General features: G+C 37.5%; 5 protein-coding genes and 1 long non-coding RNA gene across 6 annotated transcripts in view; 1 reads left to right on the plus strand and 5 right to left on the minus strand.

The window, feature by feature from the left end:
- Window positions 1-10,079: 10,079 nt before the first annotated feature.
- Window positions 10,080-118,820, minus strand: LOC135774920 (galactose-specific lectin nattectin-like). The gene is made up of 5 exons (XM_073814625.1): window positions 118,757-118,820; window positions 31,410-31,498; window positions 11,128-11,253; window positions 10,829-10,943; window positions 10,080-10,323 (listed from the first exon to the last, which is right to left on the minus strand). Exons 1-5 carry the CDS (start codon window positions 118,815-118,817, stop codon window positions 10,241-10,243), a joined length of 474 nt encoding a protein of 157 aa, XP_073670726.1. The 5' UTR covers window positions 118,818-118,820; the 3' UTR covers window positions 10,080-10,240.
- Window positions 52,976-54,369, minus strand: LOC135779069 (uncharacterized). Its single transcript, XR_010544682.2, has 4 exons — window positions 54,354-54,369; window positions 54,115-54,240; window positions 53,815-53,929; window positions 52,976-53,309 (listed from the first exon to the last, which is right to left on the minus strand). It is a non-coding gene; the product is annotated as an uncharacterized lncRNA (long non-coding RNA).
- Window positions 86,374-87,985, minus strand: LOC135779066 (galactose-specific lectin nattectin-like). The gene is made up of 5 exons (XM_065289713.2): window positions 87,922-87,985; window positions 87,635-87,723; window positions 87,399-87,518; window positions 87,150-87,261; window positions 86,374-86,551 (listed from the first exon to the last, which is right to left on the minus strand). The coding sequence occupies exons 1-5, from the start codon at window positions 87,980-87,982 to the stop codon at window positions 86,478-86,480; spliced, it is 456 nt and encodes a 151-aa protein (XP_065145785.1). The 5' UTR covers window positions 87,983-87,985; the 3' UTR covers window positions 86,374-86,477.
- LOC135779063 (ladderlectin-like) lies at window positions 95,194-96,629 on the minus strand. The gene is made up of 5 exons (XM_065289709.2): window positions 96,569-96,629; window positions 96,322-96,410; window positions 96,118-96,243; window positions 95,862-95,976; window positions 95,194-95,310 (listed from the first exon to the last, which is right to left on the minus strand). Exons 1-5 carry the CDS (start codon window positions 96,627-96,629, stop codon window positions 95,240-95,242), a joined length of 462 nt encoding a protein of 153 aa, XP_065145781.1. The 3' UTR covers window positions 95,194-95,239.
- Window positions 118,821-130,033: 11,213 nt separating the features above from the next.
- LOC135774919 (galactose-specific lectin nattectin-like) lies at window positions 130,034-132,072 on the minus strand. Its single transcript, XM_065284906.2, has 6 exons — window positions 131,961-132,072; window positions 131,651-131,718; window positions 131,379-131,467; window positions 131,135-131,257; window positions 130,838-130,949; window positions 130,034-130,267 (listed from the first exon to the last, which is right to left on the minus strand). The coding sequence occupies exons 2-6, from the start codon at window positions 131,709-131,711 to the stop codon at window positions 130,194-130,196; spliced, it is 459 nt and encodes a 152-aa protein (XP_065140978.2). The 5' UTR covers window positions 131,712-131,718; window positions 131,961-132,072; the 3' UTR covers window positions 130,034-130,193.
- Window positions 132,073-143,963: 11,891 nt separating this feature from the next.
- The window catches only part of LOC135758078 (sentrin-specific protease 2-like), a 1,483-nt gene continuing 1,267 nt past the window's right edge, over window positions 143,964-144,179 (plus strand). Inside the window, exons 1-2 of the mRNA XM_065272923.1 lie at window positions 143,964-144,053; window positions 144,175-144,179. The exon at window positions 144,175-144,179 is cut by the window's right edge and continues 109 nt beyond it. Of these exons, the coding sequence (XP_065128995.1) occupies window positions 144,039-144,053; window positions 144,175-144,179 (20 nt within the window). The 5' untranslated portion in view covers window positions 143,964-144,038. The remainder of the gene's footprint in view (window positions 144,054-144,174) is intronic.

Consider the following 144,179-nt stretch of genomic DNA (forward strand, 5'->3'; position numbering starts at 1 on the left):
CTTATACTCAGAGTCCGTTTCTAGAGTAACTGAACCTAACCTGGTCGGGAGCAGGTTTTACCCTGTAAACTCTGAGTTTATGGCAGTCTCCTCCCCATTTTTAAAGGAGTAGCAGTGTTTAATCTTGTTAGTTTTTTTAGTACATTTATTCATTGCGCACATTTTTATTACATACACTGTAAAATATTTTTTAGCTGTATTTAATTTAGAATCAAATTGCCAGTGCAAATCATTTTACCTTATTGCTTTATATATTTTATAAATTACACTTAAATAAAAAAAAAATGTAGACAGTATATTGAAATGACTAGTAAAGCCAATTTTGATATACTTAGGTGCAGAGACCGCCTAAGTGACAAAAAAATTTAAGTACTTTTATAGAGGATCCTGTAGATTTTGATGCTGCATTTATTTGTAGGAAGTTACATTTATGTTGGGAGAGGATTTTGAAACCCCAAGTGTTTTTTTTTTTGTAATATCCACTTGCATTTATGTGAGCTGAATTATTATTTTTCCTTGCAGTCATTTTAGATATATAAATATCTTTGCGTGACTAATATCAGTCTTTGTGGCCGTACTCTTACACCTGAACAGTTGCCTTTACATTTCAAATGAACGCACTCATCATTATTGCTGGTCTAGTGGTTAGTGCTGCCCTTACGAAAATTAACCATGGTTTTACTACAGTTAAACCCCCCCCCAAAAAAAACATGGTTACTGTAGTAAAACCATAACTACAAATAACCATGGTTTTGACGATCATGGTTTTCAAAAACCATAGTGAAACCAATGTGTAGTAAAACCATGGTTTTCCTGATAGTAATCAATACACCAAAATACCATGGTAACTACACTTTTACCACAATAAAACCATGGTTAATTTTTGTAAGGGTGTGCGCAGTGGTTTGGGCAGATACTGTCGGAGTTCGAAAACCGTCATATATATGTTTTATTTATGACAAACATTTGTAAAGTTCATAGCCTTTTATGCCCAAGTATTATGCCTAATTTCATTTTTAGCTGAGCTGCTGTCATCTTTTTGTCCATAGAATTGCATGCATAAAAAATGAATATAAAAAACGTACAGTCCTCCGTTTATTTACTTCTGATATTTTAACAGTGATGAAAAATTAAATGTACGCATTTACTAGAGTAGCAATTTCCATCAAATATTTTTTCTTTAAAATATATGTTCGTAGTTGTTGTACACTTGCAGCAACACTTTCAGTTTTAGTAGTAAAAACGATTAAGACCGCTTTGTCACGTGCTATTGCCATGGTAAATCGTAATATCTGAGCTCCATGGCTTTTCATAGTGGTTGTGCACACGCTTAACTCAGAGTTCCCTTTCGAGGAACTCGAGCTGCGTCGCCATAGCAACGCTTTGGGGAACGCCTCGGCGTGACTGATCTGAAGCACGTGTAACTAGTGATGGGAGAAACGAAGCTTTTCGAAGCTTCGAGTCAATTGAACCAATTGCTTCACAAATTGATTCAGTTTTTCGAAGCGTTCAAAACACCATACACGCTTGGCGACATCTGCTGGTCAAAATAGTGTAAAAGCAGCAAGATCTGTCCAAACATTACACTTTTTGCAAAATAATAGCAAGATTGTTCTAATAGCTATTAACTTAGCTAACTCTTAAGTTAACTCTTCGAGGCAGCACATTACATAAAAACTCGATAAAAACAGTATCTACAAGTGTGTTTACTAAATACATGTATTATTAATGTAATTTAATTCATAAAGATTTTTTTTATTGAAGAAAATCTGAGAATCACTCAAAATAACTGTCAACATGTTTGTCAACTAAACATGTTTTGTAAACGTTATACATTTTATATATTTTTTTTATTATTGATCAAGTATAAAGAACAAAGCAGTGTGAAAACGCAGATCATAAAGTGTCAGCAGAGGATCCAAAATGACATTTGAAACATCCAATGAATCTTGGAAATCGTAGTCAGTTTACATCTACAGCAGTAATAACGCCAGGGTAAAAGACTCCAATTCCCAGAATGCACCTGCACCTACCCATTAATTCCCACCAATCAGGATCAACAGCTTTATTTCAAACCGCTACTGACTCGGCCTTTGTTTTCATGTTAAACAGTAGGCTAAAGGTAAGTCTGATTTTCTTCTTTGGGTACCAGCTCACATTGGTGTTCAGGCGGATGAAATGGCAAGAAGTGCAGTAAATAGAAGTGAAGTAGAGTTGGAGGTTATGTTCGGTAGGGTGGAATGCAAAAGTGTTATCCAAGAAAGAACAATAAAACTATGGCAAAAGAATGGAATGAAGGAAATAAAGGCAGACATTATTTTTCTGTTCAGCCAACAGTAGGGCATAATATTTTTACAACATTAGAAAGAAAAGATAGTGTCATTCTATCTAGATTAAGGTTGGGTCATTGTGCATTAAACTTTGGGTTAGCAAGGGTTGGAAAACATCCAGATGGCAGCTGTAGATGTGGACAAGAAGAAACTGTGAATCATGAAATAATGGAGTGCTCCAACCATCATTTAGCAAGACGCCACATGATTTCAGAGTTATTAGAATGTGGAGTCCCTAATATATCTGTACAGTCTATTCTTAACCCATAGGATAATGAGTCTACAAAGATTTTTATAAAGTTTTTGCACAAGACTTGACTTTATGCAAAGATTTAAAGGATAAACCGAGTCCCAAAATGACATGAGGAGGGCAGTAATACGCCTGTTATGCGTATATGCTGCCGCAAATTTAAAAGAAGTCATCGTTTGATTTTCATACCTCTACATCACGCAGATATGTTCCATATTTGTTTCTATTTTGATCTGTGATTATTTTTTGTCTTTAGAAGTGTTTTAATTTAAAGCACACACAGGAAACATTAAGAGTATACACTGTACACAGTAACGTAACCCCATTCACACAGACCTTTGGTCCCAGAAAATTCCCATAAAATTGCCAGACAAGTTTCTGTGTGAACGCAAACACTTCCCATAAATCTTCTGTAAAATCATCCGTAAAGCCCTTTTCACACAGACATTCTGGACAATACACAGAAATGCATCCTGGATTTTTCCGGGATCATTAGATTTTTTGTTCATTCACACTGGCAATGATTTGCCGGCATCTGCAAGGTCCCAGAAAGACACGTGACCTGTAAAGTCCTTGTACACAGCATCTGAAGTTTGCATATTATTTATTATTTCTCTCTCCAGAAACCACTTGCATGCATTTTTGTTTATGATAAGACTATAAAGGAGCGCGTGAATGCACAGTTCTATGCTGGTGAATGATCTCAGCTTCTGAGTAGATATTTGACGAGCTCCCTGATCCAGTGTTAATTTTAGCAGCAAATTCTGATTTAGTCTTAGTCTTTTGAATAACACACCATTTAGTTTTAGTCTTATTTTAGTCATCTGAAATCTTTTAGTCTTAGTCTAGTTTTAGTCGACGAAATATCATAAGAGTTTTATTCTTAGTCTAGTCTTAAGTTTTTTAGTCTGTTATGGAATGGTATTAAGGTTTGAATATGCAATACAGAAACAGATTTAATGGTTGTTATAGAAAACATGTATTACCGGTATTATTTTATTCTTAATGCCAAAAAACTGACCGTGGCTTTTTCACAAAAGATAATATCACATAAAACAAGCATAAGGCCCGCTCTACCTAAAAAATATACATGGTCCCTGAAAAAGATATGCATTCTCCCTAAATGACATGCACACACAGACACACGCGCGCGCAGACACACAGACAGAGACACACACACGCACTTACGCACGCACTTTGTCCAGTCATGTAAAACCACAACATCTACTATAATAGTAACGTTACTGTAGTGTATCGGGTGGGAAACAATAAAAAGGCTGTGCAGAACGACTTAAACACGTCTTTACTTTCTTACTTAAAGGAATATTCAATTTTCTTAAAAGAAAAATCCAGATAATTTACTCACCACCATGTCATCCAAAATGTTGATGTCTTTCTTTGTTCAGTCGAGAACAAATTATGTTTTTTGAGGAAAACATTGCAGGATTTTTCTCATTTTAATGGACTTTAATAGACACCAACAATTAATAATTAACTCAACACTTAACAGTTTTTTTCAACGGAGTTTCAAAGGACTCTAAATGATCCCAAACGAGGCATAAGGGTCTTATCTAGCAAAACGATTGTCATGTTTGACAATAAAAATAACAAATATACACTTTTAAAGCACAACTTCTCGTTTAAATCCGGTCGTGATGCGCCAACGTGACCCCACGCAATACGTCATGACGTCAAGAGGTCACAGAGGACGAACGCGAAACTTCGCCCCAGTGTTTACGAGTGTTGAGAACAAGGACCGTTCCTACGTTGTTGTATGTCAACTGATACTAATTAATGTCTTTGTGTCAGTTTATTGTTTACAATGGTCCGTAAATGTGCATTTTATATATGTAACACGTGACCTCCCTACGTCACGCATTTATGTTAGGTCGCGCTGGACCGGATTTATATGAGAAGTTGTGGTTTAAAAGTGTATATTTTTTATTTTTATTGTCAAAAATGACAATCGTTTTGCTAGATAAGACCCTTATGCCTCGTTTGGGATCGTTTATAGTCTTTTGAAACTCCGTTGAAAAAAACCGTTAAGTGTTGAGTTAAGTATTAAATGTTGGGCTCTATTAAAGTCCATCAAAATGAGAAAAATCCTGCAATGTTTTCCTCAAAAAACATAATTTCTTCTCGACTGAACAAAGAAAGACATCAACATTTTGGATGACATTGTGGTGAGTAAATGATCTGGTTTTTTCTTTTAAGAAAATGGAATATTCCTTTAACAGACTCACACTACAGGTGCTGGAAAGGCTCAATAAGGTTTGCTCACAAACTTAACATAACAACGGCCTTTACAATAATGACCCACAAGGTGGCAGTCTCAACCTGTCAATACACAAATCTATTACATTCCTCCCCTTTTAGTTTTAAACAAGAACAATTTTTAGTTTAGAATAATTTGCAACAACAAACTTTGCATTTAAATCTCACAACCAAAATAAATCCACTGCCCTCATTAAATCTAAACTATAGCAAAATATTAACTTCTTTTTTTCAACAAAAGAAAATGTCTCTTGGCAGCTTACGCCCACTGCAGATTTACATTTACCTACAAAAATCCTGACGGTTATAGATTCAGTCTTTTAGGTGGTGCACGGCCCTTGTCTGGGTACCGCTGTTTCTCAGGTGAGCTTTTATTTACTGTGGGGGAGGACTCTTTGACAACCTGTTCAGTTGGTTTATTTAGAACAGTAGGTGTTTTTTGCGTCACAGGTGCACTGGGCAAAACAGTTGGACAAGGACACGGCCCTCGCCACGGCTACATGTGGTCAACATGCACTGTCCGCTGCCTCTGACCATCTTGTACCACATATGTGACAGCTCCCAGTCTTTTTACTTTTGCCTGATTCCATTTTTCCACTCCTCCCCTGAAATTTCGGACACGGACCGTTTCCCCTTCCTGAAAGAACCTAAGAGATGAGCCACCACAGTCATGATGTTTCTGAGTGGCTTGTTTCTCTTCAATCCGTCTGGCAAGCGTGGGCCTTAGCAAACTGAAACTGGTTCGTATTTGGCGTTTCAGAAATAACACTGTGTGGGGTGTACTATGGTACATGAGCAGGAAATTTGCAAGTCTATGACTGTGTGCGAAGGAACCCTTTTTCGTTGCATTCTTAATGCTGCTACTGTAAAGTTGGAACTGCTGATTTTGGTCCAAGGATAGTTAACAGCGGTTTGTGAGCTGTAATGAGTGTGAATTTCCTCCCATATAGGTATTTATGGAATTTCTTAACTCCAAAAATTATGGCAAGTGCCTCCTTTTCAATTTAGGCATATTTTCTTTCAGCCTCAGTTAATGTCCTTGATGCCAAAGACACAGGCCGTTCCTCTCCATTTTTCATGACATGAGAAATCACCGCCCCTACTCCATAGGGTGATGCATCACGTGCAATCCGGAGTGGCAAACGTGTGTCGTAATGCACCAACACCTTATTTTTCTGTAATAGCTGCTTTGCATCTTCAAATGCCTTAGCACACTCAGAAGTCCATACCCACTTTGCCTCTTTTCTCAGCAGGCTGTGTAGAGGGTGGAGAATGGTGGAGGAGTTTTGCAGGAAAGGCTGTAATAGTTAAGAAGACCTAAGAAAGACATTTTTTGGCTCCGGCGCTTTGTTTATGGCTGCTATCTTTTCATTTGTGGGGTGCAGACCATCCTGTTCGATGCGATGTCCCAGGTACTCCACACTGCTCTGAAAAACTGACATTTAGACAGTTTCACTCGGACACCATGTTTTTCCAAATGTGTAAGCAATTCATCCAGTCTTTTTAAATGCATCTCTTCAGATGAAGCAGTGATGAGAATATCATCCAAAAAACATGTCACATGATCCAGTCCTAGTAAAATCTGGTCCATAACAGACTGAAAAATTGCAGGTGCGCTGGAAACACCATAGCTGAGGCGATGAAAAGTGTACAGGCCCTTATGAGTGTTAACTGTCAGGAATTTCTCTGACTCTTCGTCTAACATCAGCTGCTGGTAGGCATGAGAGAGGTCAAGCTTGCTGAACCATGTTCCTCCTGCTAAAGTAGCAAACAAATCTTCGGTGTTAGGGAGTGGGTATGTCTGCTCTTCCATACACCGATTAATACTGACCTTGTAGTCGCCACAAACCCTAATTGTTTTATCTGCCTTTGGTACAGTGACAATCGGAGAGGCCCACTCACTTTTCTGTCTTTGAAATTACTTTCATTTTTTCCAACCTGTTCAGCTCCTTTTCTACTGCTTCCTTTAATGCGTAAGGAACTGGGCGAGCTTTGCAACAGATTGGTGTGGTGCCTGGTTTTATACGGATTTTGGCTTTAAAACCCTCTATGCAGCCCGGGTTCTCAGAGAACACTGCCTGGTGGCGCTGTAACACCTCGTTCACTCCTAGGGTCCCGTCTGCCTGTGTAAGCACCCTGTGTACAGTGAAAATCTGTTTCCAGTTCAGGTGTACATCCTTTAGCCAGTTTCTACCAATCAGAGCGGTCTACTTCCCTTTATAATGACCAGAAGAAGGGTGACTTGCTGTGTTTCATACTGCACTGGAATCATGACGTATCCTCGAACAGGGATACTTTGGCCTGAATAAGATTTTAGCTTTATCTTGGGGGCTGTTTTTAAACTGAAATGGTTCAGATTTGTCTGGTAGAAATCCTCGGACACACTTTTCAGACAGCAACCTGCGTTGCACGGTATCCGAGCGTAATCCACTCACAAAACGATCTCTCAGTGCATCATCCAGGTACTGTCCGAAAACACAGGAAGCTGCTTACTGCCTCAAAGCCACCACATAATCAGAGACAGTTTCACTTTCTTTCTGGTTACGCTTTTGAAATCGAAACCGTTCCGCGATCACAATCGGTGCTGGCTTGTAATGCGCGCTCAGCGCTCCCACCATATCAGCATACCCCATAGTACTCGGCACCGTTGGTGACACCAGATTTTTCAGCAGCTTATAAGCATCAGCCCCAATCACCGAGAGAAACACGCACACCTTCTTTTCATCTTTGATTTCATTTGCCAACATCCACTGTTCCAGACACTCCAGATATGACTCAAAATCCTCCTTCGCATCATTGTATTCATCCACACGACCGACTGGCAGATACATTCTGATTTCCAATGTTAACTCCTAAAACAACACGTGCCTGGTTCCTTCGGAAAAAAAAAACTTTTTATTCCTTAACTACGACCAGTGTACGTGACACTTTTTTTTGTTGTTAATGAGACATGTCTTCGGACCGGGTGCACCGCAAAACGTTAGCGTGTTGCTAACGAGCGAAGTCAACTAAAATCAGCCAAAGCTGGGTAACTAATACTGTACAACTAAATATAATGTAAACAACCTGTTGTGAAAACGAACTTTGCCCCAACTTTTTTAAATGGCTCTGCTGTCATTTTTCTTCCCAACTTGTCCCACAAAACGAGTAGCTCTGATTGGATCTCTTGTCCATTCGTCCCTCCTTAACATTTTCGTCTTATTTTTATTCGTTGACTAAAGTGTCAGTTATATTTCGTTACAGTCTTCGTCATCATATCTGACTTTTATTTAGTTTTTATTTAGTTTTCGTACGTGAAAAAAGTTTGTTGATGAATATTTTTCGTCATCGTCTTTGTCAACGAAATTAACACTGCCCTGATCTTTGCTTTAATCCAGTTTTAAGACATTTTTCATTGTGATTGTTTATATGCATTCAAAACCCCCGTTTTGAGGAACTGAACGAAATATCTTGTTGGGATGACGCGCGGGCATTTTTGTTTATTATAAGCTGAAATGAGCGCATGGCGCGATATTCTTTTATGCTGCTGAATGATCTCCGTTTAAACACAGTAAGTGACGAGCTAACTTACCTGTTATCTGCGTCAGTCCAGACTTTTTTTCATCGTGAATATTGTAAATCCCTCATTTTAAAGAGTTGAACCAACTGCATGTTGCCATGACACACGCTTCATTGTTTATGCATCTCATTATCATTTTGCTTCAATCTAGTTTGCAACATTTCTCGTCATGAATGTTGATCTGCATGTAAATCTCTCATGTTAAATAGCTGAACCATAACTTTTGTTGTGATGACGCGGCTTCTTGTTCACACAGAGGGTTTTCCGTGTATCTTACTAGGTCCTTTTTCCGGCAACGATCCCAGAAGATTAACGGTACATGTTTGCTTTCACACAGACGCTTTTCTGGAAATTTTGCGAGTATTTTCTGGGACCAAAGGTCTGTGTGAAGACCCAGTTTCTTCTGCCGTGGAGGTCAACACACCACTGATCTACTGGCCGCACTTCCATGTGATGCCCACCCGATGCCTGACCAAAGACCACCGACCGAACCCGTTAAAACTCCTAATCTGTTTACATACCATTTACATCCCATATAAATATTTATATCTCCCAAGGTTTTTTTTTTCCTCCTAGGACTTTTTGTTCCTCCCTGAGGTTTTTCTTCTAGGGGTTTTTTCAACCACAGGGAGTCAGCCAACATTGTTCTCTTCCCAGCATTTCAAAGAAAGTCGATTGTTTAAGGTTCCTCATTTTGCCAATATCTGTTTTTTGTGTGTTACTTTTGTGTCAATAAGAAAGATCATTTTTTGAAATGCAGTTTGTAATCTGTTTGTGTGCATTTGAACTGAATTGTAATATAATACACTTGTAGTGTAATAGCAACATTCATGCTTATGTATAACAAAATGGGGATAAAAGTACAGACGAAATATACTTAAAATATAAAAAATACACAATAATAATATTGCACTGAAAGTACGTGTCTATGATGTTTAGGTTGTAATTGTAACACAGTCTCACCCCATTTCGTCAATATTTGACGACACTTGACCATTCGTCAATATGTGACGCGGAGGGTATACCTTTCGCGTCATTTTTTGACGAACTGGGGACTTCAATACTATTACGTCCGTTGCATTCTCTTCTCCTATTTTCTTACCAATTTCGCGTCGGTTTAGGGTTAGATTACGCAAAATTAAACCGTGTACGCGAAATTAAACAGTGTACGCGAAATTAAACAGTTGTCACCTGGCGTTGGGGTTAGAAACAGTTGTCACCTGGCGTTGGGGTTAGAGTTAGGTTTGGGTAGGGATGTCATTATGTAAATCTAACCCTAAACCGACGCGAAATTGGTAAGAAAATAGGAGAAGAGAATGCAACGGACGTAATAGTATTGAAGTCCCCAGTTCGTCAAAAAATGACGCGAAAGGTATACCCTCCGCGTCACATATTGACGAATGGTCAAGTGTCGTCAAATATTGACGAAATGGGGTGAGACTAAAAATATTATTATTGTCATAGGGGGACACTGTGAAAAGGCACTAAAAATAGTTAAAAAGTGCAAGTTAACTGTAGGACTAACTAAGAATCAGATATTAGTGTGATACGGTAAATTTGTTTATACATTGTCCAGATATAGATATTGTTTTCTAGTTTTATTGTAAAAATAACCTTTACTTTTTACTTGACTTAAATTATGACTCCACAATGCACAAAATTTGCTTTATAAATGCTTTTAATGATTTGAGAAGTTTTCAGAAAGGTTCAGTAATTTTTTAAGATAATTTCAGAGATATTTGAAAGATTTTAAAGATAAGATCAGAAAAAATGTATATGCATGTAGTACAATCACAGTACTTTTGAAACAGATTGATTTTTTTATGATCACATGGGTTTGGCACAAATGTAACTCATTGTGCTTGAACAGGACTCATCATTCCAGCAACGGTTGAATGAGACCTCTGGAACTGTGGGATAAATGAAAATAAAATTAGTACTGATCATAACCGGTGTAGTTTACTCATTGGTGGTGGTTGAGAAGATTCCCGCAATCATATGTAAAGCGCTTTGAGTGCTGCAGAAAAGCGCTATATAAATGTAACTTAATATTACTATTATTATTTATTATTTTATAAGCTTTAAACAATAAAGAAATATATTTAGTGCATTCAGAAAGTATTCAGACCTCTTCCACTTGGTTTTTGCTCTGATATGCATTGTCAGGACTTTTATAAAGAGGTGTATGTGTTCACAAATCATGTTCAATCAATTTAATTTACCACAGGTGGATAAACGAGGTGTAGAAACATTTCAGCAAAAAATACATTTATAAAAAAATAAAATGAAAGAGATTTAAATGTAGTGAATGCACTGCACTTAACATTTTCTGACAACTTCACTAGCTTATGTCATACTAAATGCTATAAAATGTTAGGATTTTAATAAAAAAATTATGATAGAAGACATTCTTACTGCTTAAGTTTATCTCCAGGCAGTTCTCTGGTTTATTTTTATAATTGTCAGGTAGCCCAGGGCACCAGTTGTTAAAGTCAAATTGAGATCCATCAGCCCACAGCCATTGTCCATCCTAATAAGAGAGAAGAGTCAGTAGAAGTTTACTAATAATCTATTCACACTCATTAATGATATAATTCAGTCATTTACATTGAAACAATAAAACAGTATTGTATCTATAGAAACAAAAATCAGTTTTATATTACAACCATTAATTTCAGACTAGCAAGTATGCATTTCAGAGGAAAATTATTTACAATTTCGCCATCATGGCCACCAATCCAAGCACGTGTGGAATCAGGCACAATCAGACTCAGAAGAAAGTTGTTTTCCACTTTATTGCGCACAGATGCAAGATTTGCATCAATGGATTGACAGTTTTTCTAAAGAGAGAGAGATTATTTTATTGCAAATATAAAATCTAATTTGTTTAGTTTGGATCATGACAGGACATTGAGTATCATTGAACAATTACTGAATAACTGAATAACAGTACCTCAGCTGTGGACCAGTTTACTGACTCAGAGAAGAATTTGAAGCATTGCAGACCAAAAGGTGTCCATCCATAGGAGCATTTATCTTGAGCTATACAGTAAATAAAATATTAGTAATATAAAGTCACATTATCAGTTTTATGTTTCTGTGTAGAAGTGCTTTATATGTTGCTCATGTTATTCTATACACTCCTTTAAAGTTTTATGGGAATTTAATCTGTAATATTGGTTGTAGGGTTTGGTAAATCTTGTAAAGGTCTTGGTTACCTGGTGCACTCTCAACAGAAAAGACCAAGAAAAGAAGCACAAGAGCTCTCATGACTGCCATGATGAATCTGAAAATGAATTAACAGGAAAAGTGACACATCTGCACCCATATATACACTGCTGAAGTTAATGTTACAAAAACTCACCTTTTGTTAAATCTTCACTTCCAGAACTTCAGTGTAGATTGTGTGATGGTCAATGAGGAGTCCTATCTTTTATACTTTACTTCAGTGGGAGGGACTCCATAACATAGACAAGAAAGGAAAATCTGTATGTATATGATATATGTATGTATACGATATATGATGAAATGTGATGGCTATCAAAATAAACGTCCTGATCTGACACATGAACACTTTTCTGTGTTCACATTTATTTCAGTATATTTTACATGTATATGTTTTACATATTTTGATTGTATAACTCGGTCTTTACATTAGATTTTGTTATTTTGTTTATTTTATATAAATATATTGCATTTATTGATTTGTTTATTTTAATATTTTTAGTGTGTTTCTTATGTGTGTGATCAATCATGTGAAGAAGCACTTAAGTAAGAATTTTATTGCAGTCTGCTTGATATAAACGGTAAAAAAAAAATGTTATTTCAACTTAAAAAGCAAGTTAAAATTTTTAGTTTATTCAACTTAAAATTATTAGTTGATTCAAAAAGAAAAATTGTGTAAAACTGTTTGTGAAAACTAATATTTTAAAGTTGAAATTAAAATATAGACCTTTTGTCTAAGAAGTGTGTTTGTATGGCATTTTTTTCTAAATCAGTGCCACTTGGTTAGATATATTATGTTATGCAATGACATTTATTATTTCTTACTGTATGTTGATCCAACACATGTGGACTCACATTTTAAAGACAAACACTCAGCAAGTCAGTGTTTTTTTGTAAATTAAAGCAACTTGAATATGTTATGTAATGCAATGATTCCTAATTTATACTGTACAATGTAAAAAAAATTAAAAGTTGGATCAACTTAAAAAAATTACTTAAATTGGTAATCTTATTTTTTTCTAATAAATATTTTCACTCAAAGTATTTTTCACTTAAATACGGAGCCCCTAAAGGGAAACTTGGAGCAAAAATAAATAAAGTTTAGATTTGCGTGCGCACGGTAAACTAAACTTTAGATTTTTTACTCCAATGTCCCCTTAGGGCTCATTACTTAAATATATAACTTGAAAAAACATATTTTTAGTTGTTACCAGATGAAGTAATTTTTAAGTTGATCCAACTTTTTTGCTATTTACAGTGTATGGGCCCTATCATACAGCTGGCGCAATGTTTTTGCTAGTTTAAGCCCAGCGTATATTAAAGTTCAGCGCCACGTTGTTTAAATAGCAAATGCAATGTGTTTAAGAGGAGAAATCCAACTTAACTTGATCATATTGTTCAGACTTGATCATTAAAGTATTTTTTATCTAAGTGTTTGCAAAGTCTTTTCTTTATAAACAGCCTGTGAGAGAATTTAAAATGATGTGATTTATCATCTTAATTTTTTTTACATTTGTCTATTTCATTAACTTAAAAACTTAAAGGTATAGCGGAAGATTTTCACGCTTTTTTAAAAAAGAACCGCCCCTCCAGTTAAAAAAAGCAAAGGCGCAACACTATCTGCTCCAGAGAGGGAACGCCTGTTAAACACGTACACGAGAGAGCATGCACGAGCCTAGTTCTTCTTTTCGCTCTGTTTACAAGTTCTTAAGGACATTTCTGAGAAGTCATTCAGAAAGCATCTTAACACTTAAAAGAGTATTGACGAGGACTTTTACAGCAGGGAAAGTGGACAAAATGCGAAGAGGTAGAGAAAAGTGTTGCACACAACAGTAAGTTAATAGCACGCAACAATTGTGCAGGAATAATGTTTGTGAGTGATCTTATTAGAAACATGCTAACATCTCTGACACAATGCAGAAATGCCATAAATACGCATATATATACATTTGACAGATGGTTTTATCCAAAAGCAACTTACAGTTTATTACATTATATACATTATATCAGTATCTGTGTATACTGGGATTAAACCCACAACCTTGTGTGCTGCTAATGCAATGCTCTACCACTACGCTACAGTAACACAGCCACGGCTCAATACTTTCTTTCAAGCTTTGTTTTTGCATGCTGTGTTTTATTATTATAGTACAATGTATCGGTCAACCAGAGTGCTTTCTAAAACTGATTCATATTTGTTTTTACCTTGTCTGAAAAGACAAAACCCAGAACAGCTGCAGCAGAAAGAGTTTAGTCAAGCAGACGCAGAACTGCAGGAGAACAAACAAACAAAACAAATAAAACATCTATTAGAAATTTCCTTATTTGAAAAGTAATTAAATAACATTAAACAATTTTAATCAGTTGCAAATATATTAAAACAGCATCAGAGATTTTGCTGAAGTCTGTTAATTTTACACGTAAATGACATTTTGTAGGCTAAACAGTGTCAGCATGCAGTCAATTTTAATGTCAGCTATATTTCTAATTCTTTCTCTTTAGGGTTCAGCTTATAACAGCTTTTCTTTGTTTTTAAATGTGTAAAAACTACATTGTGCAAAGATTCAGAGAGGTCTTTTTATCAAGGGTGCATTTGCTGCATGCTTAACTTGTATCAATTTAAAAAATGACCAATTTCTTCTACATTTAAGTAAACAGAAATTATTTTTGATAGATTAGATCTTCTTAAAATAAATAAACCATTTTAATCAATGCAAATAAATATTCTACTGTAAATTCAGCATTATAAGCAATATCTGTTTCACTAACAATATTGTTAACCAGTAACTTGTTTTATTAGCAATGATGTGCTTACAGTAAAACACTTATATTGGAAAAACATTGAGTGGAAAGGGTAAAGAAGTTTTTTTCTTATTTATTTTCATAAAATAGATACAGGATTTGTATACTAACATGTTAAACTAATTTATCTAATTTATCTCTGTGTCAGAATGTAAAAGATGTTCCTTCACACCCCCATAGATGAACCTATTGTCAAACCCAATCCTTCCCACACATATTCTGTTTTTGCTTTACATTTATGCTTGCATTGTTATATTAATCCTCTTTTAATAGTAAATCCTGTTATAATATATATCTCATACATAGCTTATCCTGTTATTGATTGTTACAAATGTATACAATGCATACCATAAAATTCCATGTCTTGTGTGCATGCTTTGGTCCTATTCTTTTAACATTATATTGTTTACTTTTATGGTCTGTTAGGCAAGGTTCCCTTTTTTTTTGATTGATGATCTTGCATACTGTATGCCGGCATATGTTGGGAAGGCATTTCAAAATATCTTGTTTCTCTTAATGCAGGTTGACTGTGGTTGGGTAATAAAGGAAATATTAAGGATGTGTTAAAAATCCCTCTTCTCCGTTTTCAGCATCACTTCCCTAATGTCGGTTAAACATAAGACTGTCTAAGAATAAGTGCAGGCTTGCAGAGTTATTGATCACGCAATTGTTCTGTCTTGACAGATTTGCCCAATGTGTTGATCACGCGATTGTACCTGACATTACCCATCGTCTAACAGGTGACTTGCGTTTCCTTTCTGTATACCCTATATAATGTGAAGTCTGTCTAATAAACTTTTGTATATGAAGGTCAAAACAGACCGCATGATTCTAGTAATTTGATTCCTTTCTTCTTTTCACCCTACAGTCACAACATGTATGTAGCCCGTCATGTGTGTGGTTCCTTTTGTCAAAATATGTGTTCTACGCATCAAGAGATCCTATGTGGTCCGTGTACTTGGCGGCCAACGGATTTTCCTTTTGAAATTAGAACTACAAAATAGGTAACTGTTTTCCGACTATCATTTAGAAATAGGAAAACAAAAATCGGGAAATGACTTGTCATACTACATAAACAGTTGTAGCATCATGTTAATGTCCCGATGTTTTTTTTATTATTCCGGACAGGAATTAATAAAACTGTATATAGTATGACTCATATAAGGTACATTGTAAAAAATTACTCTGGAGCAGGGTTATTATAGTTTTCAAAAAAATATTAGTTTTTATTTTTATTTAGTTTTGTAACGTGTTATTTTATTTCAGTTTAGTTTTAGTTCTTTTAAGTGGTGCATAAATAGTTTTGATTTCGTTTCTATTTTTCAAAAATCATTACTTTCAGTTTTTATTTAGTTTTAGTATAGTTTTAGTCTTTAGCATAATATCATGGTTGTGTACATACGCCTTGCCAAATCAGGTAATGTTAAAAATAAGATAATACGATTTTTTTTTAAATAAGTTTTTTTTATTTAGTCCTGTCAATCAAAGGGCAGGACAGATACCACACCAACCAACACTCTAAATTCTGTTAGGTTATTTAAGCTGGGAATATATAATATAAATATATAAATATACATGTCTGGTTATAAATAATCATAGGGTTGTTGTTAACCCAAACATGAGTTAAAACAACCCAGCATTGCATTGAAACAACCCAGCATATGTTTATTTATAACCTAACATGTGTTTTGTCCAATATTTTTCCAGCATTGGGTTAAAAATAACCCAGATAATTTAGATTGAATCAGCACATCTTACTTGTACAAACGTATGTCTGTGCACAACAACTGAAAATCAATGCAAAGTTTAATTTTCTGTCTATGAGTGTCCTTTTCTGTACTAGAAGACATCGTTGTACTAACAATTATTTGTTGACTTATTATTAATATATAATATTATTTGTTGATTATCCGCAAAAGCATATACAATTTCAGATAAGTTCAGCGGACATTCTTTATCATAGCAACCAAAAAGCGTCAGCTAACACTGCCAAGGAAGCGGTCGCCGTCAGCGTTTTCAGCCATGTTTAACAAAAATGCTTCCGTGTACAGTATTGATATAATTAAACCTTCTTCAGTTATTGTAATGGTTTGCCAGCAGAAGACAGGTTGTCTTAATAAATAATAATAAAAATAATACACATCACGTGATGCTGCTGTGCAGGTCAGGAGTTCTAATAGACATCTGCCACCTATTGGTCATTAATGATTCAGCAACATCTGCTGAACATTTGCTTATGATCCGGTAATATGAGTGACTCCATGTTCAACTGCTGATCCAATAACATTTAAAAAACGAAAACGCAAGTTTTGTTTTCTAAAATTTTAGTTAGTTTTAGTTAGTTTTGCAGGTCCACATTTTAGTTATAGTTTAGTTTTAGTATTTTTTAGAAACCTTCGTTTTTATTTTATTTCAGTTAACTAAAATGTTTTTTCACTAATAGTTTCAGTTTTCGTGATAGTTTTCGTTTACTATAATAACCCTGCTCTGGAGGGTGTTAAATATAACCCATGAAAATAAGTCGTAGTTTACTTAAATATATGATCTAGCAAGTAAAATTAAAAATAATGTAGTGTACATTCTACCTTCACTATCTACTTTTTAAATGTAATAATTGCAACACTAAGAGTAATTACATATACCCCAAAATATTAGCTGGAGGGTGTTAAATACAACATATGAAATTAGTTATAGTTTACTTAAGTATATGAGCTAGCAAGCAATACAGAATAATGAGTAGATTCTACCTACACTATCTATTTTTTAACCGTAAAAAAAATTACATATACCTACCCCAAAATATTAGCTTTGGCACCGCAAAGTTCGTATGCATCAACATCCAGGCGGGACTCGGTGGGAGAACCGCGGTTTGTTAAGCTACAGGTAAGTTTTTATTTTGATATCATCATGAATGGAAATGTGAAGTTGTTTAATGGTAAAATCTACCAGAAGATTATTAATTTGCGCGCTTCTTCGTCTCTGTTGTCGGGTGACAGATTAGAATGTGCATAGCATTGAAAGTGGAATAACGTTGTCCAAATCTTGCACCTGCGAATACGAATAAAAATCTATATTTATGATTTAAATATATTAACCATTATTATCCATTTTTATTATTTACATGGCTGACACTCATGAATAGCAGAGCTGCTGAAGTGGTTGAACTTGAGCAAGCCACTTGATGAGAGAGCTGAGCAACAGACAGTTGATTTATCGACGGAAAAGGCGTCGAGCGAGCAAACAACAACGGCAACGCTGTCCGTGCTAGATATTTACTATTAATGTTTTCTTTCATTCATCTGTTTATATATTGAGTTTTGTGATAGAAGGAATCAATTTATGAAGCCATTTTATTATCACTATCATTTACGGATTTATAATTAACGTTTACTTTTCATGGGCGATTTTAATTTAATGTCTGTTTTAAAAGTATTTCGGGGTTATAATATGTTATTTGTGAAGTTGAATCACTTAAAATTGAATGTACGAAAGTACGTTCTGTTTAATGTTTTATGCACATGTACTATATATGAAGTTGTTTTTTACAACTTAATAAGTTTCAAACTAAGTTGAAATGTTTGTTTTTTATCGATATAGCATTCTAGTCTACTGAAATGTTATCACTTTCTCCTCTCATTTCATTTTGATAACTTGAAGAAACACTATTTAGGAATATTGCCTTTAATGTTTTTTGTTTTTTTTTTGACATCTCAAGAATTTTTGAATGAAGATTTTTGTATTTCTAATTAATGTACATTAATTAGTTTAAAATGTTTACAAAATGTTATTTTTAAATAAAGCAATTTATGCAATCCTGTGTCTGACTATTTTTTTATTCAACCCTCTCTGAATAAGTCATATGTATTTTTTCCTAATGGCTAATCATTATTAATAATAATTTAGTAGATCTGTTGCTTATTACCATAGTTAAAGTAATTAGTAATGAGAAATATTAGACCTTACCTATTTTTTTTTTTGTTAGTGAGTGCAAATTGTTACAACAATTTTATTGAGTAAATTCTATAGGTTGTTTTTTACAGTGTATACAGTAAACTTGATCTTTAAATAACTATTAATGTGTTATGCGCATAGACTGTAAAAAAAGATGGACGACGCGACGTCACCTCCCACCATTGTAATGAATTGAAGCCAAAAATGTCCGACCACGGTCGCCGCCATGTTACGTAAAAGCCAAGGCATGCGCAGAAGGAATCGTCTGTGGAGCCAGAGGCGGAGCCGCGGTATCAAACTTCCGCCCAAACCCAAACACTTATTTTGAATTATCACCCCTCGGATGAGTCACGAGCCGCCACTGCTTGACTTCAGTTGAACGTTTGTCTTTAATATGTCCTAATTCACTAGTTCACCTGCTCATTCAGTCTTAATGATTAATGGTAATCGAATTTGGCTTGCTGTCCTCAAAAGCAAACATTTTACACTTTATAATTTTTTTTTTACAAAAATATGTTAAGAAAAATTAATTATTTAGCTTAATCAAGCCATTAATCAAGCATGTGACTGTGTATACCAAAAATGATTATTTTAATATATTTGCAACCCAACAACCATCATATCAAGTATCTAGTCTAAATTTGATAAATGTCCTGGGGGTCCTTGCACCTCCGCTCTATCCATTAAGGGGTCCTCTGGCCTGAAAAAGGTTGAAAACTGTGTTATTTGCGATGTTATGTAAAACAGCACATGAGCTATTGTTAATAAAAGAGACCTTACATGTGCAATAATGCTCTGATGACACCTAAACATAAAACTCATCTCAAATTCTGTCTTTCAGTTTCAGTTACCATCAATTAATATTTTTCCATTCTCAGATATGAAGTCTCTGTGTGTTTGATATGAGTGCGTTCATGTTTCTCTGTAGAGACAGCATTTGCCTGTCTGACTGTTGATCCTGCTCTGATCAGTGCCGGCGCCAGCCGAGCGCTGATGAGGGGGCGTCTAAAATACCAGAGGGGGCGATCACATGAATGCATATAATTCCCCCAGCTAGAAAATACATAGGTTTGGTACATTAAGTTTTAAAGTGTTATAAACAAACATCTCTGTAATACAACCACAAAAACTACAGCTATAGTGAGCAACGTACAGAGCTCTGAACAATACAACAACAACAAAACGCATACCTAACGTTACATTTTAGCACAACACTACTCATTTGAAGTTCAAACCCAGAGGTAGAAATAAATTTTACGTAATGGTGGGGGGCAGTGTTGGCAAATAGAGTTGATGGTTTTCAGCCCATAAACGGTCCAAACGCAACATTTTATCAACATTTTGGTTCAATTTGATCATATAACGTAGTTATTTTAACTGCCACTAATGCACCATAAGCTAGCGATTAGCTAGAACCACAATACCAAAATGACAATAACTCGTTTACATATACAGCTATGCTGTAGGATAGGCTAATTCAAATTCGTTAATTATAAATTTAACAATGTCTGTTTTTTATCTATTTACTCCTGATAAACAGGTGTGTGAGAGAGAGAGATCGTACAGGCTTACCTTTAACGTTAAATGCAGAACAATAATAGGCTGTTGGTTGTACGTTGACTTGCAAGGATGCTGAAAAACATGAACATCTGAACTTTTCAAAACTATGTACAGTCAGGCTGAAGTTCATGGTGCCCGAATTGACTTAATGACAGCCGAACATTTGGATCTTTGCACCTGAAATGCTCCGATAATTCATCCACGCCACGGCATTAATTGATGTGTGACAATCCGGAGTCCGGTTTGTAGAACTTCCAATGCTATTTTCCATATATCCATTGCTACAGGGCAGGCCCAGGTCACTCTCACACTCCTGTCTGTACATTTTTATATAATTTCCCACTTCGACATCTTGATTTGATTTCCCTCTGAGGATCAGAACGCGGGCTCATTGTCGGCGTGCCTCAAGCCGTCAACACAAACTTGTTCAACTTCAGGCGCGGCTGCAGAACCAACAACCACATGACGTCAAAGTACCGCGAGAACGATTCGAGAAATCATACTAAGTGTCGTTTCGTCTCGCTCTCGCGGCATTTTGACGTCTTCGCCTGATGAATTCGAACAAGCCTATAGGCTACACATGAGTGGGCGTGTGTCACGGTAGAATACATGCACACTTGTTTTTTTTTTGTTTTGTTAAATAATTAGACTTTAAAATTCACTTTAGAAAGACAATACACAAGGCAAACGTGATTTTTAAATAGCGCATTTTATCATTAAAATTCCATTCAACATTAATGGTGATCTGAGGGGGCGGGATAGTCCCAGTGAGGGGGCGACGCCCCCTCACGCCCCCTCGTGGCGCCGGCCCTGGCTCTGATACTGATGATAGTGGGGGTCCTGATGTTCTTCATCACTTTCTGTGGCTGTGTGGGATCTCTGAGAGAAAACATTTGCTTACTGCAGTCAGTAGTTCAATAAACAGATTTCAGGAGAATCCCTAAGGCTGTTTTAATAAATTTGGAATTGATTACAGGAACTGTTTAATGTTATTAAATTAATAGATGTACTAATAGATGTTTTATGTGTTTGCTTGTTTTCCTGCAGTTCTGCGTCTGCTTGACTAAACTCTTTCAGTGGCTGCTGTTTTGGGTTTTGTCTTTTCAGACAAGGTAAAAAAAACAACATGATTCTGTTTGAACAGCACTCTGATTGACTGATACATGTAGTGTACTAATAATAAAACACAACAAGTCTCTGTATACCATTAGCCACATTAAAAACTTTTGAACAGCTCGAAACATAGTATTGGCTTGTGTTTCTGTAGATTGGTAGAGCATTGTGTTAGCAGCGCACAATGTCATGGATTTGATCCCAGGGAACACACATATTGATATAATTAAAATATTGTACTGCACTGTAAGTTCATTTTAAATAAAAGTGTTAAATGTATAAATAAATGTACTTGACAAACCTCAAATTTGTCATGGTAGTATAAAATTTTATTGTACTATTAAATGAATGTGTTTTTGTTAAAGGTTTGTAAAGACAGGCATAGTTTTATTATTTAATTTTAGTTTAATTGATTGCGCCCTCTACTGTCTGTTATTTGTTATTGTATTTCATAATGCACCAGACCTGACTCATGATAATTAGGTAAACATGTATTTTTCTCATCAAGCCACTTATATTCGTTATTAATAGATGAGACACAAAGAAATGTCAGAGTTTTTAGACATTTAGAAAAGATTCGTCCACTACAGGCACAAATTTTTGAACTCTTTTGAGGAGACTGAAGGGTTTCATTTCATTTAAAGTTTAAGAGAGCCTGCAGGTGTCTGTTGTTGCTCACACTAAATACTTGACACATTTGTGACCAGTCACGGAAAGTAGGGACACAAGTCGGATCTGGGGCATTTTGAGTTATTCACATATTCGGAAAGTGCAGTTCCTAGAAGTCACAGGGTGACTTCTATAGGGCGGAACCGAAAATGGCCAAACTTGGTTCCACAAATGTGGTCACGCTGTATGCTAACCCATTCTGGTATCGAACGACTCCAGGAAAGGGAGTACGGCCCTGCCACGGAGCAGTGTGGTGGGAGAGCCGGAGGAGGACGAGTTTGGGCTGCTACAGCGACGTGGACGTTGACTGGGCCGTGCTAACAACGCCTAACGGGCTCCGGTGAAGTGGAGGAAGACAGGGCGTCCTAAATTTTCACTTGAGTGTGGTGGGTGAGTCTGTGTTTGCTGTGGAAATACACTTTGAAGTGGTGCAGTGTGTTGCTGTGTGTATATTGTCGGAAAACCCCCGCTTCCACCAACCTCGTCGTGGGAGAACGAAAAGGCTGCGGGCACCAGTTATATTATTGCCTGGCATATGCTGTAGGCGAGTCCCTGGATGTGCATATTACCGTGGTGTTAGTCAGCAGCCTGTGGAGAGAGAAAGTGAATGAGGAAAACCTTACCTGTACCGTACTTACTGTACGCCGTCCCAAGCTGGAGAGGTGAGCGAGTCATCAGCAGTATAGATAACTGATCTTCTGTGTCCTAGCTGGCAGTCTGTAAAGAGAGAAGAAACACACACGTTATTGGAGGAACACTTACGAAGTCAGCCTCCAGCACCACGGGCCGGAGAGCCACCGTGCCATCCAGGCAAGGGTACGTTAACCAAAGAAGCCTATTAACCCAGCACTTATCTTTGTCATCTCATTCTGCCTCCAGGAGGAAAAGGAAGGCACCACGGGATCATAAAACAAGGCGGAGGAGCCTGAGCCGCACACTCCTCGCAGAGTACTGGACCCCGGACACTTGGCCCCGTCTTCTCCCCCCCTTCCTCTTCTGATCACGGCCCACCTGGAGGGCGGAACAACAGCCTTAGTTTTAAACCTTTCCCCCCCGGCCCATTTCCCCATCTCCATTTTAATTAAATTAAATTAAATTCTATTTTTATATTTACGTGCACTTGTGTTGTCTGGTCATTGGGTTGGTTTTGGGGACCTCCTCGAGGTGGAAGTTAAACAGGGGCGTGGCTTTTTTATATTAGTGGCCAGCCCCGACTTGTGACATAAGCTTTCCAATGATGTTAAGATTTGGAGAAGTTGTGGCCATTTGAATGTAACACATTCAAGAAAGAGAATGCCAAGAAAATTGAGAAAGAAGAGTTAGCACTTTTCCCTTTTCCCTGCCTGAAAGGACAATATGGCTCATTTACATCTCATTTATCTAAGCCATACCCCCTGTAAAGCCGTTCTGAGATACAGATGTTCTAGCATCATATGTAGTATTTTATGACAGGAGGCCGGATGACAACATGCAAAAATAAACAGAACTTTTTACCTTTGTGGGGATCACAAGTCCAATCCAGTCTGTTTCAGAAGTGTAAATCATCCAATGACCATTTGTCCACAAATGCGTATAATCCGTGAAATATAGATATATAGTCTATTGTTTACATCACATATCGCCATTTAAATGAGATTTAAAAACAGTAAGTGAAGGTGCCTGCCTAATTTACAAAGGTAAATTATTCCATAGTTTCGGGGCTGCTACTGCAAAGGCACGGTCACCTCTGCTCTTTAATCTTGCATTGGGGGAGACTAAAAGCAGTTGCCCTGCAGACCTAAGTGCTCTGGATGGAGCATATGGCTGTAATAGATCTGAGAGGTATTTAGGAGCAGTGTTGTTTAATGATTTAAAAACTAAAAGTAAAATCTTGAAATCAATTCTAAAAGGAATGGGCAACCAGTGAAGAGAAGCTAATATAGGTGTAATGTGGTCTCGTTTACGTGTCCCCATTAATAAACGTGCAGCTGCATTTTGTACCCTCTGCAAGCGTGTTAGAGATATCTTACCAATGCCAACATAGAGACTTTTACAATAGTCTAGGCGGGATGATATAAAAGTGTCACCAGGTGACGATTTGTGAGGGCGGAACCAAAAGTGTGGAAGACGGGTTCCGCCCGGACGACTAACTCCAAACACCGGAATTTCCAGGGTTTCCCCGAACACCAAATCAAGCCGAATTACGTACAGGTGAAGGCGATTAACACAGCAATTGCTGATAGGTCGATAAGGAGAGAAGGCAGAGTACAAAAAGACCTTTGAAGACATCAGACGGTGTGCTTGTTGGTGTACTTTGTGTGCGCTGTGTTGCTGCTGTGCAGACCCGCCGTATTGACCCACATCGATCCCTTGGGGAAGAAAGAGGCAGAAGGTGACAGGGCGAAGAGATTTGTAGGCGGATTTACTCGTGAGTGTGCTAAATACAGAGTCAACGAGTGCAGTTAATACAGGATTGTGTGGACAAACAACGAGTGAGTAACTGCTGTTGTATGTGGATGAAGTATTGGACAAAGGGCTGCTGTTGTGTATTCTGAGTGTGTTAAAGGTACCTGGCCCCACTGTATAGGGAAGCGTGGGTGAGCCGTGGAACAACCGGAAGCACAAACAGGAAAGCTCGTTTGGGGAGCCGTTTGCTGTATGTCGTCTGGCCCTGCGGATACAAGAAGCGTGGGTGAGCCAAACAGGTAGCCAAGAAACATACAGGGGTTGTGCTGATTGCAATCGTGTACTATACAGTCTCTCCTGAGGCGAGAACAACGCCCAACCAGCCTCACTGACCGGTCGAGGCCAGGCGGTCCAGTCTGTAAAAAAAATTAACGTAAGAGTGTGCCGAGTGCTGTGGGTGAGTTGCAATTATCATTTGGTGTTTACACAAAGCTTGCTGTGTATGCTGTGTTTGTAGTGACCAGAACTGCCCCAGCCTCGGACGGCTCGTGAGGGAATATCAACACGTTGTGGCCCGCGCCCCGTGAGAAGAGGCAACCCAGTCTCACCCCATGGTGTCAATATTTGACGACACTTGACCATGCGTCAATATGTTGACGCGGAGGGTATACCTTTCGCGTAATTTTTTGACGAATTGGGGAGTTCAATACTATTACGTCCGTTGCATTCTCTTTCCTATTTTCTTACCATTTTTGCGTCGGTTTAGGGTTAGATTTGCATAATGACATCCCTACCCAAACCTAACTCTAACCCCAACGCCAGGTGACAACTGTTTAATTTCGCGTACCTAACTCTAACCCCAATGCCAGGTGACAACTGTTTAATTTCGCGTACACTGTTTAATTTTGCGTAATCTAACCCTAAACCGACGCGAAAATGGTAAGAAAATAGGAAAGAGAATGCAACGGACGTAATAGTATTGAAGTCCCCAGTTCGTCAAAAAATGACGCGAAAGGTATACCCTCCGCGTCAACATATTGACGCATGGTCAAGTGTCGTCAAATATTGACGCCATGGGGTGAGACTGTGTTAGAAGAGGAGACAAAACCTTTCGGCCCCCTGTGTGTCAGTAATAACCGCATCACTTCCGAAAGCAGACAGTGGTGAAGCCCAGCGTTACGTCAAAGTGAATAGCAAACCAAGTGCACAGTACGGATTTTGGGTCGTGGCGGTGTTAAGATCCATTCAACAGAAGCCACTGGTGTGTGCGGAGCCTCATCGAGAGTTCCCCCCAGCTCGCGACCCCGGTCGTCAAAGCAAGGAGGGGGAGCTAGGGAAGCGTTCGGCTCCGTGGCACTCGACCCATCAGTCCCCACAACACCCCTGAGGCGTAAGCGGACGGGTGGAGGTATACTGTGTATGAACGTTGTTGCGAAAACCCACTGTCTGTAGTGAACGTCTCGAAGTAAACGAGAAGTCCAAGCCTCGTGAGTAACTTACCTGTGTGATGTGTTATCTATCTGTGCTTACAGCAACGCCCTGAGGAAGAATGAACTGTGGAGATAGTGTGAACTACTTACCTTTGCCCTAGTACGTCGTCTCGAAGTGAAGTAGAAGTCCAAGCCTCCTGAGTAACTTACCTTGGTGACGTGTAATCGCCCCGTGCCATCATGAGTGTCCTGGAGTGAAAAGATTGCAAGTCGTGTGAGTAACTTGCCCTCTTGGTATGTAAACTACCTTGGTCCATAGCAACGCCTAGAGGAAGGAAAGAAGAGAGTCTGTCCTTGCCCGTGCTCCAGTGAGAGCCCCAAAGACCAGGAAGTCCCAGCGGGGAAGACCTAAGGGTGCATGAGATATGGAGGGAAATTAGGCCAGTTGTAACCCCGTACAGAAAGTAAGCCACTAATTGTGTTTTACCTGTTTTGCCTCCGGGAGGGAGCGGAGGGCGCCACGGATTATAGGACCAAGTAGGAAAGGAGAAGAAGTTGTTTTAAAGTGCCCTTTCCCTTCCCCCCCTCCCCTTTCCTTACTTTTAATTATTTAAATAAAGTTATATTTTTAATCGTAGTATACTTGTCTGTCTGGTCATTGGAGTGGTCTTGGGAACCTCCTCGAGGTGGAAGTTAGAGAAGGGCGTGGCCTTTTAGTTATCTTGGGTCCGCCCCGGCCGTGACAAAGCATGAATGACCCTCTCAAAATCAGTGAAAGATACAAATGACTTGACTTTAGATAATTGCCTTAACTGATAAAAACACGATTTAACTACCAAATTAATCTGTTTATCTAGTATAAAGTCACCGTCCATTAAAACACCCAGGTTTTTTACAACGGGCTTCACATATGACTTTAAGTCACCCAGATCTACATTGGGGGTATTGATGGTACCACCAGGTTGAAACAAAATGATTTCAGTTTTATCTTTATTAAACTTTAAGAAAATGGAGGCCATCCAAGCCTTAACATTCTCAAGACATCTCAACAAAGGTGCTATAGAGTTTGCATTGTTTCATTTCAAAGGTAGATAAGAGTTCAGAGTCATCTGCATAACAGTGAAACGAGATGCCATGTTTCCTAAATATGGACCCTAAAGGTAATATATATAAAGAGAATAAAATGGGTCCAAGAATGGACCCCTGAGGGACTCCAGATACAAGAGATGCTGTAGAAGACACAAATTCCCCAAGACGTACCGAGAAAGTCCTTTCGCCCAGATAATATCTAAACCACTGTAACGCGGCACCCTTTATACCAACACAATGCTCAAGGCGAGAGATTAGAATATTGTGATCTATGGTGTCTAATGCAGCGGTAAGATCTAATAGCATAAGAGCACAGTTACCTGCATCAGTAGTCATTAATAAACCATTATAAACTTTTAAAAGGGCCGTTTCTGTGCTGTGAAGTGATTTAAAATCAGTCTGAAAAATGCTGAAAATAATGTTCCCCTTAAAGAGTAACTAAACCCTAAACCAACTTTTTTAGTTAATGATCTGTAAGAATGATGCTTTATTACTGCTGTTCATTGATTTTAGTAATTTTTTGACATTTGGATATAAAGTGTTTCAATACTACAATATATGGTGTAAAAATGTCTGATTGCTGCCCTCTTCAGATTGAACGGTGGCTACTGCAGTTGAATTTTCCCATTGGATGTTGGGTCCAAAAAATGACTCGTGACGTAAGCAGGTTCAATCTCACCACTCCCTTGTTACGATCTCACCACACACTTGATACGAGCTTAGTTCGTCCCCTCTATCTTCGTTGCGATCTGCTCACTTTTCTTGCATTTTCAAATATTGTCAGTGGGTGGAGTCAGGCTCTGACCAGGGGTTTAGTTACTCTTTAATGTCCAAAATCACTGAATTTACAGGGATTTTACACATGGAACAAAAACTAGTACATTACAAAACGAATAGATCTGTGGATTTTAGCTGTTATCAGTTGACGCTTGATCTTTTATTTTGACACTCTTTGGTTTAGCCAACCGATCCATTTTTATGTTATTTAAACAGAAAGGCAAGAACTGATATCACAGTTTCGCAAGTGCATTAAAAATCTACTTAAATAAGTGACGATTGTATAAACACTTGCCTAGTTTAGGTCATCTTTTGGCGGACCACTGGGGGGGTCCGCGGACCACACTTTGAGAATTACTGATTTAAAGGATAAATCGAGTCCCAAAATAACCTGAGGAAGGCAGTAATACGCCGGTGATGGGTCTATGCTGCCGCAAATTTAAAAGAAGTCGTCGTCGTCTGATTTTCATTCCTCTACATCACGCAGATATGTTCCAAATTTGTTCCTATTTTGTTCTGTGATACTTTTTTGTCTTTATGCGAGAAGTGTTTTAATTTAAAGCACACACAGGAAACATTAAGAGTATACACTGTACACAGTAACGTAACCCCATTCACACAGACCTTTCGTCCCAGAAAATATCGTTGCCGGAAAGAGGACCTAAAGCCCATTTCACACAGACATTCCGGAAAATAAAAGGAAAATGCATCCTGGATTTTTCCGGGATCATTAGATTTTTTGTTCATTCACGCTGGCAATATTTTGCCGGCATCTGCAAGGTCTCAGAAAGACACGTGACCTGTAAAGTCCTTATACACAGCGTCTAAAGTTTGCATATTATTTATTATTTCTCTCTCCAGAAACCACTCGCATGCATTTTTGTTTATGATAAGACTATAAAGGAGTGCGTGACGCACCGTTCTATGCTGGTGAATGATCTCAGCTTCTGAGCGGATATTTGACAAGCTCCCTGATCTCTGCTTTAATCCAGTTTTCAGACATTTCTCATGGTGATTGTTTATATGCATTTAAAGCCCCCATTTTGAGGAGCTGAACAATCTTGTTGGGATGACGTGCAGGCATTTTTGTTTATTATAGCTCAAATGAGCACGTGATGCGATATTCTTTTATGCTCCTGAATTATCTGTGCTTCAGCGTGGTAAGTGATGAGCTGACAGTTTGCTGACTTTTCTTGTCGTGAATATTGTTAATACCTAATTTTAAAGAGTTGAACCAACTTAATGTTGCTGCATGTCATTTTGCTTCAATCTAGTTTGCGACATTTCTCGTCGTGAATGTTGATCTGCATGTAAATCTCTCATTTTAAATAGCTGAACCATAACTTTTGTCGACACGCCCATTACAGCATTGTTTCGGCTTCTTGTTCACACAGAGGGTTTTCCGTGTATCTTGCTATGTCCCCTTTCTGGCAACGATCCCAGAAGATTTAAAGTAGCTTTTCTAGAAATGTTACAGGTATTTTCTGGGACCAAAGGTCTGTGTGAAGACCCAGTTTCTTCTGCCGTGGAGGTCAACACACCACTGATCTACTGGCCGCCCTTCAATGTGATGCCCAGCCGATGCCTGACCACCGACCGAACCCGTTAAATCTCCATATCAGTTTACATCCCATATAAATATATCTCCCAAGGTTTTTTTTCCTCATAGGACTTTTTGTTCCTCCGAGGTTTTTCTTCTAGGGGTTTTTTCAACCACAGGGAGTCAGCCAACATTGTTCTCTTCTCAGCATTTCAAAGAAAGTCGACTGTTTAAGGTTCCTCATTTTGCAAATATCTGTTTTTTGTGTGTTACTTTTGTGTCAATAATAAAGATCCTTTTTTGAAATGCAGTTTGTAATCTGTTTGTGTGCATTTGAACTGAATTGTAATATAATACACTTGTAGTGTAATAGCAACATTCATGCTTATGTATAACAAAATGGAGATAAAAGTACAGATGAAATATACTTAAAATTTTAAAAATACAAATATTGCACTGAAAGTATGTGTCTATGATGTTTAGGTTGTAATTAAACTTCACTTTAAAAACATTATTATTGTCATAGGGGGAGACTTTAAAAGCACAAAAAATAGTTAGGAAGTGCATTTGTAGATCACTTGAAATATTACAGAGGCATACTAAAATTAACAGAGTTTATAGTAGTTATAAGTATGATAGCAGTATGCACAAAATGTACTTAAACACAACTATTATTTGTGCTGCAACGGCTTTTTAAGTGTATTTCCATTAAAATGGCGATACAATGCAATTGTACTGTAAGTTTTGCTAAAGTACTCATTAATCTTGATTTTCAGTAGTGCACTTGAAAAAAATGTGTTCCTCTTTGGTATACTATACCAAATATATAGATGTTAAGTTGAAATTAAAACATAATTGAATACACTTAACTATACTTGGATTTGACGAAAATAGTACAAAATATAGAAAATATTCTTAGTACACTTTAAGTATATTTTTAATAGAAATTTTCACCTGGGTTTCATTTGATGATTAATTTTTCTCTTGAAATGATTATGTGGAAAAAAAAACAATGAAAACATGACAGCAAGTTAACTGTAGGACTAACTAACAATCAGATATTAGTGTCATATGGTAAATTTGTTTATACATTGTCCAGATATAGATATTGTTTTCTAGTTTTATAGTAAAAATAACCTTTACTTTTTACATGACTTAAATTCTGACTCCACAATGCACAAAATTTGCTTTATAAATGATTTTAATGATTTGAGAAGTTTTCAGAAAGGTTCAGTAATTTTTTAAGATCATTTCAGAGATATTTGAAAGATTTTAAAGATAAGATCAGAAAAAATGTATAGGCATGTAGTACAATCACAGTACTTTTGAAACAGATTGATTTTTATGATCACATGGGTTTGGCACAAATGTAACTCATTGTGGTTGAACAAGGCGCATCATTCCAGCAATTGCGTAATGAGTACTCTGGAACTGTGGGATAAATGAAAATAAAATTAGTACTGATCATAACCGGTGTAGTTTACTCATTGGTGGTGATTGAGAAGATTCCCCCAATCATATGTAAAGCGCTTTGAGTGCTGCAGAAAAGCGCTATATAAATGTAACTTAATACTAATACTAATACTATTTATTATTATATTTTTAAAAAGCATGAAACAATAAAGAAATATATTTAGTGCATTCAGAAAGTATTCAGACCTCTTCCACTTGGTTTTTGCTCTGATATGCATTGTCAGGACTTTTATAAAGAAGTGTATGTGTTCACAAATCATGTTCAATCAATTTAATTTACCACAGGTGGATAAACGAGGTGTAGATACATTTCAGCAAAAAATACATTTATAAAAAAATAAAATGAAAGAGATTTAAATGTACCGAATGCACTGCACTTAACATTTTCTGCCAACTTATCTAGCTTATGTCATACTACATTTTAATTTAAACAATAATGATAGGAGACATTCTTACGGTTTAAGTTTATCTCCAGGCAGTTCTCTGGTGTATTTTTATAATTGTCAGGTACCCCAGAGCACCAGCTGGTAAAGTCAAATTGAGATCCGTCAGCCCAGAGCCATTGTCCTTCCTAATGAGTGAGGAGAGTCAGTAGAAGTTTAATAATAATCTATTCACACTCATTATTTATATAATTCAGTCATTTACATTGAAACAATAAAACAGTATTGTATCTATAGAACCAAAAAATCAGTTTTATATTAAAGACTAGGAAGTATGCATTTCAGAGCAAAATGATTTACAATTTCGCCATCATGGCCACCAATCCAAGCACGTTTGTCAGCAGGCACAATCAGACTCAGAAGAAAGTCGTTTTCCACTTTACTGCGCACAGGTGCAAGGTTTGCATCAATGGATTGACAGTTTTTCTAAAGAGAGAGAGATTATTTTATTGCAAATATAAAATCTAATTTGTTTAGTTTGGATCATGACAGGACATTGAGTATCATTGAACAATTACTAAATAACTGAATAACAGTACCTCAGCTGTGGCCCAGTTTACTGACTCAGAGAAGAATTTGTAGCATTGCACACCAAAAGGTGTCAATCCATAGGAGCATTTCTCATGAGCTATACAGTAAATAAAATATTAGTAATATAAAGTCACATTATCAGTTTTATGTTTCTGTGTAGAAGTGCTTTATATGTTGATCATGTTATTCTGTTACAAATTACACTCCTTTTAAAGTTTTATGGGAATTTAATCTGTAATATTGGTTGTAGGGTTTGGTAAATCTTGTAAATGTCTTGGTTACCTGGTGCACTCTCAACAGAAAAGACCAAGAAAAGAAGCACAAGAGCTCTCATGACTGCCATGATGAATCTGAAAATGAATTAAGAGGAAAAGTGACTCATCTGCAGTCATATATACACTGCTGAAGTTAATGTTATAAAAACTCACCTTTATGTCAAATCTTCCCTTTCAGAACTTCAGTGTAGATTGTGTGATTGTCAATGAGGAGTCCTATCTTTTATACTTTACTTCAGTGGCAGGGACTCCATAACATAGACAAGAAAGGAAAATCTGTATGTATATGATATATGTATGTATACGATATATGAAGAAATGTGATGGCTATCAAAATAAACATCCTGATCTGACACATGAACACTTTTCTGTGTTCACATTTCTTTCAGTATATTTTACATGTATATATGTTTTACATATTTTGATTGTATAACTCCGTCTTTACATTAGATTTTGTTATTTTACTGTTTATTGCAAGTATTTTATATAAATATATTGCATATATAGATTTGTTTATTTTAATATTTTTAGTGTGTTTCTTATGTGTGTGATCAATCATGTAAAGAAGCACTTAAGTAAGAATTTTATTGCAGTCTGCTTGATATAAACGGTAAAAAAAAAGTTGTTTCAACTTAAAAAGCAAGTTAAAAATTTTTAAGTAAAATTATTAGTTGATTCAAAAAGAGAAATTGTGTAAAACTGTTTGTGAAAACTAATATATTAAAGTTGAATTTTAAGGCAACAAATGAACTTTTTTACAGTATACAGAGAGATAGACTTTTTGTCTAAGAATTGTGTTTGCATGGCATTTTTTTCTAAATCAGTGCCACTTGGTAAGATATATTATGTTATGCAATGACATTTATTATTTCTTACTGTATGTTGATACAGAGGCGTCATGCCCATTCAAACTGAGGGGGCACCTGCCCCCTTGGTTTTTTTGAGCCAATGGATTTTGAATCCAACCTCAAAATCAAATAAGCGTCCATTAATCTGTTATTTGACTTTTAATCTGTTTAATATGCACAATATTATACATTCTGTGCTGCATCCTTATCACTTTTCGGATATTTTCGCCGTTTTGATAGTTTTCTGATCATGTTACATTACTTTTATTCTGGCGGCAGCTGGCGCTGCAGTCAGAGCGCAGTCGCAGACGTCATCAGCGTCTGGCCGCGCTCACGAGCTCTCTGCTGTTGCTGGCTTGCTGCTGCATTTGGCTATCTGAGGAATTAAAACGTGCAAGAAACGCTCACAACATTTCCAAACCCCAGTACGGTAATGTGCAGTTAACCTTCTCTGTGTAGAACATGTCTGGTTTTAAATGTGACCGTCTCAACGTTAGGGCTGGGCCGGTTTGGATTTTTTTTTACCGCGGTCGGTAATCAACAAATTCCCGCGGTTTTGCGGTTTATTGGCAAGACAATGAGTTAAATAACATGCATGATTTATTTATCTTTAATACAAAACACGTGCAAATTACTTAAGGAACATGTAAAGTGAATATTATTTCCTTCCACATTTCTTCAATTTCAACATTCAACAACTTGAACAATTAGTATTATCAGTTAAAAAAAATGTTAACGCATTGTGCGTGTCCACACGTGCCTACAGACATTTCGCCACTTTTCTATCCTTAATTTGTGAATAGCCTGTAAGGACGCAAATTATTGCTGCCCTGATGGTCTGGTAAAATAAACATTTGTATGAGAAATCACTTGTACTGCATATGTGTCTGTGCTTGAGTATAGCTGGGAAGCTGCACGGAGACGCGTGTGTGTGTGTGCAAGATGACGCGGTCTGTCTGTCTCGCGCGCGCCCGGGCAGTCCGCGTCTGTCTCGCGCACGCTTGGGCAGTCCGCCTCTGTTGCGCGTGCTTGGACAGACAGCTTCTATCCCCGACCCTTACCATAAACATCTGTCTTTTTCCACAAACAGAGAAAGAAGACGCAAAAGCAAAACTTTTTGAAATGTGTCCTGCTTTAGAAATGGCCACTGTTGTAGGCTAGATCAGAGGTCCCCAACCACCGGGTCGCGACCCAGTACTGGGTCGTGGACAAGTTGCCACCGGGTCACAAGAACGTCCCGAAAAAATGTGTATAGTAGCCACGTAATAGCTTAATCGGGTATTTTGTACTGTAAGAGCCGACTTCAAATAACATCAATCATTTCCACTTTTGAACAGAGCCGCGCTCTCTCTCTTTTTCTCCGCCTCTCTCTCTCTACCAGCGCATCAGCGATCACATTGCTGTCATTAGAGTTTGAGCAGTACTTTTAAAACACAATTGATTAAAGAATTGCGGAGGTATGACTTTATGAATCATTTGCAAATGTACGTTGCAATGATGTACATATGCGGAGACGTTCAAATGTGTGACAGCGCAAATGACTGAGAAGTAAATTATTTTTCTTTAAAACAACTTCAGAATTATCCATCGATCGTAGCACCATGATCAAAATGAACTATTAGGCTAATAATATTTTAACGGCTACACTTTTAACGTAAATTTGAAAGGAACCTAAACTTGTCAATCATCATTAATCATGGTAAACGATCTGCGCCCAGCCGCAATTCTTCTGGCATCTCTCCTCCTTCACTGCATTTTTCTTCTGTTCTGTTACTTGGAATTGGGTCTCGAGCCCGACCAAGATTCGAGCTGCCTTCGAGAACAGCAAGCCAAGTTCGTTTAGGTTCCATTAATTATTAAGACTAAATGGGCAGGTAAACTAGCTAAAACAATGAAAGTAAAAAACAATCCGCCAAAATATGGTTTTACACGTCTATAGAAAATATACTATAGCCTAAATAAAGCAATTATTAATTTTCCTAATGCATGGTTGTTATCTTTACTTCCGTAAAAGGAGGATTCTCAGCACGTTTGAACAGCAACTCTACTTTAAACGAGTGACAGACAACGTCACCTGTATTTCTACTCAATGACAATTTAATATTAAAATCATATCAGTTAATGTTCAGTTAACAAGTTGCTGTTGTTAACAAGCTGCGTGTATAACATCCGCACATAACACACAGGTGCAAGCCAATGTTTCAAGTATTTTTTTTTTTTTTTTCGGTTATGACGGTGAGGAGCTCAGACCCGCGGCATGGGTCACGTGACCGCGGTATGGCGGTAATCCGGTTACCGCCCCAGGCCTACTCAACGTTATATTAGTAGAGATTCATCTTCTTGGCACAACGCCAAAGTTCGCCAGAGTTCACGCGGGCGCGGAATCTCACATGCTTACATGAGGTAAAATTTAATGCAAAAATTTAATCCGTTCCTCTAATAATTTTATCTAAACATATTTTTTTAAATCATTATTGAACATTAAACTCAATCACGTGGCTATAGCTTATGTCATTTTCGTTGTTTATATACTTTATGGATTTAAAATTACATTAATTTTATATGATAATGTAGTTGTTGTGCAAAATGCATTAATGACACAATTAAACAAGCCATTAAGACTTAAATAAATAAAACATGCCGTTTCAGATGTAAATATGATGCAAATGTGTCATTATTCCGATTGAATATTTGATATTAAAGTTAGTCATCAATCTTATTTTGGAGGTTTTTACATGAAAGCGGGGGTTTTCAGATTGTTAGAAATGTAAGTGCCATGGAAAAGACTGAAAGCTCTATAATATTTCGTTTGATGTCTGTGTATGCACAAATTTCTGTGAGCTGTTGACACTGTGCCCCCCTAAAAAAAATTGGTGCATGACGCCCCTGTGTTGATACAACACATGTGGACTCACATATAGCACATTTTAAAGACAAACACTCAGCAAGTCAGTGTTTTTTTTTCTAAATTAAAGCAAGTTGTATATGTTATGTAATGCAATGATTCATAATTTATACTGTACAATGTATAAAAATAAAAAAGTTGGATCAACTTAAAAAAAAAAAATTTAATTGGTAAACTTATTTTTTCAAATACATTTTATTACTCAAAGCATTAGGGGACATGGAGCAAAAATGTAATAAAGTTTAGTTTTGCGTGAGCAAATTTAGATTTTTTTTACTCCAATGTCCCCTTAGGGCTCGTTACTTAAATATATAACTTGAAAAAACATATTTTTAGTTGTTACCAGTTGAAGTAATTAAGACTTTGCAAACACTTAGATAAAAAACACTTTAATGATCAAGTCTGAACAAGATGATCAAGTTCAGTTGGATTTCTCCTCTTTAACACATTGCATTTGCCATTTAAACAACGTGGCGCTGAACGTTAAAATACGCTGGGCTTAAACTGTTGGATCACAGTAGTACAATTTTATTTTATAAACAGCCTGTGAGAGAATTTAAAAGGATGTGATTCATCATCTTAATTTTTTTACGTTTGTCTATTTCATTAACGTAAAAACTTAAAGGTAGAGCGGACGATTTTCCCGTTTTTTAAAAAAGAACCGCCCCTCCACTTAACAAAAAAGCACATGCGCAACACTATCTGCTCCAGAGAGGGAACGCCTGTTAAACACGTACACGACAGAGAGCATGCACGAGCCTAGTTCTTCTTTTCGCTCTGTTTACAAGTTCTTAGGGACATTTCTGAGAAGTCATTCAGAAAGCATCTTAACACTTAAAGGACAAGTTCGGTATTCTAGACTTAAAGCCCTGTTTTCAGATTGTTTATGGTGAAATAGAATGGTTTTGACTGAAATTTCGACATTTTCGGCTGCCCTGAGAATTTTCGCGTGTTTGTGTTTCAGCTCAGACCTCTGCAATGAGTTTAATGGTGCACTGGAACAATCCTTCCTAAAATGCATTAAACTTTCGTTTACAAAGACGTGAAACTCACCGAGTGGTCAGGGGTGTTCACTGATATGCTCACACAAAAATCGCTGCAAAAGATGCTTTCCAACAGCTGTTTTAGCATTCGTTGTTAACTTGTGGACCTATTTTTCCAAACGCCTCACACCCGTACATTCTTCCGCTTAGAGCTTGAATAATAAACACTCCAGCCCAGGTGGTGGCGCTAATCCGCCTTTGCCTATTGCAAGAATAGAAACAAAGTTCCCGGCACGGAGTAATACCGTACCTCACAGGACATCTAATACAAGTCCATGGGGCTGGTAAAAACTACGATAAAACCTGTTGGAATGCGTCTTGGAGCGATTTTTGTGTGAGCATACCAGTGAACACCCCTGACCACTCGGTGAGTTTCACGTCTTTGTAAACGAAAGTTTAATGCATTTTAGGAAGGATTGTTCCAGTGCACCATTAAATCCATTATAGAGGTCTGAGCTGAAACACAAACACGCGAAAATTCTCAGGGCAGCCGAAAATGTCGAAATTTCAGTCAAAACCATTCTATTTCACCATAAACAATCTGAAAACAGGGCTTTAAGTCTAAAATACCGAACTTGTCCTTTAAGAGTATTGACAAAGACTTTTACAGCAGGGAAAGTGGACAAAATGCGAAGAGGTAGAGAAAAAGTGTTGCACACAACAGTAAGTTAATAGCATGCAACAATCGTGCAGGAATAATGTTTGTGACTGATCTTATTAGAAACATGCTAACATCTGACACAATGCAGAAATGCCATACATACGCATATATACACACACACACACACACACACACACACACACACACACATTTGACAGATGGTTTTATCCAAAAGCAACTTACAGTGCATTACATTATTATATCAGTATCTGTGTTTACTGGGATTAAACCCACAACCAGGTGTGCTGCTAATGCAATGCTCTAACACTAAGCTACAGTACACTGAAAAAAAATGATTATGGCCCCAATTAAATGAAGCATAATTCAATTTAGCTAGTTTTAACTATTTTTAAGTTTTTGTTTTTTATTATTTTAATTATTTTTATTATTTTTATTATTTTTAATCATGTCAATTAATTAAATTCTGTTTTTTAAAAAATAGGTTGGATCTTTGCGCATGCGTGCAAATGCACATTTTCCCTGACGCTAAAAGCAGTTTCCAGTCAGGTTTACGGTGGGAACCAAAGTTGGGATATTTCAGCCCCTGAGTTTTGCTCAGTCGGTCTATTTGCACAGTAAGTAATATTTCATGTACAGTAATACAGCACCTTTTATTACATTGAATATTTTTATAAACTTAACACGCCGTTTATAAGTGAGCTCCTCCAGGCCGAGTGCCGGAGGCAATCACAGCCGTTACGATATAACTTTAAAAAAATACCAAAGAACTCTGAGAGCTATATTGCTTTTATACAACAGTTCGACGGCACACGTTTGAAAACCGAAAACTAGAAAACAACGGAGTAATTTTAAAACCCTCTTTGTTTGGGAACTACTTTCTTACACCACAGATTTGAAGGCCAGAATGACAGGTAAAACTCAGCTGTTTTGAATCTCATAATAACTCAATGGTATAGTTTAAGATTAGTTCAATCGGGAATATATTTGTATAATATTCAAATATGAAGTCGATTAGTAAAGATAGCGCCCGTTTAAACGTTTGCTTAGGAAGCTTCGGTACGTGAGAACCAGAGAGCGGGCATCAGTACTTCACTCGCCCCGCTGACCACCGCCCTCTCTGGGCTACATCTCTGACAGGAATTCCCTGGCTCTGATGTTGGCACTGTCTGTTTTTGATGGTCAAAAATGAGATCAAATCAGCAGTATTTGCGGTCAGGAAACTATTACTTGTTTTCTGATTTATATTTAGTGTGTTGTTTGGCGCGAGGTAAAAGTTAATATTTATATAATCTTAATGCGATACGAGCACTAGCTTATTATAAGACTTTGTTCTTGTCAGTAGCCTACTTTAAACGTTTTTTAGTGTCAGATGTTTTTTTGCATGCTGCTTATAAAAATATCAGTGGGGATATCTCATAACGCGTTTTAATATTCACGTCACGATAAAATTAATTATCAATTGTCCAAATTTAAAAGCTACAGTGCTTACCTGCAGTTTCACGGTGTATTCGCTTTCTCCGATATAGATACACACAGTGCCCTTTATAATTATTGGGATATGTTATTAATGTATTTCAGTGTATTTTAGGTCCAAATGTAATGGGACAGTTTGCTTAAAAGCCGTTTTACAGCCACAGCGTCCAAATGCCAAACTTCAACTTCAGACAGAACATGCTTCATTTATGAGGAGATTATTTAACAAAATACAAAATTCATGTGCATTAAACAGCTTTTAAGTCAACTGTTCCATTAAGTTTGGCCCATTTAAACAACTGTAAATTCCTAAATAACAGCTTATTTTTATTTAAATGTAGGACAGTCAACAAGATGACTTCTTAAAAAACCTGGAAAACATCACCATGGGCATATGTGTAATCAAAAAGAAAGGTGTTCTTGGCGACTATGACGATATTGGAATCGTTGTTGGAGTATTGATTCTTGAGCAGCTCAAATCTGTGGCACAATCCAGTGCATTGATGCTGGGTACAATTGATGTGCTTAATTTGGCGTACCCCAAAGAACTAAAATACTACAATGAATTTTTAGAAATTCATTATGCAGATGGATTCTAAAGCTCTCCCTAAAAATTCAAGGACTGAAAAAAGTTTTAATAGTGAAATGTATGTGCATGCTCAGCATGAAATGTTAGTCCAGATGTCACAGCCTGATCTGTTTTTCATTTAAGACTTGGGAATCAGTAGTTTTAAAAATGTTAATAATGCTTTCAATGATTCATAAACAAATGTACTGTTGTCTGTAACATCTAACACTTATTAATTATTGTGCAATGTGAAGTCAGCACTACTGTTTTTGACTTTTGAGCAGTTTTAACATTGTCGTTTTATTAATTCACAAACAATGTGGCCTCTTTCCCCCTGTGGTTTTGTTATTTTATATTTTGTGAATGTGCAGTGAGCACTTGTTTTAAACACTTGTACACACAAAGATATTGTTATTGAACATGCACTACATTTGCTGACATTAAAAAAATAACATTAAACGTAGTACTTTGTGTATCGCAAAAGCCATTTAAGGGTCATTTTTATATATTGGTTTTAAGGTTAGTGATTGCAAACAATTTCCTTAAAAATGTTGAAAGTTAGTCAATGAAATGTGTTTATTTAAATGTAGCTAAAATAAATTGATTGCAACCACTTACCTTAAAAAAAAAAAAAAAAAAAAAAAAAAATATTGTAAATTCAATTAATAATTTTTCATCAGTCCTAAATAAAAGGAATTAGCATAATTAAATAGGGCTGTAATTACTAAACGTTTTATACTAGCGTAACTAAATAAAATGTATTAAGTTCAACTTAATTTTTTTGTTTAAATGTAGCTTAAATAAATTGATTGCAACCGCTTAACTTAAAATGTAAATTGAATGAATCATTTTTATTCAGTGTATTTTGTTTCAAGCTTTGTTTTTGCATGCTGTGTTTTATTATTATAGTACAATGTATCAATCAACCAGAGTGCTTTCTAAAACTGATTCATATTGTTTTTACCTTGTCTGAAAAAGACAAAACCCAGAACAGCTGCAGCAGAAAGTGTTTAGTCAAGCAGACACAGAACTGCAGGAGAAAACACAAACAAATAAAACATCTATTAGAAATGTCCTTATTTGAAAAACAACATTAAACAATTAATCAATTGCAAATATATTAAAACAGCATCAGATATTTTGCTGAAGTCTGTTAATTTGTGTAAGGATTTAAACAATGAAATGAACCCAAATGCAGACCGACTACAAAATAATAATTTATTGCACAAAACAGGGGAAAAACAAAGACTCACGAGGGGATAAAACAGGACAGGATCACACTACACTTACATGAACTAAACCGAAACCAACATAAAACTACAGATAACAAACTAGACTAATACTCAATACTCACAAGGCAAGACTCAGGAACACGACAGGGGTGGTAACAAGACAAATGCGCACTGGACAACAAACACAAGGACTCTTAAATAGGGAGAAAGTAAATTACATACACCTGGAAATCATTCCAAGTAAGGGATCGGGGAAAAAGTGACGAGACCCGGGAAATGTGTGGTCAGAATAAACCAATACAAAAACCACACATTTCCCACATAAAACATGGTACTGCCAGGACCCCGAACACAAAGACTAGATGTAATAAAACACATGATTTAGACGGGTCCTGACAATTTGACATGTAAATGACATTTTGTAGGCTACACAGTGTCAGCAGTCAATTTTAATGTCAGCTATATTTCTAATTATTTCTCTTTAGGGTGCAGTTTATAACAGCTTTTCTTTGTTTTTAAATGTGTAAAAACTACATTGTGCAAAGAGAAGAGGTCTTTTTATCAAGGGTGCATTTGCTGCATGCTTAATTTGCATCAATTTAAAAAATTACCAATTTCTTTTACATTTAAGTAAACAGAAAGTATTTTTGATAGATTAGATCTTCTTAAAATAAGAAACCATTTTAATCAATGCAAAGAAATATTCTACTGTAAATTCAGCATTATAAGCAATATCTGTTTCACTAACAATATTGTTAAGCAGTAACTTGTTTTATTAGCAATGATGTGCTTACAGTAAAACACTTATATTGGAAAAACATTGAGTGGAAAGGGTGAAGAAGTTATAACATTATTTATTTTCATAAAATAGATACAGGATTTGTATACTAACATGTTAAACTAATTTATCTCTGTGGTAAATTATACACTTATTTTACTATGAAGCATGTAGATCACATGCTCAGATTATCATTTCCCAAGAAGTTTATAAATGTCCACAGGATTCAGGGACAATTTACTTTATATTAGTGTCAGAATGTAAAAGATGTTCCTTCACACCCCCATAGATGAACCTATTGTCAAACCCAATCCTTCTCACACATATTCTGTTTTTGCTTTACATTTATGCTTGCATTGTTATATTAATCCTCTTTTAATGGTAAATCCTGTTATAATATATATCTCATAGCTTATCCTGTTATTGATTGTTACAAATGTATACAATGCATACCATAAAATTCCATGTCTTGTGTGCATGCTTTGGTCATATTCTTTTAACATTATATTGTTTACTTTTATGGCCTGTTTGGCAAGGTTCCCTTTTTTGAAATGCCTTCCCAACATATGGCGGCATATGTTGGGAAGGCATTTCAAAATATCTTGTTTCTCTTAATGCAGGTTGACTGTGGTTGGGTAATAAAGGAAATATTAAGGATGTGTTAAAAATCCCTCTTCTCCGTTTTCAGCATCACTTCCCTAATGTCGGTTAAACATAAGTCTGTCTAAGAATAAGTGCAGGCTTGCAGAGTTATTGATCACGCAATTGTTCTGTCTTGACAGATTTGCCCAATGTGTTGATCACGCGATTGTACCTGATATTACCCATTGTCTAACAGGTGACTAGCATTTCCTTTCTGTACCCTATATAATGTGAAGTCTGTCTAATAAACGTTTGTATATGAAGGTCAAAACAGACCGCATGATTCTAGTAATTTGATTCATTTCTTCTTTTCACCCTACAGTCACAACATGTATGTAGCCCGTCATGTGTGTGGTTCCTTTTTTCAAAATATGTGTTCTGCGCATCAAGAGATCCTATGTGCATCACATGTCTTGTCAAAATACGTTTGCCAGATACTCGCATAATCTCATGAGTAATCAGAGTTTAGTGTTAAGTGAGTGCCTTGCGTGTATTTTGTGAACGTGAGCGTCTCTTTAATCATAAATGATTTTGACGTGTGTGCAACAGGCACTTATTTTGACAAAACACGTGATGCACATGGTTCACATGACGCTCCAAACACTTATTTTGAATTATCGCCCCTCGGATGAGCAGTCACGAGCCGCCACTGCTTGACTTCAGTTGAGCGTTTGTCTTTAATATGTCCTAATTCACTAGTTCACCTGCTCATTCAGTCTTAATGATTAATGGTAATCGGACTTGGCTTGCTGTCCTCAAAGCAAACATTTTACACTTTATAATTTTTTTTTTCAAAAATATGTTTTTAAGAAAAATAAATTATTTAGCTTAATCAAGACATTAATCAAGCATGTGACTGTGTATACCAAAAATGATTATTTTAATATATTTGCAACCCAACAACCATCATATCAAGTATCTAGTCTAAATTTGATACATGTCCTGGGGGTCCCTGCACCTCCGCTCTATCCATTAAGGGGTCCTCTGGCCTGAAAAAGGTTGAAAACTGTGTTATTTGCGATGTTATGTAAAACAGCACATGAGCTATTGTTAATAAAAGAGACCTTACATGTGCAATAATGCTCTGATGAGACCTAAATCTAAAACTCATCTCAAATTCTGTCTTTCAGTTTCAGTTGTTACCATCAATGAATATTTTTCCATTCTCAGATATGAAGTCTCTGTGTGTTTGATATGAGTGCGTTCATGTTTCTCTGTAGAGACAGCATTTGCCTGCCTGCCTGTGGATCCTGTTCTGATACTGATGATAGTGGGGGTCCTGATGATCTTCATCACTTTCTGTGGCTGTGTGGGATCTCTGAGAGAAAACATCTGCTTACTTCAGACAGTCAGGAGTTCAATAAACAGATTTCAGGAGAATCCCTAAGGCTGTTTTAATAAATTTGGAATTGATTACAGGAACTGTTTAATGTTATTAAATTAATAGATGTACTAATAGATGTTTTATTTGTTTGCTTGTTCTCCTGCAGTTCTGCGTCTGCTTGACTAAACTCATTCAGTGGCTGCTGTTTTGGGTTTTGTCTTTTCAGACAAGGAAAAAAAACAACATGATTCTGTTTTGAACAGCACTCTGATTGACTGATACATGTAATGTACTAATAATAAAACACAACAAGTCTCTGTATACCATTAGCCACATTAAAAACTTTTTAACAGCTCGAAACATAGTATTGGCTTGTGTTTCTGTAGATTGGTAGAGCATTGTGTTAGCAGCGCACAATGTCATGGATTTGATCCCAGGGAACACACAGACTGATATAATTGAAATCCCTTACGAAAAAGAAGTTTATTCAAGTGTGCTATAAGTATACTTCTTTTAAACTTAAAATAAAAAAGTATACTTTCAGTTTACTTTTTATGTACCTCTCTACAATGTACTTTAGGTACTTCTCAGAAATATACTTAAATTGTACTAAAGTATACTTGACCTATACTGACCGAAATGTCTAAGTATATTTGGCCTATACTTGTTTACTGACATGTACTTAAAAGTATTAAATGTAAATGGCTAAAAGTAAAAATGCAACAACGAAAGCTACATCAAGAAAGCTACAAAAAGCCATATGAATAGCCCTGGTGAAAAATAAATATACATTATTGTATTTCAAGTATATTTAACTTTACATGTACCAACTTTGAATATATTGAAAGTATGCTTACAACATATTTGCTTACAATTAAACTTTTAACATATTTCAAAATAATTATAATTTAATATATTTTTAAAAGTATACTTTAAAAAAATATACTTGGAGTTAAAGTTCTGTGCAATTTTTAAAGTATACTAATTTGAACTTATTTTAAAGTTTATTTTAGGTATACTTTATCTGTTAAAATTATCATTATAATAATGCACTGACAGCATATTTATAAAATACATTATTTAGCATCCTTTAGAAACAGTATATTTTAAGTACATTTTGAAAGTATTTTTAGTGTACAAATGTATATTATCTTCATGGAGAATCTTTAGTGTTAGTAAACTAGTAGGTTATTAATTTGGTGCTGCAGGTATACTTGCAAGTATTCTTTTACTATACTTTTAGTTAACTAGTGTACTCATACTGAAAGTGTACATGCAAGTGTTCTGTTAGTGTACTCTTAGTAAACTAGTAAGTTAATAATTGTGTGCTGCAGGTATACTTGCAAGTATTCTTTTACTACTTTTAGTAAACTAGTAGTTTACTACTCAACTTTACTTTAAGTGAACTTAACATCATACTATAAATATATATATTGCACAATATATATATAAGTACAATACATTGTTCATGTGTATAATTTTTTATACTTGACATATACCTTTTAATTGTACTTTCAATTTGAAGCTAAATCTTTCGTATGCTATCAGTGAGCTAATCAAACAAAAATAAAAAAATTATATATATATATATATATAATGGGACACTACAGTGGGACACTCTAGAAATTGTGAGTAAAAAAAGGAATGGAATAATTTGCAAATCTCATAAATTCATATTTTATTCACAATAGAATATATAATATCTCTGCCCATCTTGACTTCTGAGAGGCACTGCCACACTTTTTAAACCCAATCATGTTGCCAATTAAGTTGCAAATTGGTCCTTTAGTTGTTGCTTATGTTCATTTAACTTTTATACTCTTATTGCTACCTGTCCCAACTTTTTTGGAATGTGTAGCTCTCATAAAATCCAAATTGAGCCAATATTTGGCATGACATTTCAAAATGTCTCACTTTCAACATTTGATATGTTATCTATATTCTATTGTGAATAAAATATACGTTTATGAGATTTGTAAATTATTCCATTCCTTTTTTACTCACAATTTCTACAGTGTCCCAACTTTTTCTGATTTGAGGTTGTATATATATCTATATATATGGCTGAACCCCCTGAATATTAACTTTCGTTCTGGACTCCATTTCCCATAATCCCGCATGCCTGGACTGATTAGTCTGCCACCTGAAACTCATTGGACAGCCTATATAAACTCAGTCAGTGCAAAGTCTTGATTTGAACCAGTCATTGCTGAGTGGTTTGCCTGCCTGCATCTCTATCTGTATTTATTGATCTTTATCTGTTTTACCCGGTTTATGAGTATGTTGCCTGTCCTGACAATTTTGCCTGTTTCATGACTACGAGATTTGCCTGCCCTACATTGCTGTGTTTGCTGTTGTTTGACCTTGCCTGTTGGAATATGAGTGTGTTTAATAAAAACCTGCAGATGGATCCTCAGTGTCAAAGTGCTTTGTTACACAAGCAGTATACAATAAGTAACCTACTAGTTTACTAAGAGTACACTAACAGAACACTTGCATGTACACTTGAAGTATATGACTAATAAACTACTAGTTAACGAAAAGTATATTAAAAGAACACTTGGAAGTATACCTGCAGCACACAATAAGTAACCTACTAGTTAACTAAGAGTACACTAACAGAACACTTGTATGTACACTTTCAGTATATGACTAGTAAACTACTAGTTAACTAAAAGTATATTAAAAGAACACTTGGAAGTATACCTGCAGCACACAATAAGTAACCTACTAGTTAACTAAGAGTACACTAACAGAACACTGGTATGTACACTTTCAGTATATGACTAGTAAACTACTAGTTAACTAAAAGTATATTAAAAGAACACTTGGAAGTATACCTGCAGCACACAATAAGTAACTTCTAGTTTACTAAGAGTACACTAACAGAATATTTGCATGTACACTTGAAGTATAAGTCTAGAAAACTACTAGTATACTCATGAGTTCACTTGCATTACAAATGAAGAACTAATTGTGCACTAGTTGTACACTTAAAGTTGACTACTCTTACACTTATAGTACACTTAGAAGTATACTTTTATATACTAAAAGTGGGCCAATTTAGTCCCAAGCGGTATTCAAGCAGTACACTTACAAGTATACTACTAGAACATAAATGTTAGTACACTTACTACATAAAGTATACTTAAAACTATACTCCAACATTACTTAAGTATACTTAATAAAATTTACTTGAAGTGTACTTCTTTTTCGTAAGGGATATTGTACTGCACTGTAAGTTCATTTTAAATAAAAGTGTCAAATGTATAAATAAATGTAAATGTACTTGACAAACATCAATTTTGTCATGGTAGTATAACATTTTATTGTACTATTAAATGAATATGTTTTTGTTAAAGGTTTGTAAAGACAGGCATAGTTTTATTATTTAATTTTAGTTTAATTGCGCCCTCTACTGTCTGTTATTTGTTAGTGTATTTTATAATGCACCAGACCTGACTCATGATAATTAGGTAAACATGTATTTTTCTCATCAAGCAACTTATATTCGTTTTTAATAGATGACACAAAGAAATATCAGAGTTTTTAGACATTTAGAAAAGATTCGTCCACTACAGGCACACATTTTTTAACTCTTTTGAGGAGACTGAAGGGTTTCATTTCATTTAAAGTTTAAGAGAGCCTGCAGGTTCCTGTTGTTGCTCACACTAAATACTTGACACATTTCTGAATGTATACATATAATGTATACATTGTAATAAATCACTTTGGATAAAAGCATCTGTCAAATGTATAAATAAATGTAAATGTATTTCAAACTGTATCAATTTTGTCATTGTCATGGTCTTGCCAGACTTTTGTGCTAGATTCAGGTCTGAGTTCATAGGGCAAGATCATGGCAGCACTGTGTTTTGTGTGGGGACATGTGGAGTATCATTGTATGCTTTTGCCACATGTTCCCAGTGTTGTCACTTTTACCCCACTCCCTTATGTGCTCTCCTCCTTATTATGTAATGATCTGCACCTGTTCCCCATTTGAGTTGTTGTCTTTATAATGCCCTCTCGTCCTCTGTCTTGTGCTCGTTCGTTGGTCTAGATTCAGTGTACTTAGTTTATGTCATCCGTGTTGCCTGAATCTAATTCTCAGAGTCTTTTGTTATTCAGTATTTGGTGTTGTTTCTTTGTTTTGTTATCTTCATCGTTATTTATTACCTGTCTTACCTCCTCGTGGGTTTTTGTGTTGTGTTATTTAAATAAACCTTCAGTTTATTTTTACGTTTGTCTGCGTTTGGGTTCTCTCTGTCAAACCTACCGTGACAGTCATGGTTTAAAGTCTAAAGTATAACATTTTACTGTACTGTAAATGAATGTGTTTTTGTAAAGGGTTTATAGACACAAACATAATTAAATTATTTAAAGCTTCTGAACCTGACATTACATAACAAGAACGGAGTGGTTACTTGAGTGTAACCTTGTTCCCTGAAAAAGGGGAACGAGATGCTGCGCTGCTAAGCGACATGGGGAAACGTCTTTATTGTTGACCAGCTGAATATAGTGTGCAAACATGTCATTGGAATTGACCCGGAGGTATATAGCCTCGGTTGATGACGACATCACAGCGCACCCTATGCGAGGATATAAAATAGATGAGCACCAGCTGTGTCATCAGATCTTTTGTTTGAAGACCAGTCCTGGGACATCTACATCGTACGCAAGACAGTGCAGCATCTCGTTCCGCTTTTTCAGGGAACAAGGTTACACTCAAGTAACCCCTCCATTCCCTATCAAAAGCTATACTCGATGCTGCGCTGCTAAGCGCTATTGGGAATGACAATACCCACGCTGCCGTGCTTGGAGATGTCTGGACCCCTTACGGATGTGTAAGTGTGCGCACAAGGGCCGCAAGGAAATCTCAGACATAAACAACCAAGCTAAAAATACTGGATGTGTGCGGAAAGGATGCTCCTGCTGCATCACAAACACCTATAAGAAGACACCCCTTACTAATAGTAGCAGTTCCCCTCTTGGAACAAATGGTTTAGACAGCAGCTTGAGATGTTGACTCGAGGACATGAGATCCTGGAGTGACATGAGCATCCAAGCTATAAAATCTTATGAATGTATGCGGAGAGGACCAGCCCGCCGCATCACAAACGCTCTGAAAGGAGGCCCCTTTTACTAAAGCAGTAGAAGAGGCTACTCCCCCGGTGGAGTGATCTCTCAGACCTGCTGGCGAGACTTGACCGCGCGCCTCATAGGCAAGAGCAATGGCATCCCTAACCCAATGTGATATGGACTGCCTGGTGGCTGCAGCACCTCTGTTGCGGCCCCCAAAACAGACAAACAATTGCTCTGACTTACGCCACTGGCTAGTGCGGTGGACATAGGCCTGAAGAGCACGAACTGGACACAATCTGTGGTATAACTCCTGCTCCGGCGTGGTGAACGGGGGAGGGCAGAAAGTCTCAAGAATGACCGGATGTGTTGTGGAAAAGGGAACCTTAGGGAGGTAATCAGGTTAAGGATGCAAAATCACCTTCACCATTCCTGGGGCAAAATCTAGACCGTATGGCGAGACCACCAGAGCCTGCATATCCCAAATTCTTTTTAAAGAAGTTATTGCCATTAGAAAAACCATCTTTAGTGTCAGATAACACAGTCTCACCCCATTTCGTCAATATTTGACGACACTTGACCATTCGTCAATATGTGACGCGGAGGGTATACCTTTCGCGTCATTTTTTGACGAACTGGGGACTTCAATACTATTACGTCCGTTGCATTCTCTTCTCCTATTTTCTTACCAATTTCGCGTCGGTTTAGGGTTAGATTACGCAAAATTAAACCGTGTACGTGAAATTAAACAGTGTACGCGAAATTAAACAGTTGTCACCTGGCGTTGGGGTTAGAAACAGTTGTCACCTGGCGTTGGGGTTAGAGTTAGGTTTGGGTAGGGATGTCATTATGTAAATCTAACCCTAAACCGACGCGAACTTGGTAAGAAAATAGGAGAAGAGAATGCAACGGACGTAATAGTATTGAAGTCCCCAGTTCGTCAAAAAATGACGCGAAAGGTATACCCTCCGCGTCACATATTGACGAATGGTCAAGTGTCGTCAAATATTGACGAAATGGGGTGAGACTGGGTTGTGTCAGAAGTCTATCAGACGCTGACTCTAGAGGTTCAAAGGGGGTCTGAAGCAGACCCTCAAGGACTATAGCTAGGTCCCACGAAGGAATCTTAGTTCTTGCTGGAGGCCTCAATCATTTTGCCCCACAAATAAAGCGAGCGAGCGGAGGATGCCTCCCGATCGGCGCCCCGTCCACCAAAGCGTGGCAAGCCGAAAGAGCGGCCACATAAAGCCTGAGAGTGGATGGGCATAAGCCTGCTGACAGCTTTTCCTGCAAAAACTCAGAACTGTAGCAATCTGGCATTATGTGTGGTGCACCATGCTTCAAAGACACCCCATTTAAAGGCATAATTCGTTCTAGTTGAAGGAGCCCTAGCACTCAAAATAGTGTCAATATCATCAGGCGACAAACCACCTGTGTCCCTCAGTTGGTACCCTTCAGGAGCCAAACATTGAGATTCCACAGGTCGGGCCTGAGAGGCATTATCTATGCCTTTAACATAGAAGACAGGGGGCCTTTGAAATTACGCTGGAAACCGCCTCCCCCCGCAAGCCCAGAGGCGGCGGAGGTGGAGAGGCTTAGTAAAGGCAGCGGGACGGAGTGAACTGATATAATATGAAATGCTCCGCCCCGCCGGCGAGCCCTACTGTAAAGAGTGGAACCGTCAGGATTGTTTCTTTTTAATTTATAAATTAAAATGCTGAGGTCCGCCCTTGGGGCTGCTGAGTGTGACGAGTCGATCTCCAAGATCTTCGCGGGGAAACACGATTCGCTACGCTATCCTTTTTAATGTTCCTCGGCTTTGAAAGACCGGGAAGAGGTCGGGTGACTGTGAGTGACAGCCCCTCCCCTTGCGTGCGGCGAGGCAAAAACTGTGTGAATATTCCCTCATGCCTTTTAACTTCAGTGAATTTCGTAACAACGGAGTCAACCGCGTCACCAAATAAACCTAATGGGGAAACAGGGGCATCTAAAAGAAAAGTTTTATCCTTCTCATTTATGCCTCACAGATTTAGCCATAAATGCCTCTCTGTGCTTACTAGAGCAGACATAGAACAGCCGATAGCGCGAGCCGTTTGTTTAACGACATGGAAAGACAGATCTGTAGCCCTACGCAACTCGTCAAATGTCTCTTTGTCTATCGTCTCGCCTGCACTCAAATCCTTTTAACAGATCAGCCTGGTATGCCTGTAATATCGCCATAGTATGCAGCGCAGCACCAGCCTGACCTGCGGCTTGATAAGCTTTGCCCACGAGAGCTAAAGTTGTTTTACACGGCTTCGTGGGCAGGGTAGGCTTTAATGAGGATGCCGAGCCAGGCGAAAGATAACTCACAAGCGTCTCTTCCACCTGTGCATTTCGGTATATCCGCGCGTCTTCACACCCCCGATAGTCGAATAAATTGACGCTGTGGGCATAAAAAAAGGCGCGATGAGTATGGTCTCTCCCATGATTTATTTAATTCACCATGGAGATCCTCAAAGAAGGGGAGAGGCTCATGTTTCGTCATCTCCCTTTTGTCACTAGATAGAAACCTATCCGCTAGTTTGCTTTGTTTGGGGTTCTCTGGCTTGCGAGGCCAATCAATCTGCAACCTGGCCACCGCGCGTGTTACCACCTCGAGAAGCTCCTCGTCCGATTTTTATCATGCAAGGAATGCTCGGAGGCTGGTTTATCAAACTCCACAGAACCGTGAGAGATATCATCAACGTCATTATCATAATTATCCCCGACATGAACCGAAGAAACACCGGATTGCGCTTCAGAATCACGCGAAGAAATATATCTTACATTTGACAGTATGGTCAGAAAAATGCACGGCGAGCACGAAGCATTTTCATTGTGAATGATTCACAATGCTCGCACTCATCCAACTGTAAAGCCATGACTGCATGCTCCTCCCCCGAAAACACGAAACAGTAAGTGTGTGTGTCGTGCTTCGCCATAAAGCGAAAACAAACACAGGACTTAGACTGCTCATGACTCTTCTTACTCATATTTTCCTTTAACTTAAACTCTTTAAAAATCGGAAAGAGAGGAAATCTGCACTCTATCTTGTTGGAATCTAACTCCTAACAAAGATCACAAGTGAAGTTCAAAAGGTAAGAGAGAGATTTGCATTTCAGTGTAGCACACACACATTCAGTAGTTGGTCTGAAAAAAAGACCTGATGACACAGCTGGTGCTCATCTATTTTATAGCCTCGCATCGGGTGCGCTGTGATGTCGCCATCAACCGAGGCTATATACCTCCGGGTCAATTCCATTGACGTGTTTGCACACTATATTCAGCTGGTCAACAATACAGACGTTTGCGCTTAGCAGCGCAGCATTGAGTAAAGCTTTTGATAGGGACATTTTGCTTCAATCTAGTTTGTGACATTTCTCGTCGTGAATGTTGATCTGCATGTAAATCTCTCATTTTAAATAGCTGAACTTTTGTTGTCGACACGCCCATTACAGCATTGTTTCGGCTTCTTGTTCACACAGAGGGTTTTCCGTGTATCTTACTATGTCCCCTTTCTAGCAACGATCCCAGAAGATTTACAGTACATGTTTGCATTCACACAGAAGCTTTTCTAGAAATTTTATGGGTATTTTCTGGGACCAAAGGTCTGTGTGAAGACCCAGTTTCTTCTGCCGTGGAGGTCAACACACCACTGATCTACTGGGCCGCCCTTCAATGTGATGCCCAGCCGATGCCTGACCAACGGCCACCGACCGAACCCGTTAAATCTCCTTATCCGTTTACATCTCATATAAATATTTATATCTCCCAAGAGTTTTTTTCTTCCTAGGACTTTTTGTTCCTCCCTGAGGTTTTTCTTCTAGGGGATTTTTCAACCACAGGGAGTCAGCCAACATTGTTCTCTTCCCAGCATTTCAAAGAAAGATGACTGTTTAAGGTTCCTCATTTTGCCAATATCTGTTTTTTGTGTGTTACTTTTGTGTCAATAATAAAGATCCTTTTTTGAAATGCAGTTTGTAATCTGTTGGTGTACTTTTGAACTGAATTGTAATATAATACACTTGTAGTGTAATAGCAACATTCATGCTTATGTATTACAAAATAGGGGTAAAATTACAGATGAAATATACTTAAAATAAAATAATCAATAATAATATTGCACTGAAAGTACGTGTCTATGATGTTTAGGTTGTAATTGAACTTCACTTTAAAAACATTATTATTGTCATAGGGGGAGACTTTAAAAGCACTAAAAAATTGTTAGGAAGTGCATTTGTAGATCACTTGAAATATTACAGAGGCATACTAAATTAACATAGTTTATAGTAGTTATAAGTATGACAGCAGTATGCACAAAATGTACTTAAACACAAGTATTATTTGTGCTGCAACGGCTTTTTAAGTGTATTTCCATTAAAATGGCAATACAATGCAATTGTACTGTAAGTTTTGCTTAAGTACTCATGAATCTTGATTTTCCAAAGTTGTTCCATTTTAGTATACTATTTACACTTGAAGTGTAGTCAAATAGATGTTAAGTTGAAGTTAATACATAATTGAATACACTTAACTGTACTTGGATTTGACGAAAATAATACAAAATATAGAAAATATACTTATTACACTTTTTAAAGTATATTTTTTATAAGTATATTTTTCCCCTGGGTTTCATTTGATGATTAATTTTTCTCTTGAAATGATTATGTGAAAAAAAAACAAAGAAAACATGACAGCAAGTTAACTGTAGGACTAACTAACAATCAGATATTAGTGTGATATGGTAAATTTGTTTATACATTGTCCAGATATAGATATTGTTTTCTAGTTTTATTGTAAAAATAACCTTTACTTTTTACATGACTTAAATTATGACTCCACAATGCACAAAATTTGCTTTATAAATGCTTTTAATGAGAAGTTTTCAGAAAGGTTCAGTAATTTTTTAAGATAATTTCAGAGACATTTGAAAGATTTTAAAGATAAGATCAGAAAAAAACGTATATGCATGTAGTACAATCACAGTACTTTTGAAACAGATAGATTTTTCATGATCTCAGAGGTTTGGCACAAATGTAACTCATTGTGCTTGAACAAGGCGCATCATTCCAGCAATTGTGGATTAAGAACAGTGGGACTGTGGGATAAATGAAAATAAAATTAGTACTGATCATTACTGGTGTAGTTTACTCATTGGTGGTGGTTGAGAAGATTCCCCCATGTAAATAATAATAATAAGTTACATTTATATAGCGCTTTTCTGCAGCACTCAAAGCGCTATATAAATGTAACATATTATTATTATTATTAGTTTTAAAAAAAGCGTTAAACAATAAAGAAATATATTTAGTGCATTCAGAAAGTATTCAGACCTCTTCCACTTGGTTTTTGCTCTGATATGCATTGTGAGGACTTTTATAAAGAGGTGTATGTGTTCACAAATCATGTTCAATCAATTTAATTTACCACAGGTGGATAAACGAGGTGTAGAAACATTTCAGCAAAAAATACATTTATAAAAAAATAAAATGAAAGAGATTTAAATGTAGTGAATGCACTGCACTTAACATTTTCTGACATCTTATCTAGCTTATGTCATACTAAAATTTAATAAAAACAATAATGATAGGAGACATTCTTACAGCTAAAGTTTATCTCCAGGCAGTTCTCCGGTTTATTAAAAAAATTGTCAGGTACCCCAGAGCACCAGTTGGTAAAGTCAAATTGAGATCCATCAGCCCACAGCCATTGTCCATCCTAATGAGTGAGGAGAGTCAGTAGAAGTTTACTAATAATCTATTCACACTCCATTAATGATATAATTCAGTCATTTACATTGAAACAATAAAACAGTATTGTATCTATAGAAACAAAAATCAGTTTTATATTACAACCATTAATTTCAGACTAGCAAGTATGCATTTCAGAGCAAAATGATTTACAATTTCGCCATCATGGCCACCAATCCAAGCACGTGTGTCAGCAGGGACAAGCAGACTCTGGAGAAAGTTGTTTTCCACTTTATTGCGCACAGATGCAAGGTTTGCATCAATGGATTGACAGTTTTTCTAAAGAGAGAGAGATTATTTTATTGCAAATATAAAATCTAATCTGTTTAGTTTGGAGCATGACAGGACATTGAGTATCATTGAACAATTACTGAATTTCTGAATAACAGTACCTCAGCTGTGGCCCAGTTAACTGACTCAGAGAAGAATTTGTAGCATTTCACACCAAAAGGTGTCCATCCATTTGGGCATTTCCCTTGAGCTATACAGTAAATAAAATATTAGTAATATAAAGTCACATTATCAGTTTTATGTTTCTGTGTAGAAGTGCTTTAAATGTTGCTCATGTTATTCTATACACTCCTTCAAAGTTTTATGGGAATTTAATCTGAAATATTGGTTGTAGGGTTTGGTAAATCTTGTAAAGGTCTTTGTTACCTGGTGCACTCTCAACAGAAAAGACCAAGAAAAGAAGCACAAGAGCTCTCATGACTGCCATGATGAATCTGAAAATGAATTAAGAGGAAAAGTGAATCATCTGCACTCATATGTACACTGCTGAAGTTAATGTTACAAAAACTCACCTTTAGTTAAATCTTCACTTTCAGAACTTCAGTGTAGATTGTGTGATGGTCAATGAGGAGTCCTATCTTTTATACTTTACTTCAGTGGGAGGGACTCCATAACATAGACAAGAAAGGTAAATCTGTATGTATATGATATATGTATGTATACGATATATGATGAAATGTGATGGTTATCAAAATAAACGTCCTGATCTGACACATGAACACTTTTCTGTGTTCACATTTCTTTCAGCATATTTTATATGTATATATGTTTTAAATATTTTGATTGTATAACTCTGTCTTTACATTAGATTTTGTTATTTTGTTTATTTTATATAAATATATTGCATATATTGATTTGTTTATTTTAATATTTTTAGTGTGTTTCTTATGTTTGATCAATCATGTGAAGAAGCACTTAAGTAAGAATTTTATTGCAGTCTGCTTGATATAAACGGTAAAAAAGTTGTTTCAACTTAAAAAGCAAGTAAACATTTTGAGTTTATTCAACTTAAAATTATTAGTTGATTCAAAAAAAGAAATTGTGTAAAACTGTTTGTAAAAACTAATATTTTAAAGTTGAATTTTAAGGCAACAAATGAACTTTTTTTAAGCTGAACCAACTTTTTTACAGTATACAGACAGACAGATAGACTTTTTATCTAAGAAGTGTGTTTGCATGGCATTTTTTTTCTAAATCAGTGCCACTTGGTTAGATTATGTTATGCAATGACATTTATTATTTCTTACTGTATGTTGATCCAACACATGTGGACTCACATATAGCACATTTTAAAGCTAAACACTCAGCAGTGTTTTTTTTATTTCTAAATTAAAGCAACTTGAATATGTTATGTAATGCAATGATTCATAATTAATACTGTACAATGTAAAAAAAATAAAAAGTTGGATCAACTTAAAGTATTTTTCACTTAAATACGGAGCCCCTAAGGGGACAAGGGGGCGGCAGTGGCCTAGTGGTTCATGTAGGTTGTCTACAAACCGGAATTAGAAACCATTTTAATCAATGCAAATAAATATTCGGTAACACTTTAGAATACTAATCCATTGTTAATAAATAACTACACAGGAACAAATGAGTAATGCAATATTAACAATCTAGTAACTACTGTTAACTAACACGAAACTCTGATTAATTAACTAGTAAGTAATAGCCCACAGATGAGCATGGTAGTTCACTATTAACTAATCAATAACTACTTATTTTTCATACTTCCCAGAGAATTACTGAAAAGTTTCATAATTCATGCAAAATTAAACAATAACTAATATAGGATAAATGACTAGCACTATATTAACACATTTCCTACTGTAAATACAGGTACACACGACTGTTTGCATTATCAATAGATAATTGCACACTAGAGAGTCATTAAGAGACTACTGGAACATATAGATTCATTAACCATCTAAATGCCACACATACAGTGATTTTATTATTTAACCTAACTTACCTGTCAAAAAATATGTTTTTATGTATGGCTCCTATAGCTCATATGTGAATAGCCTGTGAATGGTTAGAGGACTCTACACTTTAAGATTAGCTTTCCATTAACTACTATCTGAATAACGGTAACCCACTAGTAATGACTCAAGTGTTACTACATCCTTCTAAAGTAATTACTAATTTTTTGGATCAGTATTCTAAAGTGAAGATCATGGTAACCCACTAGTAATGACTCAAATGTTACTACATCCTTCTAAAGTAATTACTAATTTTTTGGATCAGTATTCTAAAGTGAAGATCATGGTAACCCACTAGTAATGACTCAAATGTTACTACATCCTTCTAAAGTAATTACTAATTTTTTGGATCAGTATTCTAAAGTGAAGATCATGGTAACCCACTAGTAATGACTCAAATGTTACTACATCCTTCTAAAGTAATTACTAATTTTTTGGATCAGTATTCTAAAGTGAAGATCATGGTAACCCACTAGTAATGACTCAAATGTTACTACATCCTTCTAAAGTAATTACTAATTTTTTGGATCAGTATTCTAAAGTGAAGATCATGGTAACCCACTAGTAATGACTCAAATGTTACTACATCCTTCTAAAGTAATTACTAATTTTTTGGATCAGTATTCTAAAGTGAAGATCATGGTAACCCACTAGTAATGACTCAAATGTTACTACATCCTTCTAAAGTAATTACTAAATTTTTGGATCAGTATTCTAAAGTGAAGATCATGGTAACCCACTAGTAATTCCCTAATAAGGGGAGATATGAATTAATAAAGACACAAGACACGGAGCGGCTGCTTCACCATCAGAGTCTCTGTATTGTCTGAAAATTATTTAAATTGTTTAATCACATTATGTTCTGATTTTGTGTGCCATTAAACTTGAATGACAGAAAACCACTTTAAATAAAACCAAAACACAAATGATAAAAATTTACTTAACGTTACATACAGCTTTACACTGTCCAAGTTAAACATATCACATTTATCATTTATCAGTTTTTAGTAAAACATACATATTTAATATATGCTAGACGGTATAAACAATTAACATGCTCATTAGCATACTCTCATTGTCATTTACAGTGAACAGACTCAGAAAATGTGAACATATCAAAAGTGAATGTCCCATTTTTACTAATTTTACAACTCGTAAAAACAATGTATCATCTTTCAAAATAGTCAACTGCAACTTATAACTCGTAATTATTGCATAATCTATCAAAATACAAATTATATTGGTAGATTCACTGCATTTTACACAATTTCTCCCACCGCGTGGTCCCAATGATCAGCATGGAAAACGCATGCGCTATGGATTGAACTGGGAGCAAAGTTTTTAAAATATGATAACAAGAGCTTTTTGAACACATGATGACATTTATATCTTTCAGAAGTATAACACATAACCAATGATTGCGTAATAAAATAACACGCATTTTGTACCTGATGAGGGGAGATATTAATTAATGAAGACACGAGATACTGCGGCTGCTTCACCATCAGATTCTCTGAGCAGCGCGCGTCCGCGTCGCCCCTCCCCCGCGGGTAAACACTTCCCCAGGAAAAGCAATCAAACACTCGATTTATCATTCAAGTCTGAGCAAGGAATATCAACTGTCAGACAATTTTAAAGACATAATATTAAGCATATTCAAGAAATGCATTCTTTTATATTTAGTCAGTATTAATACAATGTTTTGACAGGTAGGTAAAATAATAAAATCACAGTATGGCATTTTGATGGTTGATGAATCTATATGTTCCAGTAGTCTCTTAATTACTCTGATTCAATGAGAACAAGTCTGCTATTATCTATTGAAAATGTAAAGAGTATTGTCTATTTGTTTACAGTAGTAAACATGTTAATATAGTCATTTATCCTATATTAGTTATTTCTTAGTTTTGCATGAATTATGAAACTTCTCAATAGTTCGCTGGAAAGTATGAAAAAAATAGTAGTTATTGATTAGTTAATAGTGAACTACCACGCTAATCTGTGTGCTATTACTTACCAGTTAATTAATCAGAGTTTCGTGTTAGTTAACACTAGTTTTTAGATTGTTAATATTGCATTACTTATTTGTTCCTGTGTAGTTATTCATTAACAATGGATCAGTATTCTAAAGTGTTACCAAATATTCTACTGTAAATTCAGCATTTTAAGCTATATCTGTGTCACTTACAATATTGTTAACCAGTGACTTGTTTTATTAGCAATGATGTGCTTACAGTAAAACACTTATATTGGAAAAAAACATTTAGTGGAAAGGGTGAAGAAGTTATAACATTATTTATTTTCATAAAATAGATACAGGGTTTGTATACTAACATGTTAAACTAATTTATCTCTGTGGTAAATTATACACTTATTTTACTATGAAGCATGTAGATCACATGCTCAGATTATCATTTCCCAAGAAGTCTAAAAATGTCCACAGGATACAGGGAAAATTGACTTTATATTAGTGTCAGAATGTGAAAGATGTTCCTTCACACCCCCATAGATGAACCTATTGTTAAACCCAATCCTTCTCACACATAATCTGTTTTTGCTTTACATTTATCGTTGCATTGTTATATTAATCCTCTTTTAATTGTAAATCCTGTTATAATATATATCTCATACATAGCTTATCCTGTTATTGATTGTTACAAATGTATACAATGCATACCATAAAATTCCATGTCTTGTGTGCATGCTTTGGTCCTATTCTTTTAACATTATATTGTTTACTTTTATGGCCTATTAGGCAAGGTTCCCTTTTTTTTGATTGATGATATTGCATATCGTATGTTGGGAAGGCATTTCAAAATATCCTTTGACTGTGGTTAGGTTATTCTCACGAAATCCAGTTTCCATTCTTACGAAATCCGTGTCCAGCATCAGAATAAAAAAAACTTGAAGCCAAATTTTTTTTTGCACATATAAGATCAGGTCTGAACTTACTATAACCATTATTTTAAGATGATTTAAAATGTATTTCCTATATATTATTTAAATTTTTTTAATTATCATTATAAAAAATTCTTATTACCGCAACATGATATTACATTAAATATATGCATTTACAAACTCATGTTTCGGTAATGAGAACTAAAAAGTTCTCTAGGTACTATGACAAACAAAATGTAAATTTTTATCGGGAGAGAAAAAAATAAGAACTGCTTACCTAGTAGCCATCTTTAGTGTCACAGTCAATTGTGTCCCTTCCAACATTTTTTTTTTTAAATGTTAGTTCCTTGAGGGCTTAAACAATGATTGAAAATTGTTTCAGAGGATGAGAAAATTGGTCTCGGACAAAATAATATTCCTTATTATTGTCTCTACATCTACCAATGATCACCAAATACCACATGTTTCTTTACTGTAAATGTTTTTAGAATAACATGCACTGAAGCTTTTTATTTTTTAGAAATTTTAATTATAAATATTTCCATGTCAAAGAACCCAAATCCAGTCATGGACACGTTGCGGTAATGAACATTTTTCGCTTTTCGCTTTTCCGATGTGGAAAAAAAAACAAAATTGGTTTGTATGATGTTATTTGAAATCATGTGCAAAATATTACATGAAGAGATGTTTGTAACTGTACGCTTCTTATTTTGATACTCTTACTTTGCATCACTTCCCTAACGCAGGTAAAACATAAAACAGTCGAAGAATAAGTGCAGGCTTGCAGAGCTATTAATCCTGTGATTTTTCTGTCTTGACAGATTTGCCCAATGTGTTGATCATGCGATTGTTCCTGACATTGTCTAACAGGTGACTTGCATTTCCTTTCTGTACCCTATATAATGTGAAGTCTGTCTTATAAACTTACTGGTCTATAAAGGTCAAAACAGACTGCATGATTCTAGTAATTTGATTACTTTCTTCTTTTCATCCTACAGTCACAAATTTGAAGAATTTTTTCCAAGGGGGGGGGGTTAATGGGAGATTCGTCACAACATGTATGTAGCCCGTCATGTGTGTGGTTCTTCTTTTCAAAATATGTGTTCTGCGCATCAAGAGATCCTGTCCTGTCAAAATAAGTACCTGTTGCAGACGCGTCTAAAGGGCTTATGATAAAAGAGACGCTCGCATTTGCCAGATACTCGCATAAACTCATGCATAATCAGAGTTTACTGTTAAAGGAGTGTCTTGCATGTATTTAGTGAACGCGAGCGTCTCTTTTATCATAAACGGTTTTGACGCGTATGCAGCAGGCACTTATTTTGATAAAACACGTGATGCACATTCACATTACACTCCAAACACTTATTTTGAATTATCGCCCCTCGGATGAACAGTCACGAGCCACCACTGCTTGACTTCAGTTGAGCGTTTGTCTTTAATATATCCTAATTCACTAGTTCACCTGCTCATTCAGTCTTAATGATTGGGGATGATGTTGATTATATGTTTAACTTACGATTACAGATGTAGAAACATTTTAGCAATGATCAAAAGAAATGGGAGCTAATGTGAGCTAAATTTAAATTGTGTTGTTGCAAAGGGTCTACATACTTATGTAAATGTGATATTTTAGTTTTTTATTTTTATTTACAGACAAATTCTAAAATTCTTCATGGGGTACTGAGTGTAGATTATTGAGATTAAAATGAATTCAAACAATTGTACTATTAGGCTGCAACATACAGTAACAAAATCGAAACAAATAAAATGAAAGGTATCTGACTATTGTGAATGCTCTGCATGTAACATTTTCAGACAACTGAACTTGCCAATTGAACACTAAATGCAATAAAATGTTAAGACTGTAAATAAAAACTATAATGATAGGAGAGATTCTTACTGCTATAGTTTATCTCCAGGCAGTACTCTGGGCCACCATAATTGTCAGGTTGTCCAGAGCACCATTTGGTAAAGACAAATTGAGATCCATCAGTCCACAGCCATTGACCATCCTAATGAGTGAGGAGAGTCAAAGATATTTCTAATAATCTATTCACACTCCATGTTTTCAATCATTTATATTGTAACAATTGTATCTATAGAAAAAAAACTAGCCAGACAATATCAGCATTTCAGAGCAAAATGACTTACAATTTCACCATCATGGCCACCAATCCAAGCACGTATGTTAAGTTGTTTTGCACTTGTAAGACGCCACCCAATTGGCCCAATGTCAAAGTCCAATGGCGTGGTGAAGGAATCACGTGTTCTTGCCATCCGTAGCGCTTCTAGAAGAATAATTCCATTTATTTAATTTGTTTCTTTGCCCTCTGTGGTTAAATTATAATCTGACTCCAATTTATTAGTTACCAATATTATTCTGATGCTGATTATAATTTATATAATTATTATTATATTTATGGTTACACTTTATTTTGATAGTCCACTTTAGACATTCTACTAACTATAAATAACTTTGCAGCTACATGTCAACTAACTTTCAATAATTTGCAACTATACGTCAACTAACTGTCATTAGTGTATTAGTAGACTGTAAGGGTTGGGGTTAGGGAAGAGGTTTGGGTTAGTGGAATAAGTTGACATGCACCTGCAAAGACACTAATAGACAGTTGAATGTCTATTGAGATATCATAACAATAAAGTGTTAGTAGATATTAAACAGACAGTCTACTAATTCACTAAAGATTGGTAGTTGATAAGTAGTTGCAAAGTTACTTATAATTAGTAAAATGTCTAAAGTGGACTATCGAAATAAAGTGTTACCATATTTATTTATAATGAATTATATTCACATAGAGAATAAAGTGTAATTCTGAAGGTGCTAAGGCAGTTCCATACAGCTGGGCATAGAGGCATTCTCCTTCTAACTTAAGTTAAAGTTAGAGGTTTCTCCAAAACACATTGAAAACAAGAGGATCCATCTATGTTTAGGTTGAGGCAATTCTCCATCCAACCTTAAACGGGGAGGTAATTACTCCAGTAATATTTTAATAGAGGCAATTCTCCTAATCTATGTCCCCTTCAGTATATTTATCTTAAACCCTGAAAATATAATAAAAGACTTGACAAGTTTTGAAATGAATAGATGTTAACAATTTATTTTGCCAGGCAGGTTACACTTAAATCAATAATTTGGTTATTCAAATCCATCAAAGATATATAAAAACATTCACTAAAAGATCAGCATAGAAAAATGAACATTTCACAAAATACAAAGCATACCTGGCAATTAAAGACACACAAAGTGGTCTAGGAAGATTCTTGTTAAAGATTTCTTCCATGATGTTTTAGTACACACACAAAGTTTGCAGACCATAATAATTTCTGAAAGAATTAAAATAAATCAATACAATTTCTGAAGAATTAAAATGAATCAATTATAACAATTTATTATACCAGGCAGGTTCCAGCTTAAAGAATATCATATAATACAGAATATGATTCAATTTCAATTAAAATGATCAACAGTTGCAAAAGTTACAAAGTCATACCTGGCAATAGACACTCTGGCTACAGACTTCTTCCATCGTGGATTTAATACACCCAAAATGGTGTAGGAAGATTCTTGTTAAAGATTTCTTCCATGATGTCTGAATACACACACCCAAAGTGTGGGGAAGATTCTTGCTAAAGAATACTTCCCAGAGTCTCTTGCCAAGCCACCTTATATACACAGAATGAGACAAAGAATAATAAAATCTCAAATCAGTATTTGGTTCAGGGACGGATTATGGCGATGATGTGCCCTGGGCACGGATGTCTCAAAGGCCCCCTTTACCAATTTTTGGGGCAACAGCATTGCACCTGTATGCACAGGGCTCAAGTGTTGGTTTGCCTCTGCCTGTATGCCTCATCATACAGGATTAACAATGGTACTAATACGTGGGGAGAGAATGCACACAACATTCTGTACTTTCACACCACAAATTGGTTTATTTATATCTCACCAGTATCTGTCAACATACAACATACTGTACAACATAATCAAAAAGATTCTGACCTCTCCAAATCATATCACAGGAGAAAATTCCATAAATATTTTACATTTCTACATTAAGGGGTTGTGTACATCAAAACTTTTTACGCCCGCAGCTGGCGCATGTTTTCAATTGTTTCCAATGGAAGCTCTGCGTTTTTCAAATAAGCCAGCAGCTAGCGGGTTTTTTCCGCGCTGAAAACCGGCGCCCAGGGGTTTTTCCACGCTCGGGGCTGAGCACTGAGAGTTGAAAAATGTTCAACTTTGAATGAAAAGCTCCGCTCGTCAATGTCAGTTCTCACGCGGCCGTCCAATCGCAGTGGATGTGGGGCGTGACAAGTATCACAACAACCAACCGTCTCACAGCTGCCGTATCAGAGCTACCAAAGCGCTTAGCTGAAGAAAGCTGGCACTCAGCTGAAAAACCAACCCAGTCTCACCCCATGGCGTCAATATTTGACGACACTTGACCATGCGTCAATATGTTGACGCGGAGGGTATACCTTTTGCGTCATTTTTTGACGAACTGGGGACTTCAATACTATTACGTCCGTTGCATTCTCTTTCCTATTTTCTTACCATTTTCGCGTCGGTTAAGGGTTAGATTTACATAATGACATCCCTACCCAAACCTAACTCTAACCCCAACACCAGGTGACAACTGTTTAATTTCGCGTACCTAACTCTAACCCCAACGCCAGGTGACAACTGTTTAATTTCGCGTACACTGTTTAATTTTGCGTAATCTAACCCTAAACCGATGCGAAAATGGTAAGAAAATAGGAAAGAGAATGCAACGGACGTAATAGTATTGAAGTCCCCAGTTCGTCAAAAAATGACGCGAAAGGTATACCCTCCGCGTCAACATATTGACGCATGGTCAAGTGTCGTCAAATATTGACGCCATGGGGTGAGACTGTGTTAGAAAAACAGCTGGCATTCGGAGTTGTCCAGGTGTTTTCAGCCGTGTTTAAAAGTTTTGGTGTGTCCAGACCCTTAGCAGACATTTCATTACATTTCATTTCATGTGTAAACTGTCGTTCACCACAGGCATTTAGGGGCTGGACACACTGAAACTTTTAAACGCAGCTGAAAACGCCTTGAGGGCACCGAATGTCCCGCCCCTCCTCCACTGTAAGAGAAAACGCTTCCACGACATCATCAAAATCCAGTTCCCTCACAAGATCGCATTCAATGACCAAAGACAGTGAATTTAGACGTCCTTGACACATTTTGCTTCTTAGTTCGTTTTTTACTCTTGCCATTAGAGAAAATAAACGTTCTCCTTCACAGTTGCTGACTGGCAGGGTGAGGAAAAGCTTTCCGTTTTGTGCTTTCTTTTCATTGATCCACTTGGTTGTGGTTTTAAACTAATTTTTGTTTTGGTTTTTGAGTAGCCTAACTGTCTTCTACGCGTGGCTTTTATATTACACAATGCTTTTCACTTGCCTCTAGATGTCCCTTTCAACAGCGCGGGCAATACATTAAGATTATTCATTTTGATTTACTAGTTAATACTTTGCAACTGCAAAAAAATTACATTATTCCTCAATATTTAATACAATTTTATTGAAAATAAAATAAAAATATTTATTTGAAAAGAATAGACACAGTAAATTTGACAGGGCCCCCTGCTGGCCCAGTGCCCTGGGCAAGTGCCCAGTAGGCCCGTGCGTTAATCCATGCCTGATTTGGTTGGTCGGTTCTCGTGACCTGAAGGAGCACCAAATGGGACTGTTAACCCCTCGCAGGAGTACAGATTAGGTCTTTAAGTTTTAAACTTTGATACACTTTCTCGTAGCATTATTGAAATTAGACCCTTTTAACCATCGCACCATCACCTTTAAATTGAAAACAAACATGAAGATGAAACCTTTGTAGCATCACAACATAGAATGAATATGACATTACATACATTCAATAGAACTTTAGTGAACTGGAATTTGGGAGAGGAAGACAGAGAGGTTGAGTCCTGGTTATTAGCACCACATGGGGATTTTATTGCTTTATGGGTATCTCCACAAGCAAACCCAATGCTGATCTCTTGAACAGCTACTACAAAACTTACAGTAAAGACTCTGTCAATTAAAATTTAATTATTTAATGTTTTATGTGTTACTTCAATTAATATTTATTATTTGGGAATTTTTAATAAACTTTTTAAAATTATTTATCAAATAATTTATGCTGGTGTTGTTAACAAATTGATTAACTTCAGTCACATTAAAAAAAAGCTTTATTCACTTATCATACAGACTGAACACAAATAGAGGGCATAAAAGGCACTCCAAAGTCAGTCAGTAACATCTGCAGGGCCATTTAGGAGAACTTCTCGCCATGTATCCCTCTGGTCTGCCTCTCACATCATCTCCGCTCTGGTTTGATAAACAGAGGAATATAAATACATACATGAATACATGTTTAATATAGTAAAGCTTGACGGTGAAAGACTTATTCTCTAAATAACGTTAACGTTAGGCCAAATTTCCCTCAGACATCACACGTAATTAAACACTATTGGGCGGTTTTCTCGGACAGGGCTGACTTAAATACTGACATCTCTTAACATATGAGTGCTACTGTTTTGTCTCAAAATCCATGCCAGTATTGTATTTTATAAGGTTTTATTTGTAAAAATGTCCCAATTATAATTAAGACCGAGCCCTAAACCCTGTTCGGTAAACCAACCCTACAGATGTGGCCTTTAAAAATGCGCGTTTTCTCCCGCGGCATTCGCCAATTCGTCTCGCAGAGTCTCGCAGCATTCTGCAAGTGCTTTCGGGGGGGCTACTTTCCATTTTCCCTTAATGTGTTTCGCTTCACAGAATATCCACCAGGTGGCGCATAAAAACATTGCATTGCGTTGTTTCCAGAAGTTAATAAGGGCATTGCTGAATATTTTACATTGCTACTGTATTAAAACAGCAAAGTGATATGTCAACCCATTCTTGCCAGCATAACAGCGCATACAACTATTAAGATACGTGCAATGCGAACTTATAGGAAGTGCAACAGAGAATTTAGTGTGAGCCTAATAAACGCGAATCTATTTACAATGAATATCTTAATTATTTGTGTTGTCGAATTTTGACACCGTTTCATTGTTTGTTCATAATATTTATAATTGTCAGTTTTTCTAAAAGTATCAATATTTTAAAGAGATTAATGTGGTATAAAAAAAGACATGTTTTAAAGTTAAAAATGTTGTAAAAAATATAGTAGTATTCTTATATTTTAAGAATAACAATATGATACATTTATACTGCGCTAAAATGCTTCACATATGGAAAGAGGAATTCTTCTCAACCACCACCAATAAAGTTTACAAATTATTCTTTAGAAAAAAGGCGTTTAAACCCGGGCTGTACAGTTGGCATATGATATCTTTTTTATTTCGTTTTTACATATTTATATTTATAAAATCTTTAATAATAGGCTACCTTTCTTGCGCATATGCAGTCAGTGTTTCTACGTAATTCATAATTGTAAAAAATATTATTGTAAAATAGAATATCACTAAAATAATTTATTAAAGTAACTTAATAAAATGTCTTAATGTCACTTCTGTGTTTTTTTAGTTGGTCAAACCAAAATAATTGACGCGAACAGAGAAACTGTGCCTTTTGCGGACGAAAAACACCTCCGAAATGTTGAGTTTATGAATATTTACAATATGTACTTTGTGAAATGTGTGTGTAAAATAATCAATTTTATAACATGTGGCTGTAGAGACAAACACGCCGCATCGCCTTCCAGATATCTTACACGTTCGCATTCAACACTTTTCAAAACTTATTTATATTAAATCTAATTAATAATTATAAATTATGACATGAGAAAATTAGAAGTGTGCAAAGAGCCAATTCAGATATTGTTACTTAAAGCTGTTTTATACACCTTTCTGCCTTGTTTAAATTAACAAGCATTTTATTTGCCACTGTCAACACGTTTTGTGATTGATTTAAAGATTTATTACAGAAACTTATATGAAGCAAAGCTATTGTACTAAGCATCTTTATATATATATATATATATATATATATTTATGTTATAAATGTTTTAAAAAATATATTAGTATTCTTATATATTAAGAATAACAATATGATACATTTATATTGCGCTAAAATGCGTTACATATGGAAAGAGGAATTATTCTCAACCACCACCAATAAAGTTTAAACATTATTCTTTAGAAAAACGCCTCCGAAGTGTTGAGTTTATGAATATTTACACTTACAATATATACTTTGTGAAATGTGTGTTTAAAATAATACATTTCATAACTGTAAAGACAAAAAACAGAAAAAGATCTGCACACTGTAAAAAGTCCCTTTATTTAAGTAGTTAAAACTGCAACGTTTCGGTCAAAGACCTTCGTCAGGCAAAAACACTGTTTTATAACTGTAAAGACAAACACGCCGCATTGCATGATTTTATAAATACCGAGGTCCATATAAGTATTTTCCAGGGCATGCACCCCAGGAAAAAAAGCTTCTTATTTCCCTGCTCTACATATATGAATTTTAATACATCAGAAAACCAAAGAATCAAATACCTATAGATTTCAAACCATGTCAGTATGCAGAAGACTTGTGTTGGTCATTAGGAATACATTGTAATAATTATTTTACCATCCTGGGCACACTGCTGCACACTTTCTCTTCTTTTGTTATTTATTTAACTTTAATGACTTCAACAGGTACTGTTTATTAGGCTTTAAGACTGAATGCAATAAAATGTTCAAGCCAAAATATGAACATTTAAACTCCGTGCACGCGCGCTACGGGTGGATGAAGCGTTGTACCGCGCACGTGATGCATCGCGTTTTCAAGTTCAAGCTTAGCAGAAGTCCAGTGCAACACAGGGAATCTAATCATTATACAGTTAAAAACATATCTTCAAGAATTAAAGGGTGGCGTGGAATGTTGTTAATAAACATGCTGAATAACGGAAAGTGAAGTACTGGAGGGAGAGAAAGCAGCGCATTAAATTTGGACACCCAAGTGCTCAGCGGCATTAATGTTTCTTGTCCTGTCACCTTGACAGTCACTACGGTTTCATATTTCTCGTCAATAAACTGCTGTATAATAGTCAGCGTTTGATTACTTACATCTCTCTTGCACTTCCACTAACTGCGCATCTGACCTCTGTGTTGCACTTCTGTCTGCCTGGTTTGATTTTATTGGTCATCTCGGTTTCATTTTGACTTCATCTTACTTAATAGACCCTTTAACTGTTTGTACACCATGTTGACATGGCACCGTATGCGTGCGCATTAGGCAACGGAGGTATGGCAAGAATCAGCAGTGAAGCAACCTACCCATTACACAAAAAATGCACACGGCCGCGCCGGTCTCTGTGTGTCTGCATCTATGAAAAAAATGTGCACCACCTGCATGCAGAGAGCACGCGCGCTGCCTGCACGACATCCAATCACTGCAGTCCCACGTTGGTTTGGATGTTGGGACCGTACCAGTACAGCTCAGCAGTGGTGTAGTCTACTAGGAATTGTAAAGGATTTCCGTATACCCGCTAAAAATAGCGTGAGGATGCGTAACAGCATGGTTTTGTGACATTTCAAACTTTTAGTAATAGTGAAGCACTGACCATTAGCATGCTACACTTGCTACTTTAGCGGGTTGAAATGCATATACATATTAGGTGTGTTTGACTTTCTGCCGAACTGCGCGATCCGATCGGCATATGAAATCCCTATAGCGGCGCGAAAGTGACTGGGGAGCAGAGTGGTGTGGCGCTACAAAACCCACAGGCGAGTGACAGCAAAGTACCGCGAGAGCGATTCAAAGCGGATTTAGCCACGTGATAACTGGAATCGCTCTCGCGGTACTTTGACATCACCAAGAGATCTATACCACTGCAGCTAAGTCACTACATTGACATGGCAGAAGGACAGAATGCCATTTTGTTCTGGGCACTCTTCCTTCACTCTTTCAAGTAGCCTTGGCAGTGCCTGCTTAGTGCTACAGTGGAGCGAGTTTTCAGCCATGGTGGCATCATGGCCAATTTGATCTTTTGAAAATGCAATGCAGTATAGGGGCCTCCCTCCACCTGTCCACAGCATGCATTTTATTTCTGTTGTAAGAGAACTTGACATGACTTGAAACTAAAATGGTAGGACTTTGGACTCGACTTGAGACTTGTTGGCTTTGACTTTTGACTCGACTTGGGACTTGCCTCATCTTTGACATGACTTGACTCGGGACTCGAGGGCAAAGACTTACTTGTGACTTGCATAACAATGACTTTGTCAATTTCAATTTCAATTTAAAGAACTTTATTGGCATGATTGTGTCACTTACAATATTGCCAAAGCATTATACATAAAACAAGAAACATACAATTACACAATATTAACAAACATTAAGGTGCAATTAAGCTAAGGTGCTGGGTGATGGATGAAGTACTACTGCAAAATAAAATAAAATAGAATCAGAGGATATTTACAATATAAAGTTGACTTTGAAATATAAAAATATGAAGTATACAAATGTACATTAATGGAGGCACATGAGAGGTAAAATAAAAGTACTGTACAAGATCAGGGCTGTGGATTATTTCTGATGGTGTGTAACTGATAAATGAATTTAGCAGCAACTGATGGGTGTCTGTCTTCCCCCAGTAACATCTTCATTTGATCTGAGTCTGAAGATTTATGAAACTCTGGTATGAGCTTTGAGATTTTGTCAAAGTGTTTTTCTCTAAGCTCTTTATATTTACCACAGTAAAGGAGAAAGTGTGTCTCTGTCTCGATCTCGCCACTGTCACAATGGACACAGATTCGCTCTTCTTTTGGGAGCCATGTTTGTCTATGTCGGCCTTTCTCTATTGCCAGACTGTGATCACTGAGTCTGTATTTAGTAAGGATTCGTCTCTGCTTTACATCTCTAACTGTGGAGAGATATTCTGACAGACTGTATCTTCTGTTTAGTGCCCCACCTTCACTTTGTCCCACCTCTGCTTATAGACGTCACATGCCGATTGGTCTGCGCTGCGCAGCAAGAAGCCACACAAGCGCTAAGCGTTGAGTCAAATTATAAGACGAGCGTAAGAAAATGACAGAGGTCTGGTCAGGGAATTAACCCAACACAAAAGTGAAAATGATAGCAATGACTCTTTAGATAAGATCTATAGACATGCACATCAGTGTTTTATTTGTCTGGAGAAAAGGACAATTTGATATCCAAAATAGTGTCCAACATAATACTTACTCTATCAATATACTCAAATAAGTAGGGCCTACATGCACTGCTATCAAACGTGATGTGTTTTTGGTGTTGTAATCTGGAACTTGGTGTATATCAAATGTGTTTGTTAAATGTCTCCACATGGAAACGGAATGCCCTGCACCCGCACAGTCCTGCAATGAGAATCAGAAAAACCGGTTTCTAACCATTTTATTTACATGTGAATAGTGAGAGCACCCCCTCAGGAGCTGTAGCAGGGTTTTTGCGGGGTCTTTATAAGCTTAAGCCAGGACTTAGTTTAAATAGGAAATATAACTAGTTTTAACAAACATGCCTTACTAAAAACATTATTTGTCTGCATTTTGAGGCAAAAAAGGGCATGGCCGCCCGGACCTCTGTAATTTTCTGACGCGTGTCTTATTTGACTCAATGCTCAGCGCTCGTTTGACGACTTGCGGCGCCACGCAGCCCGATCGGACGGCACGTGACGTCTTAGCACCGCGAGACAGTAGGCCTACAGTATGCTTTTGAATAGATCTCGCGGTAGTGTGATGTCACAGGCCAACGGGTTTGCGCTGCGCCCCATTAAGTAAGATACAGTGAAAATTCTTCCTAGATGACCAATAAAATCATACCAGGCAGACAGCAAAGGAGGAAGGATACCTCAGTTAGTGGAAGTAATAGGTTAAATTGGGCCGGAGCGCAGCTCCGCCTCCTCGGGTCCACAACACACCTTGCCGGAGCTCCGGTCCGTCTCCTTCAGCAACAGGGTTTGACGCAAAGCGAATAATAACGTTTTCATTCATAGGCTTCAAACTCGTGCTTGCGGGGCACCCTCGACAAAAATCATTTTGAGAAAATCATGCTTCTCAGAGGTCCACTGTGCTTTTAATCCCGTCTGAATCGGCCATGTCTGTGTTTTTCTCTGACGACCTCTGTAATCTGTAAATTTCAGAGCATTTTACCTACTGTTTCACGCCGAACTCAGAGGTCATCTGAGAAATGTAATCCCGTCCGGATGAAGACGTCTGTGTTTGCTCGCAATATGTTTTGAAAACGCGTTTCTTTTCATGTTTTGGCAAACGTGATCTGCCGACAGGTCTCACTAACGCACGTATAGACTATTGTACTTTATTGCTGAATCCCATTCATTCAGATAGCCTATGGATTTTTTTCCATTCGGCGGAATAAAATAATTAAATTAAGACAAGCTGAATATCATACACTGTTAAGACTGGACAAAACCGTTAGTTTTGTAGGTGTTCAGCTTGGGAGTTATACTCGGTTTAACAAAAAATGGGAATAATAATACAACAGAATATTTGGAATTGGGGCAAGCAGAACATGAATTCACAAATCACAAAAAATGTAATTTTACATATTTTTATTTATATGCATTTAATAATACCGTAAGATCACAATGTATACACTGTAAAAAATGATTCAGTGGCTTTGTAAATGTAGGCTATCTAAAATAAATGATTAAAGTAACTTAATAAAATCTTTTAATTTCAGTTATGTGGTTTTTTTTAGTTAGACAAACCAAAAGTAATGACTAGAAATAGATATTTTGTTTAAAATGTACATATTTTATTTGATGTATACGCCTTAATAATAGAAGTATTTAATTTACAGATTATTTTAATCAATATATTTGATATTGTCAGAATTATATATTTAAGTTTTTAAACCTGTAATAATTGCTTTCTTCAAATTAATATTATTTGTATTTAACAACAACTTAAAAAAAATGTACGTTTTACGCCTAACTTGAACTATGATTTACTTACTATTTTTACATTGATATTATTTGAGTAAATGTAGGCAAATAAATAAAATAATAAGTAGAACAAATGTTAATTTTAAAAAAATCATATAGCCAACGGGTTTTAATCAGCAACAGAGAAACTGCGCCTTTTGCCGATGACAAACACCTCAGAAACTCCTCGAATTGAATATTTACACTTACAACATGATTTTATTTACTTACTACAAAATATAACACATTATAGAAATTTATTCAACATCATTGCACACTTTATATCGAGTTTCATACCATGTAAAGGAAAACATGATAATATAAAAAGTACAATAATGCAGAAAAGCGCATTACAATCAAGCTATTAAAAACGCTCAGATGCAAAGATAAACTAAATGTACAATTAGATAAACTAGTTAATGATATTGCGCAAATGCTCTCGGTTTCTTCAAAGGTCTTTGCGAATTATTTTGTTATAAGACTCCGTTATCATCACGTCTCTTCTACTGTAAGTGTACACAAAAAAAAAAATAAGACGAATGATCCGCGTTTAAGTCAGATTTTTATGAAAAATATTTGACTGTTTATGTAACTGGCAAAAGAAAACTTCGCCAACCAAATGTTTGTCAAAAAGCTTGCATGTGACATCAAAGTACTGCCAATGCACCAAGAATCCCTGTCATGTTACTTCAATATTATATACAGTAGAATGCTTAAAGCATAAAGTCGGGCACACATTGTCGTAGTAGGCTATGCCCTACTTGAAACACGACTGCCCTCTACAGGTTTTTTATTTCCTGCGTCCCCCACCAATTCCCCCTTCTGCGGGATCTCGCAGAATTTCGGAAGTGCTCGCGGCATTCTGCTTTCAGAGACGCGCATTTTTAAAGGCCACATCTGTATATCCAGGTTAATTTAACTAAAATACCTCCACTTTACCTCGGACACATAACATAACACACCTTTATACAGGTCGTAGGGTAGCAGACAACATTGATCGACAAGGAACAGGCACAAGAAGGCAGAATATAAAGGTGAATGATAACAAGAAACAGCTTTAACATATGATGGCGTGATATGTAAACACAGGTGTAATTACCTAAAGAATACAAACACAAATGAACACTGATAAGAATGAAAACAAAATAACCAAAGTGGACACCTGGATTAATCTGTTTGTCCAATAATGGCAGACAGGAAACAAGGAGCTGGCTGAAGTTCAGGAAGTAGTGCAGCTGGGCATAAAGCCTATTAAAAAAAGAAAAAAGAAAATCACTCACTACTCCTGATTAACTTCTGTAACTTCTTAAAAAAAGATTAATCCATATTTACTGTAAATAAATTACTTTTTTTGCCAAAAATCATCTGTGTTGAACTCTGCCATTTGAAGTAAGTTTAAGGTTTATTATGGAGTTTAGATTTCCTGAACAACTTTTACAAAAGTTTCTGCAGTTATGTCAATGTAAATGCATAAACTTCACGGTAAATAAACCATTACGAAACAGTTGTCTCTGTTAGGAATGACAAAGACAGATAGATTCCAATGCAGAGGTAATTTATTGAACAATGAGTTGAGGGAATCAGAGAAGAGAATGAGCCGCCAGCAGAGACAGAAGAAAAAACCCCCGGCTTTAACACACGCACGGGTAGATAGTGTGGGAACCCCGATACGGGGCGGGGCTTGTAGACCGCTTCTGTGAGCGCCGCGTCACGGAAGCCCTTGGACAGAGTGATAGTCTGTGATGTAGAAACGCCGTGGAAATTTAACCGGCTGTGCTGAACCACGGTAGTCGACCTCAAACAGTCTCGCTGGACAGCGCAAAGTAGCAACCCAGCTGGCGCTGCGACAGAGAGAGAGAGAGAGAGAACAGGAATTAATGGGAAGCCCAGGCAACCGGACAATCCGTGGGGAAAACCCCCGGAACTCCTAGTCCAATCGATGGAGGCTGGTGACTAAATGGTTAATCCAAAATGCAGAGAAAGTTCAGATAAGTCACAATGCAGGAAAGGTTCAGATAATCCACAATGCTGGCGAGTCCTTGCGAAGAAAAATCACAGGCAGGAACTAGGAAGCTGGAAGGCAGCAGATTACACAGACAAAAAATGCTTTTAGAATAAATCAAAAACTAGACAAGACTAGGCGACGAGGTACGAAGACAAACTCGCACAGAACAAAGAACTGAGGGGAGTAAAATAACAAACCGATCGGGCGATCAACGAGGATCAGCTGTGAGATGACGTAAGTGATAAATCAATGAGCAAAGGGAATCACCTGTGAAGACGCGCAAACGTGACCTGTCAACAAAGCACAACAAACACAGGAAAAGCAGAGCACACGGCAGCCGGTAAGACAGAAATCATGACAGGGCCCCCTCCCCACGACCGCCTCTTGGCGGTGCGGTGGAGGGCTCACCTTGTCTCCGACGGAAGTCCTCTATCAGGCCAGGATCCAGGATGTCCCGGGCCGGTACCCAACACCTCTCCTCCGGACCGTACCCCTCCCAGTCCACAAGATACTGAAATCCTCTACCCCGGCGACGCCTGTCTAGAAGAGACTTAACAGTAAAAGCCGGGGTACCATCAATAAGTTGAGGGGGTGGGGGGGGGCGGGAACAGAGGGAATAGGGTTAAGTGGAGAGAAGAACACCGGTTTAAGCTTAGAGACGTGGAAAACCGGGTGAACCCGACCGAGAGAAGGAGGCAAACGTAGCCTAACCGTCACCGGATTGACCACTTTTACAATGGTGTATGGCCCAAGGAAGCGGGGTGCCAACTTGCGTGAGGGCTCCCGGAGAGGCAGATCCTTGGAAGAAAGCCATACCTTTTGCCCACAAATAAAGCGGGGCGCGGGTCGGCGGTGGCGATCAGCCGCGACTTTGGTCCGTCTGGATGCTTGGATCAGAGTCTCTCTAGCCCTCCTCCAGGTGCGTTTGCAACGTTGAACAAAGGCAAGAGCAGACTGAACCGCCGCATCGGGTTCTTGTGCAGGAAACAGAGGGGGCTGAAATCCCATGGAAGCCTCAAAAGGAGACATTTTAAGGGAGGCCGTCGGAAGGGAGTTATGAGCATATTCTACCCAGGGTAGCTGTTGGCACCAGGAGCTCGGATACTGAGATGTCAGACAGCGGAGCTCTCAACCAAGATCCTGATTAGCCCGTTCGCATTGCCCATTGGTCTGAGGGTGATAACCTGAAGACAGGCTGGCAGTGGAGCCGATCTGCTTACAGAATTCCTGCCAGAAACGAGAGATGAACTGAGGACCCCTATCTGAAACAACGTCTGTGGGCAGACCATGTAAGCGAAAGACGTGTTCAATCATTACTTGTGCTGTCTCTTTGGCAGTGGGAAGCTTGGGCAGGGGAACAAAATGAGCCGCTTTGGAGAAGCGGTCAACTATGGTCAAAATTACTGTGTTACCCTTAGAACTAGGTAAATTGGTAACAAAATCAATAGCAATATGGGACCAGGGACGGGACGGGATAGGAAGGGGCATGAGTTGACCAATGGGTGCTGAATGAGAAGCCTTATTACGGGCACAAACTTGACAGGCTAGTACAAACTGTCTGACATCATGACCCATAGAGGGCCACCAAAAACGTTGACGAACGGCTTCCAACGTTCTCCGAACACCTGGATGACAAACCAACCTGAATTCGTGACCCCACCGGATGACCTCAGAGCGGAGCGAGACCGGTACCCACAATCGACCCGCTGGACACCCCTCTGGCACTTCCCCCTCTCGGCCGGCCCGCTCAACCCGCTGTTCGATTCCCCAGCACAGTGAACCCACCACTCGCCCCTTCGGGAGAATGGTTTCGTCTCTGGTGGGCTCGGGACAATCGAACATGCGGGAAAGGGCATCGGGCTTGGTGTTCTTTGAGCCAGGCCGGTACGAGAGGATGAAGTTGAATCGGTCAAAGAAGAGTGCCCAGCGAGCCTGACGCGATGACAATCTCCTGGCTGAACGGATATACTCAAGATTCTTATGATCCGTCCAGACCAGGAAAGGCTCTGAGGATCCCTCCAACCAGTGACGCCACTCCTCCAAGGCTAACTTGACCGCCAGCAGCTCCCGATTACCTATGTCATAGTTGCGTTCGGCTGGGTTGAGTCTGTGTGAGAAATAGGCGCAAGGATGCACCTTTCTGTCCTTGGAAGACCGCTGAGACAAAACGGCGCCTACCCCAACATCAGAAGCATCCACCTCAACAATAAACTGCGCAGCAGGATCTGGAATGGAGAGAATAGGAGCAGAGATAAATCTGGACTTTAAATTACCAAAGGCCTCCTGAGCCCTCTCATTCCAGGCAAATTTAACTTTAGTTGAGGTGAGATCCGTAAGTGGCTGAGCGACCTGGCTGTAGTTTCGGATGAATCGCCGGTAAAAATTGGCGAACCCCAAAAAAACGTAACAGCTCCTTACGGGAAACGGGGACAGGCCATTGAGCGACCGCTTTGATCTTGGCTGGGTCAGGACGTATCTCACCAGCGGCTATCACAAACCCTAGGAACGAAACTGACCTCTTGTGAAACTCGCACTTCTCCGCCTTAACAAATAAGTGATTCTCCAGAAGTCTTTGAAGAACTCTGCGAACGTTTCGAGTGTGTTCCTGCATAGAGGGATAAAAGATGAGAATATCATCTAAATACACAAAGACAAATTTGTTAATCATGTCTCTCAACACGTCGTTAACCAGAGCCTGGAAGACAGAGGGGGCGTTCGTGAGCCCGAACGGCAGAACGCAGTACTCGAAGTGTCCAGAGGGGGTGTTAAACGTTGTCTTCCATTCATCGCCCTCCCTTATGCGCACCAAATGATAGGCATTGCGCAGATCGAGTTTGGTAAAGAACTGTGCTCCCTGTAAAAGCTCAAAAGCAGTAGACATTAAAGGCAGGGGGTACCTATTCTTAACAGTAATGTCATTAAGACCTCTGTAATCTATACAGGGACGCAGGGAGCCGTCCTTCTTCTTGACAAAGAAAAACCCTGCCCCAGCGGGTGAGGTGGAGGGACGGATGAGACCCGCACGTAAGGCATCATTAATATATTGGTCCATTGCCTCCCTTTCTGGACCGGAAAGGGAATAAAGTCTACCTTTAGGCGGAGAAGAGCCTGGGAGGAGATCGATAGTACAATCATACGGCCGGTGAGGGGGAAGGGAGGTGGCCCGGGCTTTACTGAAGACCTGGCCGATGTCGGCATACTCCGCCGGGACTCCGGTCAAATCGACCGCCGGTACCTGAGGAAGAGAGGACACAGAGAGAGAAGCCGCAGAACCCAAACACGAAACATGACAAGATTGAGACCAAGACAACACTACACTACGTTGCCAATCAACGTGAGGATTGTGCTGCGCCAACCAGGCATGCCCCAGAATGATGGGAGAGATGGAAGCATGCAGAAGGTGCAGCACAATCTGCTCACGGTGATTGCCAGAAATAAACAAACTCACAGGAGACGTGCAATGTGTGATCTGTGCCATCTGCTGCCCTCGGAGAGACCAAACTTCAAGGGGTGACTGGAGCGGAACAACAGGAAGACCCCAAGCACGGGCCAGGTTCTCGTCAATAAAGTTTCCTTCTGCACCGGAGTCGAGAAGAGCGACGGTGGAATGGTCCTGCCCGGCGAAGGACAATCTCACTGGTAGCTCTGTGCACGAGGTCGGGGAGAATTTGGAAACTGTAGCGCCCACCAGGACTCCTGTCCTCACTGATGGGCGGACCCTTTTACCGGACAGGTCCTAGCTACGTGCCCGGGCTTCCCACAATAAAGACAAAGATTATTGCGGAGTCGACGATCCCTCTCTCTCTCTGACAGGCGAAGACCCCCAACTTGCATGGGTTCAGACTCAGCGGGGACAGGGCTAGGAACGAGCTCCGGTTGAATGGGATGAGAAAAAAGGGTGCGCTGGCGAAGAGAGCGCCGTTGACTACGGAGGAGCCTCCGTGCTTCAACTCTGAGGGCTAGATCGATAATACCCTCCAGTGAACGGGGAAGCTCATGCGTGGCGAACTCGTCTTGAATACCATCAGCCAATCCATCGACGAACTGGGCACGGAGGGCCTCCTCGTTCCAGCGGCAGCCAGCCGCCAGGGTCTTAAATTCGATGGCATATTCTGTGACTGAAGATTTACCTTGAACTAGGCGAACCAGTCGGGCGGCGGCGGCATCCCAGCGCACAGCGCGGTTAAAAAGTCTCTCCATTTCCTCCCGGAATACCTCAAAAGATCTGCAACAGGGGTCTTGGGCATCCCAGACCGCAGTCGCCCAGTCGCGGGCTTTGCCAACCAGGCGAGTAATGACATAGGCCACCCGGGTGCGTTCCGAGGCATAACGACGGGGCTGGAGAGCAAAAATGAGTGAACATTGGGACATGAAAGCCCGGCAGGAAGACGGATCACCGTCATAGGGCGGCGGATCGGTGGCATGGGGCTCCGCTTCAGACGGCAGCATAGATGAAGTGGTATCGCGACGGACCTGGTCGAGACGAGAGGTTAGCTCGGCAACCCGTGCTGTGAGATCGTCCACCTCCTGGGCGGTGGAGGAAAGCTGTGCAGTGTGTTGCCCCAACCAGGACCCTTGCTGAGCGAGCGCCGTCCTCAGCGAATCAACCTCTGCGGAATCCATTCCTGGCGAGTTTGTCCTGTTAGGAATGACAAAGACAGATAGATTCCAATGCAGAGGTAATTTATTGAACAATGAGTTGAGGGAGTCAGAGAAGAGAATGAGCCGCCAGCAGAGACAGAAGAAAAACCCCCCGGCTTTAACACACGCACGGGTAGATAGTGTGGGAACCCCGATACGGGGCGGGGCTTGTAGACCGCTTCTGTGAGCGCCGCGTCACGGAAGCCCTTGGACAGAGTGATAGTCTGTGATGTAGAAACGCCGTGGAAATTTAACCGGCTGTGCTGAACCACGGTAGTCGACCTCAAACAGTCTCGCTGGACAGCGCAAAGTAGCAACCCAGCTGGCGCTGCGACAGAGAGAGAGAGAGAGAGAACAGGAATTAATGGGAAGCCCAGGCAACCGGACAATCCGTGGGGAAAACCCCCGGAACTCCTAGTCCAATCGATGGAGGCTGGTGACTAAATGGTTAATCCAAAATGCAGAGAAAGTTCAGATAAGTCACAATGCAGGAAAGGTTCAGATAATCCACAATGCTGGCGAGTCCTTGCGAAGAAAAATCACAGGCAGGAACTAGGAAGCTGGAAGGCAGCAGATTACACAGACAAAAAATGCTTTTAGAATAAATCAAAAACTAGACAAGACTAGGCGACGAGGTACGAAGACAAACTCGCACAGAACAAAGAACTGAGGTTCTACCATAAAGACTCAGAAGGCAAGTGAACGTTTGAATGACATTTATTCCATGTTGAATTAAAAGACAGAAATTCAAATCAATCTCAAAATTAAATAGATGCTTAAGTCTCGTATAGATTCTTTTGGCGTATGCCCCGCCTTTCGTCCGGGTCTAGCTGTAGTCCGGCAGATCCTGCCTGATGTTGAAGGCAGGGGCGGAGCCTACCCCCAAAAGTGAAATAGATCGACTGGCTTGATTGCTAGGGAACCAAAGAGATGTCAATCCTGAAACAAGAAAAAATGTTAAGAAGGAATCAGACTTCTTAAGCTATAAACGCTATTTATTGAAATCCCCCCCAAAATAAAGCCACGATAGGCATAGGCATTCAATTTAATGTCTGATTTACACGAAGGGAAAAGGATAAGAATTACAATATGCTTCGTCGTAAAGTGCCACGGTAGGCTATACGTGGATAGGTAGCCCCGATAGGCGATATGTAAAGCCACGATAGGCCACAGCGATCGATAGCCCCGATAGGCGATATGTAAAGCCACGAAAGGCCACTTTGAGAAATAGCCCCGATAGGCGATATGTAAAGCCACGATAGGCTACGTCGATCAATAGCCCCGATAGGTGATATGTAAAGCCACGATAGGCTACGTCGATCAATAGCCCCGATAGGCGATATGTAAAGCCACGAAAGGCTACATCGAAGCTGCAGAGATACGTAAAAAGCATGTAAGAATTTAGACGAGTAACCACCTTCAGTTTGCCCTGAAGAAGGACCAGACTTCTAGAGTAAGAAGCTATTTATTAGACCCCCTAGGCTAAATAAACCTTGTTAAGCAAAGGAATAAATCATGAAGGTAACATTATTTGAGAGCCACGATAGGCAGGATAAAACCACGATTGAAATGTAGTCATAAGATCGAAGCATAATTATCATAAAGCTGTGTTGCAGTCATAGTTCAATAATAGACTTATGATATGAAAGCCACTATAGGCTGCATTGATTGAAAACCCCGATAGGCATATGTGAAACCACTAGGCTGCGTTGAAGGGGCTACGTGAAAAGAGAGGGCATAAAATGTAAGAAACTTGTAAGACAGGTTAAACCACCGCTAATTTTAAATCATGATTAAATTAACCATTACAGTTGAGAAGATAAAAAGGCGTGAGCAATGATAGTCAAAATTAGCCATGATAGGCAACTATACTTGATGACGGATTTCTTTTATTAAGAAAATCATAAGAGCCGTCACTATGGGCTGCGTTTAAATTTAGAGAGGTCGATGTGAAATTTTAGACGTATAACACCACCACACCAGTATCTGCCGTAATAGACATACCTTGTATGCGCGTGAGAGGGTCTGCTGAGCAGTCAGTAATACTGAGTCGGACCTGATATAGGTCTCATAAGCCGTTGAGTTCCACCTGCCGAGCGTTTTGATGGTCGAGTCTGGAATGCCGCATTCAGCTGCTGTAGTAGCAGCTCCAATTCGAAAGGAATGCCCGGTATATAATTTAGGGGAGAGATCGCACAATGCCAAAACTGAAGCTAGATGAGATGAAAACCAATGCTTTGTCATAGGAAGACCATTAGGAAGGATGAATAGAGGGGAGTTATGAGGGGTGCGTGGTCGGGCTTTGAGATATTGAAAGATGTAAAGGGACAATAAGGGTTATCAATTTTTGAAATGTAAATTGACACACCTGATCCTGAGGTATCTGTTTTTGAGTGTTTAATAAATAAAGCAAAAAAGGTGGGTGAAAAACATAAATCTGAAAATGTCAAACCCTTAGCTGGATTAAAACGTTGTGTGTGGCAGGCGAGTTCGCCTAAACGCATAAAACCATAGAAGGCTGTTAAAAACACAGTTTCTAAAAGGGTATTGGTATAAGCAGAGAATGGACCGTTACGTACGGAAGAAACTAATCTGTGTAACAAGTCGAGTGTGATGGGGAGGCGTTTGTCGGGAATCTTAGGAATACTTTTCTCTATGCCTTTTAATAGAAGCCGGATAGAGGGCGTAGAAAAAAGACTTGGAAAGTCAGGATTAAAATATCGTGCGTGGAATTGAATGCCAGCCAGCAATTTACGTATAGTTGCGATTTTAAGATCCCGTGACTCATGGCAACTGACTATGAACGTGCATACAGTTGAAATTAAAATGGGGAATAATTGGATATGAAACGAGAAACAGAAGGTCGTAAACCAAGACCACGCGGAACTGTATGCTTTGCGAGTAGATGGCGCTACTCCTTGTGTAATATAAAATCTGGCAGAATTAAGCAGATGGTTATAGTGGGAACCTAATCCAGGATGATTTCGTGCAGTGTCGGGCATGGTGTTGGAATCTCGTTTGCTGCTGGGCAAAGCCGCCTGAAAGCCTGTAAACGAAAGCGAGAGAGAGCATCAGCAATGGCATTTGATTTTCCTGGGATATGTTCGGCTTTAATTGTGAAATTATTGATGATGGATTGCCATGTTACGCGTCTAAGAATAGACATTATAGCCTGGCAATGTGATTGACCTTTGTTAATGATTTCGACAGTGCCTACATTATCGCAGTACATTGTAATGCGTTTACGTGACCAGGCTGGACCCCAGAGGACGCTGGCTACGGCGATAGGATATAACTCGTAACACGCAATCGACGGAGCTGTAACAGTTAAGTGAGAGAATGCAGCAGGCCATTTCTCTGAAAACCATTCCCCCTGAAAGTATCCCCCAAAACCAATTGAAGGGGCTGCATCGGTGTAAAGCTCTAGTTCGGCGGATGATTCGGAAATGTCATTATAGAAGAAGGAAACACCATTCCAGTTCTTAAGCAAATGTGACCAAAACCTGAGGTCTGAAGCACACCCTTCGTCTAAAGTTATTGTGTCCGTCAAGTTAACTACTGAGTGAGCCAAGGTCAGCAATCTAGAAATAAAGGAGCGACCTTGAGGGATAATTCTCATTGCGAAATTTAGATGTCCCAGGAGAGACAGCATGTCGTGTTTAGAAACGGTTCGACGCTCGAGAAAAGATTCGATGAACGACCTAATTCTGACGAGTTTCTCAATAGGGAGTGAAGCTTGCATCTTTATCGAATCGAGAATGATGCCGAGGAATTCAATCGAGGTAGACGGACCCATTGTTTTCTCATTTGACAGGGGAATGCCTAATTCACAAAATAAGTGCTTTAAGATATCGAGCACAGAGCGATGTGAAGAAGGGAAGTCTATTAGCAGAAAGTCGTCTAGAAGGTGTAGCACGAAGGGGAGATTGCAAACGTTCAACAGAATCCAACACAGAGCTTCCGACAGGCAATTAAAAATGTGCGGGCTACTTCTACAGCCGAAAGTGAGTCTCACTGCGAAATAGAATTTTGATTCCCATTTAATGCCGAAAAGAGGCCAATCAGAAGGGTGAATAGGCATTATTTTGAAAGCATCTGTAATGTCTGCTTTTGCTAGGCATGCACCAAGTCCCGCTATTTTAATGAGATGAATGGCGTTATCGACTGAGGCGTAGTAAAGCGAGAAAGGTTCTAAGGGAATGCATTCGTTGACACTTGCGAAAGTGTTAGAATGCGGTGACGACATGTCGAAAATCAGGCGTTTTTTCCCGGAATATTTACGTGTAGCTATGCCGATAGAGTTAACACGGAAGGGTGAAAAAGGAGGAGAGCTGAAAGGGCCGATAAGGTAACCTTTATTCAGTTCTTTGGCCACGAGACACGAAACTACATCAGGTTCAGTTAAGGCAGACTGCAAATTATTAGCTACATAAGAAGTGGACATCGGGTACAGGACGCCAACCCTGAAACCTTGAGAAAGCCCAGTAATTAAATAGTCTACGAACGATGAACGTGAGATGAGAGGTAACTTGAGAGTGTTGTAATGTTAATTGGAGTAGAAAGGTGATCGTTCAGAATCTTTTGTGAGGCGGCGCTTGTCCTCTTGTCGCAGGCCTGAAGCGTCGTGGGCAGAGAGATTTTGGATGCGGGTCCTTGCAAGAGCTGCAAACATGGGAAAATTTACATTTTGAATAAGTACATACAGATTCATTAAAATTATTACAGACAGGAATGCCATTAAATTCAATAATGGGACGGCCCTTTACGTCTATTGGTACGTGTGCAGAGTCAGCACCATGGACAGCAGGCGCAGCTCGTGCAGTCAGTGTCTTAGGGCAGAAAGGTGCAGAGTGTCCGTGCGAGCTGCACACTGCGCAAGCCAGAGTTTTCTGACCGCCGAAATGGCGAACCAAAAGTTCAGAGTCAGTAATGGACCAGTCCAGTTTGGTGTTGAAGAGTGTAACGAACGAAGCGGCTTTGGCTGAAAATAATTTATGATATTCATAAAACAAAGTGCCCCCATATCTTAAGTTAAGATCTGCCAGCATTGCCAGGTAAATGTCTAATTCTTCTCTGCGTTCTGGAAAAACCTGACACATGATATCTCTATAAGTGCCGAAAGCCGTGACGAATTCACAGAACGAGAGGTTGCGATGCAGTCTGGGATCTGAAGTTTTGAGATAGACTGCCACGTCGCCACAGTCAACCATTTGCCGATCGACTGCTGGTGACGGAAGCAGTAAGGCAGCCAGATTGATGTTCTTACCGTTAATTATGTCAGATCTCATTTTTTGAGACACTGTAACGGCGGCGGGTGGAACAAAAGGCCTTCCGAAACTTTGAGCGGCAACCGCCGTAGAGAGTGTAAAATGAGGCGTGACAGATGGCAAGGGGACAGACTGAAATGGAGTTTGAGTCGTAGATGGAGGGAATGCCGGAGTTACTGAGGACGTGGAGGGTCCCGTGGGAAGATCAGGAAAACTAGGCGGAGCAGAGAGAGCCCGAGACCCGGTGGACGTTGAAGGTAAGGATGTTCCGGGCTGCGTGGCGAGAACTGACTCGAACGCTCCCATTCTGTTTTGTAGGTTTTTTACATTTTCAGTAAGACCTTGAATAGCTTTTAAAAGCTGTGAGTTAGAGCCTCTTGAGTCATGGCTGGGCGATAGCGTTGATGTGGAGGATTTAGATTTTTTGGCTTGAGGAGAAGAAGATTTAGCAGTGCGTTTCTTAGCTGCTGGTTTGGGATGAGCTTGAGAAGTATTAGCCGCTGGAGAAGAATCCGTTGGTTCGGCAGGGGGGTTGCCTATAGTGTTGGAAGCCAGGAGAACAAGGTCTGTGCGTGAAAGGTCGCTTCTTGCAGGAATACCGAAATCCTCTAGAGTGTGAATAATTTTGTCCGAGGGCCATTGGTTCCAAGGACATACTCGTGCTTGGATACGAGAGCTCCGGCGTGGTGATGCCGAAGGGGATGGCGGAACTGTATTGTCGTCCGAATCGGATATCTCGAAATCAACGAGCGTTTTTTGAGACATATCTGAGCTACACGAGAGCGATAGATGAAGGCGAACTTCAGCTACGACACCTACGGGCAGCAGGAGAGAGTGTTAGTTCAGCATTTAAATAGTCGGCATTGAGCTGTGATTGGTAAGCCGATTTTATGAATGAATGACGTGGTATTAGAGTCTTCCTGGTAGAACTTACGCTGACGCTTTCATGGAGTAAAATAACAAACCGATCGGGCGATCAACGAGGATCAGCTGTGAGATGACGTAAGTGATAAATCAATGAGCAAAGGGAATCACCTGTGAAGACGCGCAAACGTGACCTGTCAACAAAGCACAACAAACACAGGAAAAGCAGAGCACACGGCAGCCGGTAAGACAGAAATCATGACAGTCTCTTTGTTTCTGCAGTTAAACAGACAAAGTTGGGAATTCTGGCTATACTTTCGTTATTTTAATCATTTCTTTGCTTTTTATTTATTTATTAGATGACTCATGGTTATCTGATTTAACTATTTGTGGCTTGTGTTTTATTCCCCTGCGCATTTAGGCATTTTGCACTACATGCGGGCAGAATGCATGTAGTGCGGAAACACTGAAGTGACGTTCTTCAGCACCATATTTTGATATACAAATACCATTAACAGATTAAAAATTGTTTTACAAAGTATCTTGCAAAGATAACGTTTTAAAATTTATGAAAACTTAAATTAATATGTATAATTGTTGTGGAGTATAACTTATTTTATAAAAATCCCTGTGGCCAATGGATCCCTGTGGCTTATTGCAGGATGGTCAGTAGTTTGACAAAGTGTCTTCAGCAAATACTCTGATGCTGTTTAAATACATTTGCAATTAATTACAGGAAATGTTTGATTTAATTATAAGGACATTTGTAATAGATGTTTTATTTGTTTTTGTTTGCTTGTTCTCCTGCAGTTCTGGGTCTGCTAGACTCTTTCTGCTGCAGCTAGTGGCTGAGGTTCTGGGTTAAAAAGGTAAAAAACATCATGACATCAGTTTTGGAAAGCACTCTGATAGGTTGATACATGTAGTGTACTAATAATATAACACAGCAAGCAAAAACAAAGCTTGAAACAAAGAATTGACTTGTGTCACTGTAGCTTGGTGTTACTACTATTCACAAAAAGTTAGGGATATTCGAATTTCGGGTGAAATTTCACAATGCACCTAACATGCACTTTAACCTTTACATGTAAACTTAATTTGACATTTCTACTCAAATGCCCTTCTTTCATGATATAATATCACTGTAGCATTAACTATTTGCATTTTTTATAAAAAAAATCCTGAAAGTCAAATATCCCTAACTTTTTGTGAGTAGTGTTGTCTTCCTCAAACAAAAGTCAGTATAAAGTGTGACCTCTTTTTGCACTAAACACATCTTAATCTCTTTTTAGGAGACTGAAGGGTTTCATTTCATTTAGGTTTAGGAGAGCCTGCAGGTTAACCTGTGGTTAACTATTTCAATTGTGAAAGCACTTTTTTGTTATTTTAGATGTATTATTGTTTTGTTTTGTTTTATATTATATTTAATATAATGATACTTTTTTGACTCCACAATGCATACAATTTGCTTTATAAATGCTTTTATTGAGTGAAGTTGTTTTCAGAAAAGTTCAGATAGGATACTGAGTTTTAAGAATAAGATCAGAAAAAAAAATGTATAGGCATGTAGTACAATCATAGTACATTTGAAACAGATTGATTTTTTATGATCTCAGAGGTTTGGCACAAATGTAGCTCTTTGTGTATGAACAGGGCTGATCATTCCAGCAACGGTTATCTGTGGGATAAGATGAAAATAAAATCAGTACTGATCATTACCGGTGTAATTTGAATAAAAATAAATGTATAAATCAGCAACGATCAAGAGGCATCTGAGCAAAATTTCAAGTGTTGTTGCAAAGGGTCTAAATCAGGGGTGCACAAACTCGTTCCTAGAGGCCCGGTGTCCTGCAGAGTTTAGCTTCAACTTGTCTCAGCACACCTGTCTAGAAGTTTCTAGTATGTTTAGTTAGACTTTAATTACCTGCTTCATGTGTGTTTGATTGGTGTTGGAGCTAAACTGTGCAGGACATCGGCCTTACAGGACCGAGTTTGGCACCCATGTAAATGTAAATGTGACATTTTTTCTTTTTAATACATTTACAGACATTTCTAAAATTTTGTTTTCCCTTTCCCATTATGGGGAACCGAGTATGAATTCAAACAATTGTACTATCAGGCTGCAAAATAACAACACTGAAAAGTAAAAGGGATCTGAATGTAGTGAATGCACTGCATGTAACATTTTCTGACAACTAAACTAGCCTATTTAATACAAAATGCTTTAAAATGTTAAGATTGTAAATTAAAACAATAATGATAGAAGATATTCTTACTGCTAAAGTTTATCTCCAGGCAGTGCTCTTTACCATCATAATTGTCAGGTTGTCCAGAGCACCAGTTGGTAAGGTCAAATTGAGATCCATCAGACCACAGCCATTGTCCTTCCTAATGAGCGAGGAGAGTCAAAGAGTTTATTAATAATCTATTTACACTCCATAATGATATAATTCAGTCATTTTATATTGTAACAAAAAGCATGAGTCATTGTATCAGTATCAGTATTTCAGCGCAAAATGACTTACAGTTTCAGCATCTTGACCACCAATCCAAGCATGTGTGTCAGCAAGCAGACTCAGGAGAAAGTTGTATTCCACCGTACTGCGCACAGATGCAAGATTTGCATCAATGGATTGACAGTTTTTCTAAAGAGAGAGAGAGATTATTTTATTGCAAATATAAAATCTAATCTGTTCAGCTTTGATCATGACAAGACATTGAGTATTCTTATTAAACAATTTGAATAACTGAATAACAGTACCTCAGCTGTGACCCAGTCCACTGACTGAGAGAAGAATTTGTAGCATTTCACACCAAAAGGTGTCCATCCATGTGGGCATTTCTCTTGAGCTATACAGTGAATAAAATATTAGTAATATAAAGCCACATTATTAGTTTTATGTTTCTGTCTATAAGTGCTTTAAATGTTGCTTCTGTTGGTATCCTTTTATGATGTTTAACAAGTTTTATGGAAAACACAATTCTATGGGAATTTAATCTGGAATATTGGTTGTATGGTTTGGTAAATCTTGTAAACGTCTTTGTTACCTGCTGCATTCCCAACAGAAAAGACCAAGAAAAGAAGCACAAGAGCTCTCATGACTGCCATTATGTATCTGAAAATGAATTAACAGGAAAAGTGACACATCTGCACTCATATGTACACTGCTGAAGTTAATGTTATAAAAACTCACCTTTTGTCAAATCTTCACTTTCAGAACTTCAGTGTAGATTGTGTGATGGTCAATGAGGAGTCCTATCTTTTATACTTTACTTCACAGGGAGGAATTTAAACTTGTGGTTGGGTACTCCTTAACAATATTAGGAAGTTTCGAAATTGAAGTTCAGTCTGGGCACAAGTTTATTACTCAAGTTTATTGATACAAATGATCTAATAAAAGTGCAAAAGAACTGGCAAACATTGCATTTTCACATGTTTTAGCAAACTTTTGCAGTTAGTGCAACAAAGTTATTTACTTGGTTGCCTTTAGAATGCAACAATAATCCAGGTAAGAAAAGATAAGATTTATGGTTAAAAATACACTGATTAATAAATCAATGTGTTTATGTGAGGATACCTTTAATAAAGTGGTCACTGTTAATATGAGTGTATATTGATGGCTGTCATTGTTTCCCCTTACTGGGGACAGAGACACATTTAATTTACAAAATTCACAAAGTCCTCTCTCCTATGTTTTCGTCTCTGATGACATTCTGTAGAAGCATAATTCAGGATTGTAACCCAGGACCACAAAACCATAAAGGTAATTTTTTGAAATTGAGATTTATCCATCTGAAAGTTAAAGTTAAATAAATAAGCTTTCCACTTATGTATGTGTTTTTTAGGATAGGGCAATATTTGGCCAAAAATCTGGAATCAGATGGTCTCTTGTTAAACTTGTTTTCATATGTGCAATTTGTATCATCTTTTATATAAATATTTGTATAAATAATGTGAGATACAGTTAGAATCAACAGGTCAATAAAATTATTTTGGTGTATTTTGTGTGCAACAAATTTTGTTTGTTGTAGAATAACCTAAATTACTCTTGTACTGTATTTATTGTTTCATAAAATAAAAAAAAAACTCTTGTAACGTATTTGATTTGTAAGTTGCTTTGGATTAAAGTACTCATACATCTACCTTTCATGGCTTTTGGCTGTGATCATCCATAAATGATCAGTTTATCAACAACATCTGGTCATAACACAGACATGTTTGTGTTGGCCAGAGCATCAAGTGTTTACGTTCCTGCTGGATTCTGATGGTTATGACTCCTCTACACATCTGGAAAATATTTTAATTCAGCATCATCACCGTCTTGTATTGTTGTTATTAGTAGTAGTATCATGTTAGTTAATGACATTGTGAATTATACGGAATAAATATGAATATTTCTCCATTTAATTTGCCTTGGCAATTAAAAAAGAACCTAAAAGCTCACAGTTAAGGGCATTACAAAAAAGCAGCGCTGCACATGGTTAGGTCATTTACTGGTAGTGAACTTGGGTCTTCTTAACACATTACAAAGACACATTCATAAACACTGTGGGAAAGGAAACTATAGTTTCTCTGCCATATAGTTTCCTTTCCTACAGTGTTTATGAATGTTCTTTTTTAGGAGAGTGTGTTGACTTAGTATTTCTAGTAATTCAGTTAGTTATTGAGATGAGAAAAACATAAAGATATATATATAGTAGTCGGTATTCTTTGGAAGCGGAATTACTTGACTCATGATCTCATAATAATCCCTCAGACTTCACATGCATCTTGCGACATGATCTCATAACATGAGAGGGACATCATAGTTTTTGTTTTACAGTTTATTTAGAATGTGTCTCTTTGTTTCATGTCGAATGTAACAACAGCGGCATTTGTTGCACTGTGGGTGCAAATCCCTTGTTGTTTTTGCCCCGTTTATTATTATTTTGCAAAATGAATCACATTTATGAGGGCCTAAACATGCTCAAAACTCATGAAAATTTGCACACGCGTCAGAAGTGGCGAACATTTACATGTAGTATGGGTTGCATAATTGTGTGTGTAGGAATGGCTTGAGAGCGCCACTTATAAATATTCAAGAGAACAAAACTTTTTGACATTTCCAAACTTCGTTCTTTAACAAACACCTCCTAGAAATTTAATCAGAAATTTGATCTGTGTCATGTAAAGGCCTTTGTGATGCTAAATTGCAGAGATCTTGACTTTTCGTTGGAGGGTGACAAATTTCAGCCATTTTGCCATGAAACATAAAGTTGTTCTAACTCAGGCATACAATGTCCAATCTGACCCACGCTTCACATGTTTGATAAGTGTCCTGGCCTGAACACATTTCCATGCCAATATTCAGCTACAGTCATAGCGCCACCTAGAGGCAGCAGGAAATGTTATGTTTTATGCTGCGATTTACTGCTCTTAGAGATTTAATCAAATCATCATCATATTTGGTCAGAGTGATCTTGAGGACTTTGCAATGACAAATTGAGAAGATTTTGACTTTTCGTTAAAGGGAGGGTCCATGACTGGGTAAAGTATGGCTTAATGAATCACATTTTTGAGGGCCTAAACAAGCTCAAAAAGTCATGAACATTGCCCACGTGTCAAATGTGCCTATTTATATGTGGGATAGGCTTCAGAATGTGTGTCCGTGGCGGCCTGTCAAATTTCGCTGCTTCACCTTGAAACAGGAAGTTGTTCTAACATAGGATTAAAATGTCCAATCTGACCCACGCTTTACATGTTTGATAAGTGTCCTCGCCTGAACAAATCAATATGACAAAATTCAGTAAAAGTTGTGAATGAGTAAGACGCTTACAATAAAGTTTTTGAATGTGCCATTAAAAAATGTGTCATTCATAATATTCGAGTTTAACCCACCAAATTATAGAAAACAGAATCTAAGCAACATTTAGTGTTGTTTGCTTTTTATAGATGGATATATAACATTTTTAAACTATGACTATAAACATAATAGTAGGCTAATTAATAACTTTTATATCTTTATAGCTGTTTTATAGAGTTTTGGTCACCATTGCTACAACTGTGAAATTGTTTTATGTTTTGTCTTAAGATAAATTTACATTTATAAGGGCTTGGAACTATATCGCAGAGTAATATATGCACTGTAAAAAATTACTCTGGAGGGTGTTAAATTTAACCCATGAAAATTAGTTATAATTTAATTAAGTATATAAGCTAGCAAGTAAAATAAAAAATAATGGGTATATTCTACCTTCACTATCCAATTTTTAACAGTAATAACTGCAATACTAAAAAAATAAGTAACATATACCCCAAAATATTGGCCTTAGCACCGCAAAGTGCGCATGAATCAACATCCAGGCGGGACTCGAGTCACCATTTTTTCATATCATATCGGCGGGAGAACTGCGGTTTGTTGACAGGTAAGTTTTTATTTAACTTGTTGATATCATCATGAATGGAAATGTTAAGTTGGTTAACTGTAAAATCTACCAGAAGTTTAGTCATTTGCGTGCTTCTCTGTCTCTGTTGTTGACAGATTGATAGGTTAGAATATGTCAGTCAGGTTAGCTTTGAATGAAACATCGCCCAGTTCTTGCACCTGCGAATACGAATAAATATCCATATTTATGATTAAAATATTAACTTCCATTATTATTATTTACATGTCTGAATCTCGTGAACAGCGGAGCTGCTCAATATGAGTGGTTGAACTTGAGCAAGCCACGTGACGAGAGAGAGCAGCGGACGGTTGATGTACGATACAGACGGGAGGGCGTCGAGCAGACAAACAAACAACGGTAAAGCTGTCGATGCTAGATAATTACTGTAAAAGTTTTCTTGCATTTATCTGTTAATATATTGAGTTTTGTTTTAGAAGGGATCCATTTATGAAGCCATTTTATTATTATTATTATTATTATCATTTACGGATATATACTTAACGTTGCCTTTCGCTTTTTAATGTCTGTTCAAAAAAGTATTTCGGAGTTCATATGTTATATATGAGACTTGTATATGAAGTTGAATCACTTAAAATTGAATGTAAGTACTTCTTGTTAGTGTTCAATGTTTTATGCACGTGTACTGTGAGTTATAGCATAATATGAAGTTGTATTTTTGCACTTAATAAGTTTTAAATGAAGTTGAAATGTTTGTTTGTATCGATATAGCATGCTAGTCTACTGAGGTAAATGAGATCAGTTTTTCCTCTCATATTATTGTCTTCTTTAATTTTCTAATGATAACGTGAAGAACAGTATTTAGGAATCTTGCTTTTAATGGTTTTTTAACATCTCATGAAGCCTTGGTTTATTTTGTTTTATGAAATAATATGTTCAAGAAGCTTTATGTAAAACTATGATATGTTGTATTTCACTTGAAATGTATTGGGGTTATTATACGTCCAATAATTAGTTTTAAATGTTTACAGAATGTTATTTGGTCAATAAAGCAAGCAATTTATGCAATCTTGTGCATGACTATTTTCTTATTCAACCCTCTCTGAATAAGTAATATGTAATGTTTCTTAATGGCTTATCATTATTAATAATAATTTAATAGATCTGTGCCTTAATACCAATAGGGTTAATGTTATTCATTTTTTTATAAGTAATTAGTTATGAAAAAATAGGTAGACCTTACCTAATTTTTTTTACTTTATCATAGTAATTAAATTTAGGTACTTTTTAATCAAATATATAGGATATAATTTACTCAAACAAAGTGAGTGCAAATTGTTACAACAATTTTTTTGAGTAAATTCTATAGGTTGTTTTTTACAGTGTGTATATGAATTTATTCATACTTAATTACTAAATAAAACTGGTCCCAGTTTACAAAAATGCATCACAATGCTCTTTTTACATCATCACTGAGGGCTTAGCCCCCCTAAGAATGAAATCCCAGAACTGCCCTTGCTTCAGAGGGAGCGATCAATAACGCAAGGTGCTTAAAAATAAGAAATGTAAATCTGAATGAACGTGTACTTACATGAACATTTAAGTAAAAACATTTCAGACAGACCTTTTGCACATGGCTTTTTTAATCAATGCAATTTGTTATGTAATGCAATTACATTTATAACTTCATACTGTATGTGTTGATAACCAGCCAACATACCTTTATATAATCATGTCAATGTTTAACTAAGGAGTACCACTTGATAGGGCTTTCTCACTAAAATTGTATCTGTGGGCTGAAAAAGGGATAAAAAACATCATTATTATGTGAGAGTTTGGTAATGAGTGTATATATTTTTAAAAGCAGGATATCCAGGTAAATTTTAAATTATGCTATTTACAAATCCTGTACACTTTTTTGTACACTAAAACGGGCTATAGACAGCTTGTACTCCACTGCTGATGCTAGGCGGATGTCGCAAGACTTACAACACATCACCAACTACACTGTAAACATCTGCAACTTGTCCCTTTCACAGACCACCGTGCACACCTGCTTTAAGACTACTACCATTGTACCAGTCCCTAAGAAAATCCCCCTGAGGTGCCTAAATGACTACTGGCCAGTAGCACTCACTCCAATCATGATGAAGTGTTTTGAGAGAGTGGTTCTGGCCCACATTTAGAGCAGTACCAGAAACTCTGGACCCCTGCAGTATGCATATCGACCCAACATATCAACCTCGGACATCATTGCTGCTGCTCTCCATATCTCCCTCTCCCATCTGGAAAAGAGACACTTAATTCAGGTTGCTCTTTATAGATTACAGCTCTGCTATCAACTGCATACTTCCCTACTATGTAGTAAGTAAAAAGCAGTAGGCGAACAAAAAGTATGTCCAAAATCTTATCATTAAAGGGTAGACAAGAATTGCCAGGATTTGGGATTATTTTTATTAGATTCAGACGTACGTATAGACCAATTTACTGTTTGTACACAATGATGACGTGGCAACGTATGCGCGCGCAGTTTGACTTATCAACTTTTTCAACACAGCTACCAGATCCATGTACTATAGTGGAGTGGATAGAAGACGTAAGCAGATGCCCAAATATAAAGTGGCCAGATACATATATGTGTATTAGTATATTATATTAGTGCAACCAAATGCAACAACCAGACATTTTGATGCTGGGAAACAGTTTAAATAAACTTTCTGAGTTGCTAGCACGTTAGAACCCAGTAGTAAGTAGTAACACCACTTATGTTGCCAAAATGCGCGCGCAGGCTATTTGTTTACGTGGGTTGTAAAAGGGTCTATACTAATGATGCATTTGAATATGCCTACTTATATACTATATACAGTAGATGACATTATTGATGAAGAACAAACTGGATTTTGGACATATTAGTAATAATATAAGATTTATATTATATATGGTAGATTATAATGAGTACAAATTGGATAATAATAATAATATGTAAATGTAGTGTACTAATAATAAAACACAGCAATTCTCAGTATATCATTAGCCACATTACAAGCAGCTCAAAACAAAGTATTGAGTTGTGTTTCTGTAGCTTAGTGGTAGTGCATTGCGTTAGCAGCACACAAGATTGCGGGTTTGATCCCAGGGAAAACACACATTGATATAAATGTAATGTTGCTATGGATAAAAATGTCTGCCAAATGAATAAATGTACTTCAAACATTATACAAACATCCATTTTGTCATGGTTTAAAGTCTGAAATATAACATTTTACTGTACTATGAAATTAATGTGTCTTGAAACTGACATTATATTATTTAAATATACTGAACCTGAAATGACAAGAGCTGCATTTGTTCCTTGTTTAATTGCACCATCTACTGTCTATTACTGGGTAATGTATTTCACAATGAGCCATATCTGACCCCATGACAGAATGCTCACAGCGCAATGAAAAATTACAGAGATGATCTACAAAATCTCATTGACTATGGACAAACACGTCAGCCAATACAGTAGTTGCATGTGATTTGTATACACGGTATTGAGAAATAGGCTTAGACCACCAGCAGCACTTTTATTGGCCATCCATATTCACTTTACCATCTGAGAAGTGATTATATAAATGATCATTATACAGTTAGACTTGTTTGCAATGGTATAGGCTATAAGACTTCTGGACATTACTCAGTTACATCAGTTCTGCTATTGCATTGTTTGATGATCATGAGTGTTTTTGTCTTTTGATGTGAAGTTTAAATGCTGTGGATGAAAGATGCATTTAATTGTTTTTTTAGCTTATTTTATAAGTTTCTCTATTGTTTACACTGCTATTTGAATTTTTATCTTGAATTTTTTTTTTAAATCCTTAATGAAAGCATAACAGTAAGTTTAAACTAAGACTAGCAAATAAAATCAGATAATGCCATTGGGCAAACGTGACATTGTTTTTGATTGTTTTAATGTAAAACATTGAAACAAATTGATTTCTCATGATAGAGGTTTGGCACAAATGTAGCTCACTGCGGACGAACACTGCGCATCATTCCAGCAATGGTTATCTGTGGGATAAGATGAAAATAAAGCAGTACAATTACTGTAGTTTGAACTTAAATCAGTAATGAAATCATAAAACATTCAGAAAGTATTCAGACCCATGTATGTATTTGTCAGCTGTGAGAACTTAAACAGGTGTTGGCATTTTCAAATCATTTTAAATTTAGCACAAAATCAGGTGTACATTTCAGCAACCATCAAGAGAAACGGGAGGCAGAGCTAAATTTCAAGTGTTTCTGCAAAGGGTCTAAAAATTTGAGGCAGGTGTGCAGGGTTTGATCGAAAATATGCAGGTGCCTTCCAAAAACAATGCTGGAGACCCATGGTCTAAATAGTTTGATATAAAGTTGTGTTTTCATCGATAAATTCAGACTTTAAAAAATTTTATGGGGTAGATTATTGATAATGAATTTAGTACAATCAGGCTGCAAACTAAAAATTGACAACAAATGGATCTGACCATAGTGAATGCGCTTAACTTGACAAATAAACTAGTCCATTTAACACTAAGTGCTACAAAATGTTAAGACCGAGTAAAAATAAGATTTATTCTTACTGGAAAAGTTTATCACTAGGCAGTTCTCAGGGCTACCCTGATAATTGTTGGGTTCTCCAGAGCACCAGCTGGTAAAGTCAAACTGAGATCCATCAGACCACAGCCATTGGCCATCCTAATGAGTGAGGAGTGCAAGCAGAAAGTTTACTAAGTCACACTAATGATGAGACAATTGAATAAGTTACATTGTAACAATAAAACATAAGCTACTGCATCTAAAGAGCATTAACTTCCTTTCAGAGCAAAATTGACTTACAATTTCACCATCATGGCCACCAATCCAAGCAGAGGTGGTGTCAGCAGACACAAGACTCAGGAGAAACTTGTGTTCAACTGTATTGCGCACAGATGCGAGATTTGCATCAACGGATTGACAGTTTTTCTAAAAAAGGATTTTCACAAATATTAAATCTAATTGGTTTAACTTGGATCACCACAAGAGATTTTTGAATAACAGTACCTCAGCTGTGGCCCAGTTAACTGACTGAGAGAAGAATTTGTAGCATTGCACACCAAAAGGTGTCCATCCATACGGGCAGTCTTCTTCAGCTATACAGTGAATAAAATATTAGTAATATAAAGTCACTCAGTTTTATGTTTCTGTGTAGTAGTGCTTTAAAATGGTGCTCAAGTTATCCTTTTACATAAAGTTACTCTCCAAAGTTTGGAAATATAATCTGGAATATTGTGTGTCGGGTCTTGGTTACCTGGTGCACTCTCAACAGAAAAGACCAAGAAAAGAAGCACAAGAGCTCTCATGACTGCCATGATGAATCTGAAAATGAATTAACAGGAAAAGTGACACATCTGTACTCATATGTGCTGAAGTTAATGTTACAAATACTCACCTTTTTTTCTAATCTTCACTTACAGAACTTCAGTGTAGATTATGTGATGTCAATGAAGAGTCCTATGACCAAGAACAAAGCCAACACAATACAATAACCAACAAAGGAAAATGCTAAACACAATGTTATTTATACACATGCTAATCAAGGGAAACAAGGAACACCTGGAGATAATTAGGGTGGGGAACAGGGGCGGCATTTGTGCAGGCAAAGGCAGAGTATATGGCACTTTTCGAAGCTTCGAGTCAATTGAACCAATTGCTTCACAAATTGATTACGTTTTTCGAAGCGCTCGAAACACCATACATGCTGGCGACATCTGCTGGTCAAAATAGTGTAAAAGCAGCAAGATCTGTCCAAACATTTTACACTTTTTGCAAAATAATAGCAAGATTGTTCAAAAAATATGTTTTTAAGAAAAATAAAGTATTTCATTTAATTAAGACATAATTAAACGTGTATTCTGTGTTTTTAGTTTTATTTATGGCAAACACATCATTAAAACGAACTCTCTTTTAATTTTGCACATTTTTTGTCATTAAATCTGTCTATAAACAAAAAGAAGACAAATTGGTAGTGTTATTAGTCAGAAGGATGAATGTTTTATGAACTTTTATAATAAAACTGACCCGAGTTCACCTACACCGGTCATTTGTGATCAACTCCCTCTAGTGGTGAATCGTCGGATTTTCGAAACGTTTCGAAACAGTTATGACGTAATGAAGCCTCGTTTGCTAAAATCACGTGACTTTGGCCAGGTATCTCCGCCTGCACGTGAAGTCCCTTTCTCTCTCTCTCCGGATCGGGAAGGCGCCCTGCGTGAGAGCCATATATTTTCAGCTGTCTATCTCCGGAGAGATGGGTCATCTTCATAATCGGCCTACTGTTTAACCCTCGTGTGGTGTTCATATTTCTGTTACTTAGACAATGTTTGTGGGTCTAGTGGACCCACTGCATTTTTTGTATCTTAAAACAATGCAGTCATACAAATTTATGTATAATTGTTTACAGATGTTTACTTTAGCCTTATTGCAGTAAAATAAACAGAATATATGGTTAATATTTGTCATTTACCACTAGTAGAGGACTATTTATAGATTCAAGTGCTATTCGTTTTTGGGATAATATGAAATAAGAGAAGAAAATTCTGTTCTCCCCCAGATATTGGGGAAAAACATGTTTATCTTAAATAAGTATTTATCACTTTTTCATCTCAAATACGTTTTTCATCACTTTGATGTTTAATTCTTTGAACTAAGTTTGAAATTGTACACATTTGTGTCAGTTTACACAGCACAATCCCCATCTGGAAAGATGCCGTATCAGAACATATCATCCACATTGAACACATAACCTGTTCATGTCAGCCTACACAACACATAAGAAGCAAATTTTTATCATGTAGCTGTGTTGCATATGCATTTCTTGTTTTTTAGAGACATATACTGTGTGTTCCTCTCCATCTTATGTCCACACACACTGCAGTACAATGTGTTGCTATTGGCTACAACCTAAAATGATAAAAATGCTTGGATATAATTTTTACTTTCTCTATTTCTACTTCTTTATTTACTTTCTCTCTCTCCGCACTCATACGCACACACACACGTGCGCGCGCACACCATAGGTTTTGTGGTAAACCCATGGTTTTACAAATGGTAATCAATACACCAATTTACCATGATTACTACACTTTTACTATTATACAGCCATGGTTATTTTTTGTAAGGGAGATAATGGTAAAATGTAGAATGGTTCCTGTTAGACAGAAGGTAAAGTGTTTGGGACAGTGGGGGCAGACAAGTGTTCATGCTTGATATATAACATGTTGTATCCTTGCGCTGCTACAGCAAGTGCAGAAGGACAAAACTCTGACATGCATCCATCACATAATGTACAGACATATATTAAAACACACTCATGCACTCACATCAGTCCCAGATAGAAGAAAAACAGAGTGAAGTTACATAGCACATTCATTTTTTACACTCTTATTAACCCCGGGTCCAGTGGACCCGAACACTACATATGTAATATAAATGTGTAGGGGGGGTGTACAGTGTACAGTCATTATAAAGCTGTTTATTTCTATGTTCTTTATAGAAAATGAGCCAAGGCCAATGAATCTGAGGTTGAAACAATAATTAATTGCATAATTTTTCTTTTAGGAAACATTTAAAACGGGTCCCACAGACCCGAACACCACACAAGGGTTAAGGCTGAACGTGCAGTTTCCACATGATGCCTCCTCTTTTTACAGTTTGAATGTATTATACGTTTTTACACATGTATGTGTAGGCTATGTATGTATATCTGCCTGTCACAGCCTGCATGAGCTGTTTGTCATTGTTTGATGAGTCAAACAGTGATTTTGTGTCTATGCTGTGTTTTGCTTGTACAGCTGTGCACAGCATTTATTCTCCTGATCGGCCGCTGGTGCGCCATAAGCCAGATAATGATTTTGTGTGTTACGATGCAAGACCTTCATCTGCTGAGGCAGGGGACGTCTTCGTTCGTGGCTTTCTGACTCACTTTCTTATTGAAGCAAAGCAGCTCACACCTCATGTATGGTGCCTGCTTCCCTTCGGTGCGTAGTACGACAGGCAGCCACCATTAATCTTCACCTGCATACAGCTGGCTCCAGTAGTGGAGCATGGCTACATTCTTGTGCAGGAGGCTGTAGAACCTCCACATGAGAGAAATGACAGCTTACAGCCTTTACTTTATTGTTCCAAAAGGAGGGGACTTGTAATTGTTCAGTGATGTGCTGTGACTGAAACGATTGTGATGCAATCAGATCCGAGGACTGATTCCTTACATTAGAGCTTATGGGGAGCCAAGATGGCAGCGGTGTGAATGGTCACGTTTTATAGTCGTCTTAAGTAGTTTGAGGAGTTTGGAGCTAACAGACTGAAATTTGAATATGTAAAGTTACAGTTTTGAAAAATATGCTTTTTCGATATTTTCGGGTAATTTACACCTTCTGAAGCGATATAACGGGCAAAAAAAGGAAAAATCAATCCCTTCACGAGAGTGCTATACTAGCCGGACACCTCATGGAAGATTGCTGCACGGAGTCCGCCAACATGGAGGACGTTAATCTTGAAACAGAACTCGGTGCAAATGAAGAGGTTCTTGCAAGGTCTATTTGCTCTACTCCATCTAAGAATTCTGTGAGCTCTAAATGCATGAACGAAGTTTCCTTATCTACACTACTTGACGCGATTCAGAAGCTAACAGCTAAAGTGGATGAAACCCACAACAAGGTGATATCCATAGATAAAACGGTTGCCGTTTCTTGCGAGAAACTCGACAAACTGGCTGAAAAAGTCTCCCATATGAGTGAAGAGGTCAAGATGCACGCTGTCAAGATCGCTCAACTTGAAAAGGAGATTAAGGAATTACGAGTTGAAAATGTAAGTCTGAAAGAAAGCTCTGATGAAATGCAACTGTATTCACGTAGATGGAATCTTAAGCTACAGGGGGTCCCAGAACGCGACGGAGAAGATGTGAGAAACGTGACAATCGACATCCTAAGAAAGATGGTCCCTAGTATCCAGAACAAGTTGGATGATGTAGTTGATGTTGTACACCGCCTGGGGCTAAGGAGATCTGACGGAGCACCACGTAACATCATCATGCGTTTTACCATGCGAACCTACAGAGACGTGGAGGTTCAAGGAGGCTCTGATTAAACAAGATGTTGAGGCTAGATCCAAATTATGGCCGTTGGTTAAGAAGGCTCGTGAGGAGGGAAAGAAGGTCACATGGAAGGGCCCCCATGCTTTTGTCGCTGGGAAAAAACTTGAACTTTGCACTTGAGATGTACAACAGGTTGTTTTGTATTCGCAGTTTACGTCTATGGAGCAACTTTTCTTGAATTTAACTTGAGAATTGCAGTTTCTCAAGTTTTGCTGACTGCCCCCGTATTCTTTTCACAAGTTGCACTTGATGAGTCTTTTGTTTACAAACAATGCCAAAGAGCAAGTGAACGTTTCATTTCTGCTCTGGATTTTTATTTTATTTTATTTAGAATAATTTCTTCTTTACAGACTACCTTCATGGAGCATCTGAAGTCGAACTTGACTCTTGAACTATGCATGAACAAACAATCTTAAAGGGGAAGTCCAATCTAGACATTTTAGCCTGTTTATCACGGGTAATTTATGTCCACTTTGCATTATACATGAGGAAAAATAAATAAATTTGCACGATTTCGATTATTAGATTGATAGTGTGTTGAAGCGGAATTTTCGTAACGGTCTTTAATGGACACAATTAACCAGAATGCACTGCGCGAAACTGAGTCATTAGCTCCACCCACTAACCACTGTTCGATGCAGTCGTCAGGTTTGTTTGACTTCATGCGGCGCCGCAGGAACCGACAGCTGGATGACGTCAAGGTTCCGCGAAAGGGATTTAAAAGCAAACTCCTCCGTATGATTTCGCGAATCGCTCTCGCGGTACTTTGACGTCATCCCGCTGTCGATTCTTGCAACGCCACATGAAGTTGAACAAGCCTAATAACTTCTTTTACCGCTCAACTAGCTCTCAAATCAACTCGTCAACTTGAAGTTAGCCGGCAGACGAACCCATCCAAAGAGTAACTCCGCTTTAACCGTCTCTGAGGGGGAAATCACCAAAGCCCTCGATAAAAGATGACTAGAACCTGGGCAGTATGTGGATGTAAGGACAACAAATTCAGGCCACCGGGAGTTTTTATTGTTGACATCAACGCGACCCTCAGCTGACCCACCACTACACTACTTTGAATATGCAGCCAGCACTTTCGTCAGGAAGATTTTGAGTACTGTTTTCAGCCCAGTTTTTCCGCGGACTCAGGTAATGTAAAATTGTTAAAATATCTAAAACATCATTTGGCTTAGTTGTTGCTTGTTTTGTGTAACTACGGTAAACATACTACGTAGAAAGTTATTATCATGTTGTTGTTATTATAAACACGAGCAAAGCAAGCTAACGTTAGCTCCTGTGCAGCTGTCAATCAAAAACGTTATCATCTACTGTCAATCATCTCGCCTCAAGACCCGCCCCCATTTAGAACATTCAGAATTAATGTAGTCGTGCATTTTTCTTCCGGTGATTTGATGACGCGTCAAATCACCGTTACTGTAGCAGTTAAAAGCTTTTATTTTTTATATGGAGTTAGTACATTTGATGGCAGCACAATCAACTACATATATGGCATGAAATATAGTGTTGGAGCATAATGTTGTTTTAGGGTTGACTTCCGCTTTAAATACAAAATGATTCATGAGCAACATGAACATTTTATACTCTGTTGTGGTTCCTTCATAAGAAGTAAGTTATGCCCTCCCATACAGTTGCACTTTTGCCTAAATTATAGGGTATGTGTTAGCTCAAACTACCTCCTTGTCAACACTTTTTTTACAGCGGTAAGTTTATAACCTTTGAGTTCTTGTTAGTGTTCCTTTTCAATTACTCTTTCCTGTTATTTTCTTTCTTTCTTTTCTTTCTTTAATGCAAATGCAAGACTTTGAATTTAACTCTTTAAGTCTTATATCGTTAAACACTCGTGGCTTGAGAGATCTCACTAAAAGAAAAGCCTTATTCTTATACTGTAGAAGAATGAATGCTGACTTAATATTCTTACAAGAAACTCATTCATGTGAGGGTGATGTTCGTTTTTGGAAATCACAGTGGGGTGACAAGACTTACTTTAGTCACGGATCTAACCACTCTGCTGGGGTTCTCATTTTGATTAACAAATTTAAAGGAGATATTGTTGAATCGTTGATTTCTACCGAAGGAAGATGGGTTATTATTGTCACCAAACTTGATAATGCTACTTTTATTATATGTAATATATATGGCCACAACTTAAAATCTGCCAACAAGTCTCTTATTTTCTTAATACAGAGGAATATTGAAGCTTTAAAAAATAAATATCAACATGCTTTTATCATTATTGCTGGAGATTTTAATGATGTATTAGATAATTCAGCTGATAGATTTCCTCCAGAGATGGGCCTCACTAGTAATATTATTGGTACTTTGTGTGATTATTTTCATATTGCAGATGCGTGGCGCTTTTTTCACCCTGACGTAAAAGAATATACTTGGAGTAATAATTTGTTGTCCTCTAAATCTAGGATAGACTTTTTTTTGATTTCTCAACAGTTACTGCAATACATGTTTGATGTCAGTCACCAGTATGCTCCGTTCTCTGACCACTTAGTAATTAAGCTGATTTTACAGACTAAACACAGGGAGAGTAATATCCGTGGATACTGGAAATTGAATAATAATCTGCTAAAAGATAAGATTTTTAATGATCAAATCAAAGGATTAGTTAAAGGTATTTTTTCAAACAATGAATTTGAGTCTCATGGTGCTAGATGGGAATATTTTAAATATAAAGTAAGATTACTAGCTATAAAAAGATCTAAAACCTTAAAAGTGGTTAATGCTGATAGAGAAGCCAACTTGCTAATTAAAATTAATACCTTAATTAAAAAAGAGAATATTTCTGTTACAGAAATTAGTCAGTTAAAACTTTGCAATTGGAATTAGATCATATATACTTAGATATAGTTAAAGGTGCCTTCGTTAGATCCAGAGCGAGGTGGATTGAGGAAGGAGAGAAAAATTCAAGCTTCTTTTTCTCACATGAGAAAAGAAATTTTAAAAGGAAAAGCATCTCTGCATTACAAATTAACAATTCAGTTTCTAAAAACCCAGAAGAAATTGAAAAAAATGTGTTACTCATTTTTACAAGAACCTGTACTCCCCTGATTTAGAGGCAAACCAAAGTACGTCTTACTTGGAACAGATTAAGAACTATATACCTCAAATAAGTGTTGAATTTAAATCTTTGTGTGAGGCTCCTGTTTCCTTAAATGAAATGAGAGATGCAATAAAATCAATGAAAAAAGGGAAATCGCCTGGCTCCGATGGCCTTACTTTAGAATTTTTTATACAATTTTGGGATTTTTTAGAACATCCGTTTTTCTTAATGCTTCAAGAATGTATAAAAAAATGGTACAATGACTCCTACTATGAAACAAGGGGTAATATCTCTCATTCCCAAACCAGACAAAGATGTAACTATAATTGATAACTGGCGCCCTATCACTCTTCTCAATTTTGATTATAAATTAATTGCTTCCATATTTGCCAAGAGATTAAAACAACATATACATCATTTAATTAACGAAACACAGACTGGATTTATGAAAGGTCGTCATATCAGCTGTAATACTCGACTTGTCTTGGATCTTATTGATTATAGAGATGAAATCAACTCTGATGCAGTTATATTATTTCTCGATTTTTATAAAGCCTTCGACACTGTAAAGCACCAATTCCTTTTAAACTCTTTAGAGGCTTTTGGCTTTCCCTGGAAAATCATAAATATTGTTAAAATGTTGTACAAAGAAATAGATAGCTGTATAATTTTAAATTCATGTACTTCACCAAGGTTTCCTATTCTTCGCGGAATACGTCAAGGTTGCCCTTTGAGCCCCTTTTTATTTTTATTTGTTGTAGAAACATTATCCATAGATATTTTGCATAATAATAACTTTGCTGGCCTTAGTATCTTTAACAGAGAGATTCGAATTTCACAATTAGCAGATGATACCACTCTATTCTTGAAAGATAAAGAGCAAGTTTCTCCAATCTTATCTACAATCAATGCTTTCTCGAATGCCTCTGGGCTCAAACTTAATTTACGTAAATGTGAAATTATTTGCTTATTTGACACTGTAGAAACTGAAATTGAAAATATTCCAATTAAAAATGAGGTTAAATATTTGGGAATTAATATTACAAAAAATTTAATTAGTAGACAGTTTCTGAATCATCGGTTATTGAAAACAAAATATATTTTTAATAATTGGCTCCAAGGAGATTTATCAATTTTAGGCAGAGTCTTCTTATCCAAAACAGAAGGGTTATCAAGATTTGTGTACCCTTCCCTGTCTTTGGCTGTAGATAATCACACCTCCAAAAATATAGATATACGGTTTTTCTTGATTTTATTTGGAGCAATAAATCGCACAAATTAAAGAAATATGTTTTAGCAAACAAAAGGAGTGATGGGGGTCTTGAAGTGTTGAATTTTGAGGATACTAACAATACATTTAAAATGAATTGGTTAAAAAGATGTTTGCTTGGGTCAGATTCTTTGTGGTATTTTATTCGTAATAATATTTTTAAGAAGGTGGGTGGCCTGGCTAGATTCCATCAACAAGCCTTGTTAGCCTGGAAACTGGTTTACAACCACAACTTTCCCCCCCACAAAACAGTATTATGGAATAATTTGGATATAAAAATCAGAAATAGATCAATCTTCTTTGATAAATGGTTTAACAGAAACATACTTTTTGTTGCTGATCTATTCAACCCTGATGGTGATCTGTTATCTTATGAATGCTTTATGAATTTTCATCAATTTCCTGTTCCGTTTAAAGAATTTAAATGTGTTATAAAGGCGATTCCCGATGGATTAATATGTCTAATGAAAACTTCCCTTACCCATGAGTCATGCAAAAAACAACTTTCACAGTTATGTTTGGGTGGTGTTTCAATTTTAAGCAAAGATTGTAATAATTCATTTATTCGTCATCTTTCTCAATCTCGCAACTCAATTTCTCCAAGAGGAAAAATTTTTTGGGGTTCTAAAATTGATAACATTAAATGGAAAAAAACATGGTTATTACCATATAATGTCAGGGATGGGGAAGACAGAACCCAAGTGCAGACAGCTCTCAACCAAAAAGACTTTTATTATATAACAAAAACTCCCTCGAGGGGGTAAACAAGACAATAATTAAATAAAAGACAGGGCAAAACAAGACAAGGACTCCTGACAGTGTCACACATGACACACAATGATCCAGCACAAGACAGCAGACAGAATGGCATTAAATAGGGAAGAACTAAACTAGGGAACAACAACAAACAGGTGAAGGGAATTAACTAATCAAGACTTAACAAGGAAACAGGAGGGTAAGGTTAAGACTACAGGAGAGCACGTGCTACACATAACACACCTCACGTGACTCTCCACACAAAACAAGACACTTATATGAGGGTGTCAGGATCCTGGTACTAGAAACAAGACAAAATACATATAATGACATTCAGGATCCTGACACATAAATACTGTATACCGAATAAAATAAAAGAAGTGCACTTTAAAATTTTACACAATATATACCCATGTAATGCCTCTTTATCTAAATTTTGTGATGTAGCTGATGTATGTACCTTCTGTAAAAAGAAAGTGAAGATATTTGCCATTTATTTTTCTCGTGCAATGTTTCAACACTTTTTTGGAAAGATTTGAGTGTGTATTGTTTTTCTAAAATTAATATGAATTGTAATTTGCACATTAAGGATGTGGTTTGTTTTTTTGAACATCAGAACAAATCTTTAGAATCAACTGTTAACTTTCTTATCCTATAAGATGGCAAAATTCTGTTTTCACAAACAAAGATTTCTTAAGAAGATACCTACCTTTATAGAATTCTTGTGTGAATTAGAAAATTTAATTAAATCACGTAGACTAATTGATAACAAAAAATGTATTTCTTTTTTGAAGAAATATGATGAGATCTTTCATGTACCGTAATTAATAACCTAAAATTCAGTTCAACACGGGAGGGTTTTCCCAGAGGGGAAACCCGTCTCGCATGATCAAAGTCACGCACCGTTGTTGCGTGCTCTGGTAAAAGGAAGAAAACCATGGCTTCTGTCCCAAGGTCCTGTGTTGGGTGCACGTTGTCGATGCGTGACGCTGACAACAGACGCGTTCCTCACAGGTTGTTGCGATTATGGAAAGCCAAAAGAGTCAGAATCGCTGAAACTCATCATTGGTTATGGCACTGAAATTGCCTTGGAAATGATGGTGGTATTGGTTGGACTCCCATTTCCTTCTAGACCTGAGGAGCCATCATGTATTTGTCTAGACAGACATCACATTGATGGTTTCTTAAATAAATTTCTAAGGAGGTCTCCAATCAAAGTCACGCATCGTTGCCTGTGTGCTCTGGTGGTGTGGAGAAAACCTTGGTTTCCATCCTAAGGCCTGTTTTTGGGTGCACGTTACTGGCGTGTGACGCTGACCACAGACACTGTCCACAGGTTGGAGTACAGTATGGAAAGCCGAGAGGGACAAAATCATTATTGATTTTGGGATAATGGCATTCTGGTCTCTGGACAAACTGTGCTCGTTGACGACAGTTTAGATCCCAGGCCACTTGAATATGGCAGATGCCCTGTATGGCAACACCCATTGCTGGGGAGTTGAGACTCTAGCCCAAGGGTGTCAAACTCAATTTCATCCCGGGCCACATCAGCATTACGGTTAATCTCAAAGGGCCGGTTGTATTTGAACGACTGTATGAATGTATCAACTCTTTTATTACTGTACATTGCATAATTTTCCTTGCATTTGCTTACTATTGGTTTTGTTAATAACTCAATTGATACCTAGCTTTGAAAGTAGAAGCCCAGGCAAATAATGACAAAGTGTATAGAGTACAACCATTCTACAGATTATTTTAAAAATAATGTGAGTACAGTACACTCAAAATATTATGTTATCCTTCATTGTGCAGGTCTGAAAATGAGAGGCATTTTAGATACTAATAAAGAGTTTTACAATCTCCACCACAAAATTATGCATTTATTCAACACATCTACCCTCGCCATTTCTTGCCCTCTTTACAAAAAAGCTATGATTTTTTTACCAGGCTTTGAGTGTCTGACTGATTGACTGACAATCATGAGTTCAGTGTTGTAGGCTACAGATCAATAGTTTCAATCGTTTATTAAAAGTAATCGGTTCAGATGAGTCATTAGTTCGCGTATTTAGCGGGAATAGACGCGTAATAAACTAATACCAGCTGGACATCCCCGTGAGCGGGCGCGAGAGAGGTAGAGAAAAAACGAGCAGATACTGTCCGTTTCCATATGCAGCGTCATCAAGCCTGGTTTATTTAAGTTAACTGACCATTACATTCGCAAGTCATACGCATATTAAAACTATTTACTATAAACAAAGAATAATATTTAACTTTATAATTGTTAATATTCTGAAACAAGGCAGTCTTGATGACGCATGCAGCCTGGAAATGCGACCTACGGAGGCTGCAGCGTTCGCATTCAGACACGCCCACTCTAGTAGTGCGTGCGTGCGGGGCACTGCTCGTTCTCTCTCATGCAATCATCAATATTATCACTATAATTACATTACAAAAAGACTTTGGCGGGACAAAAATTAGTTTTGGTGGCTGCTAAAAAAATCTATGTAAGAAATAACCTGCAAAAATAAAACTTATAATAACAATAAAATTATCTGTAAACTCTCGCGGGCCACATAATTAACATAATTTGTAAACTCTCGCGGGCCAGATGAAATGAGGGGGCGGGCCGGATTTGGCCCGCGGGCCTTGAGTTTGACACCCCTGCTCTAGCCAGATGTGGTGAACCACATTTGGAGAGGATTTGGACGCGCAGAGGTGGATCTGTTTGCGTCTCAGGACCGCACACACTGCCCAATGTGGCTTTCTCTTTCCCCAATCACTCTGCCACAGAAGTTCTGGAGGAAGCTTGCCAGAGATATGGCCTTTTGGTTTGACCTCTGAGGAGGCCAGGCTCGTAGGCTCAGGTCTCCCAACTGAGGTTGTGGAGACCATACTTTACTCCTGTCAAACCCAGTTAACTGCCCTGGTGCTGAGGTTTCTGTAGTGGCAATTATCTCCTGGCTTAACTCCACTTTTAAGGCTTAGGTGGCAGCAGTTTTTGCCTACCATGCTCCCTTGGAAGGATGTCATGCTCCCAACTGAGTTTGTGGAGACCATATGATTACTCCAGAGCTCCCTCAGGAGCTTAGTCACAACGTGGAGAAACTTCACCTCATGGTGTTCAGCTCACCTGACAGACCCAGTTAACTGCCCTGTTTATGTGGTACTGAGGTTTCTGCAGGAGCAATTCTCTGCTGGCTTAATTCCTTTCACTCTTAAGGCTTAAGTGGCAGCAGTTTCTGCCTACCATACTCCTTTGGAAGGATGTCATGCTCCCAACTGAGGTTGTGGAGACCATATGATTACCCCAGAGCTCCCTCAGGAGCTTAGGCCCTACCTGGAGAAACTTCACCTCATGGTGTTCAGCTCACCTGACAGACCCAGTCAACTGCCCTGTTTATGTGGTACTGAGGTTTCTGCAGCAGCAATTCTCTGCTGGCTGAACTCCTTACACCTTTAAGGTCTAGTTGGCAGCAGTCTCTGCCTACCATGCTGCTTTGGAAGGACCTCATGCTCCCGAATGAAGTTGTGGGAACCAGATGATCACTTCAGAGCTCCCTCAACGAGGAAGCTTATGCCCTAAAGTAGAGAAATTTCACCTTTTGGTGTTCAGCTCACCTGACAGACCCAGTCAACTGCCTCTTGACGTGGTACTGAGGTTTCTACAGGAGCAATTCTCTGCTGGGTTAACTCCTTCCACCTTAAGGTTTAGGTGGCAGCAGTCTCTGCCTACCATACTCCTTTGGAAGAATGTCATGCTACCAACTGAGGTTGTGGAGACCATATCATTACTCCACCTTTAACATATAGGTAGCAGCAGTTTCTGCCTGCCATACACTTCTGGACTCTCTGAGGGCAGTCTACATACCAGGCCACCTGAATGTGGCAGATGCCCCTTCGAGACAACAGACATCTCTGGTGGGAATGGAGACTTCATCTAGATGTGGTGAACCACATCTGGAAAAGATTTGGACGTGCAGAGGTAGATCTGTTTGCATCCCAGGACACCACACTTTGCCTACTGTGGTTTTCCATGGTACAGGCGTGGCCGAGGCTACGTCTGTATGCCTTCCCCCCTGGTTGTGTTTATCCCTCCATGGGGAAACTTTATTCCCTTAAGTGGGAAATTTTTACCTCTTGGTTTTCAGCTCATCTGACAGACCCAGTTTACTGCCCTGTTGACGTAGTTCTGAGGTTTCTGCAGGAGCGTTTCTCTGAGATTACTCCTTCCACCATAAAGGTTTAACGGCAGCATACTCCTGTGGAAGGCTCCTCAGTGGGTAGACACCCATAAGTGGCTCGCTTTCTTTGTGGCACTTGCAGGTTGCAACTTGTTAGCCGCACTAGAGTGCCTACTTGGGACCTAGGGTCGTGCAGGAGGGGCTCTCGTTGGCTCCGTTCGAGCCACTTGAGACTTTGCCAGATAGGTTTCTGGCCTTTAAGACCGTGTTCCTTCTGCTATTACCTCTCTAAAGCGAGTGTGGGACCTTCAGGCCCTGTCAGTATCCCCTGCAGGTCTGAGTTTGCACCAGGGATGGCTAAGGCTTTTCTACACCCAAAGCCAGGTTATGTTCCTAAGGTGCTGAACAATGTGCCGAGGCACATTGTTCTGCAGGCCCTTTGTCCTCCCCCATTCAGGAGCGCGGACCTTTAGGCACTTGCTTCGGCACTTGGTAGCGAGTGTGTTTGTGTGGGATGCCTTCTTATAGCCCTGGTCTGCACGGCATCCAGCCTATATCCAATCATCAAATTATTGATTATGTGTTACACGTGCTTCAGATCAGTCACGCCAAGGCGTTCCCCAAAGCGTTGCTATGGCGACGCAGCGTCTCCTTCCCTTCTCAGGGAACCAGGGTTACATACGTAACCTGAGACATTAAACTACTCAGAGTTAATTGAACTAACTCATTTCAGCTGTTCTGTAACCGGAAACTCAGAGTTTCCTATCTCAGAGTAAATCAACTCAGAGATCAAGTTTAAACTCAGAGTTGGTTGAACCTCCTTATTGAAACGGGCCCCAGGTTGTGAGGAGTGCTGGTTGTGAGGTGTGAAGGGTTAATGACAGAGGTGCTGTCTCTGTTTTCACAGCTGGGTGGGGGTTAACTCTTCGAGGCAGCACATTACATAAAAACTCGATAAAAACATTATATATCTACAAGTGTGTTTACTAAATACATGTATTATTAATGTAATTTAATTCATAAAGATTTTTTTTATTTAAAGGGGACATATTATGAGTTTTTTTTTAAGATGTAAACTAAATCTTTGGTGTCCTCAGAGTGCGTAATTGAAGTTTTAGCTCAAAATACCACACAGACAATTAATTACAGCATGTTAAAATTCCCACTTTGTAGGCCTGAGCAAAAGTGTGCTGTTTTTGGGTGTGTCATTTAAAATGCAAATGAGCAGATGAAATTCAAACACTGATCACAATGATGGTGTTTTTTTGCAATAGAAACTCAATTGTGCTGTCAATTCCTTCTTTTCTCCCTCTCTCTCTTTCTCTCTGTACTAAATGGCTGTGCCGTGGTTGGATAGTGCAGATAAAGGGGGCGGTATTATCCTATTCTGACATCACAATAGGAGCCAAATTACATTGACCTATTTTTTCACATGCTTGCAGAGAATGGTTTACCAAAACTAAGTTACTCGGTTGATCTTTTTCACATTTTTTAGGTTGATAGAAGCACTAGGGACACAATTATAGCACTTAAACACGGAAAAAGTCAGATTTTGATAATATGTCCCCTTTAAGAAAATCTGAGAATCACTCAAAATAACTGTCAACATGTTTGTCAACTAAACATGTTTTGTAAACGTTATACATTTTATAAAAATATTTTTATTATTGATCAAGTATAAAGAACAAAGCAGTGTGAAAACGCAGCTCATAAAAAGTACATAAAGTGTCAGCAGAGGATCCAAAATGACATTTGAAACATCCAATGCATCTTGGAAATCGTAGTCAGTTTACATCTACAGCAGTAACAACGGCAGGGTAAAAGACTCCAATTCCCAGAATGCACCTGCACCTACCCATTAATTCCCACCAATCAGGATCAACAGCTTTATTTCAAACCGCTACTGACTCGGTCTTTGTTTTTATGTTAAACATTAGGCTAAAGGTAAGTCTGAATTTCTTCTTTGGGTACCAGCTCACATTGGTGTTCAGGGAAATGAAGAGGCGGATGAAATGGCAAGAAGTGCAGTAAATAGAAGTGAAGTAGAGTTGGAGGTTATGTTCGGTAGGGTGGAATGCAAAAGTGTTATCCAAGAAAGAACCATAAAACTATGGCAAAAGAATGGAATGAAGGACATAAAGGCAGACATTATTTTTCTGTTCAGCCAACAGTAGGGCATAATATATTTACAACATTAGAAAGAAAAGATAGTGTCATTTTATCTAGATTTAGGTTGGGTCATTGTGCATTGAACTTTGGGTTAGCAAGGGCTGGAAAACATCCAGATGGCAGATGTAGATGTGGACAAGAAGAAACTGTGAATCATGAAATAATGGAGTGCTCCAACCATCATTTAGCAAGACGTCACATGATTTCAGAGTTATTAGAATGTGGAGTCCCTAATAAATCTGTACAGTCTATTCTTAACCCAAAGGATAATGAGTCTACAAAGATTTTTATAAAGTTTTTGCATAAGACTGGACTTTATGCAAGGATTTAAAGGATAAACCAAGTCCCAAAATGACCTGAGGAGGGCAGTAATACGCCGGTGATGCGTCTATGCTGCCGCAAATTTAAAAGAAGTCGTCATCTGATTTTTTTTCCTATTTTGTTCTGTGATTATTTTTTGTCTTTATGTGAGAAGTGTTTTAATTTAAAGCACACACAGGAAACATTAAGAGTATACACTGTACACAGTAACGTAACCCCATTCACACAGACCTTTGGTCCCAGAAAATTCCCATAAAATTGTCAGACAAGTTCTGTGTGAACGCAAACACATCCCATAAATCTTCTGTAAAATCATAAAGCCCTTTTTCACACAGACATTCTGAACAATACACAGAAAATGCATCCTGGATTTTTCCGGGATCATTTGAATTTTTGTTCATTCACACTGGCAATGATTTGCTGGCATCTGCAAGGTCCCAGAAAGACACGTGACCTGTAAAGTCCTTATAGCGTCTGAAGTTTGCATATTATTTATTATTTCTCTCTCCAGAAACCACTCGCGTGCATTTTTGTTTATGATAAGACTATAAAGGAGTGCGTGACGTGCCGTTCTATGCTGGTGAATGATCTCAGCTTCAAAGTGGATATTTGACAAGCTCCCTGATCTCTGCTTTAATACAGTTTTCAGACACTTCTCATCGTGATTGTTTATAAGCATTTAAAACCCCCGTTTTGAGGAGCTGAACGATATATCTTGTTGGGATGACGCGCAGGCATTTTTGTTTATTATAAGCTCAAATGAGCGCATGACGCGATATTCTTTTATGCTGCTGAATGATCTCCGTTTAAACACAGTAAGTGACGAGCTGACTTCCCTGATATCTGTGTCAGTACAGTTTGCTGACTTTTCTTATCGTGAATATTGTAAATACCTCATTTTAAAGAGTTGAACCAACTTCATATTGCCATGACATGCAATTTTTCGTCTCTTTATCATTTTGCTTCAATATAGTTTGCAACATTTTTCGTCATGAATGTTGATCTGCATGTAAATCTCTCCTTTTAAATATCTAAAACATAACTTTTGTTGTGATGACGTGGCTTCTTGTTCACACAGAGGGTTTTCCATGTATCTTACTAGGTCCTCTTTCCGGCAACGATCCCAGAAGATTAAAGGTACATGTTTGCATTCATGTCACCACCAGGGGCTGGCTATGTTAGACTAAAGCCACGCCCCTTCTCAACTTCCACCTCGAGGAGGTCCCCAAAGCCAACCCAATGACCAGACAAACACGGAACCAGGTAAGTAAAATATAAAACAAGCTTTATTGAATTTAAATACTTAAAAGAACTGGGGAGATGGGGAAAGGGAAATCTTAAAACTAATGGGCCTCTAAATCTTCCCTCCGGCTCTGCTGATTACAGCTCTCTGGGTAGGTATCACTTTACACAGTCTGTTCTCCGTATGTTCACTCTCGTTCTCCTTTCTCTCCACAGGTGGCCGCTAGGACACAAAAGCACTGTTACTTTGACTGAGAGTACTTCTCACCGGCTCTGCTGATTACAGCTCTCTGGGTAGGTATCACTTTACACAGTCTGTTCTCCGTATGTTCACTCTCGTTCTCCTTTCTCTCCACAGGTGGCCGCTAGGACACAAAAGCACTGTTACTTTGACTGAGAGTACTTCTCACCGGCTCTGCTGATTACAGCTCTCTGGGTAGGTATCACTTTACACAGTCTGTTCTCCGTATGTTCCTCTCGTTCTCCTTTCTCTCCACAGGTGGCCGCTAGGACACAAAAGCACTGTTACTTTGACTGAGAGTACTTCTCACCGGCTCTGCTGATTACAGCTCTCTGGGTAGGTATCACTTTACACAGTCTGTTCTCCGTATGTTCACTCTCGTTCTCCTTTCTCTCCACAGGTGGCCGCTAGGACACAAAAGCACTGTTACTTTGACTTAGAGTACTTCTCACCGGCTCTGCTGTTTACAGCTCTCTGGGTAGGTATCACTTTACACAGTCTGTTCTCCGTATGTTCACTCTCGTTCTCCTTTCTCTCCACAGGTGGCCGCTAGGACACAAAAGCACTGTTACTTTGACTGAGAGTACTTCTCACCGGCTCTGCTGATTACAGCTCTCTGGGTAGGTATCACTTTACGCAGTCTGTTCTCCGTATATTCACTCTCGTTCTCCTTTCTCTCCACAGGTGGCCGCTAGGACACAAAAGCACTGTTACTTTGACTGAGAGTACTTCTCACCGGCTCTGCTGATTACAGCTCTCTGGGTAGGTATCACTTTACACAGTCTTCTGGGTAGGTATCACTTTACACAGTCTTCTGGGTAGGTATCGCTTTACTTTCCGTAGGTCCAGCAGAGGGGCGAAGATAACACACCGCCTCACCGGGTCGAGCGCTGCCCTATCCCCACTGCCTGTAGGGCGATAGAATCCTGGACAGGGGCGCCCCTTTGTAGGGACCACGGGGCGGCGGAACTCTTTCGCCTCAGACTCTGCGACAAGGATAGACACAGGTAAGTGGTTACTACAAACGATTCCAATATTGTACTCACAGTCGCTGTCAGCTCTTGATCCGCGTCACTTCCACTCCAAATGCACACTGCGTATAATAGCTGTAAATTCTGAGGTCGTTAGCCTCTCCGTCCTCTGCCCAGTAGAAGAATGGATGATGCGGGGCTTCGTCTGACAAGACACACAGCAACCCACAGCAAATACACGGCACCACTCCAACGTGAAAAGCTTATTAATTACAAAGTCTCACTCACCACACTATACGTGTATACAACAAGGAAAACGCCCAGCGTCCTCCACTTCACTTGGGCTGAAAACAAGGGCGATGGAAAATACGACCTGAATAACGTTTCGTTGCTGCGGCTGCTTGGGGGACGCTTCCAACGGCTCACCCACCACGCTGCTTTAGGGGTAGGGCCGACCTCCTTCTCCTGGAGGTATCCAACGATTTCACAGGCTAATTTTTACAAGTTGCTTCACGCCAGAATTTATACTCACAGCGGTTTGCCTCTGTTCACGTTGTAAACAAAAGTCGGTTTTCTTCCTGCTTTACTCCTTTAAAGATGCTGCTTTAAACCAAGGTTTCTTCTACCCATAGGATTTTCCTTTCACTCCAGCAGGTCCACCGCAGATTACAACGAGAGAGAGAGAGAGTTTAGACAGCCACCACGTCTATCAATGAGCACAGCTCCGTTTCTCAGCACACACACTACACCCCCAAACTGTGATTTACACTGCTCTTAAATACTCCTCTGTGTGCTGTAACCCTCCAATCAACCAGCGTTCCTCTTAAACATGCACAGCTGTGCTTGATTTCGCTGATTACAGCCCTCGCGATGCTACCGGATGTCCGGTGTTTCCGTTCTCCGGTCTGGGCGGAAACATCCGGGCGGAACCAAAGTTTCCCGACTTTTGGTTCCGCCCAAAGGATCGTCACCTTGTGACATTCACACAGAAGCTTTTCTGGAAATTTTACGGGTATTTTCTGGGACCAAAGGTCTGTGAGAAGACCCATTTTCTTCTGCTGTGGAGGTCAACACACCACTGATCTACTGACCGCCCTTCAAGGTGATGCCCAGCCGATGCCTGACCAACGACCACCGACCGAACCCGTTAAAACTCCTAATCTGTTTACATACCGTTTACATCCCATATAAATATTTATATCTCCTAAGGGGTTTTTTTGCTCCTAGGACTTTTTGTTCCTTCCTGAGGTTTTTCTTCTAGGGGGTTTTTCAACCACGGGGAGTCAGCCAACATTGTTCTCTTCCCAGCATTTCAAAGAAAATCGATTGTTTAAGGTTCCTCATTTTTGCCAATATCTGTTTTTTGTGTGTTACTTTTGTGTCAATAATAAAGATCCTATTTGAAATGCAGTTTGTAATCTGTTTGTGTGCATTTGAACTGAATTGTAATATAATACACTTAAAGTGTAATATCAACATTCATGCTTATGTATAACAAAATGGAGATAAAGTACAGATGAAATATACTTAAAATAAAAAAATACACTATAATAATATTGCACTGAAAGTACGTGTCTATGATGTTTAGGTTGTAATTGAACTTTGAACTTTAAAAACATTATTATTGTCATAGGGGGAGACTTTAAAAGCACTAAAAATAGTTAGGAAGTGCATTTGTAGATCACTTGAAATATTACAGAGGCAAACTAAAATTAACATTGTTTATAGTAATTGTAAGTATGAAAGCAGTATGCACAAAATGTACTTAAACACAACTATTATTTGTGCTGCAATGGCTTTTTCAATGTATTTCCATTAAAGCAACACTATGTAGTTTCCATGTAAAAATGACTTACAGCTCCCCCATGTGGTTGAAAAGTGCAACAGTGCCTGGTATCAGACACTCTTCTGCAGGCAGTGGGAGGGGCGGGGCTGTGTTTCCTACCCTCCACCGCCACTTTCAGAGTGTGCTTGTAGCAGCTAGGAGGCTGCTCAGGTTGCAGCAACAGTACAATTTGTCCAGTTAAAAGTTGTTCTATCACTGAAATAATTTTAGAGACATTATTTAAAGGTAAAAAAACTACATAGTGTTGCTTTAAAATGGCGATACAATGCAATTGTACTGTAAGTTTTGCTTAAGTACTCATGAATCTTGATTTTCAGTAGTGCACTTGAAGTTTAAAAAAATGTGTTCCTCTTTGGTATACTATTTACACTTGAAGTGTAGTCAAATAGATGTTAAGTTGAAGTTAATACATAATTGAATACACTTAACTATTCTTGGATTTGACGAAAATAGTACAAAATATAGAAAATATACTTAGTACACTTTTTAAAGTATATTTTTAATAGAAATTTTCACCTGGGTTTCATTTGATGATTAATTTTTCTCTTGAAATGATTATGTGGAAAAAAACAATGAAAACATGACAGCAAGTTAACTGTAGGACTAACTAACAATCAGATATTAGTGTCATACGGTAAATTTGTTTATACAATGTCCAGATATAGATATTGTTTTTTAGTTTTATTGTAAAAAGAACCTTTACTTTTTACATGACTTAAATTATGTCTCCAAAATGCACAACATTTGCTTTATAAATGCTTTTAATGATTTGAGAAGTTTTCAGAAAGGTTCAGTAATTTTTTAAGATAATTTCAGAGATATTTGAAAGATTTTAAAGATAAGATCAGATAAAATGTAAAGGCTTATACTACAATCACAGTACTTTTGAAACAGATTGATTTTTTATGATCACATGGGTTTGGCACAAATGTAACTCATTGTGGTTGAACAGGACTCGTCATTCCAGCAATTGCGTAATGAGTACTCTGGAACTGTGGGATAAATGAAAATAAAATTAGTACTGATCATAACCGGTGTAGTTTACTCATTGGTGGTGGTTGAGAAGATTCCCCCAATCATATGTAAAGCGCTTTACATGCTGCAGAAAAGCGCTATATTAATGTAACTTATTATTATTATTATTATTATTATTATTATTATTATATTTTTAAAAATCATTAAACAATAAAGAAATATATACAGTGCATTCAGAAAGTATTCAGACCTCTTCCACTTGGTTTTTGCTCTGATATGCATTGTGAGGACTTTTATAAAGAGGTGTATGTGTTCACAAATCATGTTCAATCAATTTAATTTACCACAGGTGGATAAACAAGGCGTAGAAACATTTCAGCAAAAAATACATTTATAAAAAAATAAAATGAAAGAGATTTAAATGTAGTGAATGCACTGCACTTAACATTTTCTGACAACTTCACTAGCTTGAGTCATACTAAAATTTAATAAAAACAATATGAGACATTCTTACGGTTTAAGTTTATCTCCAGGCAGTTCTCTGGTTTATTTTTATAATTGTCAGGTACCCCAGAGCACCAGTTGATAAAGTCAAATTGAGATCCATCAGCCCACAGCCATTGTCCATCCTAATGAGTGAGGAGAGTCAGTAGAAGTTTACTAATAATCTATTTACACTCATTAATGATATAATTCAGTCATTTACATTGAAACAATAAAACAGTATTGTATCTATAGAAACAAAAATCAGTTTTATATTACAGACTAGCAATGCATTTCAGAGCAAAATGATTTACAATTTCGCCATCATGGCCACCAATCCAAGCACGTTTGTCAGCAGGCACAATCAGACTCAGAAGAAAGTTGTTTTCCACTTTATTGCGCACAGATGCAAGATTTGCATCAATGGATTGACAGTTTTTCTAAAGAGAGAGAGATTATTTTAGTGCAAATATAAAATCTAATCTGTTTAGTTTGGATCATGACAGGACATTGAGTATCATTGAACAATTACTGAATAACGGAATAACAGTACCTCAGCTGTGGCCCAGTTTACTGACTCAGAGAAGAATTTGAAGCATTGCAGACCAAAAGGTGTCCATCCATAGGAGCATTTCTCTTGAGCTATACAGTAAATAAAATATTAGTAATATAAAGTCACATTATCAGTTTTATGTTTCTGTGTAGAAGTGCTTTATATGTTGACCATGTTATTATTTTACAAATTACACTCCTTCAAAGTTTTATGGGAATTTAATCTGAAATATTGGTTGTAGGGTTTGGTAAATCTTGTAAATGTCTTTGTTACCTGCTGCATTCTCAACAGAAAAGACCAAGAAAAGAAGCACAAGAGCTCTCATGACTGCCATGATGAATCTGAAAATGAATTAACAGGAAAAGTGACACATCTGCACTCATATATACACTGCTGAAGTTAATGTTATAAAAACTCACCTTTTGTTAAATCTTCGCTTTCAGAACTTCAGTGTAGATTGTGTGATGGTCAATGAGGAGTCCTATCTTTTATACTTTACTTCAGTGGGAGGGACTCCATAACATAGACAAGAAAGGTAAATCTGTATGTATACAATATATGTATGTATACGATATATGATGAAATGTGATGGTTATCAAAATTAACATCCTGATCTGACACATGAACACTTTTCTGTGTTCACATTTCTTTCAGTATATTTAACATTTATAGATGTTTTACATATTTTGATTGTATAACTCTGTCTTTACATTAGATTTTGTTATTTTGTTTATTTTATATAAATATTGCATATATTGATTTGTTTATTTTAATATTTTTAGTGTGTTTCTTATGTGTGTGATCAATCATGTGAAGAAGCATTTATGTAAGAATTTTATTGCAGTCTGCTTGATATAAACGGTAAAAAAATGTTGTTTCAACTTAAAAAGCAAGTTAAAATTTTGAGTTTATTTAACTTAAAATTATTATTTGATTCAAAAAGAGAAATTGTGTAAAACTGTTTGTGAAAACTAATATTTTAAAGTTGAATTTTAAGGCAACAAATGAACTTTTTTTAAGCTGAACCAACTTTTTTACAGTATACAGACAGACAGATAGACCTTTTGTCTAATAAGTGTGTTTGCATGGCATTTTTTTCAAAATCAGTGCCACTTGGTTAGATATATTATGTTATGCAATGACATTTATTATTTCTTACTGTATGTTGATCCAACACATGTGGACTCACATATAGCACATTTTAAAGAGAAACACTCTGCAAGTCAGTGTTTTTTTTTTCTAAATTAAAGCAACTTGAATATGTTATGTAATGCAATGATTCATAATTTATACTATACAATGTAAAAAAAAAATACTTAAATTGGTAAACTTATTTTTTTCAAATACATTTTTTTCACTCAAAGTATTTTTCACTTAAATATAGAGCCCCTAAGGGGACATGGAGCAAAAAATAAATAAAGTTTTTTTACTCCCCTTAGGGCTCGTTACTTAAATATATAACTTGAAAAAACATATTTTTAGTTGCTACCAGTTGAAGTAATTTTTAAGTTGTTCCAACTTTTTTGCTATTTACAGTGTATGGGCCCTATCATACAGCTGGAGCAATGTTTTTGCTAGTTTAAGCCCAGCGTATTTTAATGTTCAGCGCCACGTTGTTTAAATAGCAAATGCAATGTGTTAAAGTGGAGAAATCCAACTTAACTTGATCCTATTGTTCAGACTTGATCATCAAAGTATTTTTTATCTAAGTGTTTGCAAAGTCTTTTCTTTATAAACAGCCTGTGAGAGAATTTAAAATGATGTGATTCATCATCTTAATTTTTTTTACATTTGTCTATTTCATTAACGTAAAAACTTAAAGGTACACTGTAAAAAAATTCCGTAGAAATTGCAGCTGGGTTGCCGGTAAATTACCGTAGATTTAAATTTATGTTTTTTACTGGCAACATTTTTTTCAAAGTTAAATGAACATAAACATTTACAAGTCTTTGTCTTTTTAGAGTAAAACTAAAAAACAGCATCAAGCAAAACATTCTGGGAAACAAAATCTGAAGCAAAAAACAGAAAAAGGTTGATGATGATTTCTGGTTCCCAGAATGCTTTGCATGAGGTTGTTATTGTATAGTTTTATTCTGTAAAGATAAAGACTTGTTAATATTTAAAATTTATTTAACTTTGAACAAACTCTTGCCAGTAAATAACATAAATTTAAATATACGGTAAATTACCGGCAACCCAGCTGCAATAACATTGTAATTTATACGGATTTTTTTTACAGTGTATAGCAGAAGATTTTCCAGTTTTTTTAAAAAAGAACCGCCCCTCCACTTAAAAAAAGCAAATGCGCAACACTATCTGCTCCAGAGAGGGAACGCCTGTTAAACACGTACACGAGAGAGCATGCACGAGCCTTGTTCTTCTTTTCGCTCTGTTTACAAGTTCTTAAGGACATTTCTGAGAAGTCATTCAGAAAGCATCTTAACACTTAAAAGAGTATTGACGAGGACTTTTACAGCAGGGAAAGTGGACAAAATGCGAAGGCAAGGTTCCCTTTTTTGAAATGCCTTCCCAACATATGCCGGCATATGTTGGGAAGGCATTTCAAAATATCTTGTTTCTCTTAATGCAGGTTGACTGTGGTTGGGTAATAAAGGAAATATTAAGGATGTGTTAAAAATCCCTCTTCTCCGTTTTCAGAATCACTTCCCTAATGTCGGTTACTCATAAGTCTGTCTAAGAATAAGTGCAGGCTTGCAGAGTTATTGATCACGCAATTGTTTTGTCTTGACAGATTTGCCCAATGTGTTGATCACGCGATTGTACCTGACATTACCCATTGTCTAACAGGTGACTTGCTTTTCCTTTCTGTACCCTATATAATGTGAAGTCTGTCTAATAAACTTTTGTATATGGAGGTCAAAACAGACCGCATGATTCTAGTAATTTGATTCCTTTCTTCTTTTCACCCTACAGTCACAACATGTATGTAGCCCGTCATGTGTGTGGTTCCTTTTTTCAAAATATGTGTTCTGCGCATCAAGAGATCCTATGTGCATCACATGTCTTGTCAAAATAAGTGCCTGCTGCAATCTAAAGGGTTTATGATAAAAGAGACGCTCGCGTTTGCCAGATACTTGCATAATCTCATCTCATATGTAATCAGAGTTTAGTGTTAAGTGAGTGTCTTGCGTGTATTTTGTGAACGTGAGCGTCTCTTTTATCATAAATGATTCTGACGCATGTACAACAGGCACTTATTTTGACAAAACACGTGATGCACATGGTTCACATGACGCTCCAAACACTTATTTTGAATTATCGCCTCTCGGATGAGCAGTCACGAGCCGCCACTGCTTGACTTCAGTTGAGCGTTTGTCTTTAATATGTGCTAATTCACTAGTTCACCTGCTCATTCATTCTTAATGATTAATGGTAATCGAACTTGGCTTGTTGTCCTCAAAAGCAAACATTTTACACTTAATATATTTTTTTTTTTACAAAAATATGTTTAAAAAAAAAAAATATTTAGCTTAATCAAGCCATTAATCAAGCATGTGACTGTGTATACCAAAAAGTCTAAATTTGATAAATGTCCTGGGGGTCCTTGCACCTCCGCTCTATCTATTAAGGGGTCCTCTGGCCTGAAAAAGGTTGAAAACTGTGTTATTTGCGATGTTATGTAAAACAGCACATGAGCTATTGTTAATAAAAGAGACCTTACATGTGCAATAATGCTCTGATGACACCTAAACCTAAAACTCATCTCAAATTCTGTCTTTCAGTTTCAGTTTTTATCATCAATTAATATTTTTCCATTCTCAGATATGAAGTCTCTGTGTGTTTGATATGAGTGTGTTCATGTTTCTCTGTAGAGACAGCATTTGCCTGCCTGCCTGCCTGTGGATCCTGTTCTGACTGTAAAAAACATATTGTGAAATTCACAGTAATTAACTGGCAGCAATTGACTTTTTCTAAACTTACTTTAGAAAAAGCACAGTAAGTTACTTGTCAATGGCTGCCAGTTAACTACTGTGATTTTTTTCCACAGTAATTTACTGGCAGTCATTGACAAGTAACTAAGCAGAGATTATATATTTTTAATATATAGTTCATTGTGGTTTTCCCTACAACATTTGATTGGTTAGTTATTTTCTGTCAACATTCATGTTAAAATAAAGTTGTAATGGCCAGCCTTAAAGGTTGAGTTACAATTATTTAAAAACTCAAGACTGTTAAAAGAAGGAAATACAAAAAACAAATCTAAAACAATATAAAAGTCCAAGCGTGTCAAAAGTCCAAATGTGCAAAGTTTCTACTGTGTATATAAAATCCAAGAAAGTGATATCCAAAGTCCATAAAACGTAACTGGACAGGTAAGCCCAAATACACAAACTCCACAACCCAGCAACCGCTTGTTTTAGCTATAACGTCAGCTAATCATGTGCTCCTGCTCCTTCCTTTTATACAAAGTTCCATGTCATGTGACCCCTCACATGACAGGCAGACGAAGCAAAATAAAAGACATACACACATAAAATAGCAAAAGGATAAAATGGCTAAGAAAACATGTAAAACTATAGTAATTTAAACTCAAATATACATAAGTCACAATATAATGAGTGGTAAAACATGTATCTTGTGTGATCATGTCACAACGTTAATTATCTAATTTAAATATGCTAAATTACAAAACAATACAATAAGTCTTCTGATTTGAGGGAAAATGCTACTGTTTCACAGATATGTACTAAATAAAATAAAAAATTACAGTCAAATACATGCTTAATAATAAATGCATGCTAACATTTGTAAAATAACATTTTAATTTGGATGAAAAAGTATGAATTCCCAAGAAATGTATCTTAAAACATCTTAAACTTTTGTTACAATCTAAAAATAACTAAATATAATTCAGTTTTGTAGATATACAGGACAATCTTTAAATAAAACAAAATAATTAATTATCAATCAAAAGTACACTACAAGTAAACTGTAAGTTTCCTCCAATTCTTATTAAACACAACATTACTGTGAAGTATAATAACTGAAATGCAAAACAAATTTATGTCTACAATATTTTCACTCCAAAATAAATGGTTCTAGTGCACAACACAACCATTGATTCTAAAAATGATTCTAAATTCAGAATCCTAATTTTACAGTGTATAAGTAACATTAAAATATGCCCAAAAAGGTCAGTGAAACCATACCACAACAGACAATGTTAAGAGATTGAAAAGCTATTTTCATTTAAATTGCTAGTAATCTACTGGATCCTACAGTATGAATAAACATATTTACAAGATTTACTAAAAGTTAAAATTTATGTTTTAATTCTATTCAACATGCTTAAACACATTATTGTTTAATTTACAATAAACGTGCCTGTATTGACAATTAAGTACAAGTATAAAATCAGCTTTGAGTGGACTAGTTATCAGATGTTTAAGTGAATCACCAAAACATGACTCCAAACAATGGACCTTTTCCTATAGATTATGTATCATATATGTGAACAAAGTTATTTATTACGTTATTTATACACACTTCACTTTGATGAAACTGCAATTTTATTTTCTGTGTGCAGGTTTAGCCACTGGTAAAACTCTAATGGGCATGACTGCTCTCCATTCAGAGGGTTTATGTGTTTTCATGTCTCACCAGCATATGGCCAAGATGATTTCAGTGTAATACTGTTTAAAGTATCTATTAGCCTACCATGTGTATTTTCTCTAAAATTAAATATTTAAGATTGTTTTTCATAAATTAAGGACATAAACACATATGTTAGGTTCGTACAAGAATAATATTTTCTTAACTAATATCGCCAACAACACTCTTAGGTGGCTAAACAGATCCTATCTAAGCCATCATCTGTGTCCATATTCCAGTTTATTGTTAAAACAAGCTTTTGGCAGGCAGATAAAAAAAACAGCTACAATCAACACTATTAAATCCGTACTTGTGTGTGGCACTTAAACTGACATACTGGGTGCATCCCAATTCAGGGGCTGTGGCCTTCATAGGCCGTATCTGAAGGCAAATGACATCACCGGGCTGTGACGAAGGCTGTCACAATTCGAAGACTCCTTCATATAAAAGCCTCTTACTGTGGCGTTTTCCCCACTAAAACCGAGTTAGGGCTGTAACGCTATATAGCTTGTCCCATTAAAAAGACCTGCTTGATTATGCATCGCGGCATCGCGATTCAGTGTTTCATGCGCAGCTTGTGTGTGTACTATGGCGTTTTGGTCAGTAAGAAGTCCTTATCAATCTAAAATCATTATGAGTCGGAGTCGTTTATAACGTGCGTTTTAAAAAGCAACGCTCGTTAAACAAAATCATTCAAAATATTCTTTATTATCATGAAAATACCTGAAACTATTTGAAGAACAGCAATATAAATATTCCTGTAGACATTTCCTGGAACAGCGTTTGCAATGCTAGCCTACTTCTTCTGCGGCACCAAAGGAGTTTCTGCACAAGAGCGCCCCCTAGCTTTTGGATGTGGCGGCATTTCACCGTAATTCATGCAAATCCATTAAATGAGAAAACACGCATTTGCACGATAAATCATTACAGCCCTACCGAGGATCCATAGATGTATCCTTCACAGCCTTGGCTATCCCAAAATTCAATATGAAGTAAATAAACATTCAAAACTGTAGTTAAATAAAAGTGTATATTTTGCTAATTAAAGGTCCTTGTGTCTGTTTTACTATTATAAATGATGTTTTAGTGATGTAAATTAATATTATTGCTGCATGTTGTGTGTTGCGTTTTGCTTTTGTATATTTCTAAGGTTGGTGAATTTTACATACTGTTGGATAGTTTAATCTGCATCAATGTGTTATATTTTCTAAAGTAAAATAAAAAAATCTGCCACCATATTTATTTTTAAAAGTCTGATAGGTCTCAGCTTTTGTGTCCCAGTGACAAGCGTAGTGGGCGGGAAAAGCAAGTGATGCCCCCGTAGGCTAGACCGTCTCATTTCATTTCACTTCGTGGCGTTTAGAGGCTGATGCCTTCAAATATTGAGCCTTGCCTTCAAAGTCCGCGGCCTTAAAAGGATCCAGACCCTGAATTGGGATGCACCCTCAGTTTGTTCAAACTAAACCAGTGCTCACACAGCAGTCATTGGCCAGTTTACTGAATGACAGTCATATTAACCTCTTCAACCCTGAGGACCCTGTCCCGGGTCCAGAATTTCGTATTTTGACTTAATATAAAATATTCTTTTAATCTTTGATGCTCCGTCATGGACCCCAGTAACACATATGAGATACTGTTTGAAAGCTTAGAGTCTCTACTTTCTGCAGATGTGCATCACTTTGACACATCTTTTACTGTAAGAAAGATATTTACACTTAATTTACACTATCACCCCCCCAATATTTTATTATATCATTTAATATTTACATATTTCATATTTTTCAAAATATGAAAATATGACAAACATGGGCAAGTCTTATATCAAATGAAAGCTCTCATTCTCAGGAATAAGGCTACAGTGTTATTTTTGCTCTATTATTAACACATATCCAACAATCGCTGAATGAATAATAAGGTAAAAAATGGTCTTTTGTAAACATATGTGAAACCTGAGTGTGAACTGCCTCAGATAGCACATATAGCCACAAATGCTACACCATCTTTTATCTTAGGTCCTACTCTAAACAATGAGTCCATTCACAGCATTTTCTTTGGTTGTGTGCATATATAATCCCTTGCTATTTATTATATGTGCAAAACAAAAAAATAATATTTATATGAAAAATGTATTTTCACACCCTTTAGTAAAATGAGAATAACTTTTGAATGCGACATGCTAAAGAGTTCATTCTTTTTTTGGGTGTTTACTGTCTGCTGCTGCTAACAACCAGAACTGTCTGCAGTCTGCTAGAGCACCCAGAACCAGAGTTATACACTATCAAAGACAGTGTTTACAACATAAAAAATAAAATTTGGTGTTTCATCATATGAAAAACAACATAAATAACAAAATTTGTCACAAACAGCAGCTTTTTATGTAACTTCAAAGGGTTTTCTTTAAAATGATATAAAGAAATTGCATTTATTCCACTGTATGTGGTTATGGGGACACTTCAAATGTTCTTAGGCAGAAATTGTATACAAAAAGGGTATTATTCCTCCCTTTAGTTGGAGTAAAATAACTTTTGCATAGATTATGATAGAGAAAAAAATCCTTTTTCCTCTGTAAGCTGACAATTGTTGGAATCAAACAAAACTGTCTTCAGGGACCTGAGATACCCAGGGCCAGAGTTATATACTTCAAAAATAAAAACTTTAGAAAAAAACATCAAAAAGCGCCTATTTATTTTTGTGTTTATTAGAGGCCTGACATCACATACAACCATGTTGAGCACTTTTAACAGTGTTTTATGTAATTTCAAAGGGTTACCTGTAAAATGATACCAAACTTTTGTATGTAAACCTCTGCATGTGGGTATGGGATGCTTTTGAAATTGGGTAGGCCAAATCCAGGCGAAAATCCCCAAAATAGCTTCAGGGTGTAAGAAGTTAACCATTTATACTCCAAGCAACATGAGCCAATACAATTTGGTAACACTTTTTTTTCAATAGTCCACTTTAGACATTTTACTAATTATAAGTAACTTTGCAACTACTTATCCTACCAATCTTTACAGTATTAGTAGACTGTCTGCTTAATATCTATTCACACTTTATTGTGATGATCCCTCAACAGACATTCAACTGACTATAAGTATCTTTGCAGGTGCATGTCAACTTATTCCACTAACCCTAACCTCTTCCCTAACCCCAACAGTCTACTAATACTCTAAGGACAGTTAGACAGTAAGTTGAGATATAGTTGCAAATTAGTGAAAGTTGGTTGACATAGTTGAAAAGTTATTTATAGTTGTATAAGTATTAAGTGTAACCTACAATTTATTTAAGTGTTGTAGCATATTAAATGGAATGTTGTGTGTTCCATATTGTAGACAAAACAATAATCTTAGTGAACTTTCTCCTTTAAAGAAATAGAAAATAAATCTAATTTGTCATTACTAGCATAATACTTAAAATAATACAAAATCAAATATACTTTAAAATGTTTTCCCAACAAAGATCATTGAAGAAATAATTTTCTTCAATTTATTTTGTGTATCCTGAATAAGATTAGACATCAGCATGTTGCTAACAAAAATTGTTGTTGACTGGACTTAAATACATTTATGAGTTTGCAGAATGTAAAATGTGCTGTAACACATCATGAAGTTTGATTTCTCAGAGTTTTTCAAAATAAAAGTCAATCGGGTTTAAATGTCAGGAGTTCCTGTCGGGATGAAAGTAACACTTGTTACTCTTCTCCCACTGCCAATACCGTTGCATTATGTTGAAAATTTATATTTTTTTATTTGATTTAATTTTATTGTGTTCAAACTGTTAAAAATGTTTGTTTTTTTCAACAATTCAAGTTTGTACTGTCAGGTTGCTTTAGAAACATTTGATGAAACCAAAATTTACCCGAAAATACATATAAACAAGATCATAGTCATGTTTATTTACTAAAAACAAGTGTGACACAAAAATCTATCTTGTTACTTTTGAGCCACCTGTGTGTTACTTTCGTCCCTGCTGACCGAGTCTAAGGCCATTTTGTTTCCAACATTTCACCTGGAATTCATAGTCCACACTTGAGTTACTGATCACAGCAAAAACATATCTGTCTAAAACTTTATCTTTTAAAATTAAGTTTTTCTGAAAAATTGTACTTTCGCCCCTGCTCACCCCTACTGTGAGTCTCTACAGTACAATGTTTGTTACTGTGGGTCTCTACAGTACATTGCTGGTTACTGTGAATCTTTGCAGGATATTTTATTCACTGTGACTTTCTACTGTGAATCTTTGCAGGATATTTTATTCACTGTGACTTTCTACTGTGAATCTTTGCAGGATATTTTATTCACTGTGACTAAATACTGTGATTTCACACTAAATGCACTGTAATCCACTGTGAACTTAATTACAGTTATTTGCTGTGCATGAACACAGTTAATTACTGTAGATTTCACATGCATTTTTTAAAGTGTGTGTATCATTCCTTCATTCGTTTTTTTCAAATCAAAACCAAAAAGAAAATAAAGAAAAACGACTTGTTTTCTATTATTTATTTCCTGAACTAAAATCAAACGACTCGTTTTCCTAATGTGCACTCAGATCACATTTAGTCATTTAGCAGACGCAGATCAAAAATAGACAAATGAATGAAAACGGGTTCGGACAAATTTTAATTGAACACCTTAGCAGACATATACCAATGAAATAATTTAAAACAGATCAGGTACTAACAGATTACATTTCCAAGCATTACCATGCTTTCCTGTAAGTCTCATTCGCTTACAGTCCGACTTTTGAACTTTTTTCATTATTATTTATTTGCGTATAACACATTGATAAATAATATGTATTACCTGATAAAAAATATTTGCACTAAATGCTGCACAAAACTTTTCCTCTAGCTCAGAGGTCTAGCCCAAAAATGCGTATAATAGCTAGTTTAATCTTAACGGCCGCTCTTTCTCATTCTCTCTACCAGCGCATCCGTGATCATAACTATCATTAGAGTTTGAGCATACTTCTAAAACACAATCGACCAAATAATTGCAGGGGTATGACTTCATGAATCATTTGCAAATTTACCTAGCAAATCATGTCAATGAGTCACGCGTGAAGACGTTAAACTCCGTGACATCGCAAATGACTGAAAAGTAATTGCAGGCTTTTAGAAACCACTACAAAATATGATAAAAATAAACTCTTTTACTGCAGTAATATTTTAACTAGTACACTTTTAACGTAGAGTTGAAAGGAAACAGTCCTGTGTCAATCATTATTAAAAACATACACTGTAATAAAAATCCGTAGAAATTGCAGCTGGGTTGCCGGTAACTTACCGTAGATTTAAATGTATGTTTTTTACTGGCAACATTTCGTTCATATATTACAGAGGCATACTAAATTAGTACAATTATAGTAATTGTAAGTATGATAGCAGTATGCACAAAATGTACTTAAACACAACTATTATTTGTGTTGCAATGGCTTTTTAAGTGTATTTCCATTAAAATGATGATACAATGCAATTGTACTGTAAGTTTTGCTTAAGTACTCATGAATCTTGATTTTCAGTAGTGCACTTGAAGTTTAAATAAAGTTGCTCCATTTTAGTATACTATTTACACTTGAAGTGTTGTCAAATAGATGTTAAGTTGAAGTTAATACATAATTGAATACACTGAACTATACTTGGATTTGACGAAAATAGTACAAAATATAGAAAATATGCTTAGTACACTTTTTAAGTATATTTTTAATATAATTTTTTTCACCTGGGTTTCATTTGATGATTAATGTTTCTCTTAATATGATTATGTGAAAAAATAACAATGAAAACATGACAGCAAGTTAACTGTAGGACTAACTAACAATCAGATATTAGTGTCATACGGTAAATTTGTTTAAACATTGTCCAGATATAGTTTTATTGTAAAAATAACCTTTACTTTTTACATTACTAAAATTATGACTCCACAATGCACAACATTTGCTTTATAAAAGCTTTTATTGATTTAAGAAGTTTTCAGAAAGATTCAGTAATTTATAAAGATAATTTCAGAGATATTTGAAAGATTTTAAAGATAAGATCAGAAAAAATATATAGGCATGTAGTACAATCATAGTACTTTTGAAACAGATTGATTTTTTATGATCTCAGAGGTTTGACACAAATGTAGCCCATTGTGAGTGTACAGGTCGCATCATTCCAGCAACGTTTAGCTGTGGGATAAAATGAAAATAAAATCAGTACTGATCATTATTGGTGTAGTTTACTCATTGGTGGTGGTTGAGAAGATCCCCCCCCTTTCATATGTAAAGCACTTTGAGGGCGGCAGGAAAGCGCTATATTAATGTAACTTATTATTATTATATTTTTAAAAAGCATCAAACATTAAAGAAACATATTCAGTGCATTCAGAAAATATTCAGACCCCTTCCACTCAGTTTTTGCTCCACCTTGCATTGTCAGCTCTGAGGACTTTAATAAAGAGGTCTGTGTGTTCCCAAATCAAGTTCAATCAATTTAATTTAACACAGGTGGATGATGTAGAAACATTACAGCATACATTTCTAAAATGTTTTCATTATGTGGTACTGAGTATAGATTATCAAGATCAAAATTAATTCAAACAATTGTACTATTAGGCTGCAACTAAAAAATAAAATGAAAGAGATCTGAATATAGTGAATGCACTGCACGTAACATTTTCTGACAACTAAACTAGCTTATCGCATACTAACTGCTATAAAATGCTAAATAAAAACAATAATGATAGAAGACATTCTTACTGCTTTCATTTATCTCCATGCAGTTCTCATTACCAGCAGCATTGTCAGGTTGTGAAGAGCACCAGTTGGTAAAGACATATGGAGATCCATCAGCCCAGAGCCATTGTCCTTCCTAATGAGTGAGGAGAGTCAGAAGTTGTTTAATAATAATGTATTCACACTTCATTAATGATATAATTCAGTCATTTATATTGTAACAATAAAACAGTATTGTATCTATAGAAACAAAAATCAGTTTTATATTACAACCATTAATTTCAGACAAGCAAGTATGCATTTCAGAGGAAAATGATTTACAATTTCGCCATCATGGCCACCAATCCAAGCACGTTTGTCACTAGGCACAAGACTCAGGAGAAAGCTGTTTTCCACTGAACTGCGCACAGATGCAAGATTTGCATCAACGGATTGACAGTTTTTCTAAAGAGAGAGAGATTATTTTATTGCAAATATTAAATTGAATCTGTTTAGTTTAGATCAAGACAGTACAACAAATATCCTTGAACAATGTCTGAATTTCTGAATAACTGAATAACAGTACCTCAGCTGTGATCCAGTTAACTGACTGAGAGAAGAAGTTGTAGCATTGCACACCAAAAGGTGTCCATCCATGTGGGCATTTCTCATGAGCTATACAGTGAATAAAATATTAGTAATATAAAGTCACATTATGAGTTTTATGTTTCTGTGTAGAAGTGCTTTAAATGTTGATCATGTTATTCTTTTACAAGTTACACTCCTTCAAAGTTTTATGGGAATTTAATCTGTAATATTGGTTGTATGGTTTGGTAAATCTTGTAATGTCTTGGTTACCTGCTGCATTCTCAACAGAAAAGACCAAGAAAAGAAGCACAAGAGCTCTCATGACTGTCATGATGAATCTGAAAATTAATGAACAGGAAAAGTGACACATCTGCACTCATAGATTTGACCAGAGAATTGCCTGGAAACAAACTTAAGCAGTAAAAATGTCTATCATTATTGTTTTTATTATAATCTTAACATTTTATAGCATTTAGTACAAAATAAGCCAGTTTAGCTGTCAGAAAATGTTACGTGCAGTGCATTCACTACATTCAGGTCCATTTCATTTTATGCTGAAGTCAATTTTATAAAAACTCACCTTTTTGTCAAATCTTCACTTTCAGAACTTCAGTGTAGATTGTGTGATGGTCAATGAGGAGTCCTATCTTTTATACTTTACTTCAGTGGGAGGGACTCCATAACATAGACAAGAAAGGTAAATCTGGATATCTTGAACTTGTATTTATGTAAACAATATATGATGAAATGTGATGGTTATCAAAATAAACATCCTGATCTGACACATGAACACTTTTCTGTGTTCACATTTCTGTCAGTATATTTTACATTTATAGATGTTTTACATATTTTGATTGTATAACTCATGTCTTTACATTAGATTTTGTTATTTTACTGTTTATTGCAAGTATTTTATATAAATATATTCCATATATAGATTTGTTTATTTTTGTATTTTTAGTGTGTTTCTTTAATGTGTGTGATCATGCGAAGAAGCATTTTTGTAAGAGTTTTATTGCAGTCTGCTTGATATAAACGGTAAAGAAATGTTTCAACTTAAAAAGCAACTTAAACATTTTGAGTTCATTCAACTTAAAAATATTAGTTGACTCAAAAAGAGAAACTGTGTAAAACTGTTTGTGTCAACTAGTATTTTAAAGTTGAATTTTAAGGCAACAAATTAACTTTTTTTTTAAGCTGAACAGCTGATCAGCATTTCACAGCACTTCGTGTTCAAGGCTGTTGAACTGAACCTGGCTCTTTCCCATTTGCAGCACGTAAAAGCCTGAACCATGGCCGACGGGCCCACCACCGGACAGCTCATCTGACCACACAGAGAGTAAATATCATAAACAAACCTCTTTCCCAAAAACCTTGGCATTGGTGTATTCTTTCAGTAACTATTTACCATAGATTGCATAACTGAGTTTCTTTGTTTGCAGATAATTATTTGGTTATTTATTAGAAGTAAGGTTTTCAAATTATCAGAAACAGGAAACATTCTGCCATAAATTCAACTCAGTCACTTCAATTTTCTTTTCTTTGCATTTTAGTTTTCATCTTTTTTATGCTTTAGTTTTTAGTATCATTTAGTTGTGTTTTAGTTGGTCTTGTTTTTCTTTTGTTAATCATTCTTATTGTAAAAGTTAAATTATTTTGCTCGTGCCCCGAAGTAGAGAAGGGAGGGGTCATCTGACACATACACAGACACACACACACACACACACACACACACACACACACACACACACACACACACACACATGGGTTGAAACCTCTAGTGTCCTGTGTATGGCATACTAACCAATAGTTGCCCATGTGAAAATCACTAAATTAATTGGTGCTCGTGTCAAAATCACTACACAACATTGAACAAAAGAAAATGAAAGGGATCTGAATGTAGTGAATGCACTGCACGTTACATTTTCTGACAGCTAAACTGGCTTATTTTGTACTAAATCCTATAAAATCTTAAGATTATAATAAAAACAATAATAATAGACATTCTTACTGCTAAAGTTTATTTCCAGGCAATTCTCTGATCTATTCTGACAATTGTCAGGTTGTCCAGAGCACCAGTTGGTAAGATCAAATGGAGATCCATCAGCCCACAGCCATTGTCCTTCCTAATGAGAGTCGGTAGAAAGAGTTTACTAATAATCTTATTGAAAATATAAAGGGCTCTATTTTAATGATCTAAGCGCATTGTCTAAAGCGCACAGCGCAACGTCTAAATGGGCGTGTCCAAATCCACTTTTGCTAATTTAACGACAGGAAAAATGGTTTGTGCGCCGAGCGCATAGACGAAAAGGGTTGGTCCTTCTTTTTTAATGAGAAATGGGAGTATTTTGGGCGTAACGTGCAATAAACCAATTAGAGTCTCAGCTCTCATCCCCTTTAAAAGCAAGTTGCGCTGGCGCTATGTATCTTTAGATGAAGGACTTTGTAAACAGAAAAACTAAGCGGAGGAAGAAGATCCCCAGTTTAGGATTAATGTTAAATAATTGTGTTGTTTTTCACTTGTATTGAAATTGTTATTTTTTTAATAAAACCTTTAAAACCCATTTTTTTTTTGTCTTGAAAGTAAAAAAGCAGGCTTTTAATTGCTTTAAATGTATGGCTATCCAATATCATCAAAAAATTATTTACAAGTATGTAAGAAAAGGTTTGTACTCTAAAATACTTTATTTCTAACAAACAGGAGATAAAGAATTTACAAACGGCTCTCCGCACGTTTCAGCACTTGGACAGCATCCGTTTTTTTTAAGCATACTTAAAAAAATGTCATCATATACAATAAATCCGTGAGGTAGCATTTAAAAAAGATGCATTTGTTTAAGGCAAAGCATTTATTTACTTACCAGGCTACAGGTGAAGCAGCTCTTTGCGCTGTCTAACGTCTCATAATTGGTTCTCATTTATGTCCAAGAGACTCAATATTAATCTTTTACATTTCAATCCTTTAATCTTTCATATTAAAAAGCGTTTTTGTGCTGCTGCGCATTCATGTTTGTGATAAGCAAACCCGCGAATTCGTTCCGTTTATAGGCGCATATTACTAATGTGCTCTTTAAATAACAAAAAACACTATTGCGCCATTGACTTTAGACTTTAGAGCAGGTTTTTGTTGGTCAATGGCATAGTCTATTTCAGTTGCCTCAAAATAGCAACGCGCCAACAATGCGCCTGAACACACCTCGTTTTCAGACCAGAACGCCCATGGGCACAAATGCATTTGCTATTTAGGGCGTTTTCACATTAGCACTTTTGGTGCGCACCCGGGTTCGATTGACATCAGAGTTCGGTACATTTGGATGATGTGAACGCTGTCTTCCGAACTCGGGTGCGCACCTGCGAAACGTACGCTTGAAAAGGGTGGTCTGGGGTCCAGTTCATGTGAACTCCAGATCGGTTCACTGCTAATGTGAGCGCAATCGCACCAAATCGCGGAAGTGAACCACTGTTAATTACGTATTATATGGAATGTCCCACCAAAACAGACGTGTGTGTTTGTGTGCGTGCACTTACCTTGACAACAAAATGCATAGAATGCTTGCTTGACTTTTGTTCTTATTTTTTTAAACCTTTGCTTTTGTTTTCAAAGAAATAATACAGAAACGCACTTGCGTCTATCTGGCCCAAACATACTAAAGTCGTTTCGATGACAACGGTCTGTCCGCCTACATCAATTTTTGCGGAGGCAAAAGAATTTGTAGCATTGCACACCAAAAGGTGTCCATCCATATGGGCAGTCTTCATCAGCTATATACAGTGAATAAAATATTAGTATCTGAATCTGAAATATTGGTTACAGGGTTTGGTAAATCTTGTAAAGGTCTTGGTTACCTGCTGCATTCTTAACAGAAAAGACCAAGAAAAGAAGCACAAGAGGTCTCGTGACTGCCATGATGAATCTGAAAATGTATCAGCAGGAAAAGTGACACATCTGTCAGAATTGACTTGTGTCACTGTAACTTGGTGGAAGAGCATTGCGCAGAGGTGGAAAGTAACGAATTACATTTACTCACGTTACTGTAATTGAGTAGTTTTTTTGTGTACTTTTACTTTTTTGAGTAGTTTTTAAAATCTGTACTTTTACATTTACTTAAGTATGTTTTGTTTAAAGTATTGTACTTCGCTACGTTTTAAATCATATCCGTTACTGAGTAAAAAAATTTTTTATAAAAGCAACTTAAGGTTATAAAGACGCGCAACGGATGTAAATGGGCGGGGCCGAGGGAACACGCAAAAAGAACCATGGAGACGGACGAGACAGGCGCGTATGGAAGGCCAACAGGGAAAAAAACATGTTAAAAATACGTGTTAACGCGTAAATCACGTGTTAACACGCACTACGTGTTAACGCGTAAATGCGTGTTAACACGTAAATCACGTGTTAACGCGTTAGAAATCATGGACATGGAGTTTTACCACCATCTAGTGGTGTGGCGAATCTGACCTAAATACACAGAACGGACAGATAGATAGGATTGTAAATTGAAGTATTTTATCCTAAATATATATTTTTAAAAGTAATTAACAGTGAATAATGATCATAAATAGGTTACAGCTTGGATTATATATAATAATTATAGTATCATTTAATTTTGTTATAAATAATTTTGTTAGCTTTGTGAATTAGGCAATAGTCCCAATTTCTATTTACTTTGTGTCTAATGTCTTGTTCTTTTAGTACCTGCCTATGGAAAGAAATATATTCTTAAAAATAGAGGTGTTAAATGATGACACAGTAGTGTCACACAATTCTTATAAACAGTAGAGGATGATTAATATTGCAAGAAAAAATTTCTTTAAACACTACTTAACCACAGGTAATCTAATTAAGTTTATGTTAATAACAATTGGTTAATAGCAAGATTATGAACGTAAATGGAATGTATGCTCAAGCAGATGGTACATCTGCATCATTTGTGAACACACACACATTATGATGTTCTACGTATGAAGTCTTTGGACTACCTGCCATCATGATCTGATTGCACTTAAAGCTAGTTCAGCTAGTTTATAAATGCCTTATAAAATTTGTTTTTCACTAGTGTCATACACATATCCTTAATAATACAGTATAGCAATACCACATATAATTACAACCAATTTAGCATATGAACAACAGATTGTCACGGTACAATTAATGAGAAGGATGTGCAGGTTAAACAGTTTTAATAAACATAATTAAAGCTCACAGTAGTACAAATTGTAGACATTCCAAGGAGTAACACAGATGGTGAACAGGAGCAAACAACCAGTGACAAAGAACAATGATCCCACAAAGACACAACCCAGGACACAGCATTTATACAAAAGGTGATTGGTAACAGCTGGTGACAAGAGGCAGGTAATTAACTAATGAGTCCAGGTGATGCTGATGATCAGTGACTGACACAATAAACACACACAAACACAGAACACAGTTAAACACTGTGACAGTACTCCCCCCTAAAGGAGTGGATTCCAGACACTCCATTCGACAACACGCAAAAGTTCAGGTGGGTGGAGGAACGGAGGTGGACCTGGGGGAGGGATGGAGGGTCTAGAACCCAGGGCGGGGCCGGCAGAGCAGGAGGCCAGGGCGGGGCCGGCAGAGCAGGAGGCCAGGGCGGGGCCGGCGGCGGAGGCTGGAGCCAGGGCGGGGCCGCGGGCGGAACTGGCTGGACAGGAACCCAGGGTGGTGCTGGTGGTGTCAGGAACCTGGGTAGAGGGAGACAATAGAAAGAGGCCCTCTGGACCAGGTTAAAAAGGAACGAGAGTTCAACCCTGGCCTTCTTGGACCAGGCCGTGAGGGCAGGGAGCTTGGGAACCGCCATCTTGAAACAGGCCGAGAGTTCAGCACTCGGCTCAGATGACTCACTCGGCTCAGATGACTCACTCGGCTCAGATGACTCACTCGGCTCAGATGACTCACTCGGCTCAGATGACTCACTCGGCTCAGATGACTCACTCGGCTCAGATGACTCACTCGGCTCAGATGACTCACTCGGCTCAGATGACTCACTCGGCTCAGATGACTCACTCGGCTCAGATGACTCACTCGGCTCAGATGACTCACTCGGCTCAGATGACTCAGACGAAGGATCCTGGATAGCCTCACAGGAGACAGAAGAGCAGAACGCGGACCACACACACAACAGCGCCATGCCAAATATGGGAAGTGCAGAATGCGGAAAACATACCTCAGACACCCCAGAGCTGGAGACCACAGGACGGTGCACCCCAGCCACCCGTACAGATACCAATGGTGTATCCACCAGACTGGCGATTAAACACCGGAACTTAGGCAGCGCTGGAGAGTTCATCCAGGCAGTTTGGTGAAGAGAAGTGGTTGTGGCAGCCATACTGTGAAGGGGTTCAGGCGTGGCCATCCTCTTGTAAAGGGACTCGGGTGTCTGTTCCTGCAGGCTTAGTCTCCCAGTCCGCAGCGTCTGGTGCACACTACCCCCCCCTCAAAAAATTCCTACGACGAGACCTCCTGGACCTCTTAGAAGAGGACTCCACCTCAGTCTTGCCAAAAACTCGAAACATCTCCCTCGTCAGTGCCTTGAAAGAGGCACAGCATGGGTGCTGGTTCTCCCACACCTCCGTACCCCATATGGCCGCAGGGCCGGTCAGCAGAAGTAGCACGAACATCACTTTAGAGTCCTCAGTCTCAAAAGTCCTGTGATGCACATCAAGATGCAGAGAACACTGGTTAATAAAGTCTTCACATAACTTAGGCTCACCAGCGTATCTCTCAGGAAATTCTGTGCTAGGCTCCAGCTGACCACTCGACTCCATGGGGTTGGGGGAAACGGATGGTGTGGGTGACGCGGAACCACTCCGCAACAACTGGATCTGTTGCTGCCAGTCCGCCACCCTGGCACTCAGTGCTGGTCTCACCCGCTCCAAGTCGTTCTCCTGTGATTGATCCATCTGTGAATCCCTGTGTCCAAATCCTGTGACTGGATAACTCGCTCCTTCTATACTGGTGGGATCGTTCTGTCACGGTACAATTAATGAGAAGGATGTGCAGGTTAAACAGTTTTAATAAACATAATTAAAGCTCACAGTAGTACAAATTGTAGACATTCCAAGGAGTAACACAGATGGTGAACAGGAGCAAACAACCAGTGACAAAGAACAATGATCCCACAAAGACACAACCCAGGACACAGCATTTATACAAAAGGTGATTGGTAACAGCTGGTGACAAGAGGCAGGTAATTAACTAATGAGTCCAGGTGATGCTGATGATCAGTGACTGACACAATAAACACACACAAACACAGAACACAGTTAAACACTGTGACACAGATGGAACTCTATATGTATGGCCTAATGGGAGAACATCAATGTCATTGTATAGAGCAGTTAGGCTTTAAAACATGCTTTTTGAGTTTAATTAATAATCTTATTTTGTGTGAAGGAGGCTCTCTACTACAAACCTTTTAAGCTTTTTTTTTTACTTTTTGGCACGCGTTGCCTCAGTCAAAGTTTCCATATCAGAAAGTATGTGTCATAGATCAATCTGAGGCTTCCAATGGATTAGTCAAGCTCAGACCGTTTCTTTGTCATAGGAACTAGAACTACTCTGCAGCAGATACTAGAACAATTATGCAAATGTAATAAACTTTTGATGCTTTTTTTCTGTGTATTTTCTGATCTATAAGACACTTTGGATGAATGTATATGCTAAATGAATAAATGCATATGTGATGACTGGAAAAAAAGAAGAATGGCAATAAGACACATGTCTATAGCTTTGATTGGAATTAAAAAAAAGTGCTTTCTTGTTTTCACCTTTATTTTTTTCCCATCTGATGCTTTTTAAGGAAAAGTAAAAGTGACATAATGACCAATGTATGGTAACCCATACTTGAAATGTGACGTCTGTATTTAACCTATCAAGTGAGTGGTGAACACGCACTGCACGTCGTGAACATACACACCCAGAGCAGTACTGCAGTGCCCGGGAAACACTGGGAGACAGGTGGCTGGCTCAAGGCACCTCAGTCGCAACCTGTCAGCCGTGAGACTCGAACCGGCAAAACTCTCAGGTTATAAGACCGACTTTAACTATTAGACCATGACTGCCTATTATCTTATGATGTAAATATTATGTTATATTTAAGAAGTTAAGCTTTTTTGGTAACTGTTAACAGCCTTTTATCAACAATTCATTGTTTCACATATTGATACAAAGTAAAAGCGTAAGTGCAAGTTGTTTTTAAATAAAACATATATTTTAGTCTAATAATTTTAGGATAAGCCCCTAGGATAAGTTAAATAATGAAATGAATATTTATGATGAACACTTGCTGTTAACAAGAAAGATAAAAACAAGAAGTCATCCTAACAGTGATTAGTTTTATCTTTACTTAGCTGAGCACTTGACCCCAAAAATTTTATTGTTTGTGTTGATGCATTGTGATAGTTCGTAGGAAGAATACAAAAAATTCTGTGGTAATTTTTAATACCTTGGGTGTGGATCTAAGCAGTGTTGATTTAACATGGAGCTTTTGCTGAAATTAGAAATAGTTTCAACTACCCTAACCTAAAGGACTGAGTGGCAAGGTAAGGAAAATAACAGGACAAAGAGTACACTTCTATTAGTAATCATAATAACTTTGTGACGGTTGTCAATATTTTTTTTCTAATATTGGTAGCGGAGCTTATGCGTGTGTATATGCGATACCGGAAGTTATTTAAGGAAGTTTGGTTCGGACGCTCTCGCGCTCGCTCTCTCTCTCTTGTGAGCCGGGTCGCGCTCTCGTTCAGGTCAGGTTCAGGTTCAGGTTCAGGTTCAGGTTCGCTCGCGTTTCTCCTCTGTTGTTGTCGGAGTGTGCAGTGGGTTGCACTGCCGTGAGTATGATGGCATATTTTCTACTCTCTTGTACTGAAACCGCGTTATGTTGCTTTGAAGTGAGTGTATGGTATAATATTAATGCGGGAGTATGTGGAGTCATTGCTGATGATTCCTAGGTTTATGTGTAATACGAGAGTATTTTTGCCTTTAGAGCGTTGTTTGTTATACCGGTGTTGTGTAAAATTCAGTCCCCATGAAAAACTGTCTCAATGGGCGGGGCATATATGCATATTCATGAGGTTGCTTTACCATGGGCGAGTACTGCGAGCGATTGCATGGAGTGGTCATTCATTGTGTTTCAGCTCTTGTTTGGTTAGTTCTATAAGGTAATAAAGCCGAATTGTCATACGTCCCATGTAGATCTAGGTACAAATGTTTATATTCTTTACAATGTAGGCTAATGCGCTTTGCGCAAATTATTTTATCAGAACGCTTTGTTATGGCGACGTAATGTTTTTGCTGTTTAACTTACGCGTGTGATTAAGTGCACAGATCGAGCACATTTCTCTTGTTCCTCGTTTGTCTTTGTACGGTCTTTTGAAGTTCTCCTTAGCTGTATTGTATTTTAATGCATCATAACTTTCACAAGAATGTAAGATGTGCAAATAAACACTTGGAAATGGTTGCTGTTGTTGTGTTGCTTATTGTCAGTTTTTATACGCAGTTACACTTAAAGGGCCTTTCACAAATGAGCCTTTGCAATCATTTTAATGCATTCAGAATGGCATCTTTTCATTTGGGTCAAGAACAAAATCACGCATGAAGGACAGATTTTCATGACGTGCTGTACTCATGTTTCTCTGGTGAATTATACATGTAAATGGAATGACATGAAAAGTTTTACACATACAAATGTGAATGCCTTATCTAAATGCAAGACCCATGTTCTGAACAGCTAAAAATAGGATGAGACAGACCAAAAAGGTATACCAGTTATAAAGGAATGTTTACAATTCTTAGGCCAAACAAAATAGCTTGTCAGTCCTTAAAACACACACAAATGAACTTCTTGTATTTATTAACACATTACACATATGGATATTACAAAATAAAGCTTAAAGTCATTTCAAAATTGCCATCCATCACAAACAAAAATGACTCCAGTAACAAAAAAAAAAAACATTTGACATGCATACTTGAACAGCTATTTATCCAAATGTAAAACACAGATGTATCAAACTGAAAAATGGTTTTGAGTGTTAAGGTCCTCAATTAATGTTTTCTGTACATGTAATAACAGAAACACACAATTACAGTTCCACAATACAAACAAATGTTGTTCATAAACCATGAAAAAACACATATTTCAAAGCCAATTACTGTTTCTAATCTGTTTATTACCCACAATCCCTGCACACATTTAAACAAGTGGTTACTTATTAACATCTTTATTAATTAGACAAATCAAACCAATCAATTAAGCATCCAACCTCTGATAAAAGGCCAACCAACCATCTAATTTATTTTCTGTTTAATTGGCAAAATGGACAGATCAACTTACCAGTTGCTGTTTGATTTGAAAAAGTCTGGAAAGGTTCCTGATAATTTAACAAAAAACAAAAAAAGAGTACTTGTAAGAAAGGCAAAGAAGTATGTCATCAAAGGTCAGTGGTACAAATTTGGTGAAGGTCCCATGTACAGTTAGGTTGGATGAGTTATGTGGTCTTTAAAGTATTGGTTTAACATATTGGTTTTAGATGACATTTTGTACTACATTAGAAGAAGGGAAGAGGGTGGTTTAGCCAAAGTGTTGTGCTGCAGTGAGGCCCAAGAGGTTTTCACAGAATTCCACACCAGTTCCATCGGGGCCCACTGTGGCATTGTGAAAACTACTGATGCCATCAGCCGTCGATTTTATTGGCCTTCCATGAGTGTGAACATTAGAAATTGGGTAAGTAATCAATGAGTAGGCCTACTGTTTGATGTTGACATGCGTAGCATTACAACGTGAATCTATTTTTAGGTAAAACACTGTGCAGCCTGCCAAGCAAAGCAAGCTGACATTAAAAATCACACAGACTATACACCTATTGAGGTAAGTTTATGTAAATTAGATGGTGTTATTTTCTGCTTAAGAAATCAACCACATTGAACATGTCACTTGACAGGTTGTTGAGCCATGGGAGATTGTGGGAATGGATTTAGTGGGAAAGCTCACACCAACAAAAGATGGGTACCAGTATATCTGTGTGATGGTGGACTATCTAACAAAGTGGTGTGAGGCTTTCCCACTAAAAACCAAGTCTGCTGAGGAGGTCACAGACTGTATTGTAAAACTGTTCTACAAATTTGGCGCCCCCAAAAGGCTGTTAACTGACCAGGGCAAAGAATTTGTGAACAAGGTAGGATTACACTTTATTTGCTAGTTGGAAATTGTTCGTGAAATTGAAGAGTATAATTCGTGTGTGTTTTGTATGTGTATGTAGGTCAATATGGGTGTCTGTCAGCTGCTGGGAATAAAAAGGAGTTTGTGTGCACCATACCACCCACAAACCAATGGTCTAGTTGAAAGGCTAAATGGCACAATACAGAGGTAACAGACATTTTAAATGATAAGAATAATTAGATAATAAATTGAATAATACTTGTCAATGTAGTTAAAATACATTTCTGATTGGTCAGAATTGCCATATAAATGTTTTCCTACTGTGACTCTTCTCTTATTTAAAGATCATTAAGCAAGCTGGTGGGAAAGCAGCCACACAAGTGGTCTGATTATTTGGAGGCCACAATGTTTGGTCTCCGCACCAAAAAACAAGTGACGACAAAGTACTCTCCATATTACTTAATGTTTGGCCGGGAGGCAAGGTATCCATCCGAGGTACCTGACAAATATGAGGTCAGTTTATATATATTTTTTTGTTTTACTTTTTATATTAATTCATTTTAAGATTGAACTATGGCAGTTTTTATTCATAGATCAATGAATCTGTGGAGGACATTCTGGCTGAGGAGTGCATCTCTGAATGCATTAAAAGGCAAGACCGCATCTTTCAAACTGTCCGGGACAATATTAGTTGTGCTCAACAGAAGGCCAAAAAAAGGAAGCTGGAAAAGGGATTGTCTGTAGACATTAAGGTTGGTGACAGGGTTTTGCGTAAAAATATACGGAGCAGGCAGAGAAAGGGAGGCAAACTGGACCCAGACTTCATTGGTCCATACACTGTGACGAGTGTAGATGGTAAGTCCATAGATTTAAGGGACGACAAGGGACACACATTTCCGAAAATTAACAAGGACCATTTAGTTCATTTTTTGGAGGAACATGCTTGTCCTGCGCCCCAGCCTCCTGTCTGTGCCTCGACCTCCCAGCCACCTCCTGTCTGTGCCTCGACCTCCCAGCCACCTCCTGTCTGTGCCTCGACCTCCCAGCCACCTCCTGTCTGTGCCTCGACCTCCCAGCCACCTCCTGTCTGTGCCTCGACCTCCCAGCCACCTCCTGTCTGTGCCTCGACCTCCCAGCCACCTCCTGTCTGTGCCTCGACCTCCCAGCCACCTCCTGTCTGTGCCTCGACCTCCCAGCCACCTCCTGTCTGTGCCTCGACCTCCCAGCCACCTCCTGTCTGTGCCTCGACCTCCCAGCCAAACAGCGCAATCTGTATGTATTGTTCTGATTACTTGCATGTACATCTTTATATGAATGACTGAAAGTTACTTTAAATATAAACTAATGGAATGTGTCTTTCGCACACAGTATTACAAGAAATATGGGCCAAAAGAAAAGGTGGTGTATTGTGCAGTAAAATTGGCCCATACAAAGTCTTCACATGGGATGTAGATCGCCTCAGACCTGGTGAAATGCTTGAAAGTGAAGTAGGTGATGCAAGTCATACCTGTTTATATTTTGTAAAACTGTTTATTTTGTATTCTGCTATTCTTTAGGCATAAATTAAGACCGTAAAGAACTGTGTGAACTTTGTTCTCTTTTGTTTAGGTAAT

This window comes from Paramisgurnus dabryanus, chromosome 1 (assembly GCF_030506205.2).
Source record: "Paramisgurnus dabryanus chromosome 1, PD_genome_1.1, whole genome shotgun sequence".
Taxonomy (NCBI): Eukaryota; Metazoa; Chordata; class Actinopteri; order Cypriniformes; family Cobitidae; genus Paramisgurnus; species Paramisgurnus dabryanus.

Excerpts from the sequence above, each read along its gene's own strand:
- LOC135779066 (XM_065289713.2), bottom strand. The coding sequence starts at position 87,982 with ATGGCAGTCATGAGAGCTCTTGTGCTTCTTTTCTTGGTCTTTTCTGTT. Across the intron at positions 87,519-87,634 it reads TGGACTGGGTCACAGCTGAG|AAAAACTGTCAATCCATTGA; the intron begins GTACTGTTATTC and ends CTCTCTCTTTAG. Across the intron at positions 87,262-87,398 it reads GTGGTCAAGATGCTGAAACT|GAAGGACAATGGCTGTGGTC; the intron begins GTAAGTCATTTT and ends CTCGCTCATTAG.
- LOC135779063 (XM_065289709.2), bottom strand. The coding sequence starts at position 96,629 with ATGGCAGTCATGAGAGCTCTTGTGCTTCTTTTCTTGGTCTTTTCTGTT. Across the intron at positions 95,977-96,117 it reads GTGGCCATGATGGTGAAATT|GATGGCCAATGGCTGTGGTC; the intron begins GTAAGTCAATTT and ends CTCACTCATTAG. Across the intron at positions 95,311-95,861 it reads CCTAGTGATAAACTTTTCCA|ATAACCATTGCTGGAATGAT; the intron begins GTAAGAATAAAT and ends CTTATCCCACAG.
- LOC135774920 (XM_073814625.1), bottom strand. The coding sequence starts at position 118,817 with ATGGCAGTCATGAGAGCTCTTGTGCTTCTTTTCTTGGTCTTTTCTGTT. Across the intron at positions 31,499-118,756 it reads TTCTGTTGAGAATGCAGCAG|CTCATGAGAAATGCTCCTAT; the intron begins GTAACAAAGACA and ends TTTACTGTATAG. Across the intron at positions 10,324-10,828 it reads CCTGGAGATAAACTTAAGCA|TTCCAGAGGTCTCATTCAAC; the intron begins GTAAGAATGTCT and ends TTTATCCCACAG.
- LOC135774919 (XM_065284906.2), bottom strand. The coding sequence starts at position 131,711 with ATGACAGTCATGAGAGCTCTTGTGCTTCTTTTCTTGGTCTTTTCTGTT. Across the intron at positions 131,258-131,378 it reads TTAACTGGATCACAGCTGAG|AAAAACTGTCAATCCGTTGA; the intron begins GTACTGTTATTC and ends CTCTCTCTTTAG. Across the intron at positions 130,950-131,134 it reads GTGGCCATGATGGCGAAATT|GAAGGACAATGGCTCTGGGC; the intron begins GTAAATCATTTT and ends CTCACTCATTAG.